This window comes from Chaetodon trifascialis, chromosome 15 (genome assembly GCF_039877785.1).
Source record: "Chaetodon trifascialis isolate fChaTrf1 chromosome 15, fChaTrf1.hap1, whole genome shotgun sequence".
NCBI classification, from domain to species: domain Eukaryota; kingdom Metazoa; phylum Chordata; class Actinopteri; order Chaetodontiformes; family Chaetodontidae; genus Chaetodon; species Chaetodon trifascialis.
In genome coordinates this window covers 13,073,962-13,188,574 of record NC_092070.1, presented here as the reverse complement: position 1 = coordinate 13,188,574, position 114,613 = coordinate 13,073,962, and the positions used below count along the sequence as shown (strand labels likewise).

The following is a 114,613-nucleotide window of genomic DNA, read 5'->3' as shown; positions in this document are numbered from 1 at the left end:
ACAGAGACAATAAGAGAGATGTTGTTGTTTCTCTCCACAGATGTGCTGCTCTGCCCTCCTCCCTCGCTGTTCCACATTCTTTTCTTGAATCTCATGAAAATATTTTCCTATCAAACAGTGTTTTCTTGCCAAGTTTTCGATCTACCAAAATTCAGACAGATGTTTTCTACCACTGCGGGAATTTCTTCTGTAACGCTAATTGCCATTTTCATAGTTGACAGCCACCCATTAAAAACATGTGAAATATATTTATGGCCCATGAGATTTATATCAATTACAAGGCTTCCAGAAATAATATGACACGCACGTGCACACAAACACACACACACGTCTGCAAATTGATGAAAAGATTAAACATCAATTACGGCAAGCATCACATTAATCATGTGTGTTGAGCCTTGATTATATTCACTTCTCAATTTCCTGTCGCACTCTATGTAAGCCTGTATCTGTTTCTCCGTCTGCACTCAAAAAGGGCGGGGTGCTACAGAGTCATCATCCTCTCCTACAGATTCTAGATACACGTTCTCCTGCTGTCTTTTCTCTTCCCTTCTCCCTCTTCACACCGCTTCTTCTCTAATTGGTCTGTGGTGGGGTGGGGGGAGATGACAGGGAAGGTTGCGTGGGGAGCAGGGGTTCAATGATTGACAGCTCCTGGACGTAAAAAGGGGAATTATCGAAGCGAATGACTGCAAATGTTAAGAAACAGATGGGGAGCTGTGGTGATACTGTGACTGTTTTCTCTGATCGGTAATGGATTGGTTTGTCAGTCGTCTCTCGGCGTCTTACTCCCACGCCAACATTGTACGGCTTGTTTAACAGCACAGGCTCGGTATTTGGCTCATTTGTCTTGTGTTTATATTAAAGAAGACAGTGGCTGCTGTCAGGAGAGAATCCCGAGGGGAAAGTCCAAGTTTAGTCTTTGTCACAGCTTCACCTAAATGACTCCATAAGTCAACAAACACACAGGACACACACAGCGCCCACAACAGACATACGACACAACACGTCTGCTTATTTTAGATGTTCCCCCCATATAGACTTAAGTTACAGTTTATTTATTCAGCCAGATTAATGTGGGTGTTTTCATGGATATAAACAACTTATAAAACATTACCTGTGACTAAGACTCAGGAAGTAGTACGTCCCAGTTCATCCAACAATCCCTGACATCTGTAGAGGCTGTGATCGCTCCGTGTATCACATCCTGGCAGCTCTCGCACCACCTGTATTTAGACTGGAAAATGTTGTTTTTGTCAGTTTGTCAAATTGTCTGATGTATCATCCACAAGAAATGGTTTCTAAGCTTATGGTCTATCTGTCTCATTTGATAAATGTGTGGAAAAAGTACAAAAATACACTCTGTCACATGGTTTTGACCAGGTTTAATTGCTACTGACACACTGATGCACTCCCTACTGTGCCTCTCCTCCCACTGCGATGGATTCACTTTTACAGACAGTAACCAAAATATCAAATGGGCGTAGCTGAAAAAGAAACCTGTGTGAGGAAAAGGCCACTTTGTCTCCTCTGAGCTCCAGCATGCACGACGCTACGGTGTGGACTGATGCGGCCAAATACAGAGAATGACATTTTATCACACCATCATCACTGGATTACTTTAGTAGTCCAAAATGTTTGGTTTTAGTATGTTATGACATACTGAGTGGCAGCATGCATTCATCTTGGGTTTGGTCTTTTGGTGCAACTACCTGTTATACCTTATTGAAATAGACAGAGGCAGAGAGAGGAGACGCTGTGGGGTGGAGAAGGGCACAGCTCTCAGTTTTAATTAGCCACACAGGGCTGCCCACTCCCCGATTCTCTGCCTTGTGATCCCCTCAATGCTCCTCGCTCCCCTACATGACGACATTTGCTGCTGAAACACTGCAAGAGGAAGTGTCCTTGACTGTCATTTGAACTTTGAAAACTATTCAGAGTTTCATCCTCAGGTTTGGCTGTGACTGGCTTGTATTGCTGAAATTACACGTGTGCCTACATTCCATTAGCCTATATTTTAGTTTCCTCTATACTTTCACAGTAATTGTAATAATTGAGGCTTCGTTCCCACCTTGCACAGTTTTTGTACTTGTACTAAACTTGTGCTAAACAACTAAACTAAACTAAACTAAACTAAACTAAACTAAACTAAACTAAACTAAACTAAACTAAACTAAACTAAACTAAACTAATCACGTTAGGTTTCACCTGAGAATTTCAAGGCAGAAGTGCGAGATTAAGACATGCTACAACGAATCACTGGCGAGCTAACATGCACATGTTAAACGGGCATATTTCCTCCTGAGAGGAGCACGAATGTCTGCACACATTGGCAGTTGTTAAGACATTCCACTACAGATTAAAACTGTTAACCTCATGGTGGCACCAGAGGAAAAGTCAGCAGATCACCAAAGTCGTAGGATTCATCCTTTGCCATCCCTAATGAAGGCTTAAAAAGTGTATTGCTGCAGAATTCGTAAGCGTGAAACTCTCACATTACACAGTCATTTAATTCAATGCAATATCCACACTACTGGTTAATGCAGTTTTTAGCAGCCAGTAATTTAGGCACTACTTCTCTGCCCTCCCCATGTTCTCTTCAGTTTGCAATATTTCCTTTCACATCAGCTGTGTCTCCCTTAATTCTCATTAAAACAACAGAAATAGTGCTGCTGACTTTTTATGAAGCACACTTTGCCCAATGCCTGTTGGTACTTTCAGTGTTTTAGTGAACACAGGCGCGTGTGAGGAAGAAGAGGAGAGAACAGGGGTGAATATCGCCACAGGCTCGGGGAGGAGAGACAGTATTAACTGTTTATCAGCACGACATTAGTAAATGTTTAATGAAAATGATATGTTTCACCTTTGTTGATGTATGATTACAGGCTGTAAAACATCAGTTAATAGGTTTTATTCTGAAATATTTCTTAGTGACAATGACAACAGGTAATGTTTTTTTCATTTCAATAAATGTCTGAAGGGTGGGCGGCACGGTGCTCAGCAGGTAGTGCGCGTGCCTCACAGCAAGAAGGTCGCCAGTTCAATCCCTGGGTCGGGCAGTGCCTTTCTGTGTGACGTTTGTATGTTCTTCCTGTGCATGCGTGGGTTCTCTCCGGGAACTCCGGCTTCCTCCCACAGACCGAGGACATCTAAAGATGTCCTTAGGTGTGAGTGTGAGCGTGAATGGCGTATGTACAGTATATGTTGCCCTGCGATCGGCTGGCGACCGGTTCAGGGTGTACCCCGCCTCTCGCCCGTTGACAGCTGCGATAGGCCCCAGCCCCCCCGCAACCCCGAAAAGGGATAGTCAGGTATAGACAATGGATGGATAAATGTCTGAAGGTTCATAGGTCAATTTTCCCTTTTGAACTGAAGATTCTCTGGACTTTGAGAGCACAACATGAGTGTTTGCATCACTGTAAACCTGGACCATACTGAACTTTACATTGAACATGAATCTGTCCTCTGCTCCATTTCTGGTTTCACTCGATCCAGACAGCAGTTGTCCCCTGAGGGTGAGGGTGGTATTAACCCCGCCTCACCACAGCTGTTGCGGCATTACTTTGAGCCACACTGTACCTCCACAGGAATGTCTATTATGTTCATGAGAAGAGCAGTGAAAATGTGAACATCTGTGAAATAGAGTTTTAAATCAGGTATCAGTAAAAAACTTGGTGACTCCTATTGTACTTTATTGAGCTGTACATCGACTGTAGCTACTGTAGTAGGTAAGAAAACAAGTCTGTGGGGAACAAGGGAGCAGAAATTGGCTGTTTTAGAGGAAAGGAGAATAAATGAATACACTTAAGTATTTTTGTAAATGCAGGGTACCTACAGGATACAGTGCACTGAAGTTTGGTGTGCTAACCTGTTAAATGGTTAGACAGGGTGATTCCTCTGCAATCATCTCACACCTGCTCCCTGTGCCAATCAGCCACCACAGCTGCAGCCAATCCATAATCACCAGCCACAGGATCTCCTCATCAGTCAGCCAGAGTGTTGTACTCGTCTTTTGAGTTACTCAGTCTGTCCTCCTGCTCCTCACTGGATCAGCATCTCATCTTTGTACATATCAAATTCAGCTTTTACATTTCACCAAGGGGGTATTCCAGGTAGGAGGTTCAGCAAACTCTGAGTTTATCCCTGAACTCTGAGTTGACTTACCCTGAGATGGGAAACTCTGAGTTTCCGGTTCCAGAACAGCTGATCAGAGTTATTTCATTCAACTCTGAGTATGTTCACCTTGAGTTGAGCGCATGCACAACCACTATAAAAAGCCATCATCGATGGAGCCCCGATACCACCAGTCACCATGACAACTAACAAAAAAAGATCAAGTTATTTTACCCCGCTGGAGGTGGAGGTGTTATTGCAGGCCTATGGGGAGTATGAGCATATATTTCGGCGTAAATGTAATACCGCTGCAGCAGTGAAGGAGAGAGAAATGGCATGGGAGAAAATTGCTTCCCGAGTCAACGCGTAAGTTTAAATGTATTCCACTGACTTAACATTTAACCGTACTTAAGATCGTAGCATACAGTTATTAATATGAATAGAAATAAAATCTGATTTTCATTTAGGTGCAATTCAACAGGGGAGAAACGGACTTGGAAGCAGCTGAAAATGAAATATAAAAACATCATTCAAAAAGGTAAGGCATATTTTGCAAGGCTATGATTGTACCTCACTTTGATTTGAATTTTTTTTCTTCTTCTTAATTGACTTAGGCTTTTAAACAAAGTAAATCAGTGGCTACTTCAAGTAGTAATTTAAACCCCTAACAAAATGTTGTTTTAACACATCATCTCACTTAATATCCCACTTTGTACATTAACACTTGATACAATATTTACACAATTTTATTTTATACATATTGAAGTCATTTAAAATGTCACGATGTGTCCACGAACACTCAATAAAATATTAATTTTAAAAAAGATTAACATTTGAGTTCTGCTCAGCCAACAGAAAGAAGGCAGAGGCCCGAAAAACGGGTGGAGGGCCACTTCCACCACCTCTGACAGAGGCTGAGGAGCTGGCCCTCAGCCAAAACCGTGACCGACCGGTGGCTGAAGGCATCCCCGGGGGAAGCTCATCTCAGCCTGTCACCCTCCAGGACGCAAGTGCCTGCATCAGATGCAAGTATACATTTGTGTCTTTTTAAAAAATAAAACCTATATAACACTTCTTATATATGAAATCTCCCCCCAACAGTTGTGGATGGTGTCATCTGCCTCGCTCAGCCTCCTCGTACGGAAACAATTGAACACCCTGCAGCTGTAAGTATTCCATACTCAGATCTAGCCTCAAATGGTAGTTCAATATATTCTGAAACAGTATCTTTTTCTTCATCACAGGATGATGATGATGATGATGACGAAACGCTGTCTGCTGCCACAGGGAGAGATCCAGAGAGGCCTACTGAAGTGTGTCTTAATATTATGTAGAGCTACTGGCAGTGCTCTGCACATTCACATTCCTTTACATTCATGAGTGGAATTATGAGTTGGACATGTACACTGAAGTGATGAGCATAGATAATGGACAGACAACTACCACATTGTTGTCCTTCAACAGAGCATGGCTGGGCATCACCAGGAGGAGCGTCCATCAACTTCCACAGCGCAGCTTGACACAGTGAGATTTTAGGTCAATACCATGTTAAATCTGTATGTAGAACTGTAGGATTTAAATGTCGTCCATACTGTATGTTACTGTAAGGAGTTGTATAGAGTCCACCTCATCAAGCATATAGAGAAAAATGAAAAGGAAATGGTCTATTTGGATCGCCAGATTAGAAAAACAGACCTTGAAATTCTTTTACTGGAACGCCAGTTGAGGTGGGTGCACTTCACAGGTGAAATATGTTAATGCATGGAGCTATATTACAAATCCTAACTGCTGCTTTTGTACTTTTAGGAAATAAAGAAGACCAAACCACATGTAAATTTGTCATTATTTGACTGTTTTAATCAAAAAAATTTCTGCTGTTTAGGTCCCTTACAGCCCTTCCATCCTGCATGTCTGCAGGGGTGAATCTGAGCTTACGCAGGCACTGGAACCTGGATTTGAGTATGCCTATGGCCATCTCAACCCAGGCTCCAGTCCTGCAGTGGGCCACATTAAAACATTGTTGGGGCCCCGACTCAGGGTCAGGGTAAGGGGTCAAAAGAGTGGGCTGGCATGGATAGCCTCGATCTCCCAGTAGGTAGCCATCAAACTCTCCTGTAATTATAGAGGACATGTATGAGTGCATTAAAAAGGGAGACAAAGAACATTTGTACAAGTTTTAGCTTTAGATCCAGGAGTCATGTACAGAGCCAGGCCACTTGGCTTCTACATTCGTAATGATGTAAGCATCAAATATGATCTCCACAGTGCAGAGAATGACATGAATTACAGTGTATTGTAATACATACATTTTCATGTATGTACATCATTTTAAAGATGGTAGATCATAAACCTGGACATTGATGCTGTGAAAGGATTTTCTATTCACATAGTCCCCTTCGTTTTCTGCAGGGGCTTAATGGGAATTTGTGTCCCATCTATGCATCCTATTAAGTTTGGAAGGCCTGCAAAATGACAGCTAATTAAACTACTGAACCCACTCTGAGCTCGCAGCAGAATGTATATCATAATTTAAAATAATAAAATATATGATTTTTACATCAGTTACCTGCAATCCTGTGGAATTCCTCTTTGATGTTTCTAAGAGGTTTGTGTCCGGGGAACACTACCATGATTGGTAACAGGCATTTTCAGGGTCACTTTCCTCACAGCTCTACACACTGTTGCCTTTCCGAAGTGCTCTGCATCCCCAATGTCATACAAAAAACTACCGCTTTCTGAAACGGAAAACTCAGAGTTTCCCTCATCTCAGGCTTAACTTACTCTGAGTTTTCACATAACCCGCTTTCTGGAATACCCCCCTGGTGCTTTTTGGATGTCAGCCACTTAGTGTCTCTTTCACCTCCACCAAAATAACCACTCAAATTCCTTTCTTCACTGTCACAACACAGACTGACATATAGTTTATTTAGAGAGGCACAATATTCACCCTCCTCCTCCCCTCAGTGTGTCAGCAGACACATCTTGTGTGTCCATAAAAAGGTGGTGCCAGTTTCCTGTTTGCAGCACTAAGACATTATTGTTACCTGTCCCATTCTCAACATGAACTTCCCCTTAAAATTTATCAGACTGATTTCCTGGAAGTGATACTGAGCCCAGAGCTCGAGCGTGGCCCTGCATGAACATGAACACCTTAAAAAAGCTGCCCAAAATAAATTAGCATTCATGAATGTGATGTGTATGTAAAGTGAAGCGACTCCATGAGGCACTGAGAATGACTGAGATCCCCATGCTGCCTTTATTTTTCAATCCCTCTTTGACTGCTGGGTTTGATTATTTACTGCTTCATCTTATTCATGCACTAGTTTCACAGTGACGACAGATTAAAAAGACATTCCTCACCTACAAAAGCAAAACATCTCAGCCACATCAACTATCAGAACTTCCAGTACTGTCTTCCTCAGGAGAATAAACCTCATCAGCACTGCATCATAAATAATTTTCACCAATTTCTTTATAATCTTACAGTGTTTAATTAAAATTATGACAGGAAATGATATAAATGTGTGTGTGTGTGTGTGTGTGTGTGTGTGTGTGTGTGTGTGCGTGCACGTCTGACTTTCAACGATGCAAAAAGAAAAAACAATTGCAAAGCTGCTGATAGGGAAGAATGTGATGGGAACCAGATGTGGTTTGAGCAGTAATTAAGTCACAAGATTCAATTTGCTTTGTGATGGCGAGGCTTTCAGCCTGTAATGCTTCTCTGCTCCAAAAAGTTAATTATTGATACATCATGAGTTAAAATGAACTGCAGCACATGCAATGGGAGGAAGTTTCAGAAGTTGTACACATGAAGAGGATGCATATTCTTTGGTGCTGACCCTGCTGCAGTGGTAAATATGTCTGTGATTCATCAGTACTGAAACGACTGACTGAATGATTACGTCATGAAAACTGCAAAAACGGGGTCACTTTAACAAAAAATGGGGGTGAACTGGACAATGTAGTATATCAGACTCTCATACTGGCTGTCAGGCAGTTAATGCTTTTGCAGGCTGCACTGAACAATGAGCAAACAAAATATAGTGTTAATTGTTAACCTCCATTTAAGAGCAGCGCTCAGCAGCTTCCCTGGGCTTTTTCTATGGGATCTCCAGGGACAGGGGCAATTTGTCTCTGTGTCTGGATGGACAACGTTACCTGTGTACTGACTAAAATGCTAATTTGCTAACTGCTGGTTATTAAATCTGGGCAGCAGATATCCCCCATGTTGACAGCTCCCCTACCAGTACCAGGACCGCAGCTAATGGGGATGCTAGCGTGTTTTTGAACAGATACTTACATTTTCTCACCTAAATAGATGTGAGAGCAACAGGTTGATTGACAAACTCCATTTTCCTCCTTGCTTTAGACAGATTTATTGTTTTAACTGCCTTCCTCTACAATACAAATAGACATGCTAGCAAGGTTACCAAGAACCTTCCACTGTTTCTGTCTGTCACCTTGCTCTGCAGGTTGTTGGGGTCTATTGAGAGTCTCCGTGAGAGCCACACTGCAAATGTGGTCAGAAGTGGTGTTGCTCGCTCTTTGGGGATCATATGAGATGAAATATGCCCACTGTGTTGTTTCTAAAGCACAGTGCTTCAGACCTTGTAAAGCCAAAGTCAAAAACTGCCCTGAGCATTAGCAGACATACAGTATACAGTTCATGGGACTTATTGCAGATTAGTGCTGCAGAGGGATTATTTATTTTATTAGAAACGAACGGAAAGGACAAATCAATGTCATTTCTGTCCAAATATAAAAACACCTCTGAGATCTGTTGGTTAATTTAGAAGAGGGTGTATGTGTGTGAACGTGAACTGCATTATTTTCGTTCAGTAACAAAACATTAATGCGTATTTTCCGTATTTTCTCAGATTGATGTACTCTTTTTTCTGGTTGATATATATATATTTTAATTGAACATTTATGCACACATTAAACAAGCGTTAGGCAAGTACAAGACAGTATAGGACATGGCAGACTGATAAATGTAGACTGTATACCTTACGGGCTCTGTCATTACCTCTGACCAAAACTGTCTGACCTGGGGGCCGTTCCAGAGTGCATGGAGGTAGTTATCTGTCATGGTAGGACAGTGTGTACAGGTGTTGGTATCAGTGAAGCCCATCAGGTGCATTTTATGGGTGGTGATATGTGTTCTGTGTAATATTTTGTATTGGATTAGTTGTATGTTAGAATTGGATGACATATTGAATGTGTTATTGCAGATTATTTGCCATTTGATTTCTGATTTCTATTGAAATTGACAGTTTGGTGGTAAGTTGTATGTCTGTTTCAGAAGGTCGAAGGTCATGAAATTACCATCCCTGAAAAGGTTTTCTGGTTGATAATAATACTGGCTCTCTCACTTGACATTGAGTTTGATGGAACAAAAGCAGCATGACTGTAAACACCAAAGTACTGTAACCAGAAGCTGCAGAAGGCAGTGTGTGTGTATCTGCCGTCAGACCCTGCCACAACAGGTTGTCAGTCAACAGACATGCAATAAGGGCCAAGGATGACAGTATATAGAGAAACATGGAAAGACACGAAGAGTTGAAAGAGTAGTGGGAAAGAGAGAAAATAACAGTAAAAGAGGAAAATGTTCAGGGGGAGAAATGATGGATTTCACTCAAGACACAAGTGAATCGAAGCCTGTCAATGACATAGGGGTTGATATGGTATGATTCCATTTAAGGATAACAACAGTGGATTCTGTGGTCTCACCAACTTGTCCCAATTATACCCCGTTTAGGAAGAAAATTGCATGAAAGCTCTCAAAAATGACTGGCATTGACTATAGCTGTTTACAGGGCTGACAAAATACATCTTTCTGTCAACTCATATGACACGCAAGAAGCAGCAGGTGTAACAGAGATTGCGTGTACCCATCTGCCTCCCAAATGTTTTATCAATAGTTCCTTCTTGTCCATTTACTTCAGCTGGATGATTTTCACACCTTGTGTACTGTGCGTCTACTGAATTCTGAATTCCCAGCCAGTTTAAAGTTTGGCAGCTTCTCGTGTGTTGTGTGCAGCTCATTTGTTTTATTTAAATCCATCGTATTAAAGAATAATGTTGTTGTTTTTTATTATTAGCTTATTACCTTTCCTTCACACATTGAAAGAGTTATCGTTTGCTGTTATCCTTCCTCCTCTCCGTACTCGCTGATAGATTGAACCCTTCCTCACTCACAGCCAGTATGGTGATACTGACTGTAAAGATTACATTCATTACACTCGTTCAGCATTCATATGGCATTGTACCATGATAGGCTTGAAAAAAATCCAAATCGAAACAATTTGCACTCCACACTATGACATTATGACATGGTTGCATTTATTAAAGTAACAGTGAAAGCATGTCAACATCAATAGTCTGGGAAACAAACAAACAAAACCCCACCACCAAGAACAACAAATAAAAAGTCAGTTCGTGGGGAAACTTTGAACGGCCTCCCTTAATTTTGCTCGCAGTTTTTCAGATTTTGATTTGAATGGTTATTTTTGTGGCAAGCCATTGTTCTGAAGTTGTATCACATAATACATTCAAATCTGTTCCAATGACTGGCCCAGAGGAAAACAAAATACTTCTTCTTGTTCCCTCTGCGCTTGCAATAAAACTACTTTAGCTTCATTTACAAAATTAAAAAAAGAAGCTGGGATATGTGGAGAGACATTAACACTCAAACGTAAAGCTGCCACTGTTCTCTTTTGACTGGAAATAATGATAAAGTGCTTCAGTCTGAAACATAAACCCGCTGTAATATTGCTAAATCACAGCGACTAAACATCAACTGTCTGTTAATGGGACAGAGGTACACATAACAGCTTTGTTTCATGCAGGCACATATCAGGAGCTTTAAATTGTACTGTGTAGGGTTAAGGTGGGTGAACATGCAAAGCAGAAATGATCATTTGTTAATATTCATGATGACTTCACTACCTGAACGACTACTTTTCTGTTATGTGTGGGCATGTCATAGAACTAGACACCACGTTTAAATGATCCATTATTTTTGAATTCACAGTGCTTCAAACACAAATAAACCCACTGTCTCCTGTAAGGTGTCCATGTATCCACAGGTCCGTCTTACTGGGCAGTTTTTCAAAGAAGCTCAAACTCACTATAAACGTTGCTAACAGCTCAAGTTAGAACTACGGAGACTATGCTACGGTGTTGTCCAGCAACTTCTAAATAGTGTTGGCATCAAATGTCAAGTCCAGCAGCTAAATGGCGAGTCACGATATGATAAGGTTACTCTACGGAGATTCAGAGAAAGATATGCTCTTTTTACGTCACCATGTCCACTCCTGCATGTGAGAGAGAAGAGACAAATCCACTAGAGGACAATACCTGGCTGTGCTATTTCAAGGCATTTTTCACAGCTTTGTAACATTGAAGTCAAAATGTCACAAAAAGCCCATCAAAACTAACAAGCCAAAAGAAAAACAACTGTTTTGATGTGACCATCAAATATATTTCAACCAGCTTCACAGTAACCAACAGAGCGGTGTTCACTAGTTACAGCAACACAAAATACTGTAAATTTTCAAATTAAGAACATTGATTGAGTTTCTAATAATAGGTGAGGTCATAGACGATGTGAATATAAGCCTGGTGTCTAATAAAGGCCTGGTGAAAAAGTCATTGAGCATGGTGAAATTACCTGTACTATAATGGCTTACAAAGTAAATTCAGCAAAATGTATTTTTCCACAGCACTAATCCCATCACGAGATTCTCTTCTTAAAGGAACAGTTTGGCTTTTTGGGAAATAGACACATTTGCTTTCTACCTACGTGATGCGTGTGATAACTTTATTTATTACTTTAACAATAATACTGTTCCCACTCATTGAGTAATTCCAGTCATTTGGCGTGAAGCTAGCTTGCACTGTCAACTCAACATTTCCTGCAGAACTATCTTGTGCTGTGAAATATACATTAGACCGAATTTATTAAGATGACAGGTAAACATAGAGGAAGTGTTAGGGTTGTAATAGCAAAAGGCATCAACAGAAAATGAAACAAAAGTTGTGCTAAAATATGATGAAGTAAAAAACAGAAACCAGTATGAGCCTATTTGGAAAATAAATGTGTAAGTAAAGTTATTTGAGAATCTACAGCACTTTAAGTATGAGGACTATTTTGTATTATACTGAGATCTTACATAATTACATAAACATGCTTTGTACAGCACAGCCAACTTAATTACAGTACAAAGACATAAAGAACAAACAAAAATGCACAGCTCTGTGATGAATGCTGTATATAGTCCTCTCTCACTGCTTTGCTCCTCTGGTGCTCGTCACAGATGTCAGTCAGTCAGAGAGGAAGGATTAGCAAGACAGAAAGGAAATACCAATGAACAGAAGGTCCAGGAGAAACAGTCCCATGTTGTAGCATAGGGGGTCAGCTTGAAAACTCAAAGTGATGGCTCGCCATTCGCCACTGATTTTGAAGTTAAAGGCTCATTGTCAGGTTCCCCAATAACATCCAATTGGACTGGCTGCTGAAACAATACCACAGACATAGAGATTAAGGACATGATCGGGACAGAATGAGACACAGCATCACAGATGAGCTTAACAACAGAAAACTTTGTTGCTATAATTGAGGTTTATAACCTGGGGCTCAGTTCTTTTCTGTCCGTTACATAAACTGGGATTCATCTCTGGAGGTCACATTTTCACACAGAATGAAGGAAGACATTATAGAGACAATACACTGAGCACAGTGGGGGCTGCTGATGGCACATTTGGTTTGGCTATGGTCCAAAAGTATACATACGGTTATGAAACAAACATACATTCATTTAAATCAGAATAAACATGTCTCCCTCTGTCTTCATCCTTATTATTACTTACAGGAAACACATGAGTACTGTTTGTGCCGTACCTGATTGCTCTGCCTTTGTCCGTTCTGTGTGTGATTTCTCTGTGTGAAAATAGGATTGGCGTTTTCCTTGGGTGCGTTCTGTCTACCTCCCATCTGGTTTGTAGCACCAACACCATTTGGTTTGTGGAAGCAGAGCACCTTCTGGAAGCTCTGCTTGAAGTTGTCGGAGAGAAAGGCGTAGAGCACTGGGTTGGCACAGGAGTTGACGTAGGTGAGGATCACCAGGAAGAAGTAGACGGTGGTTTTGTTCTCAGGGATGATATGGATCAGGTTGACGATGTTGGTGGTGAAGAAGGGCAGCCAGCAAAGGACAAACACCAACACGATGATCACCACCATGCGCGTCACCTTACGTTCTGACTTACGCCGCTTAGTCAGGCCTGCACGCACACCTGCTGACCTCACCTGAAAGTGAGATGGTTGATTGGAAAGGTTTTGTGAGATTATGAAAACAGAAAATTCAAAGTAATAATAATAGTAGCAGAGGCCAGTTTTTTTGCCTTATTACCTTGATGACGATGAGCAGATAGCACAGGCAAATTACAACCAGAGGACCAAAGAAGCTCAGGATAGATGTGTAGAGGATGAAGACAATGGACCACAATTCATGAGGCTCAGGCCATGTTATGTTGCAGGTGTTGAACTCCTCCTGTACATGTGAGTAGATTGTGACCGGCAGCACAATCAGAAAGGACACAACCCACACCATGGTATTAAAAACCTTGGCCACCTGTGGCTTCCGCCATTTGGCACTGCGAATGGGATGAACCACAGCCAGGTAGCGATCAATGCTCATCACCGTCAAGCAAAAGGTGGAGGCGAACTGGCTCATGGCATCAGCAGTCATGCACACCTTGCAGAAGAAATCCCCATATGGCCAGTAGGAAAGCACACTATTAGTGCCCAGGAAGGGAATTCCCAGGATGTAGAGTTCGTCCGCCAAGGCTAAATTAAGGATGTACATGTTGGTTACTGTTTTCATTTTGGCGTAGCGAACCACCACATAGATGGCCAGCGTATTACCCAGAATTCCCACAATGAAGACAATGGTGTAGACGACTGCGGTGACCACATCGAAAGGCATTGGTACAGCCACGTCTGACATGTTGCTGGAGGTGGGGTAGCTGGGGTAGGACTGCGAGGAAGGCATGCTGTTGTTCTCAGATAGCGACATCCAATTGTAGCCATCCATGTTGAAGGAGGAAGTGCTGGATTACAGTAGGAAATAACTCATGAGAGAAAAGACAGACACAAATTTCTGATTATTTTATAGGATACTTAACAACAATCCATGTTAATAATACAATTATGTCATGTCTACCTTTTGAAATGTTCTCACTCACAACAACCCATTGCTCTCAGGGCAAGATGCCCATATTTACCCAGAATGAAGAGAAACTTTCCACTGAATTGCCTGGGCATGTGGCCAACATGCCATTTTGCTTAATGGAAAATTGCACTTTAGAAGAAGATGACATTTGTTAAGAAGGTTCCAATACTGTCACTGCCATTGAATTCGATGTCTGTGACGGGGGAACAAAGACAGAAAAAAAAAAATCCCATGCAGCCAAGTGGCAAGTAGCCCACACCCTAAAGAGCAGTGATAAATGATGTTAACATTAACCCTGCTGATGTGGGTTTTTGCGCCAAATATGTACAGTAAAATGTATTGTTTTGTAAAATAGTTCCCTGGTTTTGTGAAATCTGTCCAGCGTGCAAATGTTTATTAATTCTGTGGTTTAATGATAAACTGTAGCAATATATTTCATCATAAAAACATGTTGATGATATGCAACTGAAAATTCAATCACCATAGGCTCATTGAGGTGGGTGGAGTGCACATGAGGACGACTTTATTGACAGTCAGGATGTTTGCTGCAACTTTGCTCTTCTGCATTGATGCGCTGATACTCAGCTTCTGATAACAGCAAGTTTTAGCTAAAGCTGAAAAAATGCTCAACACTAGTCATCTTTGCATAAAATGTCTCATGATCCTGCATCCTTTCGTGTCCATTTCTCTCAAATCTTTGCATTGCATTCAAATAGTCACTTTTCCTTTCCTCCTCAGTGCACTTGCTTTGTTATTGATGGGCAGCTAAAGTGTTTCAAGAATGCTGATATTTATTTTAATGAGGACATTTTCATTGAAAAAAAAATCAGTAAAGGTATCATGTTTTGTATGGGATCTAGAGGCTGTGAATTCCTCCCCAATAGGCATAAATGTAGCTATAGTCTGCAATGAGAGAATTGACGCCCTAATAGTGTATTCATGCTGCCATGGTGAGAGTGGCCAGTGGCTACCTACTGTATATGCCCTTACCTGGTGCTGTGGGTGACCTAAATGTAATAATAATCTTATAACTGTCAGCTGTCAGACGTTGTGACCCGAGGCTGTGAAAATGTGTTGCACAAATAAATGGTCTGACGTGCAGATTCACTGAACCGCGCTTCAAAACACGGGAGTGACGCGCAGCCCGCAGCATGTTGTTGAGTACACAAACACCTGAAGCCCATGTCCCTTCAGGCTGCATGGGGCTTGACATTTTTTGTCCAGCAAACTATAAAAGCTATGGCCCACAGTTACGAGACTCCCTGGAAGCGTTCACACGCATGACTCATTACATCTCAGTAAATAAATATCAATAGGACTTAAAGACTCACAATACTTTTTCCAAAATCACATAAAATGAGCTTCACGTCCATATTCACACGAGAATTAATGACTAAAAGAAACCTGTGTTTTATGAAACAGCTCCAAACTTATTCATGCTCTTGTTTTTAATTAATTGATTGATTAATTATTGACGAATTTTATTGCTTTTTATTAGTACATTTCGCTCCTTGTGTCTCCTGTTTTTAATACCCGTACTTTTCTTTTAAAGCACTTTGAGGTGCATTTCATAAACATTCATAAACACAACATTACATAAAATGTTTTATAAGTATAAAACGCGATATTGTAAAATATGAACATTCCTATCTTTCTCAAGAAGAATTGAAATTAATTTTCTTTCATAAACACACTGTTTTCTTGTAAATGCCGTGGCATCAGTAGATGGGATTCAGCCTACCTGTGCGCTCCTGTGCGCTTTATCCTCTCCGCTATCCGGTGGCGTGATGCGCGTCTCCCGCGGTACTCATGCGGTTTTGGAAACGTGCACTTTCTCTGAGGTCAACTCTCTCGCTCTTTCCCCCCGTCGCTTGAAAGAGACATTTGACTCTTCATCTTGAGGCATTTTCTTGATGTTGGCACGCTCAGATTTCCATGGTCAGAGGCGCAAATTCGACACTTTGCTTGATCTTGCAGGATTTTTCGTGCCGGAGGAAATCATGCGCACTGAGGAGGTGCGCTGATGAGAAGTCACTCATAGGGTCACGTAGCACCTCCACGGATTGCCAGTATTTATGTGGAAAACGCCACCCCGCCTTTTGGATGCGAAAGTCCCACCCATGGGTGGTTGTAATCACTTCATAGCTCAGACCAGTTTTTGGTGTAAGAGCTCCCGCTGCAGCCCTCTTGTCCTGTGCAGCACAGCTTTTTATAGCTATTTCAGTCAATCATGAAGTGATACTGACTTCACAGACAGAGAGGGACAGGAATGGAGTAATGCCCACAAAGAGCCTAGGGAACAGATCACCTTGGTGGTGGCCTGGGGCACCTGAGATGGAGGGAGAGAAATTAGGCTGAAATGGAAAAAGAGTGGAGGGAGGATGAGGTTTTGCTCTGAGGAGACATTTGATGGTAATTGTCTTGGAAAGCTGCCTGCTTTTAAACCACTAACTTTGTGTTGTTGTCATTCTGGTTAGTGCAGCGTTAACAATGGGCTCCCACACAAACAAAAGAAATGCCTTACTCATATCTGTTTCTGGCCAGTCTATAGGGAACAGGTACAGGTGTGTGTCTGTGTGTGTGTGTGTGTGTGTGTGTGCGTGCAATCCACGCGCCACCATGCGAGAGTGTGCGTATGTTTACAGTGTCCTACTCCATTCCTGCATTTTCCATCAGTCTGCAGCATCAAAGGAGGTTAAAAAAGGCCAGTGGCAAGTGGATGACGTCTTATTCTTCATAGGCTGTTTGACTGGTTCTATAAGCAGACTAGGGAAGATTTAAGAGACTTATGATTGTCACACAGCTGTGTGTGAAGGCTTGCCCTGAAGGGACAGTGGTGTGTGGTGGCACTCAGGTTGCCAGGATAATGAGATGGCTCATTTACACTGTGCTTTCTCCAGTGTGGGCAGAACCAGCTCTCATTTCCAAGGTTACAATGGCACAAAAAACACAAATTAGTGGAATGTTCCTTTAAGTACACCTAGCCACAGCTAATGCAGTCTAATATAACAACACTGTAATAAATCCAGTTTTTAATCTACTCTCATTGATATAAATTGGGCAGACACAATATTAGAAACATGTAAGTTGAGTTTTATTTTACTGCTGACCTGCAACAGTGATGCATAAATTAGTGTCATCTAACATAATCTCCACCATGTTCACCACATGCTGGCTTAATGTGAAACATAAAATATTGCTGTAGATGGGACTGCAGCAACTCTGTCAGCTGAATGCACACTGTACTACTACAAGGCAGAACCAAAATAATCACTGGAGATATGTGTTAGTTTTAAAGGATCTGCAGTGTTAGCTGGAAGCCAGCCTGTCGTCGATGAGCTGAAACTCTCACAAAGACTGAGCAGTAAATTGCTTCCTTATAAACTACTGTGTTGTGTTACTACTACTCCACCCGTAGCACATGTGCAGTTTTCTCCTTGCTCTCTGTCCTTCTCTTGCTCAAATGAGTCACTCTGGCTTCCAGTTCGCATGCACCTCTTGTCTTTCTATATCAAGCTTCCTCTCTCCGGGCATGTGCACTGAGATGATATCAGAGTGGTGTCAGTCACCGACTTCGTCTGGCTGATGACAAAAAGCTCAAGGATCGATGGGAGCCCGCTCTCAATGGTAACAGGAGTGCTACTTGTGTGTATGTGTGTGGTGTTTGTGCGGTGTTTGTGTGGCCAACAGGAACTCTACACCAAACTGAATCAATGCTCCACCTCTGATCATCAAGAGGAGACAGAAATGTGTCTGTGTGTTTGTGTGGAGGGGAGAGTTGATTGGAGGAGAAGGACAGAGAAAATGAGAAGAAGGACAACATCTGTGGTTGAGACTGAGGTCAGAAGATGAAACAATGATCTCTGTGCCTGTATGGTCAGCTGATACTCTTCCTCTGCAGTCACCTGTGCACATTACCTCTGTCTCAGCCACGATCTACAGTATCTGAGATATAACGGCCGTTTGGAAAACATTGTTGACACTTTGTTGATGGGCGAGTCAGCTTTGAAAGGCTTCCTGTTTGCATCGAACGTACATGCAGTATCCTTTCATTTCCTAAAGCTGGCACTGGGCTGTAGACAGCTGTTAACCAACAAAACTAGTTATTTGCTTAATTCTATCACTGCTTTTGAAGTTAATATCTAAATGGAGGAATGTGGCTGGTTAATGCCTTCCAGTAGCATTTTGATTTAAAATCTGCTGTTTCATTGACTTTCTGGCTGCACGGTGGCGCAGCAGGTAGTGCGCGTGCCTTACAGCAAGAAGGTCGCCGGTTCGATTCCCGGGTCGGGCGGGTCGGGAAGTTTGCATGTTCTTCCCGTGCATGCGTGGGTTCTCCCCGGGTACTCCGGCTTCCTCCCACAGACCAGAAACATGCTCATTAGGTTGATTGGTGACTCTAAATTGCCCCTAGGTGTGAGTGTGAATGGTTGTGTGTTTGTGCCCTGCGAGATAGGCTCCCCCCCACAACCCCGAAAGGGATAAGCGGCATAGAAAATGGATGGATGGCATTGACTTTCTCTATGGCACACTACTTCAGGGCTCAGGCTGTGTTGGTTTCTGAAGGCTATAATACACATTATAATACACACAGTTATTTCCATCACCCTGCAGACTGTTGCTACTGGCTAACAGTTTGTGGTCTTTGAACAAGGTGGCATTTGCAGCCACCCTTTGGCTACATATGTCATCTTAGCCAGCATTAGCTGTGACTGAGCCCCGTTAGTAATCTGTGGAAGACTGAGTAACTGCAGTGTGATTTGGTTCGTGATGATTTGACAGAAGCATTTGGGGCTGCTGAAAGAGAAAGAAGTCATTTTAGGTGACAAAAACAACAACAATTCTCAAAATCCGCATAAACTTGAGCAAAACAGATAAATTAAAGTCCCTGCTGCTGCACCCATGAAACTAATCATTTCATGCAAATTCATTATGCAGCTCGGGTCGTGTCCTATTTTCATTTATATGAGCTTTTTTAAAATAAGGGGAACACAGCATGCCAAAGGCATGTCAGAGCAGCACCGAGTCCATCTCAAGTGGCTGCCGTCACCATTATTGGTAATTTCCGAGGAAACCGACAGTTTCCTCGGAAACTGTGTCTGTCTCATTTCTCATTGCATCTGGGATTTACTGTATTAGATGCTTTGGAAGGGTTTTAATTCATAGCTGGGAATTTTTAGAGAAAACTACACTTCTCAGCTTTATATGAATTGTTGCTGCAAAAAATGCTCTTTCTCAGCAAGCTAATGACCTATATTCATTCATTTAGTTTTTTTTTTGTTGTTTTGCATACAAGGATTGTTTCTTGCATTGATTGTAGACAGAAGATAAATACTTCAGTAGTCCAGGACCAAAGGTTTGAACACAGATCTGCACTTTGTTCCAGTTAATGGTAATTTATTATAGTAATTAGGCCCTAATTTATGGGCCAGTAACCGTGAATGGCAAGCAATGCTACTGTGTTTTCATTCTGATTAACTTATTAAATGCAGCAGAAAAAACTAATTGATTTGAAAAAGCAGACTTCAGAACAATATGGATTAAATATTGTCCTCGAAATGTTTACCCTAATTTAGACAATATTAAAAATGCAAACTGAACATCATTCAAGCATCAAAATGGTTCATTTAGAGGCTCCACAGTTCCACAGTTTGAAGGCATAAGAGTGCTCATTCATGTTTTTTCCCCATTATGCTAATAAACCTAATATTTCTTGCTAACAAAGCCTGTTTGTACTTTTCCCGAGGGGCAAATCAGGGGAATTAATTAGGAAAGACTGAAAGGCTGTATGTTACTACCTACAGTAAGTAGACTGATTTGACAGCCAAAATTATAACGTGTCAGGATGCCACTTTTTAAAGCAGTTCCTGGGTAGATGAGGGAAGGATTTTCTAAAAACAGGCATGTTATTAAGCATTTAGGCAACATTTGGCTTTAACAGAAGTGACAGTGCCAGCCTGTATTTAACTCCCCAGGCGGCAGAAAAGGAAGATCAAGGGAGCTCAAAATAACCCCCCCAGAAGTCAGGTGAGTATACATGAGAGAAAGGGATTTGACTCGCCTAAAGGTGAGTAAACATCTTACAGCCTTGGAGAAAAAAAAAAGAAGAAAAAAAAAGAAAGAAATCCTGTCTACAAACCAGTTTGTTGTTTGTTTAAAGAAGTGCTTTTATTGAAATAGGATTATCAGCACCAAATCAAGAGGATACAAAACTTCGCTGTGAACTACTTCTGTTAAATGATAATGGCTCTGATTCATTATCAAGTTAAAGTTTCAGCATTTTAATAGCATGTCTGTGTTGATGAAAAGAAAAGTTGTCCCCATGCATGAACACTTTCTAAAGCAAAGAAGACTGAGATGAGATTTTATGCTTTAATTGTGCAAATGTGCAAGTGTGCCAGATGTGACCAAAGAGTGTAGTGTTAATTGCAATTAAGCATTGGATTAGTAAGCATTAGTTGTCAGTGGGATTGGTGGTGACTTCCTAAAGTCAATAATCATGTTTTTATTTTTTGACACACTGTAATGGAGCAAAGACTCATCACAGCCTGGTCCTGTTCCTCCCCTTCAAGAAGGCTAACAAAAACAGACTCATGAGCAAACTTCAAGATATTTATGTTCTTACAGCTGCTGTGACACTCATTAGTGTACATGAACATAGATCATGTGCATGACACATGAGCCTCCCACACACAACCATTATTAGCATCATTAGCTTCATCACCTGGGTCATGTTCTTTGTACGTGGATAATTGAGTTTTGAATTGGTTGTTGGTGGTTTGACATGGGGGCCTGGATCTTTCAGTTCCTCGAAGCTGCTTTGAAATTGATGTCAGGCTGCTGCCAGAGAAGATAAGGACCAGTTTTCACACACAGCATATAAATTTAGGAATGCTTTTCTACATAGTATAGACAGTCAAGTCAAGTCAGTTTTATTTTATATAGTTCAATCACAAATTAGCTCAAAAAATACCCAGTGTAAACATGCAGGTGGATTCACACACACACACACACACACACACACACACACACACACACACACACACACACACACACACACACACACACACACACACAACGTTTTGTGATTCATTTTCACAGTGTCCTCCTCTGATTGCTGCACAGTTGAATCAAAGGTCACTAATCAGAGGAGAAATTTAATGGAAGATAATGACCACAAAAAAGGGAACAGAGTAGGTGTGACTCCGAGTGACTCATACGCTGTTACTCTTATAACTGTCGTGCTCGTCTCAGCGGATCACAGCATGTGGTTAGAAAAGGATGCTGGAAGCTCAGATTTCAGGGCAGTGCGTGTCATTAGACTCCACATATACATACTAATTACATGCATCATACATTTTGTATGCACTATACACACAAGTAAGTTATTAAACTGAATATTGAAGAAAAAGGATCAATGGAGGATGACAGAAGGTGAGGAAAGACCTTTGACTTTCTGTCCAGTGGATACGAAAACTAATGCTCACTTCCTGCTATTTTTACATCTCAGACACAAACAACTTGAACAAAATTAAGATGTGCATTTATGATACATTTTGGCACCATTTCTCTGATGTTTAAAAGCCTACACTGATCAGCCTGGTGGGTTTCCACAACTGAAGGTCAGGTTTGGTACCTTTAAAAGAGCATAACTACCACACCAGAAGCCCAGTTTTACTGGAACTTGAGGGGTAATGCATCTTGTCAGTGATCGTCCCAAAGGGCCTTCCTTGGATGAAATTAAGTGTAATTACAAAATTGGTATAAATAAAGAGGTAAGTTTGCTATTAGTGTTTATTTTATTGGCAATGTGCTGGAAATAGCGTAGATCCTAGCTGTTAATGAACTAAAGATGGTGAAATATGGGGTATTGGAAAACTTATGACAGTGTATTTGTCAGCCAGTAACATGTAAAACAATGTGAATTTTGACAATCAAGGTAAAACACAGAGATGATTTAAAGGCATTTAACTTGATTTGGCTTTAAACATAAAAAATTAAAGGGCAACACTTCAGTGTTAATAAGCAGCATATAAACGTAAATGGTTTATAACCATGCACTGCTGCATCTCTGTGTGGTGTGGAGGCTGCAGTGCTGCTGACTGGAAGAATGTGAGGAGAGTTTTAAGGACGGTAGAGAAAATCATTGGGACTTCTCTCCCCTCCATTCAGGACATTGCGCCTAAATGCTGCATGTCCCGTGCCGTTAACATTATCAGGGACTCTTCACATCCCCACCATGGTCTGTTATCTATCTATCTATCTATCTATCTATCTATCTATCTATCTATCTATCTATCTATCTATCTATCTATCTATCTATCTATCTATCTATCTATCTATCTATCTATGTGTGTGTGTGTGTGTGTGTGTGTGTATATATACTTTTTAACTATTTTCTACCCTGCGCTGAGCCTGCTGCAATTGAAATTTGGTTCAGTGTACACCTGCTGTTTACTGAATGACAATAAAGTTTGACTAAAGTCTAAAGTCTAAAAGTCACTAGTAAGCAGATATAAGTCTTCATTACTTCTCCACTGGGCACTGGAGGCTGCTGTAGAACGCGAAATGAATGACAATTATTGTAAAACACAGTTGTAATAATGTATGTTTTCATAGAGGCTTTAATTATTGACAAATACTGTATATTCGTTAACATTTGAAATGGTATGTTATAGAAAATCAGGCAATGGTTACAGTGGTTTTAAATTGTGAATGGAATAGTAAGTTAAATATAATGGCTGATATATGTGTAAAGTGCTTATGTACATTTAATGTATGCCAACCTGGTATCATGCCAAAAGATTTTATAGACCCACCGGTCCACCATGTCAATGGTGCGTTTAGTTAGCAGTAAAGAATATGCAACATATCGTAAGACTTTCAAACTAAAGCTTGCTGAGAAACATTTCAAGTGACGGTTACAGTTTGGTTAGTTTAAGCACCAAAACTACTTGGTTATGTTGAGGAATAGATCATATTTTGGCATAAAACACTGCTTAAAACTCACACAGGAATGCAACCCTGTCTCCCGTGTCAAAGCCCTGCATGTGATACACCACTAGGTGGATTTTGTCTCCCTTTATACTTCTTTGTTCCTTTCACTCTTGCCCCCTGTTGGTACTGCACCTTCCTACCCTCATGTACTTTTCATGCCTGCAACACAGTCTGACACAGAAATATCTAATATGAACTATATCTACTACTTAAGGCATTCCAGTCCTTTGTGTAAACTCTGCAGTTTGCTGCAGTGTCTGACACATATAGTCTGCTGATCGAAACCCGGTCTGTCTTTCTGACCGACTGACATGTGAAGAAAAGCTAATTTTCCATGCTTCAGCAGCTCCATTTGACTTCAGTTCACTCACACAGATTGATGTGTCAGGTAGCACAATAGCTGTAGGATTACAAGTGAGATTTAAGTGACGTTTCCAATTGGTTAAAGAAAGAAAATAATTAATTGACGTCATACTTTGTAACTTTCCACCACATAGGGGAAGAATAGAAGCTAAACTAGAAAAAAGAAAGATAACACCTTTGACAAATCCAGCTCTATGTGCTGCCTGCAGCTGCCTCCTGATGAAAGGATTTGCTTTTTCACTTTCCCACATATCCTTCCACAGTCTGGAAATATCTTGCTGTCTCTCTCCTCCCTCTCTCTCTCTACCTCTATCTCATCAATCTCCCTGTCCTTCTTCTTTTCTCTCCCTTGTTCCTTCTCTTTCCATCCCATCTCATCTTTCATTGGCTGCTCTGTTTGCCTGTCAGTCCTCATGTGCTGCATTGGTTTTACATATACCTGCCATCACTGCCCAACACCAGGCAATTAATTATCATAAAACGCAGCACACAGTGTTTTCATGCCACTTGGATTAAAGGTGTAGTTATTTAATTTATTTGCTCTCTTGTTGAGCTGCACGGTGGCGCAGCAGGTAGTGCGCGTGCCTCACAGCAAGAAGGTTGCCGGTTCGATCCCCGGGTCAGACGGGGCCTTTCTGTGTGAAGTTTGCATGTTCTTCCCGTGCATGCGTGGGTTCTCTCCGGGTACTCCGGCTTCCTCCCACAGACCAAAAACATGCTCATTAGGTTAATTGATGACTCTAAATTGTCCGTAGGTGTGAGTGTGAGTGTGAATGTTTGTTTGTCCTTTCATGTGGCCCTGCAATCGGCTGGCGACCGGTTCAGGGTGTACCCCGCCTCTCGCCCATTGTAGCTGGGATAGGCTCCAGCCCCCCGCAACCCCGAAAGGGATAGGCGGTATAGATAATGGATGGATGGATGCTCTCTTGTTGAGAGTTAGATGAGAAGTATGAAACCACTCTTATGCCTGTCAGATAAATATAAAACCAATCCCAACTGCTGGTTAGCATAGCTTTGCATAAAGACTGTAAATAGGGGAAACTGCTAGCCTGGCTGTATATGAAGGTAATAAGATCTAAAGCTCATTAACTAACATGCTACATCTCATATTATTGAGTCTTTAATGAAATGAAGTGTAAGAACATGTGGTTTTATGAGGCTATTTTTTGGTCAGGCGCAGTAACTTCCTGATATATTTATCCTACAGAGACACCATGAGTGGAATCAATCTTCTCGTCTAACTCTGCAAGAAATCCAATAAGTATATTACCCAAAATGTCAAAGTAGTAAAGTAAGGTAAGAGCGCAGTATTATTACCCGCTGTTTGATCACGCTTTGTGTGTCAGGATCCAAAGTTCTACCATGCTATTTTTACTTTTTATGACAGTGATACTACAGTTTTAATCATTAACTAACTTCTTTTCCACACTATAGACATCCAGCATTTCATTATTGTAATCACTCTTTGAGAGCATTTGATGAACGGCAGTATCAGAATATATACATTGCACTGTGTACAAAACAACAATTCACTGTTGAAGAGTTTCACAGTTCACAGAACACCTGTGGCGCAGTAGAAAACGCTGCTTCAGTCCTCTCTGTTCATATTCATTCAAACCCAGTTAGTCTGGGTTGCTGACACAGAACACAATGCGTATAGAGTAGACAGAGTCCAGGACGTAAACGATAAAGTTGAGGATCGTTATCAAGGTGACAACCAAAAGTTTATCCCTGGCCTTGTCAGTGGGACTGTTAGTGGTGTGGAAGCTGTACAGTGGCCAGATCACCATAGCTGTCATATACATAGCGGCTGCCAAAACGTTATAGACGATCACTAGCTTGTCAAAGGAGAATGGAAAATAAGAGGTCAGCCGTCCCAGGGTGAGCAGGATTATAAGGATGACAAAAATGAAGCACAAGATGTACACAGACCCGCACCACTGCAGTCCTGGAGAGCTGAACTGGTTTGTCTCCAGGGACGTGAAGATGAGACAGGCAAGGAACGCCTCCAGCATCTTCATTATGCCGGGCAATGTGGAGAGGAACCCGCTGGTCTGCCCACTTGGACGAAGGCGAGTATAGACCACTTCCGCTGTGTACATCCCGAAACACACCCAGGACACCACAGAGGCAGCGATTTGAAGGTGGCAGGTCTTGCAGGTGAAAAAGGTGGGATAAATGGTGCAGACGGCAAGGCACATGAGGCTCGCCAGCATAGCGAAGGCAGCGGTGAAATCATCCCAGGCAAAAGGTAATTTGGTGTTGACAGTGGTGAACTCCAGGATGACAATGAGAAAGGTGAAGATGAAGCAGAAGCACCAGGTGAACATGCACCATGCCCAGTAAGTAGATGAGACATGTCCCTCGTTCGCCACCAGGCTAAAAGAGACACAAGTGAGGATGGTTGCCATTATTCGCATGATGCCCACAGGCTGGGTGACTGCCCGCAACTCCACATGGACCATGGCTGGACAGGATGAGTCTGTTTGTCCTAAAAAAATATGCCTTGTTTTGTTTCCAAAGTCAGCCGATTCTGCTCAGCACATCTCTCGGTACAGTGAAGATCCTGCTGACGAAATCCATGTAGGCAAGAGCCCAGGCAGGCATGTTCTCTGAAAACGAAACTCGACGTGTGGTGGTGCACAGTCAAACAGAGCATCCTGGGCTTATCTGTACACTTTATGGCTGTGTCACTCCACTGATTGGATACTGGTGGGTGTTGTCATATTCCTTCCACCTTATGCCACACACACTGGACTCTGGTCTTCAGCTCAAGCCTGATCCAGAAGCAAATCTCCAACACGGGGATGGGGTGTAGGTCACATCCTGAGGAAAATTTTGAGTTCCTGAATTTGTGTGATTTATTGTTCCTGGGTAGCACAAAGGGACAAGGAGGGAGAGCTGTTTTTGTGGATTTTATCATATAAAGATTATATCTGAGATGTTAAATAAAAGTTGAATAGTTTAATAGAATCTGCCCCCACAAAAACTACAGTGGGATGTTTTTGTGCTTTAACTGAAGCTTTGTGATCATATGTTGTTCCATCAGTGTTCACATTGCCCACGACATAAAGGAAAACCACCATGAAAACAGCCTTTTTTATTGCACCAAAAACCAAAAAATCTTCCCCTTCATCCTTCTCAGTCTTTTCTTTCATTCTTCTTCGGGTCCTTTTCCTCACTTCCTCTCTCTCTCTCTCTCTCTCGATTTCTCTTGACAAGATCATTATAATATCCACTCCTGACTTCTTTGTTCTTTCCATTTTGACTGCAGAGAGCAGTAATGCCTGGACTGGCCAAAGGTTATGTAACTTGAGATTTCTCATGGCTGCTACTGATACCGTTAACATAAGCACATGCAAGTGTGTGTGTGTAATCTTGACCAATTACTCACCCGCTATTGCTATATTACAAGAGGGCTAAACATACAAATACGTGAACCACGTCTCTCTATTTTTATCATTAAAGGGAAGTGTGTTATAGAAACATGGCTTTGTGCCTATACTCTGCAGTGTGTTTCAGGTTATGTACACTTTGACACACCTTTGCAAACAGGGCAGGGCAGGTCCCAGTCTAACTATGTAACCATTAAACAGATTCTTTAACCATTGACCACAATCATACATGATCTATTCATTCGGTCATAACTGGAATTTGTGCAGAGGTGCTATAAAACGAAATTATAGAGATGTCCATGGTGTTGTAAGCATGTCCAATAAGCCCACATTTTTTTAATCAAATTTTATTTATGTTTCACATTCTGAGATCGACAAGAATACGCGCTTGAGGCTGACACATTCATGTCATTGCTGTATCAAAATAAAAGACTTAACAAGGATCATATAAAAATCTTAAAGGAAGATAAAGGGAAAGAGAAGAGATTAGGATTTACATCTGTCTTCCTTAGATCAAATTCACGACAAACCAGAGTGTATTTGGGTCTTCATGAAAATAACATGGAAATAAAATTTTTAACAAAAGTTGCACAAGGGATACTTTACAGTACATACAGTTCTCCTACAACCTTTGAGTTTAGTAGGACTTCAAAGATTTCCCCCAGCTGAAATATGAGGAATATTTTCAACCTATGTCCTGCTCACGAAGAAGACCAGCCTAAAGGAATAAACTGCATCCACAATGTAAGCAACAAGGTTGAAACAGGTCAAGAAAGAGACAACTGCTAAGTTATCCCATGGACACAAATGTTGACAGTTACTGGGCCTGGGGTTGTTCTGGAAGCTGTACAATGGCCAGATAACCACAGCTGTAATGTACATCAGCACTGCCATGACGTTGCAGACTGTCAGGACTTTGTCAAAAGGTGCAGGGAAGAGAGACAGAAGGCGGCAGATGGTAAAAATGATGACAATAAAGGCAAAAATGAAGCAAATGGAGTAGACAGAGACACACCACTGGAGCCCTGGGAACTTAGAGTAGAAGCCGTAGTCCAAGCAGGTGAAGATGATGCAGGCCGTAAAAGCCTCCAGAACCTTGAGGAGGCCTGGCACTGTGGACAGGAATCCACTAATCTCACCAGGTTTAGCCCGGGTCAGCCCAACCTCGACGGCGTACAGGATGAAGGCCAGAATGGAAGTAACAGTGGCACCGATCTGTTTACTGCAGAAAGAGCACGTGAAGAAGGTAGGATAGATGATAGACGCTGCCAGCACCTGCCAGCATGAGAGAAAGGTGAAAAGTTAAAGTGAAACAATCAGCTATGATTATGAGAACCATACTGCATTAACCTTTTAGCACCACTAAATAAACATGCATATTGGCTGATGTCAAAGTTATGGACTGGGACCAAAATCACATTGTGTAATGTGATCACTCAAAAATACTGTTTATCAAAGCTCACATTCTGTGTTAGTTAAAAAAGTGCTCATTCATTTTATTCCTAAATTTATTTACTCCTGCAAAATAATCCCAAAGAGAGTGATGTTAAGTAACAGCAGCGAGTCACTTATACTTCCCCAACAACCACAACGTTTACCCTGAAAATATCTGTGAGCAAAGACAAACAGAGTAAAAATGGCACCCACCATTAAGGTAGCCAGCATGGCGAAAGCGGTAGTGAAGTCGTCCCAGGAGATGGGCAACTTAGCGCTGAGGGTGGTCAATTCCAGGAAGAGTATGAGGAAGGTGACGCAGAAGCAGAAGCACCATGTGAACATACACCACGTCCAGAAGGAGAGAGTGCTGTGGCCCACTGATGCTACGAGGCTGAAGGTGATGCAGGTGAAAACCACCTCCAGTAACCTCACAATACCCACGGGCACCGTCAGTGTCTTGACGTCCAGTGTGACCATGATGGTTGTAATCCTGTGCTCCGTTCAGCGTGGTTCTCGACAGATACTTGATTAGATAATCTCTCACCTCTTCACCAGCTCTTCTCCTCTATCCTTACTGATGTAGTAGTGTTTTTTCTTGTGTTTTTTTGAATAGCTCTTTGGTTTTCATCTGTCCTCGCCCCGCATGCTGTTAGTGCTGCCTGAATATCTATGACAAACACAGAGAACAGGTGAATGAGGAACCTCTGGCCGCTCCTGTGTTCCGCCCTATCTGACCTTCTTCCTCAAATGGCCATTTGTCAAACGTCTAATGCGCAAGTGCATGACAGAGTTATACGTAGTGATTTTGTTGGAGGGCAGCTCTCAGTTGTCCACTTTCATTTGTTTATCAGTTTGGCTTGGCTTGGTCAATAAAAAATTCCGATCATTAGAGCAATTATGTATGACAGGAACTATACCTTATGACACAGAGGACAGGTAATGTTTGCTCTCCCTGGCATGCCGGCCCATCAAGCCTGTAAATGTGTTACAGGAGGTTTAAGATTAGGCCTATGCACTGCAGCAGAAAATGTTAGCAAGAAATAATTGTCTTTCACTGAATAAAGAAAATGTAAGCCTGAGAAACTGCAAAGGAAACAAGACCTAAGAATAGGATAGAAGTTGTGGTGCTATGGGCTAATCGATTAAGGGAGACAAATTACTGTTCAAAATGAAAAATGGTCGACTGGTAGTGGTCAGACTGCAAACAGCAAACACACACACAAGCAGCTTTAACAACTTCAGGTAAAAGTCATGTTAAAATGACCACTTGTCAAACTTCAAATGAGCTATTTAACTTGTGAATGTGATCATCATCCTGAACCCTGAATCAGGTTCTTATCTCACACAGATTAACTGGCTGCTGCGTGGGTGCAACACAATGGCGACATGTAGGTTAGACATGTCCATAAAACATATCTAACTGCTAACAGCTACAAGGAATACTGAAAGTGAGGGAAGGAGAGCATGAATCTACTTTAAACTACTGGTAAGTTTGATTCATTTTTATGTACATCTTTGCATCTCATGACTAGATTACTAGTTTAATGCTTTCTCCATTTTGGAAAAACTCTCAGAAAACATATGATTGAAGAGATTGTCATAGATTAAATAGGGCATGTGTGGGTTATGTGTGTGAATGTGTCTGTATGAGAGGTATTGACATGTGTGTGTGTAGTGATTATGGTCAGGTAGGTGTGTGGAGAAAGGAGTATGACCCCAGCACATAATGTTAGTGTTATAGTGATAATCAACATGATGCAACCACTAATAACATACGACTGCTGCTAATAATATGCTAAATGTAATGATATAATAACACAAAAGTAATTATGATATATAATACAATATAATCTAATAATAGCCAAACACAACACAACATGGAGCATAGCACAATAAAGTATCTGCCTTTCTTGTTGAACTCAACTTCACCCTTTCTGACTGTGGCCGGGTTTCTGTCTCAAGCCCAGCTCATGTTTAGAATCACAATCAAGGACAGATCTAAATGTATGTATATCTCTGGCCATCGAAGGTCACAATATTCCAATAATGAAGGCTGTTCCTGGATCATTGGGGAGTGCTAAAAGCAGGATGTCCCAACTATAATTTATAGTCCAATCACAATTCAGAACTCAGCTCGAGACACAATCATAGGGATCAAACAACAAGGTCAAAATATTCTCACGATGAAGAAAAGCCTCCCTGAATTTATTTTAAGATCTACTGAATTATTATTATTATTTTTTTACAGGGCATATATTATTTGCTTAAACCAGTTGGTGGCGTTAGTGAACAACTCCTCTATGCCGCAATATGAAGACACTTACCACAGTGACAAGGAAACTGGATTCACAGCAGTATATGTTAGCTGTCACATTAGTTACGTGCATGCCACGAAGAAACAAGGTGTCATCAGTGAAAGATCAACATTAAGTTCCCAAACGAAGTAAAACAGTAATTCATCTTGTAAACATGCACATTGTTAAAATGAAACCTAAAAGTGAATGGATCTTCCTCGCTGGCATGACACTCCTATTTTACATTTATATTACTTTCACACATCTGGTAACTACCAGGAGGTGACATCATAGATGCCACTGAAAGCACAAGTTCGTTTGACCTTTCAGCAGAGATGCATGCAGCCCCCATACTTGTATATTGAGTCACACTGCTGTGGTCTGTTGAACTGGGTAACTGGATGAGAAGCTACGCACAAACGGCTTTTGTTCGAGAAAAGCCTTTAAACGGCACACAAACACCCACGCAGACTGGGTTCTTGTTGGAACCTGTACCACTCTGTTAAGAGCCTTTTCAAAAGGTTTGGCTTCCCACTTAAATAACTCTTTTTGACTGAAATAAAAGCAGTGTAATACAGCAATACTTTTAAACATGCAGTGGACGTCCCCCTCGGGAAATGTCTCTGTAAAAGCAGAACTGCGGCTAGTCACAGACAAGGGGTCCTTAAATTTCCAGTCATGACTTTAAGGTAAACGCTTGTACGTTAAAAAGCAGCTTCTGTGTATGGCGCTATTTTCTCTGCTCTCTCACTCCCCCTGTGGATGATCGTGTGAAACCTCAGCAGCGTAGAGGTTGCTGTTAAATCCTCAGGCGTTTGCAATGTTCACAGGTAGGATTCTTAAAGGCTAAGCAAATATCTGACCTCAGAAGCATAAGAACTAAGCATTGAAACTGTCTGCAGCTGAAATCATGTTGTAAGCGTTTGCCTAGGCAGATTTTTCAATATACTGTGGCTTGCATCATTTTACACCATCCATTTTATTTGCAGGTCTGATGCAAACGTGGCATGACTTGTGTACTAAAGAGAAGACTTTCAATAGCACTCCCATTTTTGCCACCTGTATTTGATTGATGGTCCTGCTTTTCATCCCTCCTAATGGCCTCTAGGCCTTCTTTGTGTTTGCTCCTAACTTATCTTTCACACTCAGAGCACCATTTATTTAAGCAACACTCACATGGAAGGTACACCGTGAAAAGAAACCAGAATGAGAGATTGAAGACACAAAGTTTCAAATAACAAGGTGGAGAGAGGCAGAGAGGACAGGAGAGGACAGGAGGTGATGACGCTGTCAAAACTATTTGTCTGCTTTCCAAAAGAAAGCTCTCTGAAAAGACAGGGAAGAAAATCTCTGGTTCTGACCTTAAAGACATATCCCACAGTTACAGAGAGAGTAGAGGAGTGCCGTGTTTTCTAATTTTACAAACTGATGTTGCATTTTCTGTTTTCCTACATTCTTCTAAAGTTGATTTATTTTTGTTAAAGCACACTGTGCATTCACTCACTGTATGCATTTATAGAATTTTGTTTAATCAAGTGTGATATGTTGCACTTCAGGCTCAGTAAGGGATCCTTACTCTTAAACTGGCATGAATGTAAATGCACAAAGAGGCTTTGGAGCAGAAGGTGGTGCTTTAGTTGCACTTTTTATATCAATTCTGCTCTTTGTCCTTTTAAGAAGATGGTGTAGCCTTGATGCCATGCAATCAAGTCTGCTCTCTGCCATGCAGGAGAGGCAGTGACACATGACGAGATGGCTGCAGTCAGAGAGGTGCTCCTGATACACATCTGGGAAACTGACCATTGTATCATAACTCATCAGAAATGTCTGTATACTTCAATCCCTGTGCAACATTTCACATACACAATCTAAAACTATTTGGGCAGTTGTGTTTGGGATGAGTGTGGAGCTTGAATTGATCAGTGTCACATTCTTGTCAGCCATTCAAAATCTGCTGCACATCTTGCACAGCTGAAGACTGAATCTGCAGACACGTTTCCATCCATCCATTTTCTATGCCGCTTATCCCTTTCGGGGTCGCGGGGGGGCTGGAGCCTATCTCGACTGTCAACGGGCGACAGGCGGGGTACACCCTGGACCGGTCGCCAGCCGATCGCAGGGCGCAGACACATTTTCATTTTGAATATAATACTTAAGAACATTATCACACAGATGAAAATCATTCTGCCTCACTCTGTGTTCTGTTTCCTGACGCATGGAAAATGGTTGAAAATGAGAAGGACATGAGTTAAAATGTGTATTTTGAAAGACTTATAAACACACTCATCTAAAATCCCGATATGATACAGTTAAGACTCATAAAGAAAGACAGCCTCCTTATGAAGAACAGAAACAATATGTCATCATAAACCTGATCACTTATCTCCCTTCCTGCCATAAAAGGTGTTAGATGCAATTCCTGCCATTTTTAAAAGGCAGATGTGCTCTGAGGGCCACATCTCCATGTGTCTAACATCACTAGAAAGCCCAGGATGTGCTTTTCACCGTGCATTAGGGCTCACAATGACTCCATGCGTGGTGATTCCATGGTCTGGAAGAAAGCAAATTGAATTCAACTGATGATGCTCTCTGCTTTGTCTTTATGGCAAAGATAAGCTTCCTCTTCTGACTCCCTGTGGATAGCCTGTTTACTGTTTCAATGCAACCACTCATAAAGCACGAGTCTTGTTAATAACATAGTTTTGAGTTTGTGGACCACTGTATTAGCATGAAATGAGTAGCTGAGTGAGTCCCGGGCAGCTGTATGAGCATTAATCCAGTCACTCTGCAGCAGAAACAACAACGACAAGAAGGATGTGGTAATGCACGCTGAAACCGAAGCAGTCAACAAGAGCTGAAGCAGAAAAACATCTGTATCTAAGACCTCTTGGCTGCAGATGTCATGAGCTCTGTGTCTTCCTGCTAAGTGTCCTTTAACTGACCCTGCATTCCCTGTATAGAGGAAGAAAAGCAGAGACAGAGATTTTCATGTTGCAATTATGCTGACCTCTGGTGGTCAAAAAATCATTTTCTCCAGATTTGAAGGCTGAGCAGCACCTTCCAATGTCTGCCTCTGATTATCAGCGTGGCTGTCGCACGCTGCATTCCAGATCTGAATGGTCATGTTCTTGTGATAGTCCTGTGACCTCTCAGTATCCTCGGTCCTCCAAACAGTCAGCAGGACTTCATGTGTCAAAGTCATGTGTTGAGCGGTGGATCATTCACACTGACTGAGTGTGTGGGAGAGAACGTCTGGATAAGCATGGTTGTACACACACTGACAAATATTTAGAATTGCGAAAGAGTGTGGTATGTTTCCTTAAAACACTTCAGAGAGGAAGGAGAGACAGGATCGCACTCACAAGTGTAAGAAATAAAGAACTCCGGAGAAGTCCTGCTTAGGGAGAACAGAAAAATTCACACATTGCTCTCCTCTGCATTCATTAATTATTATTACTTAGTTGTATTTTGTTGAAATATTTAATTCACTTTTTCCCCATTTTAATACTATAAACTTTGCCACTCTTTCTGCTTGAAATCATTTTCCTTATGATTGATGCTGTTTTGAAATACCATAAACGTGCTGAGTGAAGTAATTCACTGAACGAGCGGATGATGCGTTTTGCCCAACGAGCAATACAACAACTTCCTGCTAACTATTGCACAACCACACAGGGGATTTCACTTATTTCGGTTGATCAGAACTCTTCTCAGACTTCTTAGAGGTGTACAGAATGGTTTTTGACACACTCATCAGCCAAATAATGGAAAACAATTGTGTAATGACATTTCTTATGCTGATAATGGCCATGAGGTTCCTGAGGAAAAACCCACCATGAATAATGATCCATCTTTACACCTCTGCAAGGCTTTGTAGCCTTACCTAGCCTTGTTTGTGTTCCTGGGTGGCCTAAAAATTAAACAAACAAAAAAACAACAACAACATTTTACTCCCTGTCTGCTCGATAGCAGACAATTATTTTCTATAACCATATAAAACTATAACTATAAAAAAGATCTCGGGGCTGTGTCTTTGCTTCCCTGATGTTTAAACAAACCATCAGCCACATGAATACAGCCTTAACAAATCATGCATGAATGATGCTTTAATGAGTTACGAGTGTAACAAAGGCGGCTATATACACAGTACTATTAAACTTGCTGTAGGTTCTCACAGTCCTAAGCCACAACCATACACGCTGTGTTCAGTCTAGGTCGACATACAAAACTCCATTAAGAAGTGTATTCAGAATGTACTATTGTGGAAACATCGTGACAGAATGGGTTATGAAGGGGACTCCCCCTGCAGAAGGATGGCATATACCAGCCACGTGTAGACAGAGACAACAGATTCATGAAGACATGATAGTCCATGCCATGACATGTTATGCCACATGAGACAATGCGTTGGTGTTTCTCTATCTGAAGGAGCAGAAGCACGTACGCACAGTCTGAGACGCTGGTAGTGAAGCAGGCCACTTGCTTGGTGTTACCTGTTGATTCATAACTAAAACATATGGAATCGTCCACATTATTTAAAATGACCATAACAGCCAGATTATAGATGCATACAATCTATTTCATGAGTGTGACGGCTAAAATCAAAGCTGTGGAAAGTTTCGTTTTACCGAGCACTCTCTCACATGCTTCTCATTAAGTGAGTCAGTCTGAGAAAATGTTAGGCCACAGGAGATGGGGGGGGGGTTTGACACGAAAAAAACGACTGACGGATGACATGATAGATGTTGTGGCAGTGGTCGGCTGGTTAATGTTCCCTGTCTTAAAAACAAACACAAAAAGGAAACCAAAAACTGACATTTCTCTCTTTTCATCTCAGAAAAAGTCCTTTCTTGACCTTAGGAGGTCAGCATGTTCAACACTAATGTACTCTGTGCATGTGTGTGTTCTTACATGGATTTTTTCCAGGACTGCCGACTAAAACGGTGACTGATAAAAAGCATTATGTTTGTTCGACACACAACACTTTGTTAGCAAACCCCCGTCGCTCTCCTTTTCTTTTGGCTGAAGTCTGTATTCATGATGTTCCTCACCGTACAGGTCCTTATATAAGAATTTAAACAAACACTGTTAATAGCATCCTGTTTATTCTCTCCAGGCCCACACAGTTTCATGCAAAAATGGGAGGAGAAAGGGGAGGAGTATCAGTAGATTGCAAAACTACAGTCTCTCCACTACGTCGCTCTGAAGGAAGTACAGAATAATCCTTCCTTTATAGCTTTACAGTCTTCTGTAGCCTTTTTTTTCAATCGTGTCCTGGACCTTCCTCACAGCCTGTTTTCTGTCTGTACTCTCTTTGTTTTGTTGGGCTTCTTCCTGCCTTGTTCAGGACCGGGAAGCTCCAGGAAAGAGGGTGCTTAACTCTCCCTTTTACTGTTGATGGAAAGTCACAAGTAGGTAAATCTTATTTTACACATTTGTAGTTATGTAATGATCAGCTGCTGTTGCCATCGTGTTAAAATAATCATTTTTTTTTGTGTGTGTAAAGTGTGAATGTTGATGTTGTATAGATCACATGCAACATAAAGTGTCTTTTTTTCTGTCAGAAATGTGTATTCAAACATGCATGTTGCTGTACGCCTTATACAGCCTCAAGCACAGCCTGTCCAAGCAAAACTGGGCGAGGCACAAGTGCAATACTGTGGTGAATTTAAGTGCCTCATCAGTGTATGTGGCTCATGTTCCTCTAATTGATTTAGGATGGATTTATGATGAGACACAGACAGGCTTGCAGGGATGGACTGGGCTTATTCACCATGAGCAGCAGACAGGCCTGCACACACTGTGGCAGTACTGTCTTATTAAAGCACAGCACTAATCCAATGATACTGATTTAATGCATTGTAGAACTAAATATGACACAGCTGCACTAACACAAGTCAGTTGCATCACTAAAAGAAGCTCTTAAAAATCTGGTTGGGTGTAGGGCTCTATTGCTGAATGCCAGTCCCACTGAGCAAATGACTGTTCCAGGAAATTGCTGCTTTTCACTGCTTCCGGCTGCCTTGGACCAAGAGCTATTGGAGTAACACTACAGTTTGACATTTAGACTTTCCCCAGTCACTGAAAGTAAGAAAGTGCATCTGCTGAAGTACTCTACCCGAGTACAATTATGAGATAAATCTAATTTACTTGAGCATTCTCAATTAATGTCACTATATAATTCTAGTGTGGTATTATTACTTTCACTGAAAGTGGGGGCACTGGCAGTGATAAACCGACAGAGAATTATTATCTGAACCTGCAGCTCCCTCGGCCTTACAGAGCCTTTGGCACATTGTTTACTGTCCAGCCCATAACATTACTGCTTTGGTTCACTCTCACTGCTCTCATAACATTGTTTTCGATCACACTTTGAGAGAAAATGCTCTAAAAACTCCTTGCACACTGTCCACTCAGCCCCAAACAGCGAACAGACACGGTTAGAGACAAGCTGCTGAACATAGTGGAGCATTTAGCAGCTAAAGAGACAGATATTTCCCTCAGGAGTTGGAAGAGACCAAAAACAGAGCGAAAAAGAGTGAATATTCAGACAAAATAATAAAATAATCATTTTTTTGGGAAGAAGTTTGCCATGTCAGTTCAAAAGGTGCCGATATGTGTGACGTGAACAGGTCTTCTACAATTGCTTCTCTCAGAGCGCAGTCACCACTGTGTCCATGACACATTAGTTTGGCTATAGTTAACAAATGTTGACAGATGTGTGGACTGCAAAGAGGATGTGAAACGTGTGGTTAGAGAGTTTAGATGGAAGTGTGAATTTGGTTCCACCACAATATGATGTGAAGTGAAGACCTTACAAGTCTTCACCTAGTTCTGTTCATGAGTTAATGAATCAATAAATCTGAACTGAGCTCAATAAGATGGTCCAATCTGATACCTGTAGCTTCTGAAAACATTTTGTAGACATTATTCACAGGAAATATTTATAAGGTTTGTTTGCTTCTAAACTATATTTTGCCTGCATCTACAATTGATAACATCTTTTCTTTCTCTGGCCACATTTCTTGTGTAACTGTATTTTAGTTTGGCTTCAGCATACTAGCTTTTCCTCTATGCAATGAAACAGCAAAGGTCTTCACTTTGTTTGTTGTTGCAGCAATAGATTACACTGGGGAAACTAAATTTGCGTACAGTTAACAAAACCAGTGTTAATTATTTATATACATCATGCACTGTAAAGCTCACAAAGATGGATAAAGCGGCCTACATGCTTTCAGGGGGGATGTTGGACCTTATTCACAACCTGTTAGACTGTGTCGAACATACATTGTTATTGAGATTAAACAATGCTGTTTCTCATCGTGCCAGTAAAGGTGGAATCAATGTATTTATACTTATAAACTAGAAAGCCACTCAACCTAAAACATTAATAATACACATTTCTCATATTCAGCAAAGATTTCTGAAGATGGAAAAAGGATACCCACCACAGGAATCAGCTCCACCATACCCTGGGCCACCTATGAACTATGGGGTTGCTATGCCCCCTCAACCAGGGATGTACCCTCAGCCGGGCATTTCTCCTGGGGCACCTCCGCCTGCTGGATACCAGGGAGGTCTGTGTCTGCCTGTGTTAAGAGATGATCCTGTTATTTTCAGACGTTGTTATAGCCATTGTAATCTTGACTGGGGTAATTCTTCTGGGGCCTAACAACACTGTTTCACGCCTTATCACACAACTAATAAATGAAGCTTTGTTCTTGCTTTGTCTAGCATGTAAGGAATATAACTATATTTGGAGGTGATTTGGTGTGTTTCATCTGCCAGGTGTTCCTTTTGCTCCGGCCATGGCTGCACCTGCCACAACAGGTGAGGCGACGCACCCGAACCGAAACAATGCTGTGCTGTGTAAAACATACACATGGATTGTTTCACCATTTCTCAGAACATGTGCATGCACGTACATTTACAGCCTGCACATTCAGTACACACATCTATAAACACACTACTTTGATCAGATAGTAAAGGTGTTTCCGTTCCATTTTGTGAAATGAGAAGGACTCTGCAGCGTCACAAAGACAGTGGGTGAAGTCCTCGGTGTCCAAGTGATGTGAAGAATAGCCCATTTGTAGCCTCTGTGCATAACAAAAAGCCATTGTTCACTGTTTGTTCTTGTGGTATACAGACACATTTTAGTAGTGCTTGTAACAGGATGCCTATCACATTTTTATTAACTACTCCACATGTAAAAAATGTACATTGCACTAATGCAGTTCATATGAACTGTGGGCTTTTCACTTGAAACACATGCTGTTATTCTTAAATCTACACTGATTTTCAGTGTTTATGTCGGTCTGTCAATGACAGTTTCATGTAACACAATGAGAACTATCCGAACTGTCCTTTGCTACTAAACTCCTTCTGTCAGGATGTCTGCCTATCTTAAATTACATGACTGGGACAATAGAATAACAGAAACAGAGGACTTCCTCCTTATCAAGTTTCTGTTCCTGTACCACTGGCAGCCTCTGCTGGTCCTGTCCTGTAAGCACAGCTTGTACATTTTATCCTAAAATCTGACAACAGCCTGAAGTGGAACATCTGTAGTGACAGTAGAAATGCCTGACTAGCTGACCAGGACACTTACACATCCTTCTCATGAATCTGATATTATGGTGCATAATTGTGTGACCATCACTGACAGCCTGTCAGCATCTACTATGTGTCTTATCTAGGATGTTTTTAATTACATTGGTTACAGGAGAAAACTGACAAGGGTTAAAAAAGTGCACAACTTCGAGTCATCGGTGATAAAATACTGCATTGAGAGACGGAGCACTGCACTTACTTCAAACGTGTCAAAGTGAAAATGGACACAAAAGACCGTGGAGAAAAATCCTTTATTTTATATGTTGTGCATTTCTCATCCTCAGTGACTCACGTGGTCGTAACACCCACACTATACGACGCCCCAGGACAAACAGTGTGTCCCCACTGCCAGCAGACAGTGATCACCAAAACACAACACACACCAGGCCTGATGACCTGGGCCATCTGTGCTGGACTCGCCATCTTTGGGTAAAACAACCTTTTGGGTAGAAACTCGCTGCACATCTAGTTTCTTATCTTATAGAAAAAGTAAAAAGAGACATTTCAAACTACTGCTCTGAAACTACAGAGGAAATTGTACCAAACAAACCTGTTTAACAAACTACGATACTGGAACATTTAAATTCACTTTTTTTCCTCTTACAGGTGTTTCCTCTGCTGCTGCATCCCGTTCTGCATTGACTCCTGCCAAGATGTAGAGCATCGCTGCCCGTCCTGCCGCAATGTCGTCTACATTTACAAGCGAATGTGAAACTATCCTGACCATAAAGGGGAAAATAACTCAGTGCTTATCTGCAGCCTAGCCCATTAATAACCTTACTTGCTTTACAACAATACAATGTTTTGATACTAATAAAAATAACACAAATTGCACACACTTATTCCAATGAGGCATTACACTGTGGGATGTTACGCTATATTCAGCAATCAGTACTAGTTTAATAAACAAGGGATGTAAACCAATGAACACGCCAATAAATAAAAAAAAACAGCCTTTTTTTCACATGGTCTTCTTGTCTTCTCTCACTGTGTTGCACTGTCATTTTTTATTTCTTAACGGACTGAATTTGTACTATTCTTCTGTCAAGTCAGCTATCTAAAAAGTGAAACCAAACATTAACAACATTAACCAAAAACGTGTCAGAAAGGTTTTTTGGCTGAACTTTTGCATGTTGCACACAGATGCTTAATGGTACCTTGTGCACACATTGGACATGCCAAGGAGCATGACTAAGCTGCGTCGGTATTGGGTGGGACGTGGGATGAGGGAGCGTCGGTTTTATCCTCTCTTAGAAAAGGATGAACAAGAATGAGAGTGCATTATTGTGAGGCTGTAATTTGGCACAGCGGTGCTTGGAGCTAAACGCTCACATTAGCATGCTATCGTGGTCACAATGAAAATGCTAACATGCTAATGTTTGGCAGGTATAAACTTTAGCATGTTCACCATTGTTTAGTGTGTTAGCATGCTAACAACACCCAAGGGGGCCCCGGCCCCCACTGAAAACCACTGAACTAAATTGTGTCAGAGAAGAACAAAAAAAACAAAATCATATGATTGACAGGAAACAAAATGAATGTTCACCTCATGCAAGTGAGGGAGGAAGGCAGGAAACACATGGCCAAAGTCAGCCACACCCTGCTCGTGGGACCAAATGATTAAAATCGAAGAAGCTAAAAGATAAGCTGGGGAACATTTAAAGATTTATACAACACGAGATGAAACTAATACAGTAAAAGGACAAACTAAATACCCTACAACCTGGCAGCACTTGGGAACTGAGCCGACTGGGAGGCAGGCTAGAGGCTAGAGATCCCAAGGTTAGCACACTGGGGTGCATGCAGGAAGCTAGTGGGTCTGAGGAATGGATGCTTGAGTCCCTCTCAACACTGGAGGTGTAGTTAAGAAGAAGGTACATAATAGCTGAATTATCCACTGAAAACTTTGTCACCTCATTAACTTTTTCCACAGAAAATGCTTTATCTGCTTGGTCCAGTATGAGGGGTGAAGGAGCCAAATGCAAGAAGTTGGGCATGGAAAATTCAGGTACATAAGCTTACAGGCAGGGAGGCCAGCAGGTTTCAGAGTGAAGGGATCAGAGACTGGAAAGCAACTCTACTCTCTATCTATCTAATTTACCTTTTACTGGTGCTACTGTAAATTGGAATTTCCTCTTGCAGGACTAATAAAGGTATATTGAATTGAATTGAATTGAATTGAATTGAATTGAATTGAATTGAATTGAATTGAATTGAAATGAATTGAACGGCAACAAAGATGATTGGGGAGAAAAAAGGAACTGGTATATGTACTACAGGGCTGATGAGAGAAAGTGAAAACAGGTGAGCGGGTGAGTGACGAAGTCAGATGACAGGGGGAAACTGCAAGGCAGGAGGGAGTGGCTGGATGTGAGACTCAGGTGACTGGGACAGGTGGGAAAGTCTGAGGGCATCTGGCGGGAAGGTAGGGAAATGGCAACGAAGTGAAAGTGGCTGAAAAGAGGAACAGAGAGGCAGAAAGAACAAGAATAAACTGAGGCAGATGTGACATTTCTCCAAATTGGAGACTGTTAAGAAGCTGTTATTAGTTGAGCTACTGTTTCTTACATTTTAATCCAGAATTTCCCCCCAAACTTTTAATGACACATTACATGCCAGTCAGTCAACAGTAAGCATTGAAATGGACCCCTGTGGTCAAGAAAAGCACAGCTTCTTTTAAGTCACATGGTTGGCTCAAAAACAGCAAAAAGAAAGTGAAAGCAGGAGGAGCGTGTATAAAAACACTCCCTGTCTCCCGATCCACATTCCAGTGCCACCCTTCCCAGAACCATCACACAAGTAAAGGTAAGGACTCTGCATCATATCTCTTCTCAGATATGGCAGCATATGCTATTGTGATTGTGAAGCCAAAATGCCATTTGCTGTATGCTTTGACATGACTGACATATTTGAACAATAATGATAGAAAACATTATTTTGTTTTATGTATTGGAGAAAAAAAAAAGCCTTCATGGTTGGATCCTCAGTTGTACAACTTGTAATACAGTAAAAAATGAAGTGTCGTCTTATTACTGTATCCCGATGCTGACTGCGTCTGGGGGAAGCTGTGATGGGGGAGGGAGTGCTAGCACTGCCATTAGGTGTGGTGCACAAAGACAAACACAGATGCCGAAGATGACAATAGAAGGAAGTGAATACTCATAACCTGAGCTGAAAATATTAATAGAAAATAGGAGAAGCTTGTAAATACGCCATGATGGGGTGTGTCTCATTTGTCCGTGTAGTAATAATATTTGATGTGGATTTTGAGTCAATGGGACATGGAAGCTGCAGAGTGAATATCCCTCCAATATCCAACCTCATTCCAACTTTACTTGAGTATTTCAATTTTATGCTGCTCTATGCTTCAGTTAAGTTCAGAGAGAAATACGATACTTTTTACTCTGACTTTATATTTTGTTGTTGCAGATTAAAACAGTGATTACCAACATTTTTGGCTTGTGAATTTCAAAAAAATTTGAGTCTAGGTGGGGCCACTTGTCGTGTTTCAGATGACTGTGAGATGCTATCAGTTCCACCCAAGAGACATTTCCCCACTAAATATGCTTTTATGTAGATAAATGTTTGAGCCCCGTAAAGTAAAAAATGAAGAACTCACAGAAATCAAAGATTAAATAATCTGAATAATGAAAACAAACTGTGCAACAGGGTTCATGCTCACTCACCTGTAAATGTCTTACTTTACAGCTATGGGAGGTGAGTCCTGAACTTTTTGTTACATCTACACCTTCATTTAAGATGTTTAAAATATTACATTATTCCATTTTTTCTCAAAGAAAATAATGCATCATGCTAGTGAAGTTGTTTAGAAATGCATCTTTACCTCAATGTCTGTCCATGTGTGTACTTTTGTTTTCAGCACTTTTTAGTCAGCCATGGAGGGCTATGCCGAAGTGAGTAAGCATGAAGTGATGTCTGCTTGGTGTGTGTGACAACAGAGCAGCGATGCGCCTGCTGTGCATCGAATAATAAAAACAATACAGTAATTTTGTCTAATGTTTTTTTCTTCAATGAACAGGGACAACCAGGAAAATCTTGATTTTGCAAAATCTTATCAACCTCGAAACAAGGAAGCCCAACATCTCAGAATTCTGCTGAATGGACCAGCTGGTGCTGGCAAGTCCAGTTTCATCAACTCTGTTGACAGTGTTTTACAACGCAAAATTACCGGTCGAGCTTTGACAGATGCAACCTTTGGGAGCAGCTTCACCAGAAGGGTATGAACATTTTCTGGTTGTGGTGATTCTAAGCAAAAATCCTCTGCAGCTATTTAAGAATTTCATGCTGTTTAAAATATATTGCAACCTTAGTAGAAGTGGATAAAATTGTGATTACTGACCACAGAAATAAATAACTTATGATAATTAAAGCCAATTATTAGCTGAAACTTGATTATGAGAATGGCAACATCAACATTTTCTGAAGTTTTTTCCAACTATATTGTGAGTTAGAAAGTGAACATTAGGAATGCACAAAATAAATTCAATATTTTATTTATGTAAAATAATAAATTCCAAAGTGGCAGCAATAGGTGTCCAAGGTCGGGTTTCAAAATAAAGCTTGCTGAGATTTTTCCATTTCAACTGCTTCCTTAAAAAATTCAATACTGACTGATTTAATTTGGTATTTTACTGCTATCATAATTATTATGAACATGCACAAACCATATGAAATTATGAAATTTGCTTTAACAGTGTGTATTTTAAGGCAGATTTGGGAAGAAAACTGTCTTGTATTTTCTGGCCGATGAACAGAGAAAGACTTCGACAGAAGAAGATTCTTTCAGATATAGTCCAGTTTGTCTTATCAGATGTTAATCTGTCTCTCACTGACATCCGGTGGGATCCTCTGAGCATCAAGAGAAGGAGAAGGGCTAGGCAGCTCTCATGCACTCACCTCTTTCTTGCAAATAGGTGTATTTCTCATATTAAGTTCATTCAGAAACTGTGCCTTTTAGGGTGAGTACGGTTTTTAGTTAGAAGGTAATGGGTGAGAATATTTCCTGAAGCAGGTTCCCATGCTAAATAAAATGAAGCAATTGTTGATATTTGTGCTGCTTAAAGAATTGCATATTTATCTGAGATTTCATGAAATGATGCAGAGAATTGCACTTTCTGCCTTACAGTACACAACTTACAAACTCTGCAAAGATCCTGTGGGGTTTTATTCTTTTGTTTTCAATGACATCATGGGCCTTGAGAGGTTGAGTAACAATGGCGTTCACGTGGAGGATGTCAAACTGGCCCTGAGGGGACATGTGAAAGAACATTATGAGGTACAGTCCAGGGCACCTTTAAGTTCTTTATCTGTCTACTATTTTGGATTAAACACATTTTCATGTAAAAACATGCTGCATTGTTAATAATAAAAAAAACCCCCCAAAACATTTAGTTGACTGTATTTTGCTTTTTTCTAGTTCCGTCCTGAGCACCCATTGACGGAGAGTGATCTAGGTTACAACCCCAGTCCCACCCTGGATGAGAAAGTTCAGGTCCTGGTTTCTGTCGTTCCTGCTGACACACTGCCTGTGTTAAGTGATGAAATTAAGAACAAGATGAAAGACATCAGACGAACAGCCAGTGACATGGGTAAGAGCAAAAATCACAGTGGTTATACTCTGTGTACATTACATTGGGTTTTATGAATCAGAATATCAGCAAACAAAAAAAAAAAAGAAGCTTAAAATACTGATTAGGCTTCTGCATTGGCAGGGATCCCTCAACTGGCTGTTATCACCAAAGTTGACAAAGCCTGTCGTAAGGCACGACAAGACGTGAAAAATGTCTATAGGAGCAAGTACCTGAAGAGACTAGTAAGTGGTGATACTTTTTTAAGCATTGTTGGATTTATATGTCTGATTGACTAACATGCTGTTATTTTAAACCTTAGGTTGATGAATTCAGCGCGGAGCTGGGCATTCCTGTGAACTGCATCTTTCTTGTGAAGAACTACGAATCAGAAATCAAAACAAACGATGACACTGATGCGCTGATACTGTGCGCACTGAGACAAATGATAAGCTTTGGGGACGACTTCCTCCGCAACTTGTAGACCTGCACGCTCCTCGGGCAAATCTTTCCTGATTAACAAAACCTCCAGTAGATGTGAAATAATCAAATGGTGCAATATTAAATAAGGCATTGTGAAATACATAATCATATAGATAAATACACAACACGTATTATTGTACAGCCATGAAATTGCAACTCCTCTCATCACGAATCATTTGTCTTAGTTATACTGAGTTATATTTTTAAGAATTGAATCTCTGACTGCATTTCTGACACAGACAAACCTGTCATGCTTGGTTACAGCGTGGTTACAAATACAGAATTTAGTGGGGCTCAAGTTTGGCATACACTTTCATTCGTTTTTATAATCAAAATATAATTTTTATAATCAAAATATTTTGGTTGACCGAATGCATCTCTTCACTCATTCACTTGTGAATTTGCATTCTGTTATCATTTGGGGCCTCGGAAATCACAGTAATGATGTCATATAAATTTGAATGGAGAAGTATAAAATGCTAGATTTGGGAAAAATGAAGTGTACCTGCTGAAAATTCACAGGTTAAACATTTAAAATTACTGGAATACTGAAACATTCAGTCTTTCCATGCTTCTGGTGTTAAGCAATAAATGATATAAATAAATATAGTGACACATTCTTCAATTGTGTTGAAGTTATTTCCTGAATACGTGACTCATATAAACCATCAACATGTGCACTTTCAGCTTTTACTGAACAACAGCGGACCATACGATTGGGATGAGTGATGTGTTAAGTGTGTGGTGCCTCTGGTTAATGGTAACTATTTTTACTACCAAAATTACACAACTGCACACACTTTTTCGAAGCTGCTGCTTGTTATGTAATTTCCTGTTTGTTGTCAGTAACGTAGTGGTTTAATTTCACGGGTGTCAAAGCAGGAGCCACAAAAAATGTGCACAATATGCGAAATTGATTTAAACAAGAAGCTTTTTTCCAAAATATAATCAGTCTTTTTTATTGAACAGCTGCAAAGAGAGAGAGATCTGCAGTTTGTGAGGAGTTATCAGCCTCGTAATGATGAGCAACAAAGTACAATTGCTGAATTCATTGAACTTTCTTTGATTTACTCCAGTAATACAATCTAGCTTTGTGATCTGTTTTGAACGAGCACTTTGACTCACATAAACATGCAGAAATATATAACTATTTACATGCTAAAGTCATTCTTTGATAGAATTTTCACATGCACCCTAACCCTGCAGAGCTGCCAGAGGCTAATTTTAATCACAACATGAAAAATGGGGAATGTGTCATGGTAAAGAAATAAAGTACACTTTTGGGCTTTCATTTGCAAGCATGTAATGCATATAGTATCTACTCTACAGTTATCTTCTAATTTGCTCTGTGTGTTACCGAGCTGAATAAATGTATGAATATGCTTAGAACCTAGATGTGCATAAAGCAGGCATGTATCACTGTCACTGTGCATTTTCTTTTTTGCAGTATTGTTAGCTATGCTTGGTTGTTTCAGGTAGTAATTCCTGGTGTTCTAGTGTACCAGTCAGCATGAATATGTTCACTGAGCTAAATGTGGTTGAACATTTTCCCTGTTTTTGACTTCTGTTTACATATATGTACCTGCTGAAACAGTATTTTTTGTTTCAGTGTTTGGCCCTGCTACATATTGAACCATTGTACTACAGTACTGCTGTTGAGGTCAAACCACAATAAAAAAACAACAAAATAATGAAATTCATCCTCTGTTTCCTCTTACTTAATTCCTTCTAGTTTAAAAACTCCAAACTAAAACTGAGGCTGAGGCTTGTCTGTCCATCAGGGGGCGTGGTACAGTACAACTAGACGTGTTTGTCAATGAAAGTGCAATGTATTAATAATGCTATATTAGGCTTCAGGGTAAAGGTGCCTCTTATGAGTCTGGAATAGTAAAATAATTCAAAGCATTTTCACAGACCAAATGTGAGCGCAGACATTTTAATGCTGTCTGGAGTTTTCTGCTCCTGAACACAATTCCGGTTGGGGAACGACTGAGTTATTTGTTCTCTTATTACGCTTAAATCATTCAATAAGTACAATGCAGTGTGCAAATAAGCTGACGTTGTTTGCATGGTGTGACGTCATCACGTGATCTGGTCAACGACTCAGCTGTTGTGATGGTGCCTTCAAGTACTGTCGGAGACGTGTCACACAGGGCCAGCTGGATAACAAAAACAAAGTGGCCAATAACACAGGAAAGCTCGTAATTCTTCCCAGGTGAGGGGATGTACATGTCATTCTGTGTAAAAGCATGAATGCACTCCTGAATATGAAACATTAGATAATTATATTCCGTATTTCTGGTGTAGTTTCTACTTCACCAAAATCTATTTGGCACAGAGTAGCTAACAAACAGCCACCTGGCAAATGCTTTTGTTCCAAAGATTAGACGCATTTGAAAGCGTTTATGAAGTGATCTCCGATAGATGTTTACGTGCGTGTGTGTGAATGATAAAAACACAGTGTATTACACCGACGTTATTGTGTTATTATTTTTCATTGGTATAATTGATTCTCACAAGATAAAACACATGTCGGGACTCCGAGGTCTTCCTACTACTCCGTGCGATTTCGGTCCGTCAGTGAAACTGGGATGTAGAAGCTTTGGGAGAGAACGTGAAGGCAGCATGGGACAAGTGAGGGAAAAAGAGGAAGAAATCCACGTAGCCGCCTATCTTGCATCGTAATGGTCCCAGCCGTGTAATGTCCTCAATGTGTAGGTTTATTTAACGACGCGCTGCTTTCAATAAAGCGGATAGCAGTGTTCATAGTGGCGGGGTAACGCGCAATAACCCACACTGGTCCTGTTTACTGAAAGGGAGAGGACTAAAAATGGAGCTGGAAGACGGAGTTGTGTACCAGGACGACCCGGGGACATCAGCGATGATGTCTGAGCGGGTATCGGGCCTGGCCAACTCCATCTACCGCGAGTTCGAGAGGCTCATCGGCAAATATGACGAAGACGTGGTGAAGGAGCTGATGCCGCTTGTCGTGGCCGTGCTGGAGAACCTGGACTCGGTGTTCGCGGAGAACCAGGAGCACGAAGTGGAGCTGGAGCTGCTGAAGGAGGACAACGAGCAGCTCATCACCCAGTACGAGCGGGAGAAAGCGCTGAGGAAACATGCAGAGGAGGTGAGTTGAATTGAGCCGATGGGGGGAAAAACCACGGCACTGGGGTGGTCGCCAGCATCCTTTGGTGGAGGAATGGAGGCTGCCTCAGGTGTTTTGTCCTCCCATCATCCCTGTGCGGTGAATTAACCCGTACACGTGGCCGGGGCAGCATCCCGCCCGTCCTGCCGTGGTGCTCAGTGGAGATGTAAACAAGGCAGTGTCATGGCTAACGTCAGGCTGAAATGGCCCTCTCTGTGTGTGCTCAGTGACATAACACTGTGTCTCTAATCCCAGGCATCTCTCTAAGTGGCAAAGCATAACCACCTCTTTATCAAACAAGCAATCAAAAATCTCGCCTGTCGCATCAGAGAGCGATTCACGTCTGAAAAACCAGCAGGTGACGTGACTCAGCATTTTGGGAGATCACTGTAACACAAGTTAAAAAAGAAACAGGTGGAGAGAGGCCAGCAGGGAGAAGGATAACAGATTCACTTGTCATAGGACATAGAGGAGGCATGCAAAGTAATACATCCAACCACATCCAAGCTATACCTCATCATCATATAACTTCTTATAGGGTCCATCGCTGCTACCATCACCCTGCACGGCCAGCAGGCCATCGTTTCCACCCCTGTGCAAAGTGCTTCAGCCACATTATCACTCACTCAGTCAGATCTGTGGAGTGCGTTCAAGATACCCCAAATACTGTAGTAAACAAAACAGTCACATTTCTATACATGTGAGGCTGCCAGAGACAACTCACCGAAAATCATATTGGTCGCAGAAATATGAGTCATTTTCACCTCCTGTTTCACGTCACGGCGTGTTTGACATCCAGTGACCTCAGACAATGGTTTTTAAGTCAGTAGCGTACTTCCATAAAGTTTGAAAACTTCCAAAAGACAGAAAAAAAGGTCTTAATAGCAGCAGCAGGGGCTGAGATATCTTTACTTTTAGTCCTTCAAGCTTTAAAAACCCTGGATCCTGCATGTCCTCGTCATGCTGCCTGACAGCATTTCACATTAGACCTTCCATGCCCGTTAAATGCATACCTTTTTCAAACACCATACCTTCACACAGTAATGCAGCCAAACTGAGCTAATTGTAGATTCAGACTTCAGAAAGCACCTCCAGAGCCACTGAAGGCATTGCGCAACTGTGCTCCTCGTGACGAGTAAACTTCAAAGGAACAAATATCAAATCAAGTCTGCATCTACTGCAAACAAATGGGTAGAAGAAGCTCTCACTCATTACTTGACTTTGCCAACAAAAGGGAAACCCTGTGTGTGTGTGTGTGTGTGTGTGTGTTTAGAGGTGTGTGTCAGGGATCTTGTGTCTTGGTTGGAGTCGTGGTTTAGATGTGTGAGTCTGCTGCCTCCACGCCTTCAGCTTTTTGTATGAAGGGTAATGTGATGTGACTCAGACCCTCTGCCCCAGCTTGCCTCTTTGACTCAGGACAGCAGGGACACTGGTCCACTGTGCTGTGGACACGGAGACCCCTCCGTACACGCAGTGACACTGAAGCAGTGTGACAGGCAGGCTTCCAAACACTCACACTCAGTGACAATACTCGTGTATCCTTCACATGTAGAGTCAAATATAAACGCACATGTTCACATTAAACCAGTGTTTACGGGGTTGTCCTGGGAAAGACTTTGTCCACACCCCTGCGGTGGAGTGAGCTGGGGTACGCTGAGCCTGTTGGAAAGGCGAGGTTTTACTTCCAGGTCATGTGATCCTTTGTCAGAAAGGGAATATCCCCCAGCCTGATTTGTCCCCTTTCTTTTAGTTTTTACTTAATAATGAAAATAATGAATAGCTTTAACATGTCTTGGCTTTTATTTTAGACCTTGAGACCCTGTGTCTTCCAATCTCTGATGTAATTTGAAGACAGAATTAAACGAGCGATTTACTTCTGCTATTGATTGAGTGAAAATCATTGATTCTGAGGCATCTCACCTGCTGTGCAGATCATTAAAACCTATTCACAGCCCCTCTCCAGTTTCTCAGTGGTTACAAAGATGCATTGTAGTTATCATTATTATTGTCATTATCAATTAATTAGACTTCCAGACTATTTTCTCAAGTGAGTGACTGTTTAGTCCAGGAACTGTCAGAAGTTCAATTATCATCAGTACAGTGCATCAGTACAGTCAGACTCATGTGTCCAGAGGGGGAAAGGCAGCCACATTATGGCCTTGGCTTGCTCAGCTGGACAGGATGTGGCCCTGACACACACACACACACACACACACACACACACACACACACACACACACACACACACACACACACAAACACACACACTCTCCTGCTCAGGGTCTGCCTAGACGGCTGGGAGGAACCAGAATTCCCGGATGAACCAATTAGTCAAGATCCGGTTCCTCTAATCGCAATTCAGATATGTTCTTACATCCGTCGTCGCAGTCTATGTTGTGGAACGCAGCACATGTGGTCTGTCATGATGTAAAATGTGTGTAATAGATTAACATCTTCAAATACCGTGTGTTGTCTGACCAACAGTTCAGCCAACCATTATCATAGGAAATGTGAAAAAAATCCTCTTATTATTACTTTAAACAGTATCAAACTATTATTGACTTGTGTGTGTGTGCTTGCGTGTGTGTATGTGTGTGTGTGTGTGTGTGCGCGCGCTCCTGAGTAGAAGTTCATTGAGTTTGAGGACACTCATGAACAGGATAAGAAGGACCTGCAGAACCACGTGGACAGAATGGAGTCCCACTCCCGACAGCTGGAGCTCAAGATCAAGAACTACGCAGACCAGAGTAAGCACACGCACAAACAAACACACACACACACACACACACACACACACACACACACACACACACACACACACACACACACACACACACACACACACACACACACACACACACACACACACACACACACTCACCGCTTTCATTTACACGCAGACATGATCACAAAATGTGGTTATTTATCACCCCTGTCATTCCTCTCACGGTCACTGTTCTCCGTTGTGTTGTGGAGAAACGTACGCCAATTGAAAATTCAATTACATGCCCGTATGATTATTGATTATTGACGATTAGGATTATTTTATTTGTCAGTCTGTTCCCATGTACAGCACAAGGCTATTCTGTTCTCTCATTTGCTTTCGCCATTTAGTCTCCTCGTATAATCTTCCTCACTTGTTTGATGTCTCTCTCATGGCTTGTAATGCCTACTTTCTCTCTCTGTGTGCACAGATACACACTTACACACACTTACACAGCCATACACACTCACACTCTCTTTCTCCCTCTTTGCGAGGGTAACAGTAATGGGATTATAGGATTTCTTTTATTCCCATCCTCCTAATGCGGCAGTGCATTCCCGCCCTTCTTATTGGTGGATTAAGGAAAGGGAAGTGATTGGCTCTTACACTCCGTCTGCTGGAAATAGTGGATTCACACACTGACTGGTCCAGTGACTGATGTGAATCGTTCATTCACACAAAGCCGTGAGGGGGAAGAAAACAGCCAACGGGGATTTCTTCCACATCTCATATTTAGCAGAAGTGCTAACAAGGCAAACATCAGTATGAGTTTTAAGATCCTTGTTTTCTTCCGTTATCACTCATAATCTCACCTGTTTGGAAAAATGGAGCTCCTTGAGTTTACACGCAGCTAGTGAGTTGGTTCAGCCAACCCTCTGCCTCGCCTCATGAATAGTAAATCATTCATTCATCTCTGCAGAGCCTGAGCTGGTTGTGAGCCATCAAGGACAGAGTCCACAGCTACTGCGGAGTTAAAAAGGTCACAGTACAGGGTTCCCACGTGTCCTGGAAAACAACTGATCAATTTTCCAGTCATGGAAAACACATAAAAACGAGAGTAAAAGTAAAACATCCTTGTGCATCCTTGTCCATAATTTCGCCTATTTTCCTTTATCTGAGAATGAACGGCTTGGCTATCACCATCATTTTGAGATGTGGGACACTCCTGTAAAAGTGTATTCAGCGTCAGTGAGACTCTTTCCTGGTTAAACAGTCTATTCTTGGATAATTTTTGTGTACGACCTCTGCACGTTAGACTTTGCATTGGTCAAGCAAAAGGGACGATATCCAACAATCTGATAATGAAGATGTATACACAGACAGACATCTCACCCCCAAGGCTTCTCAGCAGATTTTAGACATTATATTAAATGGACCTTATTGCGCAGCCCCCACTCAGATCAGGGAAATGACACTGTTTGGTATTTTGTCTTACGTATCCCATTAGAGGGGATGTTACAGTGTTTAACCATCTTCTTAGTTAAATTATTAATTCGATCAATATCATGGTCTTCATATTCAGCTGCACATTCAGCTTGTCTCCCCTCTACTGAGCCTTCTTCACTTCATTACATGTCTCTGTGAATTTGATGACTGACGACAGCAGAATGAAATCCCCCAGTAATGTCAAAACAGGCCAGACATGATCACACAACACGCAGAAGCTGTAGCTGCTGTCGTTGATCGTATCCAGGCTTTATACAGTGTATCTGTTTGTCACAGTAACGCTTAGCTGGCATACTAATAGGGGATGAGGTGAGATTCCTGTAATTATTGTGTGCATCTATAGCTTAGCATTGTTTTATTGGTCAGGATTTTGTGGTCCAGATCTGCTCGCAAGATTTTGAATTTGTCTACCTTAAACTGAGCAGTGCTGTGTTGTGTTTTAGTCAGCAGGTTGGAAGAACGTGAACTGGAGCTCAAGAAGGAATACAACTCCCTCCATCAGCGACACACGGAGGTAAAGTGGAGAGGAAGGATGGGGGAAGAAAGGGAGGAAATGTTTCAGTCATTAACGACATTCGTGACTAGTTTCATCTGGTTCTTTTGTTTGACCTCTGCAGATGATCCATAATTACATGGAGCATGTAGAAAGGATCAAAATGCAGCAGATAAGTGAGACTTCAGAGTCAAGCACAGTCGGCCGAGTCAGGTAAGACCACAACGGATCAGCTCCGACCGAAAAGGTCATTTTATCATGACATTTCTAAAGAACACAAACAGTTTCACACTGCATGTACTTACATTTTTCACTTTCATATTATTTCCAATGCTTATATAAAGTTTATTAATTCACCACTGAAAAAGGTACCTGAAAATCAGAATAGTAGCATATTTAACAGTTAGTGGTTAATATTGGTGAATTGTGCCTTTTTCCTCTTCCTCCAGGAGGGAGCGGCCTCTCTCTTTAGGGATCTTCCCACCATCTGCTGGGGTGTCTATGCTCACACCAGACCCCCAGACCAGGGCAGAGACACTAGGGACAGAGGGGTGGAGGTTCACCGACCCAACGCAACCACGGTCCAACACTAGCCTCAAGGTACGTGTGTTTGCTTTTATCCCTGTTGGTGGAAAATAATGACTTATTCCGGTGGGATTCTTCCTCAGAGAATGAACTCATGTCTGGCTCAGACTGTATGGTATCAGCCTGTTAACTGACGTGCAGTTTGGGAGCACCAAACATGTAGTGCACCATCGTCGAAGACATATAATGCCATGTCTTTGAAGTCCTGACACAAAAAGCGAACAAGGCTTCCTGCTCATTATCTTTTGTCCAGAGTGTCAGATGTGCATCTGGTGACATGTTAAATTCATCCAGTCTGAATCATGATAATCTTAAATGAGTCGAAATGACAACTTATTTGATAAAGCTGAAAACGAATGACTGCCTTCACATTCTCGCAGTATGCCAACACAACAACAGTCTAAAATATGGAGAATGATCTGATCGCTGTCAGCTTATTTCCTGGCTGACTGTTTCCAGCCCTCCTGTCAGTGCTGGAAGAGAGAGCAGTTTTGGCTTCGGATCCAATTAAAAATAGAGATCCTTTGAGGAGGCTCAGGCGTGTCTGCAAATTTTAGTAGGCATCTGACAAGGCCATCTCTGTTTTCAGACATCCTCCTCTTTAGCCATTGATGAATATGCAAACTTGTGTGTTCCCCTGTGCAGCAGTCAGAGGAGATCATTAAGTGTATCACATGAATATTCATAAAAGCGACAATGCTCTGTTTGATGCAGCCACAGATTCAAATATTGAGCTTTATCATATGATGTGCATTTTCGCTTGATTTCAATCCACGTTAAACTGCTTTAAATCCTGCTGGGGAGGCCCACACAGTTCTGACACAGACATTATAATGGTTGTGTTCTCTCAGCTATAATTAATCTTCTCTCTATGCAAAACAGTGACTGGTGCTCCAAAGTGTTTTTGGTGTGTGGGTTATGTTTGTATCTGTGGCAGTTGGGACCTGGAGGGTGACAATGTGAACTCATCCCACTGCTGCGTTTTTGTTAAAACTGGGACATCAGCTCTGGCGCAATGCATGATGGGAGCGATGCCGCTGTATGGCTCGCAGCCAGTCACTGAGGGAGAAGAAGGCTAGCTGGAATGTGATTGGTTCTTATGTAATCAGTGCCACAGGACAGTTATTGTTGCGCCGTGGCCTTTTGAACATGAACGGCTTTGAGATGCAGACAGACTCTGAGAATTCAGCAGAGACGCCATATTTATCTAAGGGAGTGGTGGCGGAACGGCAGGTTAATTAAAGCACGCGCTCGCATGCCAGCCATGTTCTAATCTCCATCCACAGTCTGAGTCATATAAGCAAGATCATCCCATTGCCTTTAAAGCTGGCGTAATTATATTTTTGAAATCATTGCTTTTTGTTTCACTCAAAGTGGCCTTTACAAAGCAATGTCACCTAAAGGGTAAGTTTTCCTCCACTGTGTGTGCTGTGTTGAGTGTAAGCAGTCATACTTGACTCAAAGAGTCGGGTTTGACTGCTCAGTTGCATTGTGGGTAATGTATGCTTGGGATTAAGGTGTGGAATAAAAGACTATCTTTAGATCTTCTGGATCTGTAACAATTTTCAAAATGTTTCAACTGTACAGTCGTTTTTTTATAGGTACATTACATACGTACACACGCACATGTACACACACACATACAATAGTTATCACTTTTCCATTCACTTCACAGACATGCACACTTTGGGGTGTATGCATTTCTGTTGAACTGCTTCTGCACATGTGAGCTTCATTCTTACTCTCCCCCCCCAAGCAGTTGGACTTTGTCGACCCCCCAAAGGAAAGGGAGGGTAAGAGTGCGCAGGACTCTACTTGGGGGAATTCACTGGCAGACGACTGCAAGGTAGTTGGATGAGTGCCAGCAGCAGCAGCAGCAGTAGCAGCAGCAGCACGCCTGCATTGTCTGTGGACAGCCCCGTGTTTGTGTTTGCGTGTGTGTGGGCTTCAGTGCTCTCCTCCACTATGCTGTTTCATCTCTTTCAAAAGCGTCGCCTCTCACTTTGTGCATCCATAGACCCTCGCTTCACCAGACAACCTGTGCTAGATCGTGCCACATGCAACCATGGCCCGCGTTCAGGCTTCATCGGGGTCTTTCAGAATCCAAGTGCACACAGCAGTCAGCTGTGTTTGGAAGGGAACTGGTTAATTATTCATCTTTTAAAATCAATAAGAGCATGGTTGCATCTGGCCTCGCATTTGTTTTTCTTTGGTTTTACATTTCATGTGCTTCGTAGGATTTTTTTTTGCTTCATTCATGCAGATCGTCAACGCAGCAGTAACATCTCTGATCATTGTACAATAACATCCAGTAGATTTAAACAGTATTCTGTCTTCTGACGCTGCAGGTGTGTCGCATCAGATGTGATGTCCAGTAGATTTGCACTTTCAGTTTGTTCTAAACTGTTGAGTCGTGTGTGGGTTTGTGTTGTGTTGTGCACTAGAGGTACAATGGCAGCTCCCATTGTGGCCATGTTTAATTTCATATCTGATGTTGTGTGAAGCCCCCCCCCCCCCCCTAAAATCTGTGTAGCTGTGTGTGGACTTCCTCGTCTGTGTTTGTGTGCTAGCTCTGTGTGGCTCATGTTATTTGTTTTTGGTGTTAATTCATAGGACTTGCTTTTAGTTTCCCTGATGTTATCACAAGTTACGATTTCACAACAAACGTTAGCGTAGTATTTTAGTATTTCAAACTGTTGTGTTTAAGCCATTCAGAGGTAGATTTTCACTTTGAGGTGATTATGATGCTCGTGTCCTGCACAGTGTAAGAGCTGAGAGAAATTGGACCCCTGTGTCTTCTGTTACACTGCATGTGTAGTTTATATAGTGAACTCTCTTTGAGCCTGTCCACCCATGTTAACCTGTCAGATCGTAACCTGTGCTGTCATGCTGTTGTTTTCTTTGTAGTCCCAGTGTGTTCTACATGTTTTCCTGTTTTGACATTGGTTCATTTCAGTCCTACGTGTCATTTTGACTTTGAATGGCCATCTGTAAATATTGCTGTAAATAATCCACTCTTCATTACAGGATGAGCTGTCGGACTTCACCGGCTCCAAGTCGGCCACACCAATGTCCATCACGGCCTCGGACATGGAGAGGGAAGATGGGAACAGTAAGAGCACGGAGGTGCAGGCTGCACCGGGGACTAGATCCATATCAGTGGGTAGGGTCATGCATCGACACTGGCACTAGTCACAGGATCACATTTGTCATCCATTAGTTCATACGTTTGGTATTCATGTGCTGTGTCTTACGCAGGTTTGCCTGACAATGAGGACAGCTCTGATGTGCAGGACATCATTGAGTCCACCCCTGAGCTGGACATGGATCTCATTGGGTACAAGCCCTGCAGGTAGTACAAAGAACATGCTGTCAGGCCTATTTTAAACAAGGCATCACCAGGTGGCATTGCATCACTTCCTGTTTTTATTGCTCTTCTAGTACCCCTACTAAAGGCATTGAGAACATGGCATTTGACCGGAATACAGACTCTCTGTTTGAAGAGCTGTCGTCTGCAGGCACTGGCCTCATAGGGGATGTGGATGAAGGGGCCGACCTGCTGGGTGAGTAACAATACCGTCACGTCCTCTGAATATATTTCATCTGTATTGTGTTTGAATAGTCTGTATGAAATGCCTCGACTCAGCTGTGAAGTGACTCAATGCTTGTTTAAGTGAAAAAAAGTGCTTTTTCCTGGTGCTTGAGTATTTAAAATACATAACGAGTTCCAAAGTTTTGCATATTATGCTTGTTTGTAACTGGCTGGTAGGAGTCTATCAACATCATACAGGTCTTTTGAGGCATCTTAATTGTGATGCTGATCAAATGTGTCATTACTGATTAATTGAAAAAGTAGATAAAAGTCAGAGCTGAACCATGATCAATGGATTCAGGTCATCTGACAAGCAAAAAATCTAAAGGTAGAAAGCAACTTATGGCCACCAACAACACCCACTTTCTTCAGTTGTCAAAGGCTCTGATATTTTCTGGTAAATAAATATAAAGAAGTAAGAAGAAGTAATAGGTGCACCGATTTTTCTTGTTTCCAGTTTTCTTGGCCAACTCTGATTTTCTTTCTTTCCAAGAACAACAATTGGCCGCATACACAAACATAAGTAGCTCAAATGGAAAATTCAGTTGTAAAACACTGACTCTTGAGTAACTTTTACATTTCCAATTCCAGTCATCGGCCAGTTGGCCGGTGCATCTCTACGAGTAATACTCGTTGCAGCTTGATTTAGTCCTTGTGGCTCTTTGCTGACCACCGCAGGTAACTGTAGCGGTGGTCATTAAAACATTTAGAAAGATTTAGAAACAGACTACAGTTCAACACAGCCTATCTTTTTCTTATTTTTTAAGTGGCCATGGTATAATAATACACTTACTTAGTCACTTGTCAAATAGAAAATAACGATTAAGATTATGTCAATTGCATACAAATGAACTCTGTACTAATGCTGAATATTTCCTGTATCTGTAATCGCTGCTTGTCTGGGTTTTTCTGAAAGCCCGTGAAGCCGTTTCACTGAAGCTCCACTCCTCTGTTCGGCTGATAGCACTAGTTTAAATCCATTGTAACTCCCAGCCCCTGCTGTTCGCTGCAGTGCTTCACCACTTGCTTTGGTCCACCTGTTATATGCAGTGTTAGCCATTTACCCATGTTAACATCACCTCTCTCTCTCCCGTGTCCCATCCTCTGCCTTTTGTCCATAATCCCAGTGGAGTACTCTGGTGTGTATGACCTCAAACCTTTGCTTAGTTAAACCTTCTTCTGTAATGTCCCTTTGGCCTCCACTCATTAGTCACTTTCTGCCATGTCTGCCATCGTCGCAGCTCACAGCTTCTTCTTCATTATGTTTGATAACTGTGGACAGAGTTTGGTGCATGAATGATGGAGTTGAATGCTTCCTTTGTTGGCCTAACTTTTCTTTTTACAGCTTAAATTATGATTTTTTTTCGTCCTTGTATTTCCCTGTGTTCCTTCTCTGTACTGCTGCGATTGTCGTATCTAACTAGCCTTAGAGACCCAGCAACATCTTTTGCTTGTGGAGTCAACAGCTACAAGTTTAGCTCTGGCTCCAACATCATTTTTGGTCATTTCACGGTCTCAAACTATATCCGCATCTCTCTCTCTCTCTCTCTCTCTCTCTTCCTTGCTCTTTCCGCCTGACTTGGATTGCATGGTTTTCTCAGACCTTAGTTTGATTGGTAAGACCCCACCCACTCTATCCATCCTTCTCCTGTCAGTCATGTGACATGTGCTGTGTGTGGTTTGTGTGTTGTGGTAGTTTCTCATGCTTTGAAAGCTGCAGTAACAAATATCTCACTAGGAGATATTTCACTTTCTACATAGTCGTTCCTTGTTGGATTTGACTTTAGTAACAATCTACAGTGATGCATTTTAATTTGTAGTTGTTTAGAGTAGTGGTTCCCAACCTTTTTTTCCTTGAAGCCCCCCTTGCCTGTGTCCAAGACAAGCCAGGCCCCCCAACCCCAACTCCTACCCGCATACATGCACTAAAAGAATTAAGTCAGGGGTAATAAATAGCTTATATGAATATAAATGTGGATCAAAAATATATTTTAATTTGGATTATACAGAGTTATGATTATCCATTTGGGTGTGTTATTGGGATTTTATAAATTTAATGTGCACAAATAGAATTCTGGTAACCTCACAACCTCAGCGCAGACAAGATTGTGCCCACCCCCTGTGATCTCTGGCGCTCCCCAGTGGGGGGCCTGGACCCCAGGTTGGGAACCATTGCTTTAGAATATGTAGTTCCTACTGCAGCTTGTTGTCAAATCCTTTTTATGGGATAAACTTCTAATCTCAGTCGTCAATTCTGTTCAGGTATGGGCCGGGAAGTTGAAAATCTCATTCAGGAGAATTCACAACTGCTTGAGACAAAGTAAGTCCATGACTTCATTGCGTTGGCGCCCCATCTTAATCCTTTGTCCCAGTTGAAATGCGAATACAGGCTTTTTATACGAAAACGTCCTTCTTCCCGTGCTTGCAGAAATGCTCTGAACGTCGTGAATAAAGACCTGATACTGAAGGTGGACGAGCTGACGTGTGAGAAGGAGATGGTGCACGGAGAGCTGGAGGCTGTGCTGCAAGCCAAGACCAAGCTGGAGGACAAGAACAGAGAGCTGGAGGAGGAACTCAAAAAGTAAGTCGACAGGCAACAGGTAGCACACACCAGTTTAATAAGAACAGAACACGGCAGCGTGATGGTGAATGGTCTTTTGCAGGGTGCGGCTTGAGGTGGAGGAAATGAAGCAGAAAAATAAAGATGAAGAAGACGTGAGTCGTTACATATATACCTAAATACATGCACAGTATATAACATGATCATCGCGTTTCCCTCAACATGTAGCTCATTCCCATAATAATCAATGTATGGCCGTATGTGGGTTTGATTGCCACAGAGTGATGTACCGACAGCCCAGAGGAAGCGCTTCACCAGAGTGGAAATGGCCAGAGTGCTGATGGAAAGGAACCAGTACAAAGAGAGACTGATGGAGCTACAGGAAGCCGTGCGGTGGACAGAGATGATCAGGTACAGATTTGCTCATGATGATTTGATCATGTATGATTTACGTTAAGGTCTCAAACTGACAGCAGGTAACACGATGTCACCTTGTCCTCTTCTTCAGGGCATCGAGGGAAAATCCAGCACTCACAGAAAAAAAGAAATCCAGCATCTGGCAGTTGTAAGTCCTCCCAGATTTACTGTTTTCTTCTTGTAAGTTTTGACAGCCTGTTGAGGTCAATGCTCATATTCAGAGTTTACTCCTCTCGCAAATATTCAAAAACATTTTTATTTCCTCATCTTTTCCGGGATGTGCTATTGAATTGGCAGCATTAGGTAAAGATGGTTTGATGAACCTTCTCCCAGCCAAACCTCTCTCTTTCCCTCCATTGACACAGAACTGCTCCTCCATTACAAATGAATCCAACTTTGATGTGTCTTTATCCACGATATCTTCTCTCCTTGCAGTCCATCAGTTGTTGTTATCACAAACTGCTCAGACATGGCTCTCCTTGTGCCCCTGGGTTGTCCTGTCTCCTGCCTGCTGTGTGCCTTTTTGATGTTTTCCTGCTCTGTCTGCTCATAGGGAGCTTAACAGGGACGGAGATCCCCCAGCAGCCTAAATACATGTACATGTCTGCTTTTATTATACAGAGTTTTTAAGAGCTGGAGCAGATGCTATCTTTGGTTTATCAGGCCTGTTTGAGTAGATGTCAAGAAGATATTGAACAAAGTAAATAAGCTGATTCCGTCTTATGTTATTTGATTTAATTTTTAGTACAAATAGTTAATGATGGGAAATGACAACGCATAAATCACTGGAGACACATCAGTGTTCACTCCAGAATGATTTGAGTAAATGTGTTAAAATAACAATGTTTTTCCCGTCTTTTCTGCAGCAAAGACGTGTAGATTGTAAAGTCTTTGCTTTTCAAGAGCTGCGATGTTTTGTGTGTTTATTCAAACTTTTTTGGGGTTTAATTATGCGTAACTTACACAGGGATATACACTGCTTTTCAGATAGACTTTGCCTGGGTGTTGTTATGGGTTTCTTTACACTACAATGATGCCTTTGTCTCAGTACCCATGTGCAAGACTGCATGCTAATAGTGCAAAGCTAACTTGACACTGAAGATACTGTTGACACTTGGTGCTAAAGACACAATTTGGTTAGAACTAAAAAATAATTAAGTTCCTTTTAAATGTGATAGGAAGTGCTCAGCTACTCCCAGCATGCTTTACGTCACTGTACGGTAAATGTTGGTGGTGGTTCCTCGGTTGTCCGGTTGGTTGGTGACCCCATTCCTTGCTTTTCCCCTGCACTCCCGTCTGCTCTGTTTCCCTCTTGGCTCTCTGTAACTTGGCCACCTGCAGCTTCAGCAGACTGTTTAGCTCCTCCTCCAGTGCCCCTGCCATAAAGAAGGTGGAGTCCCAGTCCAACGTGAAGTACAACACCACGGGCAGCTTGATGAAGAGGAGCAGCACCTTCTCCCAGTTCCCCACAGAGAAGTCCAAGACGTTTGACTTCCTCAATGAAGAGTGAGTAATGGAGTCAAGGGGCTATACGTTTGCAGTGAACATTGCAGTTAAAGCCATTTGGGTGTGACGTCCATTGTTCCTCATATTTGTAGGAATGCAATAATGCACATGTGTATAATGTATCTGTAAGCTGATCACATTTCTCTCTCTTTGCTCTCCTCGCAGGAAGGACCAGTGCAGTTCACCATCGCGTAAAGAGCAAAAGAGAGCCCAGTACAGGCAGGTCAAGGCCCACATGCAGAAGGAGGATGGACGAGTCACTGCACACGGCTGGAGCCTGCCCAGCAAATACAAGGTAGGAAAAGAAGGTTTGAGGAAGAATCAAGCTGCAGGAAACATGGCTGCTTTTTTACATTAGATCAGGGATAATGGTTCATAACTGCTCCTTGGGTGCAAATGTATTTTAAAAGCCTGTGTTGTTTGCATGTGCTGGTTATACCCCAACAGGTGGCAAACGGTGGACAGGTAGAGAACAAAATGAACTTACCTGTACCAGTATACTTGAGACCTCTGGATCAGAAAGATGCTTCTATGAAGGTACATAAGTCAACACTTAGTTAACACAAGATAACACTTCGAAACAAGCAGCATTTTTGCCTTTATTTCCTTAAATTTGAAAGAAAATTAGAACATGTTGCGTCTCTGTTCCCCAGCTGTGGTGTGCTGCAGGGGTCAATTTGTCTGGGGGAAGGACAGGGCCCACATCAGAGCTCACTGGGCAGACGAAGGGTTCCCAGAGTAGCCTTGACCAGTTAGAGCAAGACAGTAAGGTAAGAGTAAGTCATTTAAGGTAGGCGCTGTGCTTAGTCTGTCATGTTTTGTGTTTTATCATCGTGTTAAAACAAGTCCAGTGAGTTCAGAAAGTTCTTCAAACTTGTCTGTAAGGATCAGGAGAAACGGCAGCAGGAGAAGGAGCTGGTCGTTCAGGATGAGATGTCCAGTACGGTGTGGGTGTGCACCAGCACCAACTCCTCCACCAAGGTCATGGTGCTGGATGCCAGTCAGCCCTCTGACCTGCTTGACAGCTTCTACGCCTGCAACACCCACGTGGTCTGCATTGCTAGTGTGCCAGGTAGCCTGAGTGCTCACATGGTTTGTTTGTGTGGGTTGGGGTTCCTTGTCTTCAGCCCTGAGTTTTGACTGTAAGGTCTGCGACGTGTCGTTAGGTGTGTTGGAGACTGATTATCCGGCAGGTGAAGAGGTGCCCCAAGACCTGGAGGCTAGCCAAGGTGACAGGGTGTCACTGGCTGGCAGCGTGGCCAGTGTTGGCTCCACGGGCAGTGATGGTGCTCTGGCAGCAGAGGGGACCACCGCCATCCCCCAGACGGCCAGCTCAAGTTTCTCCGACCAGCCGGCTGAGCATAGCGGCGTCCCTGGCTCAGGTAGCTCTCTGCTGAGAAAATGCTTTGAGAGTATGTCCTTATTTGTTCTTGTTAAGTGATATTCTGTCAGTAGAATTATGTTGATTCCCATGATAAATAGATTTCTTTTTTTTTCTTTTTTTTTTTAGAGTTATGTGTCAACTGGCACCACAGTTTACCACGCTAACAGTCTAAATGTTGGGCAGTATCGCTGCATTTTAACTGTAAACTTGCAAATCTAATGAGCTCATTAATCTATTGATGAACATTCCCGTCAGATCAACCTTCAGGCATTCATTTCTTATCCTCAGGCCTTTGCTGAACTATTTATATTTAGAGTTGTCCTTTGTGCTTTGGCAGCAGAAGCATCCTTTCATTACTCACAATTATTTTTATTCCCAGTTTGTCTATCATGTGGCAAAAGAGCACCAAAATGTCATTCTGCGAAGTAAATAAATAATAAACTTGTTCCAAACTTAGTGAAAGAAAATGCCAGCTGTGTTTGAAAAGGCCTTTGTAATAAATCCCACTTATTTATATCCCAAGCCTTACTTTAGATATTTGACTATTATTCATTCTAATTCTAATTTAGCTGCGTAAACACAGCACATCATGTGTTGTATCTGGCTGTAACTCACTTTTGCAGCTGCAGTAATCTAATTTCCCTGCAGTTTCATTTCATATCATATTCATAGCTCTACTCATAGTTCTAAAGCTGTTGAATGTGATTTGCCGTAAATTAGGAACTGCATCTTATTCATGTGAACACGCTTATAGCTTACGGTAGTTGATAACCGGCTTGGTGCCACCATTTATCGAGGGCTGTCAGTGTTATAATCAGTGATGTCTGGAAGGTTCGTTCACCCTCTGCTCATCCCTTTGATCCACCATGCCTACAGTTGAGCTTTCCAGAGAGAGCAGTCCAGCAGAAGACGGAGTTCCCACGGCGGAAGAAGCAACAGAAGCGACGGAGGCTAACACCGGTGTGGGCGAAGAAGGAGAGGAAGACCAGGGAGTGGATCAGAACCAGCCAGGAATCTACACGGAGCACGTGTTCACCGACCCGCTGGGCGTGGGACCCACTGACTCCCCTCCCGCTGACACACAGAGGTGAGCAAAAATGTTCTGAATTATCACGTCGAGGATTGTTGGGTGTTTCAGTGAACACTAAGGTAGCAGAGGTAAGGTTTCTTTGTTTTTCTGAGAGGGTTTTCAAGGTGCAATTGAGCAATGAGTAATTTCAGGATGTTTAGCTTTCAAAGGAAATGTTAATTAGAACAACCCTGGCAACACTGATATGTAAATAAATGCTAATTACACACGTCTAAAATTGTCATAATTGTCATACGTCTTCCTCCTTTGATCCAGGGGCTCCGGGCAGGATGGCGTGGCTTCATTGCCAGAGGAGTCGGACCAGTCAGAGGGGGACGTCCTGAGGATGAGCAGTGCCCTCCCCACCATGTGGCTTGGGGCTCAGAATGGATGGTGAGCAACACAACAACCACCAGAGGGCGCTGTTAGTGCAAATATCACTGGCGACATCCATTTAAGAAAAGAATGCTAAAAAGAGAGATGATGAAAGTGTGACCTGTCGTATTTGATCAACGTATTTCCCGTTCTCTGCTCGTGTGATAACTTACTGCACTTTTTACACACCTTTCATATCCATTCAGTTTTATTTATCATTGGTTTGAAGTGCATTCTTGATAATGTTGCACTCTTATCTTTCTTCATCTCCCCGTCTGTCCTTCTCAAGTCTGTATGTCCATTCGTCCGTGGCGCGATGGAGGAAGTGTCTCCATGCCATCAAGCTCAAAGACTCCATCCTCAGCATAGTGTGAGTACTATGAACCATAATCAGAATCAGGTTTGGTTTCAAGAAAGGTTTTACATTTTTGTGGACAATATGTCTTTTTTTTAAAGTGAAAGAGCTGTACAGTTGTGTAGTAAGTATAAAGAATAACACACATGCACGCACCAAACATACGTTTATACAGGAAAATGTGTAAACACGTCTCATCTCTTGTTCCAGGCATGTTAAAGGGAGAGTCCTTGTAGCTCTGGCTGATGGGACGTTAGCCATATTCCATAGAGGCATTGGTAAGTCTGTGAGGAAGCTAAGTCGTATTTACACTGTTGGATGTATTTGTGTCAAAACCACAGAGATCATGAATTCTGAAGTCTTTGTTTCTCCCAAGCAGACGGTCAGTGGGATTTAACCAACTACCACCTGCTGGATCTGGGCCGCCCGCACCACTCTATTCGCTGTATGACAGTAGTCCACGACAAGGCGTGGTGCGGCTACAGGAACAAGATCTACGTCATCCAGCCCAAGGCCATGAGGATAGAGGTACAGCTGTCACTACATGCCCTGTCTAAAACATTTGCAAATCCTACATTTAACATTTCCACCATATTCTAACATCGCATCATCTCAATCTTTAATGTCTGAGCAGAAGTCATTTGACGCTCATCCTCGCAAGGAGAGTCAGGTACGGCAGCTAGCCTGGGTTGGAGACGGTATCTGGGTGTCTATCCGACTGGATTCCACTCTGCGCTTGTTTCACGCCCACACCTACCAGCACCTCCAGGACGTGGACATTGAGCCATATGTCAGCAAGATGTTGGGTATGCATGTTTTCCCTCAGTCACTCCTCCTTCTATGACTTTCATGTGGCGTTACTTACTGTATGAAAGCAGATTGATACCTATCTGAGGTGACATACAGTATTTAGAGTGTGTAAAAGTTTGAGAGCGGCAACCTTATGTTTTATGTAGATACTGAACCCCTTTGTCCAGTGCTGTTTCCCATGGATTGAAACGGTGCGTGTGTGTGTGTGTTGCAGGTACAGGTAAACTGGGCTTCTCGTTTGTGAGAATCACAGCTCTGGTGGTGTCCTGCAGCCGACTGTGGGTAGGGACAGGAAATGGCGTCATCATCTCCATCCCACTGTCTGAAGGTATCCCACGCCCGAAACGTGTCACTTTCTGATGATCTCAACTGCATTTTGCTTCTCTCTGTATGTGCGACCTAGATTTCTCTCCAGACAATGCACCTATTGTTACCACCCAGGCGCTGCTTGTTGAATAAAAGACAAGCAGGCTGCTTTGGATACAGGTCTCACAGTCACACAGAGTGTATTCAAACTTTTGTGAGCATGTAATCTGTTTTTCTCATCTGGAGCTGCTCTTGTCATTGAGTGTGAATATCTGAGGAAGTCCTCTTTCTGTGTAACCTTTAGCTGCACTCGGTGGTCAGAGGCATTGAGCTCTCCTTTGGAATGAGTGCTTATGGTTTCTAAACAATGAGAGCAAACAGACTCCTCTGTGGTCAGACTGACATGAAGCCACAGACCGCTCTGCTGTCTGTGTGACACAGTCTTAACCCTGCTTTGTCCGGTTTTCTGGACGGGAAATCAGTTTCACACTCTATTGTACAGTTCCTGCTCTCACCGTCTCAGATTTGATCGTCTCACCCATGACCTCACCTTTTGTGCTGTACACAGTCCCCTGCCCACACAGACTGTCCTTTCTGCTGGAGGATATCGAGACTTAAATAGCTTTTACTAATTTATTTCTCTTATCCTGCAGCCAACAAGACAATGGGAATAGTGCCAAATCGGCCCGGCGGTGCCGTCCGGGTTTACGGTGATGACAGTTCAGACTGTGCCGTGTCAGGCAGCTTCGTGCCGTACTGCTCCATGGCCCACGCCCAGCTGTGTTTCCATGGACATCGAGATGCTGTCAAGTTCTTTGTCACTGTGCCAGGTAAGCGACAGGCGCAGACAAGCTGTGGGTCCAGTGGCAGAAATGGTGACGGGTGTTGCAAAATGAATAACAATCAGTAAATGAAATATCCAGTCACAAGTATGAATTACATGCACGTTTGTAATTAACGTTATTTCGTATCTGATGATCACCACGGTTTATATTTGTGACATTCATCTAGAGCGGCAACAATTACGGAACTATTTTGAGAATCGATTCATTGTTTCCGTCATTTTTCAAGCAAAAATGACAAACACACAGTCTGCTGCAGCCTCTCAAAAATGATGCCGTTTAAATCAGTTAAAGTGGCAGCTGCTGGTTTTCCCTCTCTGATTCTCCTTCCTGTAAACATGAAGGCTTTTTTCATTCTTGGTCATTTGACTGTTTGTCACAGGTCAGGCGATGCCCCCTCCAGGAACTGCAGATTCAGGCTCTGATGACCCTGCATCTGAATCCTCTGACACAGCGACCTCTGAGCCCAAAACCTACCTGGTCATGAGTGGAGGCGAAGGCTACATTGACTTCAGAATGGGTGAGTAGCACAGGAGTAGAGCATGTCGTGTTTCCCCTCAGTGAAAAGCAGAATTACAGCTTTACTACACTGTCTCACCATTTAAACATCTGTTTGTTTGACTCATCGTCTTCCTCTTTAGGTGATGAAGGCGGTGAGTTGGACGGTTTATCAGAGCCAACGGCCGGCCGGCAGTCGGCGCCTACCAGAGCCGAACAGAGCCACCTCATCGTCTGGCAGGTCACAGCCTCTCATGATTGAAAATAAATAAAAATAACAGACTGATGCGTCGACGCCAGGGCCGCCCACCAACCCCCGCATGCCCTTCTGGAAGTTTTTCATTTGATATTACTGTTTGTTCTTAATGCCTGAGTAGTTGACTACTTTGTAAAAGAAAACAATTATTTTTAGTCCATGTTTTGTACAGTTTATTCTTTATGAATTTGAAATAGGTAAGGTGACGTTTGTGTTAACTTAAAGAATACGTCCATGTGTTCCCTTCAGCTGGGTTGCATGTTGGGAAAGCAGGTGCACACAGGAAAAAGGCGATGAAGGTGTTATTTTGATAGGGTAATGAGCGGACGTCGCTCGCCTCCCAGAAGTTCTTAAAGAAAGGGATCCGACGCCATTGACAAAAGGGAAAAAGTGCTTGTAGCATTACAAAAGGAGCAGGAGGTTTTGAGTTGAGCTGAAGTACATTTTATATTCTCCACATAAGACTTTTACATTTGTAAACCACATGTCTGTGCGTGTGTGTAGGCATTCACTCAAGTCTTTCTTGTGTTGAGCATTTTTATTATTTTTACTGTTTGGGCCAGGTGTCAACATATGACAGCTCCAGTTCAAAATGTATCCAAAATGTCAACAGGTTCAGTCCCGTCGGTGTGTTTTTCTGAGGCTGATTTCTCCACTCTGTTGTCTGATTATTAGAAAAGCAGCTTGCGCGTACGTGGAAATTAGATGTGCTTAGAAGCTGCAGGATGAAACTTTGCTTGAGAAGGCTGTATTAAATGAAACGACACCGAGCCCTGTTTGCCACAGGTTTATGTTTTGCGATATGAATAATCTCTACGCAGTCTGGGTACTTAAAGGTTTCCTGTGACTAGAAGAACCAGCTTACTGTACTGTAGGTTAGCGTTAGCCTGCATGGGGAAATCCCGTATCCACGTCTGAGTGTGTGTGTGTGTGTGTCTGCTCGGACGTTTTAAAGCTAAACCGTCATCTGTCGTGTGAGGGAAAGCGCTTCCTGTTGGCTTCAGCTCATTGGCACTTTAAAAATGTTACATGTTAGTCGCTTGAAGTTTTGAAGAACACCCATGGTAATGTACTCTTACACTACCGTGTGCTAACCGCATGAATGGAACAAAATGTACAAATCTTGCTAGTGAGGTGTCACCCCGATAACCAAAGGACGAAAGAAGACGCACCGTGAAACTATTCCATGATTTTCCAACTTCAAACGTCCTGTGAGTCTAATAACTTGATGTGTATTTTCAGGGTGTCACCTTACTGGGTAATAAGCTTGAATAAGGGAATCTGACTAAAAATAACACGTTTGTGCGACACCTTCTCATGGACATGCACGCAGCACTAAAGAGAGTCTGTCCTGATTGCCTCACCATTCCTTGTTTTGTTGTTACAAATACATGTGGAAGGCAAATATTGTCATTTTATGTTGTTATTTTAGGCTTCGTGTGTTTTATATTCAAGTGTGAGACACTTATGAAGTAATGAGTGTTCTGATGATAACACAATAGCAGGATACCAATATTAAGCAGGTGTTTTAATTTGTTTTTGTATCAGAAAAGTCAGGCCAAGATCGGTCTTCAGTCCATTTCAAAATAGTAATTTTACTGTATATTGTGTTTTTGCCATTCCAGTATTTATTTCCTTCGTTATCGAGCCTCTTGGTTCAGAATGTAACTTTCTACATGAACAAAATGTAACGGGAGGCTGTTCTAGTCCGATGAGTTTACGTGATTGTTAATAATGGTTAAATAAAAGAAATTAATGTAATCATGGTGGAAATTTTTGATAAACCATGACATCAAAGTGTGCAAACAATAACATTTTCGAACAACAAATTCATGTACTAAGCTATGCATGTTTTTTTTTTTGTTTTTTTTCAAGAGAACACTGCTATGTTTTCAGCTAAATCTGTTTATTGCCACCGTTTTGGGTGGGGTGGATGTCTGTGTGTTTGTGTGTACAGTGTAGGAGTTTGAGCGCAAGACATGTCAGTGTGTGTTTGATTGTGCATATGTGCGGTGTATGTGTGCTCACTGTGCGTCCATCTGTAAAACCCCAGAGATTGGCCGCGTTTACCCAGTTGTACTGGGTGTATCTGGACTCCAGAGCGGTGGTTCCTCCTGGTCAATGTTTGCTAAAACAGCATCATAGCCTTATTTTTAACAATCTATTAAACTCAGTTTCATGGAGAAGATTCTTCCATCATGTGTCTCATTTTTTTCTTTTTTACATTTATGCAACTTTGTTTCCCCACTTCAACGTGTAAATAATATTTAAACATATTTTTTGTAACTAATTGTTGCTTATTACATCTGAATATTAAATATTAAGAAATAATATTTTAATTTTAATATTAAGAAAAAAAACAACAATCCTGCAGTACACTGATGACAATTGAAATTTACAAAGTTAAATATTAACATACAAACCACAGACGTGTGTAGAAGAAGCAACCTAACGTCTGCAGAAATGCTTCATTTATTCACTAACTTAAAGTCCAAGCCAGTACTTGCTGCATGCATTCAAAATATAAAGTGGCAAATACTTTAGACTAGAATTGAAGATATACTTGTTTATTAAGCTATTAGTGACATTTAATACCTAAAAGACATGAAACAACTGACTGGTTCAAAGTTATTGACCCTGAGCTACACTGGATGGCGCTCTAAGTTTATTTTTCAAAACAGGCTGAAGCGTCCTCTCATCTCCACAGCGGTCATATTCAAATGATTTTCATCTCTGGCAACAAAAGACAGGACGCCCTTAGTGGCTTCACTGGAAACCACTGGAAGACCAAGCTTTTAATCTTTATTCCATCATCCTGCTTGCAGCTCATCTAAACTCATGTGGATTTATAGGTTGTGGAACAAACACAGAATTAGTATTTGACACACACTGTTAATCCACTCCATATATTCAAATTATATTGCCAGGCTCCAGTATGGCATAATCAGTGTGGATGTATGTATTTGCACAGAGAACACAGGCTTGTTGAGGCTCAACATGAGGAAACACTGCTGCTAAATGTTAAGTGGTAGTATATTTTCCCAGTTTGATACACTCATCTGCGCTGTGTCCATGTGGTCTTTTCCTCTGCCAGTAGGAGGCTGTGCTGTTCAATGCTTCTGGAGGATGCAGCATCACCACACATAACAACTTCCATGAAATTACATCACAACGTAAAGCCCACCTCCCACCTCTGTCTGTCTCTTTGTCCCTCCGTCCCACCTCATCCTCCTCCTCTTAAGCCATGCGGGGGCGAACAGCGAGGCCTGCACACACATACAAAGAGCCTTCTGATGTCACAGAGAGTGTTGTAGTGCAGACAGGGGATTCTTAAGATGGTACCATGCCAAGCCTGGGCTGCTTTACAGCCGAGGGCTGCGGGAGAAGAACTCGTCGCAACTTCCTGCGTCAGAGCCGCATACAGAGGATGGGCATGGGGGATAAAAGTACTGTCAACATCGGTTGCAGATTATGAATAAACAAGTGTTTAGTCATGCTGATGATGGCGATGTGTCTGTGAAACTGCTATGCACCTGCAATACAAGGCATGCTTGAATTTGGCTCTTTTTATGGTGACGGAAAAAAGCTAAATGCTGCTCAAAGCACTTTACAAACGAAAAAAATGTAATTCACAGTTCAAACAACAGCATTTTTGCATCATTTATCAGCCTCTCAATGTCTCTCATTAGATTTGAATATGGATGTATTGCACCTTTTCTTTCTCAGGGTAACAAGAAATGAACAGTTGCATCCAAGATTTATGATGGCATACATGCAGATTTTACGTTCGCCTCCATTTTTTTTCTGAATCCTGACAATGACTCATTACAGAACAGTAGCACAGCCAGTCAGTGTAATCTGTGAGGTTTGTGAGGGAGGAACTAAAGGTCTTACAGCAGCATCATAACAGCAAATAAACAGGATGGGGTAAAACAACATAGATTTACTCAAAGTCGGTTTTACTCTTCTGCAAATCAAACCATGTCACAAACCTTCACAGGAGTCAAGGGTCAACCACAAGGATGGAAATTATTCATAAAAGCATCAGCAGGATTAGGATTTAGGTTGCAGCTCAGTAACATGTTGCATCCTAAGCTTTCACTGGGTGCAGTTCATAGATGTGATAGTTGCATTGCTGTTAAGGATGCCTGTGGTATGCCAACATAGCACAGTGTGTGTTGATTTATTTGGGAGACATTTCAGAATTAGAGGCATTCTTGGCTCGTGGTCAGGGGGCTGGACGAAAGCAAAGTGAGGAAGGTGAGAAATACAAGAAGCCTCAAAAAACAGGAGAGTGGGGGGATAGAGAGAGAGAGAGGAAGGAGGGAGGAAAGAGGAGAGGCTCACCAGATGACACTGAAGTGAAAAATATGGCAAGAGGGGAAGAGATGCATCTGTTACCTACTATCAGGACTCCCCCCTGCAAGTAGTGCAGCTGAAGAGCTTGGTAAACATGACGTATGTGTGTGTGTGAGTGGGAGTGTTGTATTTTTCCTTTAATTTCCTGATTCTGAAGCATGATAGTCTCTGCAGGCCTGTGGAGGCAGACAGTGAAAGCACTTGAGGTAGGTATTTGATCATTAACAGTCAGTGCTTTGGGGTTCCTCCACTATTGTCAGGGCTGCGACATCTGCCTGGATGTCGGGTGTGACTACGTGTTGCTACTTGCTCTTGTTTGTCTGTTAAGCCAGGGGTGTCACACTCAATTTCATGCCAGGCCACATCAACATCGTGGTTGCCCTCAAGGGTGCAGTTGTAAATCTTAGACTTAGAATCTTAGATCTACTTATTATCATATTATATAGCTGCCTCTGCATTTGATTATTATTGGTTTCAGTAATAATTAATAACTAGCTCAATCTGACCATGTACCTTCAGCATAGCACCTTCTGAAAAACACTGATGGTTGAGCTGCTTTCCCTGCAGTATTTCTTGCTGTAGCTTGTGAACTGTTGAGAACGCAGGCTGCCTTTTAATTCTCAGACTTTCTGATGCTTTCTGAAGAAGACATACCAGCTTCTCTCCATTCGGCACAGACATGTATTTCCCATTTCTCATTAAATTGCCTTCCTTCTGCATCAAGTCTTCTTTTCTCCAGGCATCAAGCAAGGCTGCTTCGATTAGCATTGCTAGCTACAATCTCTCAGCGGGGGTGCCACTGCTGGGAACATCTACATGATTTTGATGCGGTATCTAGCAGCTGGATGCCTTCGGTGCATGGACGGGACAACAAAATCAGGATGTATTCAGCATAGAATTGTATTGCGCAAATTATATTCTTTGCAAACGCTCCCAGGCCACATGAAATGAGGTGCTGTTCGCCCGCAGGCCTTGAGTTTGACAAATATGAGTTTAGCCAACATGACTCATTCCTCGTTTTTAACTACAGGATCCTCTTCTGTTCACTCCAAACGACGCCTGATGCTTCTGCCAGAGATGTAAAATCAATCATCAGTTCTCTGCCAGAGAATTCCTTCCCAGTAAAAAAGCAACCTGGTGGACCAGCTCTTCCAAAGTTTAATGGGATGAGTAAAGACCTAAAGGGGGAAAAATGCACCCAGCCCTCCAAAATGAGAAAACTACTAAATGCTACTCCTAAAGACACATGCTGTGCAGTTGCTGTGTGTACATTCACAGGTAGCCCTCTGCTGCGTGTTGTGGATACAGCAGCTTCAGCACCACGCAGTCACATTACTGTTCCATCAAAAGAACAAAGCTTTTTAATCCAGGGCATTATTATATTATAATGCATATATGCTTGAGATGGCTGCTAACTCTAATGCTGAGCCACAATGTCCCTGAACTGTTAACATGGCAGGATATATGTCTTTTATTTCAGAAATGGAGCGTGTTCACTTACTCACACAGTATTATAACATACCGTGTGTGCTTCTGCTTGTCTTCGCATGCGTGTGTGCACCGATGATCGCATGTGATTTAAAAGCCTCCCTCGGTCCTGGTGAGAGTGCCTTTGGCCTCCCGTGGAGGTGCACAGTATTTCACAGTGATGGGCTGGGCTAAGCATTTTCCGAGTCAATGCAGCAACGCAATACAGCATTCTTAGAGCGCTGTGCACGCCATAAACAAAACGCAAGCCTGCAGGTGAGGCCTCACCACAGCTTAAATCTCTTCAGCTAAAAAATAAAAGTAGACACACTAAATGGGCTAGCGGCTGTTGTGTGTGTGTGTGTGCGTGTGTGTTTGTGTGTATGCCTATTTATAGCGAATGACTAAAGTGCTGAGGGGACAGGACTACAGTTGAAAGCGAGGACACAGTTTAGTGTGACACCAAGCGCTGGCTGGCGGTGAGGCAGAGGTTATATATGGGTGCAAACCAGTCAGATCCTCACCCTCTCTCTCCCTCTCCTTTCCTATATTTAGGGAGAGCTTTTGAAGTACACAAGTGTTAGATTTAACCTTGTTTGTGGACGAGGAGGAAAGCTGAGTCTTATTTACAGCCTGCTGCCTTCTTTCTCGCTGCAGTTAGACTCTAAATGTTTGAAAAGGGCACAGAAGAAGAAGAAAAACATGTAAGGAGGCAGTAAAAGGCAGCTATTGGCAGCCATCGCACTGACAACGTCCTATGAATTATTGACTGAATAGTATCGATTAAGAATCATGTGCATGCGGCTTTGTGTGTATATTAATAAATGTGGTGTGCTTAATAAGCATCAGCAGCATGACTCTTTGTGTATTTGTGTATTTTGCGGCAGGGCGAGGGAGCCTCTCTGCCATCTGAGTGACATCACTGACCAGCAGAGCATGACAGGCGGCGAGGCTACAAGCAGCGAGGTGATATGGGTAATATTACCCACACTCCTCGCTCCTTTATTTATCCCCTCTGCCCCAAGGGTCTGGTTACTCCTACACTGATGACGTAGACGTACTGCTGTTGCCGCTCTCCCTCTCCCTCTTTCTCGCTCATCACTTTTGTGTTTTTGCATGCAGGCAGATGATTCTTTTCTCATGAGTCACTCTCTTTTTCCCTTTTGAATTTTATGATGCACGAGGCTGGAAGTGGTTTTCTCTCTGAAAAGGCACTTTAAGCTCTCAGGCACTCTGGGCTCTTTATGACACTCATTCTATGTCTGCAATACAGATGTAAACAAGAGAGCTACCAGTGACAAAGTCTTAGTTAATAAAGCTATGTCTGCCTGATGAATCACATAATAGCTAGTTCCAAAAAAAATTTAGCATAATATCTTTCTGACAAATTTGAGTGAATATTCTCTTTCAAGCTCTTCTGCCGCACTAGCTGTTTTTTTTCCTATCCCTGCTGCCGTTCCTTATCCTCCATCTCCTCCACCTCTCCAGGATCAGTCCTCCTCGATACCCCACTGCGAGGCCTCACTGGTGGGCTACATCCTTGTTTTTGATCCGTCAGTGTTGCATCTGATTTGGCCCTACCGGGGCTCTGAGCTGTGCTGACCTTTCCCAGGGGCTCTCCCCTGTCACACTCATCTGAAGACCCCTGGAGAGAGGCCCAGGAAAATATTGACATCTTCTATCATCAAAAAGCATCTGACATCTTCTGTGTGCAGTGTGTGTGCATGTGTGTGTGTAGCCTGTCGGCCTGAAAAACCCTTGCATTAGATCATATTTTCTGCCTTTGTGTGATGAAGCTAATTCAATGCAATTATGTTTACCGTGCAAAAAAATCTAAATGCACACACCCACAGCTCTACAGCAGCCAGTCAATAGGTCAGCAGCAAACATAAGTAGTTTACAAATGCCATGCTGTTTACTGAATATAATTAAGCGTTCATTTAACCATCTTTTACATATTCACCACTCACAAGTGCTTAATATGGTCCACATGTGTCCCTGCGGGCCACGCGAGACATGAAATGTGATAGATGGTCTATGTTCTTCCACACGATCTATTTCATGAGTCACAGTTATGAGATGGCTCATTAAAATGCAAATTTGTTCATTTATGAGAACAACTAATACAATGTCTGTCCTTGAGTGTGACCTCTGTCATGAATCCTTTCATGGGCGTAACTTTTGTGGCCGCTGTTTTACTTTTAAATGCAAATGTATGTGTGAGCAAACTGTTGTTGAAATAATGATAATAATAACGGTAATAATAATGATAATAGAAAAACATGATGTCAGGGAACACGTCGGCTCTCGTTTACAAAAGCATCCTCTGCTTTTTGCTGCGCGTTGGGGATGCTTATTCAATCAAAAGGGTTCATGTTGATGTCTGAGTGCAGAGAAGACAGAACAGACAGTCATCCTGTGTTCAGACCTTGATGTCTGCCCCTCAGCCAACCTGAGGACGGATGTTGCAAGGTTAGTTGTTACTGTGATGTCAAGGTAACGTCAAGACATAAAAAAGACATCTGAGCGCTTGTAGCCTAAATTGTGAAGAGAGCAGTGCCTAATACATTTCATACTATCTGTTTCATAATAAACACTTTGTTGTTATTTTATTGTGATCTTGAAATTGGTTTCCGGGGCTCATCATGTGCAGCTTAGATGTTTTATTTTTTTATGCACACAATGAGTTTATTCATGCGTTTCAGATTTCACATGGTGAAATCCTTTATCAGATCTTTTATCAGATGATGGAACAGATTTCTTTTTTTATTTTACATGTGTGTATGAAATCATTTTCTTATCAATGGATAATGATTACAAATGTGAATTTGTTGCTACTATACACAGCTAAGCTGGCAAACTGGCAAGTTGACGAGGAAACAGCTAACAAAAGTCTGCCAGCTGGCACGCGTTATGTGTTGTTGGTCTAATCCATACAAAATCCCAAGTGTAAAAGTGATAATTTGCTGTATGATAGAAGTTTATGTACTATGACATTTTCTAGAACTAGTCCTTGGCCGGGCCCAGCTACTTCCTGGAGTCTCAGCTGGTTGCCTGGCAACTGGTCCTGTTTTGTGTAATGGACCTAAAGTAGGGCCACAGCGTTCACGGTCACCGGAAGCACCTTTCAGTCATTCACAGCTGCTATCACTGTGATATACTGTACTTTCCCACTGTCTCCCTTTAAACTTATATATCTGCCATGCTCTTATATGTTATCGTAGCTTCACCTGGCAGCTACAGGTGCGAAGCTACACCTGCCACTCTGCATGAACTCATGAAAACTGGATCATACAGTTTGGATTTCCAATGCAATGTGACCAAAGAGAAAAGAGAAAGAAAACCCACACTTCAGTGTATCCTCTACAGTGTTACTGCATTGTATAGCGACAGAAACATTATATTATATTTCAATAAAACTGCCTGAAATGCAGAACAATGCTGACTTCATGTTTTGCAGAAAAAAATTAAGACAGGATCATATTTCATCGAAAAAGCAATTCCACATACTGTATGCACTGTAAAAAGATGATGAAGTGAGACTGGAAAAATAACTTGTCGAAGGTTGCTCCATTATACCTCCTCCTGGTTTCCATAAATAACACATGGAATTGGAAATGAAGCTGTGCTTATCCCGTTGTATGCTTGCATGTGGGTGGAAATGCATAGCGTACACTGCTCACACACACACACACACGCACGCACACACACACACACACACACACACACACACACACACACACACACACACACACACACACACATACAATGATACCGCACACATGCATAAGCAAATGTTTTGCTGTTGTGCACCATGATGTGATTACTGAGCATCTTTGGGTGCAGTGGCAGGCTCGTAGTGAGACAGAGTCATAAATCTCTGACAGAGAGACAGACAGAGAGACAGACAACCCGACAGATGGGAGCAGAGAGACTGAGTCTGCAATTCGTTTACTGTAAGAGCACCACATGTCTTCAGTGCTGGGGTGATTTGTCATGTTCACTTAGCAGCACAACTGAGTAAAGTTTAACTTGAATGTAAACACGAATGTAGGCACATACTGTTAGACAGGACCTCTAAATTAAAGCAGAGTTTTTCAGCAGTCAAATTGGATTTGAGCTGTAACATTAGCATTGCATATTATTGTTTTTCAAACTCAAATCAACACTGTATCATATAGAGAGATTTAGAGAAATGCATTTGCTTTCTTGTCAAGAGATGAGGAGACTGACGCCACTCTCATGTCTGTATAGCAACGTTATGCAGCTGGAGTCAGCCGCTGGCTAGCTTAGCTTAGCATAAAGACATTTCCTAACTGTAAATTCAGTAAAAAAACGATGATATAAAGACTATGAGTGAACTGTTTGAGCGAAGCACAGAGGCTGAATTATGTGTAGCTTGGAGCGATATGGGGCACTGAATTTGATGAATTCATTCAGAGCACAGATGGGACAAGACTGAGCTAGCTAGCTTTGCCATGACAGCAACTGAGGGGATGCAATGGTGACACAGAGGCCTTTGTGCTGAGTTAAGTTAGCCAGCTGCTGACTCCAGCTGTATATTTACTGTTCAAACACGACAGTGACATTTGAAGGGTGCAATGAAAATGAAAATGAAACTTTATTATATATTTATTTTCTCTAGGATGGAGGAATGCAGATAAGCCGCCCAGCCTCGATGCATTCAACTGCTTGCCATTGATGGCTCCTGATGATTCCCGTTGCCTTTTCCTCTGCTTAATGCCTGCACTTCCTCAGCCTCCTGAGCGAGTTTCGGCGTTTTTGCTGCAAGTGAGCCGAGAAAACTGTCAAAGATGTGTTCCCATGACAACCTCCAACTGGCATTAGCAACATGAAGTGTCAGGGAAAATCCAAGTGTGTATGTGTGTGAAGGGAGGGAGAGAAACAGACAGCTGATGTGGGTGGAAGCAATTTCAAATGAAGCAGAGAGAAACTTGGACATACTGTAAATGTGAAGTGCATGTGTGGGTAAGAGGTGACAGATGATGCGGCCGGTGTTGAGGCCACCTTTATTTCATTTAGTCACACGAATGGGAATCACATCACAGACATATTCATGCTGATCGAAACGTGCATGCAAACACACACGCTCACGCACAGCCCGCTCCATTTGGACAACCTGCGAGCAAGATGGAGTTGTAGCAGGCCGAGATCCCAGCAGACAGACTGTGGATCCACAGACTGGATGTGTTTGTGTTGTTGTTTGCGTCACGTCCAGTTCAGCGGTGAAGGACTTCTACGAGTGTTGTTATGCCCACGAGACGGTCCTCTCTGAAAACGCTCCAAAACATCACACCAGGATGTATAATTTGCATTTTACACAGCGGATGGGAAAAACGTAACTGATGATGTAAACATTTTTTTACGCCTTCACACGGCCGTTCCTTCAGATTATTATCTTGGGTTTAAAAGTAGGTCATGGTTGGAGATATTGGCTCTTCTTGTGAAATAAATCATCTTGTGACATGTTTCTGGCACCTGTCAGCTCAAGGTCTGAAGTAGTCACTCACAGTGTCCTCCTGCACCTCCTGCCTATCTTTTCTGGTCATCTTCTCCTTCACTGTAGGTGTTTTTTTCAATCTCCCTCTCTGCTCTTCCCATCTCTTCTTCCTCTCATCTCACCTTCGCATCTCAATTACAGGGAAATCTTTTTCCATATCTGTTGTTGACGTTCTTTGACATTCAGTTTCCTCAAACAGCTCGCAAAAAAACACCTCAAAAGTATTCCAAGTTGTTTTTTTTTCCCTTTACACGCAACCAAGCACATCTTCAAAGCAACAATTTTCAGATACAATCTTGCTGAAACTCCAATTTATAAACCTTCCCTTCAGGGATGTGAACCTGCATTTCATACATGTCAAACTAAATGAATCTCTGCCTCGCTCCTCCCTCTTCCTCTCTCCGACCCCTATGAAATACAGCAAGAGGAACAACAGCTTGGTAGCTTTTATTGGGACGCTACACACAGCCACACAACTAAAAGACATACAGCAGGGCAGAGGGGAATTAAATCGACTAATGTACTTGCCAAGGTTGGGCTGCAGTCATGGAACATGGCTAGCTGACCTCTGGGATGCCTCGCAGGAACATCAGTCTCTTTCATGACAGGTTGAGTTGAAGAACTGGTACATCTTAGCTGAAGGGGAGAATAGGGTTTCTGAGTGCACCAGTGTCCTTTTTTTTTTTACACGACACAGTACCTTGGTCTTTACGAGGCTCAAGAATGCACATAATAGGATTGCAAGTAGATTGATGATAGACTGGGAATCAATCAAATACGGTACAGTGTCAGATCTGGCGTTAGGCCGCAGCAGGAGTCAGTTTTATGTGATGTCATTTTGAAAAACAGTGTGACACTTAATAACTGCTGAAGATTTGAACAGACTGGAATTGGATTTTGTTAGAAATGAGATAGACTGGTGTATGCATCATATCTCTGTGGAGAGTGTTTGAAAGCTAATTCATGCAAAATGCCCTGAGCTCACAGCCTGGAAACTGAAGGTTATCACAGATTATGGTATTTCAAAGGTCTAGTCTGATAAAACCTTATTTTAATTACATATTTCCAGTCAATATGGCAGCCTTCACAAGCTCCTTTTCCATGACTGTTTTGTTTTGCAGTGGGGACATCACAGTGTTTTGTCCCTCTTGTTTCTCTGTAGGGGTTTGAGTGTTTGCCCATTCTTCCTGTGTCCTGCTGGCATGTTGCACAATGCCCTTTTAGTAAAGTAGAGCTGGTTGGGTGTGAAAATGCCAGTGTTTGTGAAACCTCTTGTGCACTGAGGTGTAGGGAACATGTCCAACCCTGAGGGGCATTTTACTTTTATAGGAATGTCGGCACCATTACTACACACATTTTTGGGGAGGCACTGAGCTTTGAATGTGACTGCTCCTCACTGCTTTTAGTTTTCCAACGCCTTCTTCTCTCCTGTGTTTCACAGGAATGACTTCCGTTGGTCTGCTCAGTGCAGTGCTTCAGTATCCTTCTCTGTCTCAATGAATGCCACCTTGATTGCGCACCAGCTAATATCACATTATCAATCAGGAGCTGAGGCGTGACCTTTACACAGGTCAGTGATGAGTTGAGACTTGTGTGCATGTTTGTGTGTTCTTGGATCTGTCTCCAGGCAATCATCGCAGGCTTGTTATGTTAATATACTTGTCCTCCCATGGCTGTAAGCCTTATCACTATCTGGCTGTGTAAACTTGTTTTGTTATGGAGCAAAACTTTCCCGTGAACCCTGATAATAAACAAACTGTGTGGCTACAAAGCATTTTAGGCCCAAATCCAAACAGCTGACAACTATTTCTCAAGCTTAATGTTCCCACTAGTGGTGGAAGAAGTATTTGGATCCTTTGCTTACACTTGCGTACAGTACGCACACAGCAATGTAAATTACTGAATTACAAGTCCTCCATTCAAAAAGTACAGAAGTATGGCCAGTGAAATATACCTGAATTATGAAAAGTGCTTTTTCTGATATGTCCCCTGTTATATATCATTATTATTATTTGATGGTTACTGCTGTTACAACAGTCTGCTATATGTTTGCTACACAAATTTTTGTTGATTGAATTGAATTTTTAAGACTTTTACTTAAACTTTATTGAAACCATTTGAGAGGTTTAAAGGGGAAATCTCTCTTTAACATCTCATCAAGGGGCTAGAAGGGGGTCACAAGCCATAGAGGTTAGCACCCATTGGATTTATCTTTAAGAATTCATTGTATTTTATATGCTTATCATGTAATTTAAAATGTACTTGAGTACAGATAGAGAAGTTTTGATGAAATTCATAATGCTAAGACCTCGTTTCTCTCCCCACCATCCATTTTTATCCCCCCGTCTTTTTCTGCTAAGTCTAAGAGTTTTTGTCCATACTCCCACACTTCCACATTCCAGTCATCACTCATGCCTCTTTGCCAGTCTCTGCCATTCTGCACTGCATGTTTTAAAGTACTCTAGTCTTGATTTACACTGTCTTAATTAATTCCCATGGCAAAAGATCGTTTTCAGCGGCTCAGGAACAGACGAGGCTGCTGTAAAGCATCAGAGAGAAAGGTTCAGCTATCTGAATTTTAAATGCCACATCTGTGGGTGGCAGAAGCTGGAGTGGCTGTTGAAGAGATGGGGGGGGGACACCTCACTCACCGTGAAGCTTTAGGACTCACACTGATGTTGCTGAAAGTCAAAGTGGGAGGGCTGGGAGGTGATTCTACAAATGATTTGTGTACATGCATAGGGACACACACTCAGACACACAAACACCTGTCTGACACAACTGTGCTAATCGGCTGCTTAGCTGGGGCAGATTTGCTGTCCGAGCATTGGACCAGTCACATCCTTGAGTAGAGGGACTGAGGAGATGGAGAGCCTGAGAGAGTAGCTTTGGTCGGGTATGAATAGCAAGTCTAATCACTCCAGGCCATGGGAACCAGCTAGCTGCAGGGGCTGAGAACATGCTGGATTGGTGCAGAGAGCTGCTCTGCCGGGCAAGACAGTGACCCACAGTGGGAGGGGATTGAGGTCAGCTTGACGCTTTCTGCCACCAAAGCTAGCTCAAGCTTATACAAGGGGGATAAGAAGCACTGGAAGTTATTTTAGTGTATGTCCAAAGCAGATATGGGTGAGAGAGGGAGTTGTTCAATTAGGCTATTATGGGCTTATAGAAAGTGTAACAGAGAAGTTTGAATAATGGTCTAAAGCTCAGAGATACACCGTGGGCTTGAAACAACTCTGCAGCCCTGGCTTTAGCATCGACTGGATCAGCTTTGCCCTCCTGTAATTGTTCTCTACAGGATGCCTTTGCGCACAGAAACACACAGCCGTGCTGTATATTAATAATGCATTATGCAGTGTTGAGATGTGCTAGTTGTGCTCTGTAAGGTCATATTGTCTTTCACAGCATGTTTGTCAGAATTTGCACAAAAGCATTTCTCTCATTTAACAGAGCCATGTCGGTGTTTTTGCATGTTTGAGCTCTTTTACAACAAATCGCTTTACATGACTGGCCACTATTTCCCAAAGGGTACCACGGTAATTAAGATTTCTGACTGTTTTTGCCCAGTGATTTAATGTCCGTCATGTGAGAAACAGCTTGCGCAGAATTTTGTTTCATCACAGTGAATATCCTGTCCTGTTTTTATGGGTGAAGTTTAAGAGGATCTGAATTTGTTTTCCTCTTTCATTAAAAACAGCTGCAGTTCAGTCTATCTGCACATAGTATGATCCTTGAACATACAAACTGAATAGTCTCTCTCTTGATGAACTAATACTGAATATCAATATCTGCAGTAAGAAAATCATTACCCTCCGGTGATCAGTTCCTTCAGGATCGAAGAAATCTTAACAGCATCTGACCTTCAATAATCACCTCCCAACTTGAGAAACATGTTGGTTCTAATTGAATCCTGTCACCCTGCACCTGATATGAAGGCATTACATTTAAACCCGTCTACCCAGTCACTGTCCATAAATTTTTCAGTCTGTATTGACTCTCCACGTCAATATTTCTGATACGTAAAGGGGCCGTTAAAATTCATGAAGGGTGCGGGTGTGTAGGTCATAGCGCAACTGAAATGATCACCATTCTCATTAACCCTGCAGGAATTCTTTGAAGTCAGAGGCGCACTGGATTTTTGCAGTATAACCACCCAATCCCACAACATACGGAGCCTAGAGCTTCATCAATTTATGTCCAGCAAATTTTGTGAAACATGAAAATGCAGTGAAAATATTAAGAAGAGGCAGCTTTTGGCAAAACTCTGCCTGCCTCTTCTTGTGAGCCTGTGCATGAATATGAGAGATGACCTGAAAAGAAATGACAGAGAGCGGAAGAGCATGAAAAAAGAACAGAAGAGAAAAAGAAACCAAATGTATTTTGGACACAGGTAGATCTCCTGCTAGCTTTGCTCTGCCCCGCCTTCATCTCACTCGCTTTCTGTGATTGACATTCATACAATGCATCCTGAGCAAAAACAAATAAAGAAAACAAAAAGCTGCAGCAGGTCGGGCTTGTTTGAACACTGAAATATTACTGCTCATATAATAAGGCCTCTGTGGTTCATTGGTTAGGATAGCGATGCTGTTTTGGACTGGTCGTAAGCTGATAATTTGACCTGGGAAAGTGCCGGGTCACTACACACTGGGAGGCGTCAGCAGAGCTATTAACGACTAACTAAGCTCCATCCGTGCTCAGATTAGCAGTGTGCCAGGGTGCTTGAGAAATACTCGACAGCAGAGAGAGTGGTGGCTTTCTCTCTGACAGCTGCATCATCTTTATCTCTTGCTTCTCTTGGCTTCTATCTTTCCGTCTCCCTTCCCCTAATCTTCTCTGTCTCGCCATCTCCTCTGTCCAACATCCATACCTTCTCTGATTTCCATTCCTCAACTCTTTCATATATCTTCCATTTTTTTAAACTGTATGTGCAAATCTCCTTTTCCTGTTATCTCCTCCCTCTCCCACTGTTTCCTTTTATCTTGGTGTCTTCTCATTTCCTTTTTGGACACTAAAAACCTTGTAAGGCAAAGCTGCAGGCTGCCTCGAAACAAATACTCACAAGCAGGAATTGAGAGGGGAATGGGACACAGTAACACTCCCTCTTTTCTTCTTTATCACAGTTAGGCTTACTGTAAGGACGCCTTTTACTCTTCACAGGCAGCAGTACTGAACGGCGACAGGAAAATGAGTGGGAATGTTAAGATAATTTTATCAGCAATGAACAAATTCGTAAAAATCCATGCAAGTGTGACAGACAAATGCTGCATATTCAGCGGCGGAAACTCATGACCATCCATCTGAAGAATACTGTACACATTTGACATTTTCAGTGAAATGACTGTTGATTAATGACCATAAAGAACATTTGCTTCTGCAGCCCCGTTTATTTATTTTCTTTCCTGCAGACAGTCTGCAGTTGTGCGCTGTGTTGACAAGGTAAACATGAGGGGAAGGTTGGCCACCGCATCAGTAAACGCCATGGCCAGGTTGAACTCTTAATTCTGTCCGTATTAGCTATAATTATACCTGCTTGTTGGTGCTAAAGAAACACAGCACTGATCCAAAATAAGCTCAAACCTTTCTGCTCGTGAGTATAACTTCCTGCCCTGGATAACAGTTGTGTCATGTTCAGGAAAATTGTTTGTTTTAACACATAATGTGATATGGATTTCCAAATAGTCAAAATGTGAGGATTCAGGGTGCTGATGCTATTATTGCACTGGAAAAATTACCGCGTCAACAAGCTAATAATGTTCAATGTGGTGCCGTAGCTATATGCTAGCATATTTGACAGCAGATTTTCCCCCTTAACTGACGCTGTCCCTCCCAGTCTAAGCACAGATCGCTTCATGCTGTCTGACACTGACGCTGAGCACAGTGCAAACACGAGCAAAGTTGCTTAAAATTTGACTTTACTGGTTAAACATTTGTTAGAAATCTTGACAGAGAAACTATGTCCTCTTTTACTCTCAAACGACATGTTTGACTTGCGAAATAGCTTGTCTTACATTAACCACCAGCCAAACTTGGATACACAGAGAAGGTTTAAGTGTATCCTGTCATGCAATGATTCAGAAAAAGGGGTACGAAGGGCCTGACTGCATTATGTTCAACGTCTGGAAACAATTGAGTGTCTTAATAGACATTTGCCAGCCAAACATACGTGAGTGTCTCTGGCAGAACTATAAAGAAAAGCAGTCCTTTTGCATCCACCACTGATTTATTGAGCGGAGCGTGTTCATTTCAATGTAGAGTTCAGCCTACACTGATGTGATGATGCCATTGACAAGAGAGCACAAGAGGGTGAATCCTGTGTCAAATAAAACATAAACATAACCACTCGCCTCAGTGTACAATCAGTCATGTTTAGATCTTTCATTTATTTATTTTTTTTACAGCACATCATAACTCTCTCCCCTACACCTCACACCCTGAGGTGTCACAGCAGTGTGTGCTTTATGATGGTCCCAGCGGAGACTGAAAGATTGGATGGACACGCCTTAGTACCATGAAGGTCACCATGCTGGCTTTGTGTCACTGTGAAACGACCATCGGACTCTACCCTACTCTACATCCACGGTTAAAACGACAGAGAGCAATGCCTGAAGCTCTGGCTGCTGTTGCAGCTGAAAGAGAAACAACAAAAACAACAAAAAAATGAGCCTGTTTGCAGAGTGTTTAGAAACTGATTTTGTTTGTGTGAGCGGCATTTTTTTTTTTTTTCTTCATCAGCTCTGCTACGGGATTTATGCCACCCCTGTCTAAAAGTGCCCTCACCCTGTGCTTTATGGCATTAATATGAATCAGAGTTGGAGTGCAGAGAGCATAGGGAGTGTAATATATGTCCACTGGCTGACCTCAAGCAAGCCCATCACTCTGCCTTTACTGCAGGTTCCTATTGGGGCTGAGTGTGTTATTATATACAGTGAAAATGTAGGGACTAAACATATAGACCGTACTGACTTTATACTGCATAAAATCATAATTTAATCTAGACATGTACAACTTCATAAATGAGAAATCTTCGTTGTGTGATATACAAGCACATACATGCTGCATCTTCAGCAGATGCAGCTGAAGATGTCAGCAATGACATCCTTTGACATGAGGTAGCAAAAAACAAGATGTATATGGATCTCTGCATTTAAGCAGATGATGTGAATGCATCATGTCACAGTGACAATCACTCTGATGCCACAGTGACGTCATATAAATCACCACAGTCACCACCTGGATCAGTCAGATGAGGAAAGGGAGGAAACGGTCCAATGCCACTTGTCCAGCATCCAAACAGACTTGCTAAGTGACTGTGAAATTAACTAAAACAGGCTCCTGTGTGTGCTTGATTTGATTGGTGATGAAAGCTTTAATTGATCTAGCAACAGCTCTCTGCTTTTTGGATCCTTCTTATGCTCCTTTCTGCGTCCCCTCTGATGCTCCTGATGCAGCTGTGGGAGCATTTTCTGGTGAAAAATTCTGATGTGCAATAGAACAGTATACTAACAATGTCTCTCAGCTGCATCAGACATCTGCACCAGCATGTTCTTATGAGCGGATTAAAAACTGAACATTATGTCACACTAATAATGATATAACAGTGGATGTTGTCACAGTATTTTGTCATTGGAATGACAATGTTTGGGTTATTTGCAAGTATTGGTGGCAACAGCTGGATGACTTTGGTGGTGAAAGGTCAAAGGTCAAGGGCATTGTGACCTCAAATCCGTCCCATTCTTGTGAATTCAGGTTCTCAGGGATAAACTCTGTCACAAATATAAAAAAATCTCTGGTCAAAAGTCAAAGGTCAAGGTCACTGTGGTTTCACAAAACACATTTTTGGCCATAACTCAAAAGTGCATGTGCTGATTATGACAACATTTCATCCAAATGTCTCATAGGATAAAACGACCATGTTATGACATTTTTTATATCCAGGTTAAACATCATTTTCACTGTGACATCATAAAAAAACAAAACAAAACAAAAGCATTCTCCTTTTACAAGTTGTAATTTCTTTGCAGCAACATCCACATTTGAAGCATTGCAGTCCATCACAAGCTCATTGGTTTGCTGATATTGAGCTTCAGGTGTTTGTCATTGCACCATGTGATGAAGCTCTCCAGCAGTCCTCTGTACTCCTCTTTGCTCCAATAATTATTATAGGCATCAATTATTGTAGGCATCATCAGGCAACACTGTCACACACTCTCAACTGCAGTACGTGGTGAAAACTGACTTAGGTTGACTATTGCTTTGTGTTAATTTACATATCACAAGTTTTTCATCTTAAAACAAAGGTCCAGATATATTTTTGGCAATCAAATCACAACTTCGAGTTAGTTTCTAAGCAAATGTTTTTGTTGTGGTGTTTCAGAAAACTTCAGTTTTCTTGTGTACTGTGGAGAGGTGTGGGGCTTCGTTTCCTGTGTTTCCCTTCTTCAGCAGAGGTTGGGCGTGGTTCTCCAGGTGGCTGGGAGCTGGCTCCCAAACAGCTGGGACTCGTCACAATCAGCACAGCATAAAGACCGCGCACTGCAGAGGACTCACTGCCAGATTGCTTCCACTGTTTAGTGGTGTTGCTGGCTGTTTACCAGTGTTACCCTCGAGCATTAGTGAAATATCTAGCTATCTAGCTTTGTATTCCGTTTATTTATTGTGTTGTCAGGCTCAGTAAAACAATGCATGCTGTTTGTTTGTGGTTTGGGGAGCTGCTGTCAATTCAGTGAATCAAACTGGTGACACTGTTGCCAAATGATCGCTGGGAAAAGCTGCCCAGAACACCACAGCGATGACCACATATCACCAAAGATGTCACAAAGCCGAAGCAAACAAACCAATAAAACAAAACAAGCCTAACTATGTCACACGCATGTAATTTTGCAGACTGTGTAAAGCTAAATCCACAGACAAATTTGTGGATGAGGTTTGCATGGCCAGCCACAGAGCATATATGTCAAGGGACAACTTTGCAGCCTTTTAGCCTAAATGTAGGCGAGACCGAGAGCATATACCAAGTTTGAATCAGTGGTCCTTAAAATAGGGGCAGTGGTTCAAACATTACAGAGCCTCTGTATGTGTCTCTGTTAGCTCTGGAGTTCCTCACCAGCTATGACCATGACAATAACTTGCCTCCCTGTAACTATAGACTACAAAGGTTACAAAGAGCAGCCACATTGGCTTTGCTAAACTAAAAATGGAAAAATTCTCCAGTGGTTCTAAAGACCAAAGAGGCAGAAGGTAAAAGGAGCCAATTCAGCCTTGCAGCATCCAGTGAGAGGCTGAAGATGCCTCCTGCGCAGGCGAAGTTGTGGATTCTAAACCTATTTGCACCAGGAAGCCTTTTGAGTATTGAAGAGATGTTAGCATGCATATTTGTGAGACTGATGGAAAAGCATGAGCCTCATCTGAATTGTAGCCAGTGCGTGTACTGTGTCCTCAGCAGTAAGCTCATGTTTTCCTGTAAAATGGCCCGAGCTGTCCTCTCCCCTCTGCACTCAGTTAGAGTGCTATGCTACCACTGGGGCTTGTATAGATGAAGCAGCACACTCTGCACCAAATGAATTCATTATACAAAAACAAAGTCTGAAAGCCTCCTTTGCATCACGGTTCTTGTTATCAGATGTGGCAAATTGAACCTCGGACAATCTAGTCAAACATGGGAATTTGAAATCTCCCTGCGCATGTATTCACACCTGAACTGATTTACATTTCTGCGGCTGCTGGAGAAAGATGAAAGCGAGGGGCAAGAAACCTCCGCAGCGCTCAGATCGCTTGAGCTCCACTTATTAATTGAGACATTAAACTGCCAGGTTGTGTCTCTGACATCAGAGACAGGCTGCAACCATCTAATTCTCATTCTGCCTGGTGGTGATTCTCTCTCTCTCTCTCTCTCTCTCTCTCTCTCTCTCTCTCTCTCTCTCTCTCTCTCTCTCTCTCTCTCTCTCTCTCTCTCTCACACACACACACACACACACACACACACACACACACACACACACACACACACACACACACACACACACACGGTCTGGGTTGACATGCACTGAATGGTTATGGTAAACAATTGCCGGTACAAGTTGTGCCTTTCAGAGTGACGCTACTTCAGCGTCGTGCACTGCACCTTCCATTATCACCGAGCAAACATCAGTTATGCACCATATGTCAGAGTACACTAAACAAACACACAAAAACGCATTGATCACATGTCTTATCTCCAGTTTATATATATGATTTTCATTTACAGCAATGCAGTGACATGAACGTGCTCTATCAGGGTCACTTTATTAAGCCATGCGGCACAAACATGCTGGTCAAGACCTTGCCATATTAAAATGAAAAGCCACTTTCATAGATTGAATCATAAAACAATGACAGATGGTTGTCAGATAGGAAAGGTGCTTTGATCTGAATCAATATGAAAAGCCACAACCAGTCAATATGTTGGCGTTCTGTGACTGCACCCTTCAATGGGTTATTTTGACATTTCTCATGTATGCTGAAGATAGGCCTTCCTTAATAATATTGATTAAACGGTATTCAGGTCAGTGTCATTTGGACATAAAGAGCATTCCTGTCGCAATACAAGTGACGGACTTTCCTTTTAAACTGGCCCTCACATGATTATTTTTCCCCTCCGTCAGCGCAAAACACAAGTTAATAATTGCTGATTGTTATCACGTGTGCTATCATGTAGTGCTCAGGCTCTCAGTTAATCTAAAGCTGATAAAAGATAGTCAGCTGCGTTCAGTGCTGACCTGACTGTTTACTTTTCCTTCTCCTGTTGTTTCCAACCCCTTCATCCATCCATCTGTCCCTCAGTGTTCCCTCAGCTTGAGAATACAAGCAGATGGAAGGGGAGTGTGCTGCCTGACGCCAGGTGGTCAAGTGATAGAGGGAGAACAGGAAAGAGAGATGGAGGGAGAGAGGAGAAGCCAAAGTGTGCTCCTGCGGTCATGGCACAGCGGTGCAGTCTGCTCCGACCCGCGATAAGACAGCGGTGACCCTTCCCTGAGCTGCTCCTCTTGTGGATTTTTCCAGATCTTTGACCTTGCTTGCACTGGATAATGATGAGAAATCACCTGATGTTTTCCTACGCTTGTCTTCTTTTCCCCATTAAATTTTACTCTCAAATTTGATTCTTTCCTAATCTTAAAGGGCTACCATTAAAAGAAAGGGCAGCTGTTTCTCATCGTGCTCAACTACTTTTACAACACTCTCCCTTGTCTCATCTAATAAAGCAACAGCATGTGCCATAATGAATAAAACATTAGAGGGATGTCCTAGCTTATTCTGGCTGCTGGATTTATCTCCCTGTCAGCCAACGATCAAAAGCTTTACTCTGCATGTTTAATGTAAACCCGGTGCATTACATTGCTCGGTGTAATGCACCGGGTTTACATTAAACAGGGCCGTGTTTTGTCTGGACTCTGCCTTTGCTGACAATGTTAGAGGAAAAATTTCCACTGCCACCCTCCTCCCTTCTTGTTTGGGATCAACCACAATCTCTGGAAGGACATCACATAGCCATGCTGACAGCTTGGGTGCACAAAAACACACACATCTGCTGAAACTGAAGTTTGCACCATTAAACCTTCCTTGCTCTTCCGGGTCACAGTGCTTTGGCAAACGTCATGTAATGGGCGAAAGTGCACGCTTTGTGCTTGTAAAAACGCTGTCTTCCTGAGGAGTTTATTGACCATGTTCTTATGCAGGGAGGCGAGGGAGGCCGGTGGGTAACTGAGTACTTGATGCTGCCAATTGTGAACAACCTGGCGAGGCAGCTCCTCCCTCTTCATACCCTCGCTCCAGGACTTTGGCAGCCTCTTCCTGTGTGTGTCTGCGTGCAAGCCTAAGTTTGTCTGTGTGTGTATGTTAGTTTAGGGGGAAGACCATGCCCTTGCCAGGCCAAGCGATGCAGTGTTCTTTGGAAGTGGGCCCATTAGGCAGGGGGGCAGAACATGTACCAACAGGGAACAACATCCACTTACAGGGACTTGTTTAGCCAACTGGGACACTTGCTGCCCCATTTTACCTGATGGTAAAATGAGGAGTTATCTCTATGAAAATGGCAAAATATGATGAGCAGGTTTCACATGAATATCACTATCACTGCCAGTTCCTTATTTTGCAGACTCAATAACATATACACATGCCACTGTGTAAAATATAGGTGAGCGTAATTTTTTTTATTCATCCTGTTTGACACTGTTTGTTCCAAACAGCTTCTCTGTCTGTTTAGCAGATCGGGCTGCCCTCCCACCATGTTATTTCAAATGTTTGATTTTCAGATTCTGTATTTGCAGAGCTGTTTCACTGTTAGAGCTGATGTATGCACAGTGTTACTGTTTTGTTTGTCAGGAATTTGTCAATGCATGAGCCCAGTGCATGTAACAGCTGTATCAGAATGGAAGCCGTACCTGTTGAAGATGAAGATGAAGGTGCCCTCGTTGTTTTTAATGGATACTGGATAGTGCGTATGGCCTGTTTTTCTTTCTCCACAAATCTCCTTGAGGACAAACATACATAGCGCTGTCACTTTTCATTCAGCGTTTCCTTTTAGACATACAGTTAAGAGTCATGTTCTGTGCCAACCTGAAACGGCATGTTTTAAACATAGTCGGTAAACAACAATGTTCCCAAGGTCCCCTCTGCTTCCTGGAGGGAAACACCAAAAGGGAAATAAATGCAAAAAAGCATCAGGTTATCCAACTAATATGACATTTGTTCCAGAAATGATTTGATTACATTTCTATTTGAGGGAAGAGGTTTACGTGGAAAGGAAAATATGAGGCATCCATTTACTGCGTGATGTAACATGATTATCAGTTGTTTGAATCAACCCTGCCCTGATTTTAAGAGATTAGAATTCAGGACATCAACATACAGCCTCCATTTATGTCTGTGATACAACACAGATTGCTGGGATACTTATGCCAACTAATTAGAGATAGAGAATGAGGGATTAGGATGAAAGGAGTATTTGAGGTGAGATGGGTGGTTGCATATCGTGATGGAAGGGCAGATGGCATGAGCTGAGAAGAGGGCAGAGCCAGTGGGTACAAGATTTACAACAGGAACATCTTTTTCACAGAAATGAGTCTCTCTGGAAGCCCAGCAGGAATAGGTGCAGTTTGAGGGAGGATTACATCATGCTCCCCGGTTCAAACAGTCTTGTTGATGGTGAACATTTGAGCAGTATGGAGTAGGCAGGGAGCAGGTAGCCTGCTTGCAAACCCCTGAATCACTGCCACAGATCAGATTTTGTTGAGTAATACACATTCTGAGCAGCCAAACACTGGTCCAGCGAATATCAGTCCAATTAGCTGTGCCAGCGCCACAGTCCTATTGTACATGGGGGGTCATGGCAGAGACAAATATGATGTAATATACTGAATTTAGCAAAATGTTATTTATTTCCACAATGACAGCTCCAGTGCAAAATGATGTATTGACATTTATGTTACCTTTTTATGAAGTGAAGTGTTATTATTGCTATGGTGTCCCATTAACAATCGAGGGGAACATTAACAGATCCTGGCTTAACACAAAGCTGGCGAGTGGAGTATGCTGAGGATGTTTGCTCGCTAATGCGTAGAATGCTAGCAAGCTAACGTTCTGACTGAATTTAGGATAACATTGTGAGACAATAACTATTCAAAAGATTGTCATTTTCAGAGCACTTTCACTATCACAATTGAAATGTCCCACCTAACACTCATATTGCATTCTAGTTTTAGACTTTTCAGTAATTTTTAAAGTAATGAAATAGAGGGGCAGTACGCGTTTGACAATGAGTGTACCGACCCACAGCAGTTGAGCATCAGTTGAGCACTTCCAGGTTACGGCAACACCACTTGGACAAACCACTTATAGACTGCAGTACACCATAATACTAGAACCGGTATGTCTGCTACATGCTTCATTCTTATTCAAAGCTTTATTTTGAAACCTGCAATGACTGATATTTTGCCACATAGGGGCAGCAGAAAAAGCTTCGAACACAATGCTAGCAGATACAACATTAGCATACTTGTGACACCTGATGAATGTATTTGCCCTGTTTTAGCTCAGTTTTTGGTCCACCTGTTAAAAATATTTTTTTCATTATTCAAGTATCATTATCTGCATTGGCACATCATTTCTGTACCAAGTGAATTATCTCAGCAGCTCAACCCAATTTAGCTTGTGGCAGCTGGTACATTTCTCAAACTGGATTTGTTGTCTTCATCTAATTATCAGTAATGGAAGGCAAGAGTGGCAAGTGATCAAATTCGTCCTCCACACAATACCACTTTTATTTGAGCTTGTGTGTCACTACATCACCATTGTGATCCTGTCAGTCTAATCCATGGGATCCAGATCAGGCTGTGGAGAAGAAGGTAGAAGGTGCAGAAAGCCAAAATTAGCCACACTAACATCCCTCTCCATCTGAGCCCTGAGGGAGCAACAGAAAAACAAACATGTTGAAAGGTATTTAAGAGGTTATGGATGATTAACTCCGCGAGCAGCACCATGTTCTCTTCCTCACCGTCAAGTGCCTTTTATCACGAGGGTCACATTTTTTGTTGGTATGTTTAAGTGTCTGCCCTCAGAGGAGAAAGTAGGTAAAGGTTTGGTCAACTTTCACAGATATGCAGCAGAAGGTGAAAAGCTTAATGTTTCCAAAACCAATTCAGTTTTTGGAAACCTTTGGTTTGGTCTGAAATTCAGTTGAGTAGAGTTGTATGCTGACAGATGCTGGATCAGATTACTTAAGAGTGTGTTCTCTAACTTTAGCAGCCAACAGATCACAAATACCTGTCGGCAGAGCAGTTGTTGGGTTTTGTGACAGGCGGCTGTGCTGAGAGAAGACACCAGTGTTCCAAGAGGTGGGGCCGTCAAGACGGCATCAACCAATCACAGTGAGGGGTGGAGATGGTGCTTCTACCCGGCAACAGACCCAGAGGGTCTCCCATTGCTCTGCAGGACTCAGGTAGACTGACAGAACAGCCTCAGGCCTGAGACAAACTCAGTTTGGCCCTGTCTCACCACGTAGGTCAATGTGCATGTTGAAAGGTGTTTGATCCAAGGAGGAGAAACACACTTTCACCTAATCTAAAAAAAAACAAAAAAAACCAACTTTGATTGGAACATTAGAGTATGAAAGGAGGGGCTGAAATGGGCTTTAATAGTTTCAGTAGAGCTGACGTGTGTTTTGTGTTAACCGTGTTGACACAGCAATCAGGGGAAGGAGAAAATGAGGCAGCAAAAGTACATATTGCAGTGCATGAGGGACAGTTATCGAAATGTCAAGAAGGAGAGAGAGAGAGAGAGAGAGAGAGAGAGAGAGAGAGGTTGTGATAGCACAAGCAGTTTTTCTCTTCAGGAGGCCATACACTGCATTTTTAGGAACTTGGCAGATAGACTGGCAGAGTGAGTGAAACATTAACACTCCTCAACCTTTGTTACTGCCAAAGGAACTACAGCTGGAATCAAGACAAGGAGAGATCTCAAGTGTGTGTGCGTGTGTTTGACAGCAAATAAAATGTGGGTGTGTTTGTGTGTCTATGCTTGCCCAATCTGCACAAACGGAGGTGTTGAAACCAAAAAAATAATATAACCTCTTTTCTATGTGCTTTCCCCACCAGTCCATAAAACATGTGGAGGGATGTCTTCCTTCACCTCCCTTATCGAGAGTCATGGCAACAAAAGCACTCTTTGGTATAATCTTATCACTGCTTCAGGGTTCCAGTTATATATCTGAACTTTTCCACTGCACACATTAAAAACGCTTTTAATGCACGCAGAACACTTTGTCCTTGAAAATATGGCTCGTGTGTTGTGCATGGAAGCACATTAACTCCTGCACCATTTGTTTTTGGTGTTGACACCTCTCTTAATGCTGAAACTGTAAATCACAGGGCGAGGGTGACAGCGGTGACATTACCGATTCATGCAATAACGGAGATTGCTGAGCACACACTACGAATATACAATCTACACGTAAAACATTTTGCAAATGAAGTTTTTTTTTCTACCTTCCACACAAAGGCATCATTCTAAGCAATGCAATCACCCTCATCAACACAACACGTTTTTTAAGGGAGTGTAATTAGTCTGAATGGAAACTGCACATTTCCAGCAAGGCGCTACTCAGATTTGTTTTAATGCAGCCCCAAAGTTAACACTTTCCACTTTGTTTGTTGTCTCAGCGAAAGTGTCAGTACCCTCACACAGTAAATACTACATCAGTCAATGGTACTTAGATACACTCTGCTGGAGCAGATACAAAGCAGGGATACAGCGACGGGAGGGAGCGGGAGAGGAGTTCCTTTGCTCTTGATAAATAGCTCAGAGGACTTAAGAGTGGAATAGAAAGTTTGGAGGATGATGGACGGCCTGTGGTCTGAGGAGAAACATTTCCAAAGTTGGTCATGCTTACACTGAGTTTGTGTGATGACAGACCCTGTGCAGTGCTGTCCATGTTTAGGTTTTCTTTTAACAATATCTTCAATGTTTCTTAACACGGAAACACCAATGTGTCCTTGATAATTCAACAATATGATAGGTTAATGTTATGGCAACCAATTTCTACTTTTTCTTCTTCAATGACAATTTTTTTTGAGCAGTTTTGGATAGAGGAGGCTTAAATTACCCATGATCCTCAGCTATGGTTCTAGTCAAGTCAATTTTGCCTTTCCTGTTGCAAAACTGTGATTTATTGGTGTAATGGTATTTGATGCAAATTTGCAAAGGCAGGTTGGGGATGTTAGGGGGTTACAGTTTTTCTTTAAACATTGCATTTTCCACTGAGAATGTAAGAAATGTCTCCTGTCTTTTTGTTTGTTTTCACAGACAAAAGCACAAAAAATGCAAGAACCTCACAATTACAGAGCCGTTATTGTGAAAATAAAATGTTATGCACTGTGGGTCAATGTATCTATTACACATTTTGATGTGAGGCTGCGTCGCATGTCCAATCACTGTCTTACCCTGTGTGTCTCTGGGACGAGGCACGTGGCTGTCTTCACCCTCTGGCCAAACGCGGAGGCAGCAGTGATATGGGCAGTTTAATTGGACATTCCAAATCGAGGGGGGAAGAAGTAGGGGAGAAATGCAGCCAGAGGAGTCACATTATCGCCAACATTTTTAGACAGAGTGAAAATTGTTACTGTAGCCTTTGATTCTTCAGTCAAGTGTCAGGATACAAGCAATTACAAGAACTCATCAGCCGAAAATGTGGGAGAACCAAGCAGCTGCAGGCTGTAGTCTGGCTGGTCAAAACGAAGCATGGACAGACAGAGTGTGTGAGAATTAAGAGAAGATATCACACAGATTGCCACCTCAGGGCTCAAAGTTTCCAGCAGCAGAACTGCAGCCCAGTAACTGGACTACAACTTCAAAATGCTCAAATGCTAAGTCTTGTCAAAATCCATGCCTTAATTTATGGAAATGAGACCATTTGCGCCACTCAGTCATTTATTTTGGGTGAAAAAGTAAGCTTGACCCTCTCGAATATGGGCTAAATGTAATCAGTGCAGCTCTGGAGTTCATAGTTCTCCTAATCAGGTTGTGCAGATGGAAACTGAAGCTACATAACTTCAGTAATAGAAACAGCTCCCTGCCTGTCTAAGGTGTTGCATGAATTCAAAGACTCTATTGTGTGAATGCAGAGCCCGGCGGCTTTTTCTTCTTATCCAAACACAGCCCAGGCCTGAGCTTTAGCTCTATCGTCCAAACAGAGAATATGTCAGTGGACAGGATGTGTGGCGCAGGGTCACTTCCTAAAATGCCTCCTGGTACAGACACAGAGGTGTCCTTGATGTGTGCCTGCATCAGTTCAAAAATCAAAATGTGCGCTTAGAAGGAGACCACAGCCATACGTGACATTAAGGATACGTTTCATTTCATGTTTCCTTAATATGTATCATCTTCTTTGTTATCTCTCATTACTCCCCACTGAAAGATAACAAGGATAGGATTTTAGGTTCCCCTGGGGGCTCATGTGGCTGCTGCATTGAAAGCAGCTCTCTGCTGGCGAGTGCCCAGAGGAGCCGAGGCAAAGTCTGGGCATGCTCACTGACTTGTTATTGGCATAGTATATAGTCAGACCAGCACTTTCTGATGCCCTCCAGCAGGAGTGTGTACAGCTGACATTTTAGGTCAGAAATGACTGAGGGCAGCGTGTGTGGAGGAGATGAATAAAACCAACTCATCCATGTGATAGAAATGAATTCAGTGATGACACCTCAGGGTTTGAACTCAGTGAGAATTATATTTGTATGTTGTATATCTATTTGATTTGACACATCTGCTACTGCTTTCAGCGCGATGGGAACATCTCTTTGTGACATTGAATAACACAGTGCACACAGACCAAGCTGATCTGAGTAGGTATCTTTTTACAATGCATTTTCCTCTGTGTACTGTAGGAACATGGCGACATGACCAGAATTTTACTGAAAGAACAAGTGTCACTGAAGATGGTGAGTGCCTGTCTTCATTACGGGGAAAGAAGAAAGGATTTTTTTTTTTTGGCGACTTATGAAAGCAGAACCTCATTTACTATTCAGTGTTTCTGCACTACATCTCTGGGGTTTATGCAACCAGACGCGTTGATTAAATCTTCCTTTGAATGTGTAACAAATGGCAGCTTGTTATGAGGGCATGGCAGTCGTATATAATGGGTGAATTTTTCAGAATAGCTTCCCCAAAGAAAAAAACAAAAAACCTCCCCAAAACAGCCATTTTGCCACATTAGACAGAATGTGCTAATGAAAAATGAATCATTGATTAAGTTTGCATCTTGGTTACATGTAAAAAATATGAGTAAATGGACAGATTACTGCTGCAACACCAAATTGTCAGAATAACTTTATCTGCATCTCAAATGCATTGCAGTGGCTGTCTGAGAAGCTCGAGCATGGCAGGGTCACAATTGAGGCCACTCCTTAGGTGCCTTGTTGGCATTTTAACAAAGAAAAAAAAAAAAAACAAAAAAAAGGGCCTCCATTTGCAGTGTGCTGTCTGATGCCTCAAGTGCCCTAAGGTATTGATTATATGTTCAGAATTCCTGGAGGACAACAATGACTCAGCGCTTTCACATCCAGTGACCATGTCGGACCGCCTCGCTTTCTGCTTCTGTGCCCATGACCGCGCTGTCCTGTCACACAGCCTTTAGGGGGAAAACGGCAATGAATAGCTAATAAATTCAGCGTTGAGATTTACAGCCACGTTGTTTTGGGGGATTGCCATTTCTCCATGTCATGAGTTGAATTTGACATGCGCTTTCATCACCAGACGCTCTGTCGAACACACTCTGTCATACACTTGCTGTAGCTTTTTTAATTTGCTGTAGTGATGACGCAGGCCTTGGCAGAGCACGCTGTGCCACAGCAGGACATCATCATCCGTCAGTGCAAAGACTGTTGACACTGCTGCTGTTTGCTGCCGGAGCAAAGTAAATAGAAGATGCGTTTTCTAGTGAGGCGATGACAGAAAAGTGTAATAATGTCTGTAAAGGCTTATGGAGGGCTGGTTTGGGAGCCATGCTGTATTTCTTCTGCCGCATGGAAACACTCGCACATATGGAGTAATGAAACACACTTGGGAGCCAGCAGCATCACACCGCAGGATTTCTCATCCTTATTTAATGGGATCATTAGCGTGTCCTTGGAGAAAAGGTGGACTGTGATGTAATAAGTGATCTGGCCGGGCCCAGGCGCTAAATGAAATAATCTCCAGGATGAATGACATTGTGAGCCCATGATGTTACACCACAGGGCAGATTGTTTGTACTGCAAGTATCCTCCCTCTCAGGACACAGCAGCGTTGGTATTGAACATCAGCAAACATTGCTTTCATCATCATTTCGCAAGTGGCAAATCTCTGTGCGTGTGTGTGTGTGTGTGTGTGTGTGTGTGTGTGTGTGTGTGTGTGTGTAGGAGATGAATTGAACTGGCTGAGAGCAGCTGTTGGAAAGGTGTGTAGGTTGACACTTCATGGTTCTTTTAACAAAAGATGTTGTCCTTCAGAGACAGCGCTATTACATCTGTAGCTTTTACTTACATCCTTAAAATCACCATGAAATATATTCACATGCAGATTTGCTTTCATGAAGACGCATTGAAAAAGGGAAAAGAATGAATACATTAGACAGAGAACAAGCGTTGTTTTTTTCCCTCTTCTTTCTGCATGAATTATTTCCCCTTGGGCCCGTTGCTGAGAGAGTGAAGGATGTCTTTTTACAGACTGTTTTACATCTGTGTCGCTCAACCCAACCATTCAGCTGCAGAATATGGAAATGCTATGGAAACACATTTGTTTGACGTGACCCTCCACAAGGTAAAACGTCGCTGTAACCGAGGCTACCTCAAGTGTTTTTGACAGTCTCTTCCTTTCACCAGAATGAAAAGGCATATCCTTCATTAGACACTGATGTGTCTCATACAGTCTTTGCCCTCGTCTGTTTTAAAAGTTTATTTTTTCATATTTCTCAGTATTGACAGTCTAGACTATGTCTATCCAAAAAAACATTATATGTGCAAATGACTTCAAAAAAAATCATATCTTTATATCAAATCTAATGTTGCAGTTACACAGTTTGTTCATGTTGGTGCTACTTGGCACTGATTTGTGCACAAAACAGGAAACTGTTCGGAGGTCAACAGTTGTATTTCCACCCACCTGTTTTTCAACTTTCAACTTGAGACGATTTTATGCTCTGCTGAGGTGGAAAAGTAGGTGAATCGATAAAAGCAAAAGAAGCAAAGTGCAATGGAAACGGACTTAGCGACTAAATCATGACATACATGAAGCATGTGATTTAAACCAAAGCTTCTGCTCCACTGAAGAGACAAAAATAGTTCAGACGAAGACGTCAGATCTGTGCGGAACAACGAGGAGACTGTAACCTTCCTCAAGTAAATGTATGATACAAACATTTATACCATATTTCCATCATATTTTCTACACTGCAAAGATTTAGATTAGCACCATCTCTCTGCTTACCTTCATGACCCAACTCCTAATATTCACACAAAATGACTGGATGGAAATGAGCATAAATTTGCATTTTAGATTTTCTGAACATTTAGTTAAAATTTGTCTTACATTTGGATGGAAACCTGGCTGATGTGTTTATGGGGATCCGGTGGGCAGACTCGCTAATGGAAAACAGGATGACTGAGTAAAGTTGAGTTCATACTTGCAGGATCTCTGTTTATTCATGTGTTAATGCCATTAAAGCAGATATTAATTTACACTATATACCATTATTTTAAATAATTTGACGGCAACTTGGGTCACTGGCTGTGTTTGATCTATTTATGTATAATCTGTCATATGTGGAAATTACAGGTGCAAAAAAGGCATCAACGAATCAGTCCAATATATTGATAAGACGACAAGAAAAGCTGTACAACAAAGATTCATGTTGCATTAAGGATTACAAACATATTTGAACCTTTGGTCCAATGCACATCAATTGACGTTATTATTCCATGTATTGGCTCAGTGCAATAAAAGATCGAAATTCAATTTGCTTGCAGTAATATGATACTCATCAATAGTGTGTGTGTGTGTGTGTTTGTGCATGTGATTGTGTGTGTGTGTGTGTGTGTGACTGAGTCAAATTCAGCCATGACTGTGTGATAGTGTGCAGCACATGAGATATAACATATGAGATGGTTCCACATAAACAAGGGAAGCTTTTTTATTACATCCTGTCCTGGAAAAGCAGAAATAGATTTACACTCTCAGCACCACGCTAAAATAACATGATGTTAATGCGCTCTGACACTGTAACATGCTAACGTGTATTTGCAGAGTGCCAACATTTTAGACACATTTCACAGTCTTGAAAACTGAGTATTCATTGGCATCAAATGCATAATAACACAGTCTATAGCAGTTCATTTGGCTCGGTAGTATCCGTAAGGAGAGCTAAGTTTCTTATTTCAGTGGCGCATCAAGTGCTCTCATGTGGATGTCAAGATGTAAATCGAGCCCTGCTTCATCAGTAATGTGAGACTGTGCTGTCAGATCACTAAATGCTACCTTTGTTGTTGTCCCTTTTCTAATTTCCAGCACTCACATTTCACCTCGCGGCTGCTTGGCCACATGTATTTTTAGCTCCAAGCTCCATTTGTATTGATTGTATCTGCTCTAGTGTTTTTGTGTGGGTAACTTGGAGCTAAGCCACATTCTTCTGGCCCTTCATTGTCCTTGAGGATGCCATGTCATCATAGGCTCCTCATATTGCCTGAATCCTTAAATATGACCTTTCCTGAGCTGGACATCATGTCAGTGCTGTCATATAATTGGAAAAAACAGTGATATTTTATCTACTCGAGATGTTGCGATGCAGGGTGGTGTGCACAGCATGTGTTTTGCTGAGTTATATGGCATGAGGATTCAGTGTGTGTATGTTTTTACCTGTACATGCAAACTTAGTATAAAATCTTCTAGAGCATTTCTGCAGAATACCGTCATTCTGGGTGAAAGGTAAGCCTGTTGTTCAGGATGCAGAATGCCGCGCACACACACACAGGCACGCATGCATGCATGCACGCACACACACACACAGGAGAATGATATGATCCAGCAGTTTCTACACAGGATGCAGATATACAAGAATAGAAAGAGCGCAATGTTTGCTCCTGATTCCCAAAGGCACAGCGATATCTGGCACCATCAGCATCACAGACGCTAAGACAATCCCCCGCCTCCCATGTCTGCCTTTTCCTCTCTCCTCTTCTTCACCCTCCTCATCATCATACCACCCGCATCCCAAGCTCCCAAGCAAGGTAACAGAGGTCCCGTACTTCTCCATTCTGGTGCTTCCCTTTCCCATCCTTTCATTTTAGCTCTTGCTCCCTCATTGGCAGTAGTGACTGATAAAATGCTAACCTTTAAGTGGAAGTTGGCCACAGAACAAACCGTGCTACTGTCCACTTTCCTTCTTTCTCCATCCTGTCTTTTCAGTTTTCATTGGCAGCAATACTGTGACCCTGAAACAGCCCTCATCACTCACATAATGATTATTCCACTTGCCGCCTCTTCTCGAGTTCCTATTCCTATTTCCAGTGGCTGCTGCTTGTGCTCTGCAGAGTTTGTATGAGCACTGATTATTCGCAAGGACCCATCCAGTAGTGACCTCTCCTCCACTTGCTTGCTTGCTTGTTACTTTTCATCACTCTGTCATCTCTCCACATCCATCCATCCATCCATGTTTATGCACAAAGGAACGAGTTTAAATGCTGCTTCCACAAAGCCTCGCTTCTCGGGCACTAGCTCTGAACAAGGGGACCATTGAGTGGTGGGGTAAGAGGAGGGGCAGTCCTGGCATTCAGTCTGGCATTTGACAGGGGGCTGATCAAAGGCTGTGAGACTGAGTGTAACACAGGCTGCAGAGTGGGGGCTAATGGGAGATATGCATGCCTGAACTCAACTGGGCATGTGTAATGTCAGGATTGTTTTGGGCACTGAACAAAACTGTTTCCGTCATTAGTTTTGTAACGTGGATGTATTTGTCTAAAATGAATATATGGATGCAGTCTCTTAATCCAAATGGATCACACTGCGACAAACAGAATTACAGCGATTAGAGGCACACCGGCTGAGCTGCTTTCTGAACTTGTGAGGAATATATTTCAACTTTTGTGTGTGGAAATGCAAATGTCACACAGGTTTTCATAACTGGATTTTGAATTCTGTTCACATGACCCTTGGCTGACCGCCACCCCAATTTTCTCCCTCTGTGTGTGCTAATATTCCCTCCATCTCGCTCTGTTTGTATCATTCTTTGTTTCTTCTGTGTGCTTTCCCCCTTCTCTGTGTCCTGTATTTCTCCGACCATCTGCCAACAAGTATACAACTGTCTCCCCTGTTTCTTCGCCCCGTATTCTGTCCTTTGTCTGCCATTTTTTCTACGTCTAATTTGGCTTTGGTCATATTTTCTATGTTACCTTTTAGTCATTTTAATCCACACAAACAGTAAATATTGCACGTACAAATACATCAGGGATAATGGGGGTTGCGGCACAATAGTGGTAACCAGGTCAGTGTATGTCAACATTACATAACACATGAGCCGGATTTCACCAGGGGCACTGAGACATGACCTCTGAATGACCGTGACTGCAGTCACCATGACCTGGACCTGGGCAGGAAATGAAGATTACAAAAAGTATGAATGGTGAACACTTGTTTGTTTGCCAGATTTACAGTACTGTTTGTTTAAGTTTAGTTATTAATTAATTATCACTCCACATATCAATTATTTCATCCACCTGAATCAGAGAACTCAACTACTGCACAACACATTATAGAATACATCATAGCAACATATTTCCCCTCAGTCTCACACCTTGTGCTGCTCAAGCCGACACAGCATGCAATCCATATGTTCCCCTTCTGCCACATGATGGAACCAGGACAGCCAGGCCAAAGCCTGGGGTGGGGACGAGTGGGTGTTTCCTCCGAGAGCGCTCTCTAAAAATAAACCTGTGCCCTTACATAATAACAAGTCTGTGTGAGAGCGAGAGTGATCAATGCCAGGTCCTCACTACTATCAGCTACAGTGGGACGTGACATGCACAAGCAGCTTCAGAGCCCTGGCTGACTTGTAGTTCAATAAACAACACACAGGAAGATAAAAAACAAGGTTTTGTCCTGCAGGTAAGGCTTATCCATGTGATGAAGGTTACATCAAGCCCCTCTTTGAATGCTGATTTATGTTTATTTATTCATTTTAAAGTGGAAATATCCAAACAGAGGAATTAACTATCAATTTTTAACATGCATTATGGGAATTTTTAAAAAGTTAGCTCCAAGATTTTCAAGACTGGCTGACATAAAGAAAAGAAATGCATTTTATGTGGTACTTCATGCTGAATATAGTTACTAGTTTCTTTGCTGATTCAGATTTTACATTAAAGCATATGATCTGCTCACAAAATACGTCTCATTGTCACAGATTGAACATAAAAATGTGCCATAGCCGAAAACACGTTTGTCCTTTTATACAGTGGTCCTCTTCTTCTCTGTACCACTGGAATGACGTTATTGTTATTAAACCTTGTGTTTATCCTCGTGAATGAGAAAGATAGAAAAAGGCTCAGTTTCCATTTGCTTTCTGGAGGAAACTTCTATGACATTTCATATCTGTCAAATCATATCATATGAAGCTACCGTCAGCAGTTTAGCTCAGCTCAGACAGAAAACAGGGGTACACAGCTAGCCTGGCTTCTTCCGAAGGAAACAAAATTGGCCTACCAGCACCTATAAAATGCACTAATTAACACTGAGTGTAAAAATGGAGGGTAGTTATGGAGGGTTACATGTTTCTCGGCTGGGACCAGTTGCCAGGCAAATAGTGGAGACACCAGGAAGTTATTTGTCCCAGAAAAATGGTCTTTTTTGCACCTTGGTTTTTGTGTGGATTAAACAAATAAAGCATGTTAATTACAGAGCTTTAGAGGCAAGGTACCTGTTACCAGTCTCTATGCTAAACTAAGCTAGCCTAACCGACTGCTGACTGTAGCTTCATGTTTAATGTACAGACATGTAAATGGCATTGATCTTCTCAGCCAACTCTTCACCATAAATGCAAATAAGCATATTTCTCAAAATATCACACTATTCCTATCCACCGTTTAATTGGAATGAATTGAGTACCCTAGCGTGCTGAGGTTTAATAATGAATAATTCAGTCTACTGATATGCAGACATCCAAACTGAGTGCAAAGGGTAGAAAACAGTTCTTGACATGTCCACCGTATCTCTTCTGTCTCCTCTGTCCCTCTCAGACTGTACTGTCCCTGTCTCGCAGACAGAGCCAGGGGTGGTGATGTAGATCAGGATCAGGTTTCTGATGCTGAACATGAGAAAATAGCTTTCAAATATCATATCTCTGCATGTGTCCCCTCCTCTCTCTCTCACTGCCTCTGTGCAGTATTCACTACTGCTGAGACTCTCATCAATCACAGCTTCCAATCTCTCTCATCCATCTCAGAGGCCGACGTCCCCTACCTCATTCCTCCCTCATAAATCAACAGACAAATGCATACTAAACAGCAGCTGTCTTTCTGGTTTTGGTCTTCCATAACCTACCCGGCATCTCAGCTAATCACAACCTGGTATTTTTTTAAAAAGACCCTTAAATGAATGTGAAATGAAGAGGTGTCGGTATGCAGAGTGACCACCTGTGTGAGCTTCTTTGTGCCTGATGTGAGAGTGGAGAGGATGAGAGCAAAAAGTAGAGACATTTTCCTGCTTCTCAGCTGAATGGCCCTGGCCTCTTTTTTTTTTTTCAACTTCATCCTGCCCTGAAAATTACATCACCCCGTCCCCGGTATTATTGGCAACATTCACGTCACACAATGCAGCCTGTATGGTTGCAGAAGAACGTATTAAAGCTACAGACAGATGGACTGTCACTCTCGCTCTGAAGAGATTTAAAGGATCAAAGAGGGTGAAAGGGAAGGGGGGGGGGGGGGGGGGCGTGAGAATAGTTACCATGGTGACTGTGACATCACCAGAGGCTTGTGCGCTCTGCCTCAGTGGGAGTTTTGTTTGTGTGGAAGTGAAGGCAAATAACAGTCTCGAGACGACAGAAGGAGGCACTTTGTGAAATGTGACAGAAATGTGGCTCTCGGAGCTCTTGGATAATGAGGACAATCAAGAAAATGAAGCTTTTTTTTCCTGCTGCTTTTTCGGTCCTGCCGCTCTCTGTCGTGGGTGGCTGCTGTAACAGATCCGTGTTACGTCAGCACGCTAATAACACAGCGTGGTTGGGTGGAGGTGAATTGCATGTTCCAGTCAGCTCAGTCATTTTTAATTGAGTTATTACTTTGAAGGACAGAAACAGAGAAAGGAGACAGACAACGCCTCTCCAGTGTTATTGTGAATGAATGAATTTATTCTTATTTCTTTTGTGCATTATAATCATTATTAAAAGCCAGAACCAGAGAGCTGTGCATTTCTACACAGAAAGTCCAAAAATAGTGAAGCAACTTTTGCATCTTTTACAATCTAATCTTCAGGGCATCGTTTTTTTCCACAACAAAATTCATAAATCTCTATCAAAATCATACAACCATTCCAGTTTTTGATCATCTGTACACCAGAATATGTGCAGTATGAAAGAAAACTGGACTCACTTTCTACACCACCCAAATCACACAGGTTACACAATTGGCTTTCCTCCACCATATTTTTTTTTTTTTAATCAACCAACCACAATGGCCAGAGGAAGAATGCCAGCTCTCAACTGTGCAGCTTTAAATCTTTGGCTTTTAGATAAACAGGATATATAGTGTAATTGTGGGCAAAAATTTGTCATTTAACCGTCTTATTTATTCTATCCTTTGCCATTTTGACTAGATGGTTCCACAGTCAGATCGTTTCACATTTCCATTGTACTGTCCATCTGTACGGTTTGTAAAGCATTCACAAATATTTCAAAAAGAGCAGGAGATCATCTTATGTTACTCCAAAAAATGTGAATCAAACCAGTCATCATCGCTCAACAAAAGCAACTGCGCTGTTATTCTGTGGCCAGTGGAGTTTTAGGAAGAAGCAACATAAGCATACACAAACACATGCATACACCTGCACATGTCGCACACATGTAAGCCTTAACATTGACACATTTGTAGTCAGACACTCAGACACATGCAGACAACAAAATAAATACATACATAAAAAAACACACAAAAGCAAATGCACAAAAGGAGACTTTCACACACAATAACTGCAATGATTTACCTCCTTGATTCTATTCAGTTTGCTCCCTTTCCAACAGACGGTAATTGCAGCCATTTTCCCTTCGCTGCTGGGTGCCTATTTACCTGGTAGAGGTAGTTAAGAGTTGCTTTAAGTGTCTGACCTGAGTGGCGACGCCGATGTGAATTGACAACTGTGTGACAGGCCTTCCAGGGGGCTGTTGACGTGCTATTTTGGAGATTGACCATACATGGTAGAATTTAAGTGACCTTGAGCTAAAAGGTAAAAGAAACATCAAACAATATACAAAAAACCATGTAAACCTGAGAAACCCACTACTAAATTGTCTAGAAATTGGTAACACTGTCTCCTCATACTTAAACTGCCAAAGGTTTGAGCTTTTCTGACTATACTCACAGTGTTTGGAAGAAAGGACAGATGCCGTATTGTTGAAATATGGGGATCACATTGTACACCTTCAGCCTGTCTCTTCTGAAAGGACTTCACAGAGTCGCACTCAGTTATTCACATGTAAAGAACCAGAAACAGCTATATAATAAATGAAAAAGACAGCTGGAGAAAGAAGTTGAAAGCAAAGCTATTTGACCATCTGAAGCACGCTGGCAGCTTAAACTGCCTGTAAATGACGAGTGTGTCTGTGTATACCTGACAGTGAACAGATCATCTGTCCCTGGTGCTTCCCTACAAATGTGCCTGGTGTGTGTTGGGATACGCTGGTCTACTCAACCTCTCTTTAAGCAGTTAGAAAAAGTACATACACAGAGTCCCCCCCACCGTCTCCACAGCAGTCACCAGTTGTTGTCCAGATATATCATCTCTGGCACCATTATGTCAGAATAAGATTTGTATACTTGTGTGTATGTGTGTCATGGGGCAAAGGTCAGGACATGAGACACGGCTGTCATACTGATGTGGTTGACAGTTGGGGGGGGGGAGGCAGTGACCATAAGTGTTTCACTTGGGATCAAAGGGCATTTGTAACTGATTCACTGGGTCATGCACCACCTCTGGTCTCTGAAGTGAAATTCAGACGACTGATGCAAACTTCTGGGTGTGAAGCACAGCAGCTGGCTGCTTCCTTTGAGTGGCTGGAGTGAAGATTTGTGGGTGTGTGTGTGTGGGGGGGGGGGCAGAGTGTGGCAGAAGGATGTTGTTTGGTGAGAGCTCTTTATGGGGGGGAACTTTGAAATGTTAGAGCAAATAGTTTGGTGGATGGAAGGCGAAGGGAAATGGTTTGGTCTAGCTTTGGTAAACTTTTTTGTGCTTCAGTCTTGGTTCATCACTGTTGACTTTTCAAGTGTGAATTAGCAGCAATATGGGAAAGGATGGGTTTAAGACATCCTTTATTAGTCACACAACACAACATGCACATGCCATGCTTCCGTGAAATTGTTCTTCCACATTTAACCCATCCCGGTAAGTCTTTCCTCTGTGGCAGACCAGGAGCAGTGGGCCGCCAGCCGACAGCGGCACCTGGGGAACCAGTTCCTTCTTGTCACCATTCGGTCAAGTGGTGATCTTCTTGCATGTTTTTAGTGTTTTTTTTTTTTTTTTTTAAATGGAGGATATCCCAGGTGAACACGGGGAGAACATGCAAACTCCACACAGAGAGGCCCCCTGCCTTTCAGCAGGCACCAAAGGCATGGTGGAGAACACGCCCCCGGCACCCCAGGCAGGAATCAAACCCAGGACCTTCTAGCTGTGAGGTGACAGTGTTGCCACTCCCCCACCGTGCCACTAAAGTGGTTCATAGTGTATGTGCCTGTGTATGTGTTCATTTTGCTTGCACAATGTATTTTATAGTGCAGCTGCATGAGAAGACAGGTCGGACAAAGGGACATAGTGTAGATGACAGAAAAATCCTTAAAGGGGAAGTCCACTGATTTTACACACCAAACTCACACATCAAGCCAACTGTTTGATGTGTATATGAAAAAGGTTTTATGAAGCCTCGTGTGGCTCCAGAGGGAGTCTGATAATCTGGACTGGGTCTGAAAACTACAAGTTTGAAATTGGAAATAGTCTATATGGATCCTTACAATTTCTTTACTGACCGGATCTCCTTCATAGGAAAATAAAACATCCACACAAAACATACATCCGCTGCAGTAGGTCTGCATCCTGACTCCCATTCATGGCCAGTCAGTTTGCCATCTGATATCGGTTCACCTCGACTCCACAGGACAGAAGCTAAATAAAGGAAAGGTTAATGTGCTGTGCTCATTTTAAGTATGCATCAGCCGCTCCATGATACCATATCTGTTTTCCAAAACAGGTACAACCATTAGCTGTCATGCGCTGTTACCAGCGTGTGTGTGTGTGTGTGTGTGTGTGTGTGTGTGTGTGTGTGTGTGTGTGTGTGTGTTACTATGACTGTGTGTGACTCACTGATGAGGCCACGGGAGGTCTAACATAGACCTGTCACCTCACACACAAACACATGCATACAAACCCGCTGTGCTGAGCCAAGAGAGGAGGACGTCTGGAAACACTGCAGCGGACCAGCAGAGTATATGGACTGTGAATGTGATACATTGTGTCTGCTCCAACCAGATGCACCACAGGGCAAAGTATGTGTAAGTCCCCAGCCTGAGATAAAGACCTGTGTTAAGAGTCATATACCCCGAGCTACGTTTATCCGCCACACGTAGTCTCTTTCCATGTATAACACTTCCAGGAAGGAAACATCGTAAATAATTTATTTGTTTTAGCCATAAACAGAATGTGATAGAACATAATTTAAAGATGATACAGTGCAGTCTGTTACAGTAGAATTTACAGTAGTCTATGAACAAACTTAAAAATTACAGTAAAGGGCACTTATACAGTATGTGAACTTCAGTGACATTTTTGGGGCCTTCTCTGAAATAAGTAGACGCATTGTGGCTGGTCTTGTCTCAGGTTGTGGTGCCATCTGTTTCATATGTCATCAGGGTAAAGCAAAGGCCCTCTGCTCGCATTCTCATATCTCTCTGAGGCTATGTAATTCAAGTTCAGGCCCGGAGCCAAAAGAACAGGGCAATCAGGGGTTGGCCACCATTGTGCTGATGATGTGGATGTAGATGTGGAATATGATCAGAACAACTCTTATCTTTGTGGATAAGAATTATATTAGCAAAATCATACTTGACATTTGATGCTAGTTCATGATATCAATAAATGAATCCCTAATCAGATAAATGCTATAGCCTCACAAAAAGAACCATGTTTTGTCTGCAAACTTTCTTTTTATTGCACACACAGGTTATTTCTCCTCAGCAGCAATGAATTTCCTCCTGTTCTGGTCACACAGCCATACAATAAACAGCCATATGAACATGCAGTCTGTATATACTGGAAAGTTATTCTTGGATCAGCACTTGATTGAGCTGGTAAATAATTCAGTGTTGTGCATCATCAAAGACAGTCTGTAAGCAAAATAAAAGTAATGCAATATTCACACATACATACATACATACATACATTAATTTTCTGTTTTCTCGGTAGGGGGACTTATTAGCCACAACATGTTTCTCTGAGGTGAGATAACATTTGCATTTTCAACACAGACTTGCAATGTTGTGTGAGCAAACCGTGTGATGGAAGGCCACTTTAGCCTTATACATCTTTTTATTAGATGAATTCTTGCTAGACATTTAAGTTGTGATTGTAATAGACAAGCTACAAGATCTAATTTGCTGCTTGTGACAGTGTGGGCGATAACAAGTTGAATAATCTTATGGAAAAAACACAACTAGAACATTTCAAGATAATGGGTGCTTTATAAAGCCATCAAAAAGCAGAATCTCATTTGAAGGTAGATGAGATTTCTGCTGGTGCGTGACCACTTCATCTCCATTGATTAAAGAAACGCATATGCATGCACAGGTCTGAAATAGACGTGCACACATGGTTAGCACACAGGGGCACGATTGCATATTCAGGGACGGTGAGACCCGTCCTGCTGAGAGATGAATGTGTTTATGTGTGTGAGGGGAGATGGACATACAGATTCAACAAAGTATTTCACCACAGCCATGAATACAGAGCAGTGTCACTTTATTGAAGACTAAAGTGGGATTGTTGTTCCACCATTCTCTTTCTTTCTTTCTTTCTTTCTTTCTTTCTTTCTTTCTTTCTTTCTTTCTTTCTTTCTTTCTTTCTTTCTTTCTTTCTTTGTCTCCTCCTCTGTTGTCTCGCTCCATCTCTCCCCTCATCTATCAGGCACACTTCTCAGCAGACAGCCCCTGTTGTTTACTTTTAATTTCTCTCTGTGAATCCTAATTGCACGCTGTGTCTTTCCAGGGTCAGTTCTAATCAGAATTATGATAAGTACATTAGAGTCTGCAGCCACAGCCTCCAATCCACCAGAAGTGTTTTTCCCATGGGCTCTACTGTTGTCACTGGTCTCCATTTTGCTGACTTTGCTTTTTGAAAATGAAGTAGATTTTGCTTCCCAGCAATGGACAGAATCAGTTGACAGTTATTTGCATGGTATTATTTTGCTTGGAGTGTCTTTTGTCCCATCTAAACCAGCTCTTCATTTCTTTTCCCTTTCATCTTTCTCTCTCACTGTAATTCCTTAGAGGCCACTCCTGGCCCTCAAGGTACAACTGTCTTCTCTTGCTTCCTTCTTCCTTCATATCCTCCCAGCTGTCCTTTATACCTCTGTAGTTCCCCTCTTTTCCACACTCCTTCCATTCTTGCACCTCTACAGTCTTTCATCCTGGAGACTATTGCTTCCCCAACACCTCAGAGAGTCTAGAGACTCACACTAAGCACTAAAATGCATCTTGATTCAACGCATCACAAGCAAACAGCTCTATATGCAGGTGTGAATGCTACCAGCATGCACTGGGACTGAATTCCTCAAGCCTTGTGACTGAGGTCGCTTAGGACACATGTGGCCACAAATGTATTGTAATGTGAATGTGTCTGTCCACACTGAAAGACTGACGAGGAGTTAGTTCATGCCAGAAAGAAAGTCAAAAGTAGCAGAATCCAAGAGCAGAGGGGGGTCTGTCTTGGTTTGATGTCAAGAGACATCTGAGACATTCTGATGACAGACTGTAATCTGTCTCAACTGAACCCAAAAAACAAACTGGACATATTTCAATGCAGTAAACATATTACAAAGAAGATAAAGAAAGTGAGCTAAGGAAAAGATTCTATTCTGAACACACTTATGGCTACTGCAGGCAACCATGACCACAATGGAGGAGAATCTAATTTGCTACTTTACATGTAGGATAAACACATGTTAAAATAAAAATGTGTGACCAAAGGGACAGATTGTCCTATGTTAATAATACAGAATAATAATATACGAACACGATTGTATAGATAGTTTCTTTTATGAAAAACAATACCAATGCAAAACAATCCAGTCTCTTCACCTGAGAACATTCTGAGATGAAACTGCTAATTTCCCATGAAAAAAAAAAAAAAACAAAAGCAAAAACTCACCAAATTATAAAAAATGCTGAATTCCCAACAACTGAATTTATGTCACCATTTGTTTAAAAACAGTAAGAATTTAACACCAGCTCTGCAGTAATTTCAGACCTGGTCTTAAATTCTTGGGTTGTAACTGTTGTAAGGAGGAGCTGATTTATGACACAATGTGTCATTTTAAACTAACAGCAGCTGCAGAAGGATTACCAGGCTCTCCTTTTTTTTTTTTTTTCTTTCTTTTTTTTTTTTTTAACTATTTTTTACTCTGTTTACAACCAGTCCTGCTGTTACAGACTCATCCAGTGGATATGGAACATGGAAAAGACAACAGAAGGGATCTTACGCCCCTCCAGTGTGATCCTTTGCACACAGTGGGCCACTGCTTTGTCATGTGAACGGAGCACCCTGCATCAAAAACTCAAAATAAATGATTGGAGAGAAAGGAGTGCAGAAGAATAAGAAATTGAAGGTAATCAACACAATGTCAGGCACTAAACCACACAGAGTGCTGTACCTACAGATGAAAAAAAATACCTTGGCACCTTTCTCTTATTTTTCTATCAACTGTCCACGTCTCATTACTAAATTGATTCTCCGTGTCTTTGGGGCACCAGAGGCGACACTATCATTTGAAACAGTTTATTTGCAAAGAGGCCTGAGGGGTGTGTGTGTGTGTGTGTGTGTGTCCTAGTTTAGTACATACAGGGAACATACAAAGCTATCTTATTGACTGCCTCTCTCCTTCTTTGTGCTCATGAGAGTCATGAGAGGCGGATGGGATGAGCAATGATGAGGACGAGACAAAATCAGGAGAAACGTAGGATGAAGAGAATAGCTTTCAGAAGAACTCATGTGGCATTGCTAGGGTCTCTTGGGGCTCCAAGCAAGAAATCCCTGGGGCCCCCACCCCACCCATGTACGCTGCAAAAATTTGGTTTTTGCCCACATAAATGCACAATTTCTGGGACATTTGAGATGAATACTGAAAAAATAGATTAGTGGTTCTCAAAGTGAGGTCCAGGGACCGACAGAGGTCCCTGAAAGCCCAGGCCTATCAATAATCCTTGTAAATAAGTGGCCCGGGCCTCCCTAGTGGCCGGGGGCTCCAAACAACTGCCTGGCTTGCCCGTCCACAAGCCCCACCCCACAAACACAACTGTACAAACACTAATGTTACAAAGTAACACATTTTGGAATATATCTAAAGCAATGAATGAATGAATGCAATAAATACAGCGATGACAATAAATGACTGAATGAGGACCAGTGGTGTGACGTGCTGAGAAATACAGGAGACTAAGAGGAGCGAACTTTATCCCATGAAAAGCTCCATTCAGCATTTGAGAGGTGTGGAAAGCAGAAAGGAAAAATATCTGCAGTCATCAGATATTATAACTATGTTGAGGGAAATCTTATTTTTGATCCACCTCTTCCCAAAGTAGTCTTAAGCCTCAAGCATCACACAGATGACATATCTGCCTCACTGTGAAGAAGTAAGATTGCCAGTGAACCGGACAGTTTTCTCTGTTCCTGTGTAATTAATGTGTAATGTGTAATTTGATGTCAGCCCTTTTTTTTCTTTCTTTTTTGGCCATTGTACGGTCTGCATTGTTTTTCTGGCCTCCTCAGTAATGAGCATCTTGATCTCACCCTCAATGATTTTTTTTCTCTCTTGTAGGTTTTGAACAGGGAGGCGACAGGAGGGACGTATCTATAGTCATTTGCACCGTTTTTAGACATGTAAGACATGCTGGGTTTGTTTCTGAAGCATGATGTATTAGTAATACTGTCTGTTGTGTATTTGTTTGTAAGTTTTCTATATGCAACACAAAATCATTAGTTTTTTAATGGTGCTATATAAACATTATATGTCAGCGTTTGTGAGGCCTTGTGCTGCTCACAGTGGAAAAAAGGTTCTGATATGATGAGTTTTTGAGCTGAAACAGCGTTTTTAATGATGAGTGCCACAAATACTGTCACTCATACGATGTAATGATGCACGTAATTTTAAGTGTTCATAAAGCAAACATTAAGGATAAATTATCGCCACATAATGGACACCTTTGACCAACCTCATTCCTTCTCATTATTTCAAGTTCTGCGCTCATTCTTAGACTTTATGTCGTGTAGAATCTGATGATCTGAAATGATATGATTTTTGTACACGACAAGCCAAAACACTTGATAAG

The 114,613-nt window shown here is 42.1% G+C and overlaps 6 protein-coding genes across 17 annotated transcripts; 3 read left to right on the top strand and 3 right to left on the bottom strand.

Moving 5' to 3' along the window:
- Window positions 1–10,434: 10,434 nt before the first annotated feature.
- On the bottom strand, window positions 10,435–16,392 carry LOC139344129 (somatostatin receptor type 5-like). 2 transcript variants are annotated; one of them, XM_070982078.1, is made up of 4 exons: window positions 16,087–16,392; window positions 13,524–14,244; window positions 13,016–13,420; window positions 10,435–12,626 (listed from the first exon to the last, which is right to left on the bottom strand). In XM_070982078.1, exons 2-4 carry the CDS (start codon window positions 14,205–14,207, stop codon window positions 12,543–12,545), a joined length of 1,173 nt encoding a protein of 390 aa, XP_070838179.1. In that variant the 5' UTR covers window positions 14,208–14,244; window positions 16,087–16,392; the 3' UTR covers window positions 10,435–12,542. The 2 variants fall into 2 exon arrangements, with proteins under 2 accessions (XP_070838179.1, XP_070838178.1); XM_070982077.1 differs by having other exon boundaries at window positions 12,157–12,629; window positions 16,087–16,374.
- Window positions 16,393–25,327: 8,935 nt separating this feature from the next.
- LOC139343204 (myeloid-associated differentiation marker homolog) lies at window positions 25,328–26,170 on the bottom strand. The gene has a single exon (XM_070980694.1). It carries the CDS (start codon window positions 26,168–26,170, stop codon window positions 25,328–25,330), a length of 843 nt encoding a protein of 280 aa, XP_070836795.1.
- Window positions 26,171–27,790: 1,620 nt separating this feature from the next.
- LOC139343889 (myeloid-associated differentiation marker-like) lies at window positions 27,791–29,014 on the bottom strand. The gene is made up of 2 exons (XM_070981728.1): window positions 28,748–29,014; window positions 27,791–28,375 (listed from the first exon to the last, which is right to left on the bottom strand). The coding sequence occupies exons 1-2, from the start codon at window positions 29,012–29,014 to the stop codon at window positions 27,791–27,793; spliced, it is 852 nt and encodes a 283-aa protein (XP_070837829.1).
- A 6,971-nt stretch (window positions 29,015–35,985) lies between these two features.
- Window positions 35,986–40,411, top strand: LOC139343645 (cell death-inducing p53-target protein 1 homolog). 2 transcript variants are annotated; one of them, XM_070981396.1, is made up of 5 exons: window positions 35,986–36,242; window positions 38,246–38,408; window positions 38,620–38,661; window positions 39,726–39,870; window positions 40,048–40,411. In XM_070981396.1, exons 2-5 carry the CDS (start codon window positions 38,261–38,263, stop codon window positions 40,151–40,153), a joined length of 441 nt encoding a protein of 146 aa, XP_070837497.1. In that variant the 5' UTR covers window positions 35,986–36,242; window positions 38,246–38,260; the 3' UTR covers window positions 40,154–40,411. The 2 variants fall into 2 exon arrangements, with proteins under 2 accessions (XP_070837497.1, XP_070837498.1); XM_070981397.1 differs by having other exon boundaries at window positions 36,148–36,246; window positions 40,048–40,404.
- Window positions 40,412–42,691: 2,280 nt separating this feature from the next.
- On the top strand, window positions 42,692–46,778 carry LOC139343682 (interferon-induced protein 44-like). 3 transcript variants are annotated; one of them, XM_070981438.1, is made up of 7 exons: window positions 42,692–43,158; window positions 43,322–43,355; window positions 43,481–43,679; window positions 44,588–44,737; window positions 44,879–45,050; window positions 45,174–45,274; window positions 45,352–46,778. In XM_070981438.1, the coding sequence occupies exons 1-7, from the start codon at window positions 43,134–43,136 to the stop codon at window positions 45,511–45,513; spliced, it is 843 nt and encodes a 280-aa protein (XP_070837539.1). In that variant the 5' UTR covers window positions 42,692–43,133; the 3' UTR covers window positions 45,514–46,778. The 3 variants fall into 3 exon arrangements, with proteins under 3 accessions (XP_070837539.1, XP_070837538.1, XP_070837540.1); XM_070981437.1 differs by having other exon boundaries at window positions 43,122–43,355; XM_070981439.1 differs by lacking the exon at window positions 44,588–44,737 and having other exon boundaries at window positions 43,122–43,355.
- Window positions 46,779–48,128: 1,350 nt separating this feature from the next.
- Window positions 48,129–70,106, top strand: spag9a (sperm associated antigen 9a). Of its 8 annotated transcripts, none has more exons than XM_070980250.1 (31): window positions 48,136–48,642; window positions 51,287–51,407; window positions 53,314–53,384; window positions 53,488–53,576; window positions 53,813–53,963; window positions 55,708–55,794; window positions 56,976–57,111; window positions 57,207–57,300; window positions 57,390–57,511; window positions 59,142–59,156; window positions 59,803–59,860; window positions 59,969–60,121; window positions 60,204–60,255; window positions 60,381–60,511; window positions 60,609–60,665; window positions 61,859–62,023; window positions 62,189–62,318; window positions 62,471–62,560; window positions 62,677–62,793; window positions 62,909–63,095; window positions 63,190–63,405; window positions 64,284–64,494; window positions 64,753–64,869; window positions 65,141–65,221; window positions 65,417–65,484; window positions 65,583–65,734; window positions 65,841–66,012; window positions 66,231–66,344; window positions 66,976–67,152; window positions 67,547–67,684; window positions 67,806–70,106. In XM_070980250.1, exons 1-31 carry the CDS (start codon window positions 48,343–48,345, stop codon window positions 67,922–67,924), a joined length of 3,891 nt encoding a protein of 1,296 aa, XP_070836351.1. In that variant the 5' UTR covers window positions 48,136–48,342; the 3' UTR covers window positions 67,925–70,106. The 8 variants fall into 8 exon arrangements, with proteins under 8 accessions (XP_070836353.1, XP_070836351.1, XP_070836352.1 ...); XM_070980249.1 differs by having other exon boundaries at window positions 48,145–48,642; window positions 55,705–55,794; window positions 65,586–65,734; XM_070980248.1 differs by having other exon boundaries at window positions 48,145–48,642; window positions 55,705–55,794.
- The last annotated feature ends 44,507 nt before the right edge of the window (window positions 70,107–114,613 follow it).

What these genes read in the sequence shown, in the direction of transcription:
- LOC139343682 (XM_070981437.1), top strand. Translation starts at nt 43,252, where the DNA reads ATGCTAGTGAAGTTGTTTAGAAATGCATCTTTACCTCAATGTCTGTCC. An exon ending in ATGTGAAAGAACATTATGAG is followed by an intron (nt 44,738 to 44,878) that starts GTACAGTCCAGG and finishes GCTTTTTTCTAG; the next exon opens with TTCCGTCCTGAGCACCCATT. An exon ending in GCAAGTACCTGAAGAGACTA is followed by an intron (nt 45,275 to 45,351) that starts GTAAGTGGTGAT and finishes TTTAAACCTTAG; the next exon opens with GTTGATGAATTCAGCGCGGA.
- LOC139343889 (XM_070981728.1), bottom strand. Translation starts at nt 29,014, where the DNA reads ATGGTCACACTGGACGTCAAGACACTGACGGTGCCCGTGGGTATTGTG. An exon ending in CCATGCTGGCTACCTTAATG is followed by an intron (nt 28,376 to 28,747) that starts GTGGGTGCCATT and finishes TCATGCTGGCAG; the next exon opens with GTGCTGGCAGCGTCTATCAT.
- spag9a (XM_070980248.1), top strand. Translation starts at nt 48,343, where the DNA reads ATGGAGCTGGAAGACGGAGTTGTGTACCAGGACGACCCGGGGACATCA. An exon ending in AAAATAAAGATGAAGAAGAC is followed by an intron (nt 60,256 to 60,380) that starts GTGAGTCGTTAC and finishes TGATTGCCACAG; the next exon opens with AGTGATGTACCGACAGCCCA. An exon ending in CGGTGGACAGAGATGATCAG is followed by an intron (nt 60,512 to 60,608) that starts GTACAGATTTGC and finishes CCTCTTCTTCAG; the next exon opens with GGCATCGAGGGAAAATCCAG.
- LOC139343645 (XM_070981396.1), top strand. Translation starts at nt 38,261, where the DNA reads ATGGAAAAAGGATACCCACCACAGGAATCAGCTCCACCATACCCTGGG. An exon ending in GCCTGCTGGATACCAGGGAG is followed by an intron (nt 38,409 to 38,619) that starts GTCTGTGTCTGC and finishes TTCATCTGCCAG; the next exon opens with GTGTTCCTTTTGCTCCGGCC. An exon ending in GCTGGACTCGCCATCTTTGG is followed by an intron (nt 39,871 to 40,047) that starts GTAAAACAACCT and finishes TTCCTCTTACAG; the next exon opens with GTGTTTCCTCTGCTGCTGCA.
- LOC139344129 (XM_070982077.1), bottom strand. Translation starts at nt 14,207, where the DNA reads ATGGATGGCTACAATTGGATGTCGCTATCTGAGAACAACAGCATGCCT. An exon ending in ATCTGCTCATCGTCATCAAG is followed by an intron (nt 13,421 to 13,523) that starts GTAATAAGGCAA and finishes TCTCACTTTCAG; the next exon opens with GTGAGGTCAGCAGGTGTGCG. An exon ending in GACAAAGGCAGAGCAATCAG is followed by an intron (nt 12,630 to 13,015) that starts GTACGGCACAAA and finishes GTATTGTTTCAG; the next exon opens with CAGCCAGTCCAATTGGATGT.
- LOC139343204 (XM_070980694.1), bottom strand. Translation starts at nt 26,170, where the DNA reads ATGGTCCATGTGGAGTTGCGGGCAGTCACCCAGCCTGTGGGCATCATG.